We start from the raw sequence: 144179 nt of genomic DNA, 5'->3' as shown, positions 1-144179 counted from the left end.
TGATGAAAAGACAATTTGACATATTAGACTTGTCCGGACATAATTATCTTGAATGGACAGTTGATGCCCAAATGAATTTGAAGGCTCAGGGATTGGAACATACAATCAAAGAAATTACCATCCCAGGAAACGAAAAAGATGCCCCTGCTCAAGTTAAAGTTCCAACTGATCAAGAGAAAGCAAAAGCTATAGTTCTCTTAAGGCATCATTTACATAACAGTTTGAAAACTGAGTATTGAATGGTGGAAAATCCCAGAGAACTATGGGATAGCCTGAAAGGAAGATATGACCACCATAAAAGGGTACTCCTTCCTTCAGCACAATTTGAGTGGACAAACCTGAGATTTCAGGACTTTAAATCTGTCAGTGATTATAATTCATCACTATATAAAATCGTATCAATATTGAGATATTGTGATCAACCAGTCACTGAAGTGCAAATGATAGAGAAAACACTCTCTACATTCCATGCTAACAACATTGTATTGCAACAGCAATACCGTGAAAGAGGCTTTGCAAAATATTCTGAGCTTATTTCTACATTATTGGTTGCTGAAAAGAATAATGATCTTCTGTTGAAGAATCACAACCTAAGACCAACTGGGTCTCAAGCATTCAATGAAACAAATGCTGTAGAAAGCTCAAATCCACCCGAGACAAATGTTGCTCATAGAGGTGGACGTGGAAAATATAATAACCGTGGCAGAGGTCGTGGAAATTTTCGCGGACGTGGCCGTGGACATGGTTATGGTCGTGGTAGAGGCCAATTTTCCCCTAGAAACAACACTCAAAGGGGGCATCAACAAGGAAACAAAAATCAAGCCACCACAAAAGGAAAAGACACATGTTATAGATGTGGCATGACTGGACATTGGGGACGTACTTGTCGTACGGCCAAACATCTGGTAGAACTATACCAGGCTTCCATTAAAGGGAAAGAAAAACATGCCGAAACAAATTATGTTAATGAAGAAAATGTCCCTGGAATTAGCCTTGATGTGTCTGATTTCCACATAGACAATGGTGAAGCTGGTGGTGAATTTATCTTTGGAGAGAATAATCATGTTTAGATAATTCATCAATTACTATGATATGTATTATGTTTTCATTATGTGCTTTTCTTGTATGTTTTTTTTTTCATGTTCAAGTTATGTACTCTTAATTTTTCATCATTAATAAAGTAAGTCCAGTTTAATTATCTTAAACTAATCTTATACTTATTATTTTATGAAGATATGGATCTGCCCGAAGTTGGTTCCAAATTTCAATGCCTTTTGGACAGTGGAACAACACACACTATTCTGAAGGATAGAAAATATTTTTTAAAGTTAAAATTATTTCAAGCAAATGTTAATACCATTTCTGGGTCAGCCAAGCTAATAGAAGGTTCTGGAAAAGCTTGCATAATACTCCCAAATGGAACAAAATTAATCATTAATGACGCTTTATATTCGAGTAAATCTCGAAGAAATCTTATAAGTTTTAAAGATGTGCGTCAAAATGGTTTTCATTTAGAAACAATGATAGTGGATCAAAAGGAATATTTATGCCTCACGGCAGAAAAACATGGCAAGAAACATGTGTATGAGAAATTGCCAGCATATTCTTCAGGGTTATATCATATAGATATACGACCAGTTGAAATAAATTCGATATCTAACCAGAAGTTAGATAATAAGAATCTGCTAAATTTATGGCATGATCGTTTGGGTCATCCTGGTACAAGAATGATGCACAAGATTATAGCAAATTCAGTAGGACATTCAATTAGGAATGTTAAAATCCCTCGATCAGATGAATTAACATGCTCTGCATGTTCACTTGGCAAATTAATAATAAGGCCATCTATGAACAAAATTGCTACTGAATCTCCAACATTTTTAGAGAGGATTCAAGGAGACATTTGTGGACCAATTAATCCTGCATGTGGACCATTCCGATATTTTATGGTATTAATTGATGCCTCAACTCGATGGTCACATGTAAGTCTCTTATCCAGTAGAAATGTTGCTTTTGCAAAACTCCTTGCTCAAATTATTAAACTGAGAGCACAATTTCCAGACCATACAATAAAAAGAATAAGGCTTGACAATGCTGGGGAATTTACATCCCAAACATTTAATGATTATTGTATGTCGATTGGAATTGTTGTAGAACATCCAGTAGCTCATGTTCATACACAAAATGGACTTGCTGAGTCATTAATTAAGAGACTACAATTGATTGCAAGGCCATTATTGATGAGATCAAAATTGCCTTCATCTGCTTGGGGTCATGCCATAATACATGCGGCAACTCTAATTAGGTTGAGACCAACTGCTTATCATAAGTTCTCACCACTACAATTAGTTTTTGGTCGAGAACCTAATATCTCACATCTAAAAATTTTTGGTTGTGCGGTGTATGTTCCTATTGCTCCACCCCAACGAACAAAGATGGGTCCACAAAGAAGGCTGGGAATTTATGTTGGGTTTGAATCACCCTCCATAATTAAATATCTTGAACCAATGACCGGTGATTTATTTACGGCCAGATTTGCCGACTGTCATTTCAATGAGACAGTATTCCCAGCCTTAGGGGGAGAGAAAGTGGACCCACGAAAGAAAGAAATAGAAATCATTTGGAATGCAACACAATTGCCAATGTTTGATCCACGAACAAATATGTGTGAACAAGAAGTTCAGAAAATTATTCATTTACAAAGCATTGCAAATCAGCTGCCTGATGCATTTATAGATGCAAAGAAAGTGACAAAATCACATATACCAGCTGAAAATGCCCCTGCACGAATTGAAATTCCATCTGGTGATAAGATCATTGAAAATGAATCTCTAGCACGCCGAAAGCATGGAAGACCACTTGGTTCAAAAGACTCTAAACCAAGAAAATTAAAAAGACCTGATGAGATCAACAATATTCCCTTTACAGAAGGTCAAGAAAGACAAAGTACAGATGAGAATAGAGAAAAAGATGATAATCCGAAAGGGGATGAACAAGATGACCATGACATCGATAACAATGAAACTTCAATAAATTTTGTTTCTACCAGGAATTATTGGAATAGAAATGATGTTATCGTAAATGAAATATTTGCATATTCCATTGCAATTGAAATGGCATCTGACGAAAATGATAGTGAACCAAGAACAGTGGAAGAATGTCGTTGCAGGCATGATTGGCCAAAATGGAAAGAGGCAATGCAGACAGAGTTAAAGTCACTCGAAAAACGAGAAGTGTTTGGAAAAATAACCCTTACACCAGAAGGTGTAAAGCCGGTTGGATATAAGTGGGTATTTGTGAGAAAACGAAATGAGAAAAATGAAATTGTTAGATACAAGGAAAGACTTGTAGCCCAAGGTTTTTCTCAAATTCCAGGGATTGATTATGAGGAGACATATTCTCCCGTAGTTGATGCAACTACGTTAAGATTTCTGGTAAGCTTGACAGTCTCAGAAGGACTAAAGATGCGATTAATGGATGTAGTAACCGCATATTTATATGGGTCACTCGATACAGATATTTATATGAAAGTCCCAGATGGACTAAAATTACCAGAAAACCACAAGCCTAGACATTTACTTTCCATAAAATTAAAAAGGTCACTTTATGGATTGAAACAGTCTGGGAGGATGTGGTATAATCGTCTTAGTGAATACCTTATGAAAGAAGGGTTCAAGAATAATCAAATCAGTCCTTGTGTTTTCATTAAGAGATCACAATCAGGGTTTGCAATTGTTGCAGTTTATGTTGATGACTTGAATATCATTGGAACCCCAAATGAACTTGAAAGAACTGCAAAATACTTGATGAAAGAATTTGAGATGAAAGACCTTGGACAAACTAAATTTTGCCTTGGATTGCAAATTGAGCACTTAAATAATGGTATATTCGTCCATCAGTCTAACTACACCGAAAGAGTGTTAAAACGTTTTTTCATGGACAAAGCGACCCCAACAAACACCCCGATGATTGTTCGGTCTTTGACTATGAAATATGATCCATTTAGACCTCGAGAGGAAAACGAGGATGTCCTTGGTCTTGAAGTACCATATCTAAGTGCAATTGGGGCTCTAATGTATCTAGCTAACAATATTAGACCAGACATAGCTTTTTCTGTGAATTTGTTAGCCAGGTTTAGCAACGCACCAACGAAGAGACACTGGAAAGGAGTAAGACACTTACTACGATATCTACGAGGAACAAAAGATCTTGGTTTGTTTTATCAATCAAGGCAAGATGCCACCCTCATCGGATATGCAGATGCTGGATATCTATCAGACCCACAAAACGCCAAGTCACAAACTGGATATCTGTTCACCTATGGTGGAACTGCAATTTCTTGGAAATCAACAAAGAAAACCTTAACTGCGACATCATCAAATCATGCTGAGTTGATTGCCCTTTATGAAGCAGGACGTGAGTGTGTATGGCTAAGGTCAATGATCGGCAATATCCAAGAAGAATGTGGGATGAAAGAAGTAACTGAAAGTCCAACCATCATTTACGAAGATAATACTGCATGTATCACACAAGTAACTGAAGGATATATTAAAGGTGATAGGACTAAACATATATCCCCAAAACTGTTCTTTACACACGATTTGCAGAAGGAAGGGAAGATAAATGTCCAACAGATCCAATTATTTGATAATCTTGCAGACTTGTTTACAAAGTCCCTACCTTCGAAGAGCGTTGAGCGGTTGGTCCACAAGATTGGGATGCGTTGTCTTCATAAACTATGTTAAAATCAGGGGGAGCATTATATGCACTGCACTCTTTTTCCCTTCGATCAGGTTTTTATCCCAATGGGTTTTTCCTGACAAGGTTTTAAATGAGGCAGTACACTAAAGCATATAGTAATATATTGTTGTACTCTTTTCCCTTAGCTATGGCTTTTATCCTAAAGGGTTTTACCTAGTAAGGTTTTAACGAGGCAACATATACCCTATTCTGTATGGACATTCAAGGGGGAGTGTTAAGAGTTAATTAATTTAGTCAAGGTGTGAATGTCCACACTCCAATTTCTTCATTGCATTTAATGTAGTAGCCAACTCTAATTGCCACCCTCTAAGGTTATAGCCCACAATGTAATAGTGGTTCTTACTACTATAAATAGCCATGTAATTTCACTTGTATGATGCACAAAATATTACCAAGAGTAATACATAAAAGTAGTAATACTTCTCTTATTACCTTCTTCTCTTAATCCTCTAATTTCTATATATTTCATAACAGGCAAATCTTTTTTGTAACTAGACAAAAACCGCACAAATGACAAAAAGAAGAGCAAAATGGGCCCATTAACTTCATATACAAATAATTTCCTTCCTCAACACAATGGACCCATAGTTGAGTGCAAATTAGGCTCTTATTTGATCTACTATTTATAACATTTTACTTCCAAAAACCCCACTTCCAACAACAATAACAGAGCATCCCATTTAAAACCCACATCAAACAACCACATTTCATTTCTCTATCTTCAAAAATCCACAAAAATAAAAAAATTATTTCTAAAAAAAGAATGAGCTCAATCTTAGAGCCAAGAACACCCAACAAAAATGTCATAATAAACACAAAAACCACCATTTTTACAACTCCAAAATGGTCTTCTTCTTCTTCTTCAAGAAGAACTCCTTCACTTTCTTCTTCTCCTTCAATTTCATCAAATTCATCTTCTTCTTTTAGATCTTTCTCCCATGAAGAAGATGATTCTCCTCCTCCAACTCCAACACCTCCTCAAAGAATACCATTTTCATGGGAATCGATCCCAGGAATCCCTAAACATCAAATCATCAAACGACTCGATTCTTCGAGGAAATCGAATTATCTTCCCCTGCCTCCTGCAGCTGCCCCTGTTTCAGGCACTACTAAATCAAGTTACAAAAAACATCACATTATTAGTAGGAAAGATCCTTTCTTTGCTGCCCTAGTCGAGTGCTCGAAAGACGACGATAACGACAACGACGACGACAAAGACGTGTATCGCAGCATTTGGAAAGAACCTGCCAAGAATTTAAGTCATAGATTTGGGTTTGTGAATTTGTCATGTAAAAATACTTGCTCTGTTACTGAGTCTTTGGTTTTTCTTCCAAGAGAGCAGCCTAGGAGAATTTCTTACGGTTTGGTTAAAAAACGGTCAGGGTAAAATTAAATTAGATGTTGGGAAATAATCTTGAGCTTAGGGGCAAAAAGGTAATTTTACTACTATATTATTATTACTATTTTGTTACCCTAGGTTATTGTTAAAAATTGCATGGTTTTGCTTAATTGTAAGTTTTTTAATCTCTTTACTTATATTGAGATGTGTGGAAAAATGAATTCAAGTTTGAAAATGGTAATGTATATATTAAACAGAGTTAGGGTATCTCTATCCAATGTGTTTAGATTTTGTAAATTTCCTCCCTTTAATTAATGTCTTTAGAAGGAAAAATAATTATTATCGATTAATTCTTGATTCAATGATGGTAATATCTTATATGTTCAATGTTTGTAAATAGTGTCTATGTTCGTTATTTATTTGGATCATTTTTTACTTCAATTTTAGACATTTACTGTTTTGCGGCATTGTGATCATACATAATACGGATCGGAGTATTATGTTACAAAAGAAAAAAAAAATTCTATAACTTTACACCTATTATAATTTATAATAAAGACAATATAGAGTATAATACACAGAGTAGTAGTAAAATGGTGTATAGTTGAAACAATTGAATGAATAAATTACATTATCGAGGTTATATTAGATAATTCAATACTATTGTGATTATTAAATTGATCATTGTTGGTAATTAAAGTACCATGTTTGAACTATAAGTTACTCGCAAAGTCGCAATAGACACTATGTTGAATTGAAGTGATGTAGTCTCTACCATTACTAATTAATCAATTTTTACATAATTTATTTGTCGGATATACGACCTACCTAAATTTCTTGAGAAGGAACCTACTTAAAACAATAATGTAGGCCAAAGATGACTAATTGAATACAAATTCAGTATGAAATTTATTCCTAAATCCAACTCACAAACTTTTCTTTGGAAACGAAAAAATTCCAACAAATATTTTTCTAACATTTAGTCATAGGTGTCATTTACCTTAGTCGGTAACCTCTATACGAAGTATTTTCTTTGTGTCTCTCCTTACTAGAGGAGAAAATTCGTTACCAAATACAGGTTGTTCTGATGTACTTGAAACTATATATTAATCAGGATTGGTGTAGGCTTTTGGGCAAGTATTAAAGTAATAAAATACAAATACCAATTGCCAAGTATCTAAGTAAAGGGATATTTTGTACCCATATAATTTTATGTTTAGGGGACATAACCCAAAGGTTTGGTGACCTTCCATGTGAGATCTGAATAATAACGTCTTGGACCACTATTTTATAAAACCACCAAGAAAATAGACCAATTGCTCTTCTCCCAACTTTTTTTTTAATAAAAACCTTCAAGGTTGACTTTTTCAGTATAATATATATATATATATATATATATATATATATATATATATATATATATATATATATATATATATATATATATATATATATTTTGGGTTGGTAAGGAGAAAGACCCTATTGAGCCAGAACCTCTTACATGTCCTCTTGACCCGGGTTAGCGGGTTAGGCATTTTGGAAATGTTGGGGGGGGGGGGGGGGGAGGGGGGAGGGTAAGGGAATCCTCACCCCAAATTGCCTCTATTAGGGATTGAAACCCCAACCTTAAGGTTGGAAGGTACAATCCTTTCCACTAGACCATGGTAAATAAAAAAATAAAAAAAAATTAAAATTATTATATCAAATGTTTATTTGTATATAGTATTCCATAGACTAAGTACTGTATTATTTTCTCGATCTTTATTTGTTCTCACTACTTGATATTTTGTATTTTATCGGCGGTATATGTTACTGTATCTAAAGGCAAAAACATCTTTAGTTACATACCAAGTAGTTGTATAAGATATTGTCGAAATTCATTTATACATAATAACTTGAGTAGTATATTTTTACTCGTACTAACTTTAGAAATTTTTTCACAAGTTACTTATAATCTTGATCATACAATTTTTTATAAAAAAATTTCATGCATACAATAAATAAATTGACTAGTATATACTTCGTACCTAATAAGTACATAAATAAGTAGTACCTGATCAGCTCTGTGAATTAAAGCCGCCGTGATAACTGATAAAGAGTAACAAATGAGTTAATTACGTCTCGAAGCAACAACGCAATTGAGCAAGCAGACATATCTTTTCATATTTTTGTCTTAGTTGAGGCCAATAATTTAACATTAATATTCTTCGACATTATATATGACGAATATGATCACAATTTTATTCACAAGTTGTACCATATTATAAATTATTGCACATCATGCTATCTTATTGCTTCTATATTATCATAATTTCGTGCATGAAGCATATATATATTCTTGCTCCTTACTTGATAATGTATGTACTACTCCTTGTATATTTGTTTGGACCACTATCTATTATTCTATATCACGTACAATAGCTGTTAACTTGTAGTTTTCTAGATTATTATTATGATAAATTTATGTATTCATGTTTTCTTTGACTATATCATGGTTTTTTCATGAAGCATGCTTAATTGCTGGATACAGCAAGCAGCCGCCTAGCTTGAGCGAGGTGTATGTTAAACAACCATGGCTATATGAGTTTCCTTACTTCCAATATATTTGTTAATTATGACGAACCTAGCTGCTATGTAAACAATCATCAATGCGAGCAAGTAATGCAATTTGTGTCGATATTGATTGTCAAAATTGTGCTAATCAAATTTGGATATACTCCCTAGAATTTTTTTTTTTTTTTCTTCTTATGTATAAATCAGATCACCTACATGTGTGAGCTAATAGCTTCGAAATTAGTCTATTCATCCATCAAATCAGTTTTAATATGTAGTATTGTCTTGTAATGCACGAGCTACAGAAAGCTTGTGACAACTCCTAACTCCCAAGGCAATTGTTTAGGCCAAACAAGCAAGTGATGATGTAACATATACCATTATACCCCCATCCCACTACATATTTGGCCTCTATTATGTGATTCTTATCCAAAATGCAAGGATTTTTGTTTATACATAATTAATCACGCACACTCGTGATTTATTATACTAGTAATTTTTTTTTGGTGTTTAAAAGCCACGAAGGGCGGGGTGAGAATCGATCCTAACCATTTGAGCTATCCCTTACTTTCTATTATATTAGTAATTTCATATAAGATACACACATAAATTACAGTAATGTTTAACTTACTCCGTATAAAAAAAGGTTCATTTTTTTTTTCTCTCTTTTAGTATATAGTGTGTACCCCGTTAATTACATGATACACACAATAATTTAAATAAACATGTTATTATAGTACTTGTAAATAAAGTCTCGAAATAGACTATTAAAGCCATTAGTAGTGGGAGAGGAGGTGCGCATCTCTAATTCAAGGCCTAAGAAAACCTTTCATCATTCACCACTTTAATTATGGGTTACCATATATCTTGAGACAAAGGTAATGATAGTCTATACAAAAATTAACTTTTTTTTTTTTTTTTTTTTTTTTTTTTTTTTTTTTTTTTTTGAATAGCAACAAAAGTTACTTAATTGATTAAGCCTAATATAGTACTTATGTTTCAAACTTTTAAATTTTTATCTTAAAAAATTGAAATATAAATTATAGTCGTATAGGTCAAAATTAGGACTAATCGAGGAAGATAGACAAGACATTGTGGAAAGAATGGATTATTTTCACCTTTATAATATAGTAGTATTACTAGTATAAACTATAGTGTAATCTGCCTCCAAAAAAAAAAAAAAAAAACCTACTTCATCTACTATGATTCAAAGTAATGATTAGAAATGAACAATCTTGTAACACAAGGGAAACATAGTACAATGAGCCACATTGTTCATTAAAGTTGTAGCCCAATAATGGATCACAAATTCCTTGTTTCGAGCCAAAGTGGCTCCCAAATTCGGCCTCAGAAAATGATTATGAAAGTTACTAAAGCTAGCGTGTGTTTTATTTAATCATTCTTCCCCATAAAATATGTTAAATATGATTTTTGTATCAAATAATAATGGCACCTTTCATTTACAAAACATCAAGAAGATATACGAAATATAGTACTCCGTATTGGAATTTTTTTGAGGAAAGCTCTAACCACTTAAAGTATTCCTCACTCTCTCTGTATCGGATTTTATAACGTTGTTGATTAAGCTTTATACAAATTATATGTAAATTAAAGCAATAAATATTCTTAATTTTCAAATAAATGTATTTTGAAATAGTTTCCACAATTTTAAGTTACTGTACGAAATATATATTATCTGTGAAGCATAGCTTAACTTATATGATTTGTCGCTTAAAAGATATATGTATGTGTACACTACGAGTATTATTATTACTTCCAAATTTTGCATTAAAAAAAAAAAAAAAAAAAAAAAAAAAAAAAAAAAAAAAAATCCTAACTAGGCCATTAATCTACAAGTCCCCATTTGGCTATAGCAAATACTATGGAGTATTAATCTGACAATTGAACTAACAATAAAAAAAAGAGAGAATAAAAAAAAAAAGGTCGATTTTTTTTTATTTTACTAAAATCTATAAATAAAGAGTTAAAGAGTGCATATAACTATTTAAGTGGAGGTTCAGTAAAGAGTAAGTAACTAGGAAGTACATGTATTAATGTATATAGTATAATTATATACGAAGTACTAATCAAAATAATTACTCCATTATACAAAAAATAAAGTAAATAATTTATGACTTTACGTACTATATGCCCCTATTTTAACTTTTTTTTGTAGGGTTTTTCCAATAAAAAAGTGACATGGGATTGAAATTCTCATGAATGTCGTTGATTACCCTTTGTAGCTATTTATACCTATACACGCCGACGACACTATGGTAGCTTTTTAGTTAGCAAAGGCAGGATTTAGCCTTGTGAAAGCTATCAAGCTATGACTACCTCTCTCAGTCTCTCCTCCTTTTCATAATAATCGATATACTATCATAAATGACAAGAGACCATCATTATTAAATTATATGGAGTTTTTATAACACGTACTTAGAATACTCACATAATCCATTAACTTTTCCAACACTCACATATATGTCCTCTTTTTTTAACAATATAAACTAATTAATTATATTCACTTTACTTATCAAAACAACTCATTTTATAATCTTACCTTATTGTTCGATCTCTAAGACTATGGGTCTGTTCACATTTACTGAACTGAGATGAATTGAATATTTTATGAGAGAAGGAAATTAGGAGCTGAACTGAATTAAACTGAACTGAACTGATTGGAGCTGAACTGAACTGAGTTGAAGTAAACTGAAATTAAGCTGAAGTGAACAGGCCTATGTTATTATTGTGAAACGGACAGATTGAATATTAAACAGAACATGGTCGACATGAGTCCATGTAAGGCCTCTAAACATTCTTCACCTCGTGATGGGAAAAAGTCTTTGTCAATTTATTTCTCAACAAGGGTCAATAAATATTAAGTTAAAGTAGGTAAAGCATGCAAAAATATCTCCCAAAAAAAAAAAAGGAAAGAAAAACACATAAATACTCCTTGTAAGAATTGGGAGCATAGCAAGATAAGGAGGTAATCTACCTATTGGGTACATTATACATATTTTTTCTATGAGTAGACATAAGTCAAGAATGTACTCCTTATACTGGTATCATATGATAGGGATAACAAATGAGACAAACTAAAATGAAAATGAAAACTAAATTTTTGATTAAAAAAAAAAAAAAGACTAAAATGTTAACAAATCTATAAACATCAATTCATAGACGACGCTGAATTATATCAAGGGACTTTATTAATTTTGAATTTTATTTATTATAGAGGAATTTTTTTTTTCAGGCACTCCAAATTATTTGCAGTAATTGATTCATCCATGCTGAATTGTCAAATTTCACCAATTTTTCTTCGGAAAAAAATATATATGTATATGAAATAGAGTATTTGTCAAGCTCACAAAAATAGACTGTTGATGATTGTAGGCCTAAATTGCTAGTACTAAATTGACTTGTTACTACCCTTCTGTTCCTTCTTTTATATCATTTTCATTTTATTATTGATGGATGAGTTGATTATAACTGTAATTGCATTTTTTTTTTCCAAAATCACCCCTCTATAGTTATGTATTTTGTTCAATTATATACAGGGGTATTTTGCATAATGCAAAAGGCAGCACTTATATAATTATATATATCGTTCAATTATGTATGTTACTGATGTATAAGTAAATTTCGAATGCTTGGCTTATTGTGTATAGACTTTTATTTTTTATCACTATAAAAAGACTTCTTATTTTATTTATTTATTTATTTTTTGGTCCTAACTAGCTATTAAATTATACTACTAGTGCATTAAACTTCTAATCATATTATTGTTGTTGTGGTCGAAAGGGAACTATTACCTATCACTGAAATTAATATTTAGTTACAAAATGGAAGTATTCGTAGAAGAAAAATACATGCCTATTTTCTTCGCCGCCTCACAGTATAACGTGTCTACCTACCTACCAAGGAAAAAATAAATCATGAAGCAATAATTGATTAATTGTCATTCGTTTTATACAAATACTATACACATACAGTAGTCAGTAGACCTACAAATAAATGTCGATTACTTCATCTGTTTCACAAATGTTTTCCTATTTTCCATAATTTCGTTGATTTCATTTTTTAAAACTCTTTATATTTTCTTTATTTTATACTCGACAATATATATATCTTACTTTTTTCATTCCATCAATTCAATTAGACGGATTAATATATTTCTTTATTAGGTTAATTCCATTTTTTAATTGAGCTATCGACTAGTTAAACCATATATTAGATTTGAATGAGGGTTAATTGACCCGATCCCTTTAGATTAAACATTTTTTGTCCTAAATGTTTGTCCCATTTAGATGGGATAGAAATCACAACACAACTCCATACATGATCATTTCAACATTTACAACAATGAACTTTATTGTCTCCTACTAACTAACACAACACAACTAAACCAAAGGGTATAAAAGTATATTAGGCTCGATAACATATAAAAGGGTTCAGCAAATTTATCTTCTACCAAATTAAAATCCAAAACAACTTTATTAGTAAAACAAAGTAATTAAATAAAGCATCAATTCAGATCAGCGTACCGTGCACTGTAAGTAGTTGCTTAAGACTAATACTCGTATATTATATTGGAGACAGCATTAATTTACTGCTATGCAGTACAACTAGTCAACGTCATAAATCATGGACCTAATATTGCAGATTCTTTCAATAAATATATTTACGTACTTACGTTTTAATCTTTAGTCATGACCTAAATTACATACCTACTTGAGAAATTATTTAGTTTGTCACTGTAAACTTTGTTCATCAAGTCAACAACCAAGCTAAGGGCAACAAATTAACAATTCACATATAACTTTTCCGCTCTTAGAACTTGTACATTGACCTATCGTACAGAAACTTTAGTTGTTTTTGCCACTAGATCAAGCTTAAAATATTAGGTTTATAATTGTCGATTATATATTAAACATTGAGTATATTCATACCAATATGTATATACAAGTAGATTTTTTTTGGTACAAAAGACTAGGGGACAAATTAGGGCTCAAAGTCAAACACTTGCTCCATGTCATCTTAATTAGTGGCATCTTGATTTAAATAATCCAAATCTAATCTTATTCAATACACTATATACTTCATATATATGGTATATATTTCTGTTAGGTGACACCTTAGATTTAGTTTAGATATACTAGATATGAGTAAAAAAATTTAGTCTTTAATTTAAACTAATTGATGATCATGTCATTAATTAAGAACCTACTATTGTTGGCGGCCTCGTTGATCTGATGAGAAGAAATACAATGGGTGATTTGGACACATTCGTTTCATCTTATTATAACTTATATTTGACATATTTCAAATTAACTGAAGAGTTCAAACAAAATAAATTCAAATAAGTTCAAATAATAAGTGGTATTTTATATTCAAACAGAGCCAAATTAGACATCTATAAATCAATCTATGAATTATTATGCTTTTAAATAAGATTCGACCCACTACCAAATTAGGTGACATCAAGACTTGTATTTGATCAAACTCTTCTATAATATAGACACGAGTATGCAAGCTAAAAAATGAATATTTTGTCAATATTGGTGATAAGTTAATTATATATAAATCTGTATCATATATTTTCTTCCTCTAGGTTGAGTTGTGTAGTTGAGAGGGACAAATTTGAATTCATTTTATCAACTTTTGTTGATTATATTACTTGTATGGTATAAACTAATATAGCAGCCTACAACAAACTTGTCCACTTATGTACATGAAAAGTTGCAAAGAAACAATAAAAGTACATGATTTCATCTTCATTGGCAGAGCTCCTAGTCGTACTTAATACGAAGTAGGAGACAAAAAAAACTTAACATCGTACCAATAAAAATCAAATAAGAAATACAATTTTATACATACATAAATAAATACATAACATAATGGTTGTATTGATCGTTGTCACCTCAATAAGAAAAAGGCATAAAGTAATATATACGCAAGTAAGTACGAGAATTATACACGTATGAATGTTTCACGTCCATCCTCACCATCAAGCACTTACCAACCACGCTTCCATCATTAAGTTTTTGTTTACTTTTATTTGAACTCTTGATATTATCATAAGTTCATTATAAGTAAAAGTTCATATCATTATAAATATCATCAAAATAAAATTAAAGAAAGTGATAAGTTTGTACCTTGATGTGTAATATAATCAATGCAACTAAGCATTACTTATATACATAAGTGTGCAGGGCTAATGTAATGGAGGTGGTATCAAAGACATGCGATCAAATTTCGCCTATAATATTTGCAATTTGTGATTTCCTCTGAAGATATAATGTGTTCAAGTCTGCTCATCTAAACATGCCCATTCGCTTACTAAAACAAGGCTCTAAGCATCAAGTTTTAACGGATGAGGTCCAAATCGTCCAAGCCCTCTAACATAGCCTCTATTCAAAGGCCCATTGTGCGAAACTCATTTTTGGGTAGCCCATCTCATATGGCCCAATTTCAAGAGGCTAAACTATCTCATATTTCCAATTATAAGCATTTGTTTGGATAATTTATTACTGGTTAATGCAATTTTTTTTTTTTTTTATTTTTTTTAATAAGAACATCTGAATTCACTAATCATAATAACAGCAAACAGGTTCTTTGAAATTTTTTTTGTTTTTTTTTTTTTTTGAAAGAAGTCCCAAAGGACACTAAATTTCATTAATATAAGCCATACGGCATCTACAATTGACAATGAACGATAATGAAAACAAATTTAACAAAATCAAACAAGAATTAATCGGGGAAGGGCTAAGAATCCAAATACATAAATATAACAATTCGGCATATTCTCGATTCGTTGTCCCATACAACTTTTTAAGTGGATTCGTCGTCGCTTCACAATTTTGTAAGAAAGTTAATTCTTGTGCTGATTCCGTAACCCGAATCCGAGCCCTAATCAATAGTAGCCCCGCACAACCGGAGACCAAATTAAGCACAAATAAAACCTTGTCTTTCGAAGGAGTACGAAAAACCTTGTCTTTCGAAGGAGATCGAAAAAACCTTGTCTTTCGAAGGAGATAAACCCTTTCTTTCGAGGGAGACATTATTGTAACCTAAAACAAAAGGCTTAAAAGAAAATAAAGATTGGGGCTTTCCACCGGTGAAATCCGATGGAAGCCCCTTGAAAATTGACAATGGAGACTAGGTTTAGGAGAGAGAAGAGAGAAAAGGAGGCTAGGGTTTATGTTTTCTATTATGGTTCTTTGAAATTTTGAAATAATTTTAAAACAAAATCTCTTTAATCCATTTTCAGTTAATTTTGACATTATTTACAGATTTCACGCAATCCCCGTTGATAAAATACTGCAAGGTTTGCACTGATGCATAATTTCAAAATATGGACTTATATCATGTAAAGTATATACATAGTATATTTTATTCCATATTGACAATTATTATCTTAAAGATATTAATGATTGATTATATGCTGATATGCAATGGAAAGCATGGCGAGAAAATAACGTATCATCAGAAAAAGAAACTGTAAGGCCTAGACAAAGGGCGTGTTCGGCAAAATATAGCTGTAGAGGTAGCTGTTAGCTGTGCTGGTGGCTGTTAGCTGTATATGAAGCTGTTAGCTGTCAACTAGCTGTTAGCTGTGAAAATAAATAATTTAGTATGAGTGTTTGGTAAACTAGCTGTGAACTGTAAAATTCTAAAAAAAATAGAAGAAAATTCAACAGCTACCTAGCTTTTCACAAAAGTTAATAATGTTAACTTTTCACAAAAGCTACTTCAACCACTAAACTCTACCCCCACCACTACATTCCCAAACACTCATAATTTTTTCTATGTAGTGGTTTGAATAAGTCAAACCACTAAAAGCTACCCAAAAGCTAGTGCCGAACACGCCCAAAAACTGAAGTAAAGAAACTGTAAGGCCTAGACAAAAACTGAAGTAAAGAAACTGTAAGGCCTAGACAAAAACTGAAGTAATGTCTCTTGTGCTACCAAATAGTCTCATTCAGTCCAAAATTGGGAAAAGCGTGAATTACCCAATAGAGATAGGCATACAAAATCAACTGTAAAACTTTAATATAGTGATAGTAAAAATATACCATTCTCGGACAAAATTATCTTAATGGTGCTGAGTCCAAAAGGAAGGAAGCCAATTATGTCCTTTTCCACTTTAGATCCAAGTTGATTGAAAAATATATGGTGAAGTTTCTTGGGGTCCTAAAAGCCAGAGGGAAAGAATATGACACTAAAATGCAGCAACACCACCCACTTCAGGTGTTAGTAACAAGAAGCGCAGCAGAAGCAGCTCGCAAATCGAGCATTTTATGGCTACAAATCACAGCCATGAGAGTATTACAGCCTACTTCCTCTCATGGAAAACAAAGTAATGACTGCTTGAATCTCATCAGCTCAGACACCAAGCATCATCATTCATGCAAACCATCCTATATTCGATTATGTCGCCTAAATTCTAAGTCTATTTCGTATGTACATACTGTTATACTGATGATGGTTAATTCAGATATAAAACTGATAATACACAGCCAACGCAGGAACACGACCTGTGTAACCCAGATTGCTTGCTCCAAATTGCCAACATAAGATTTTAAATGCAATAGAATGCTAACTTAAAATAATTTGAATAGAAGCAATCTAACCTGTAATGTAGGTTTTCTTACTGTTGCCAACTTGGGTGGAAAGACTGGAAATACAATAAAGAACACCAAATCCAGTACCTTATTATTTTCAATTACACTGCAAAAAAAACTGTTGTTTACAGAACAAGACTAACATGAACCTTAAAAAATAACAAATAAAAATAAACAGTAAGCTGGTCCGGAGCTTAGCATATACAAGCACTTTAATCGATGTGCTTATTCAACAAAGACATGAACAAAATAATAATCTTCATTCACTAATGGTAATTTGTATAATAGTTTATGCGAACATTGAAGCCTCAACTCTGGAAACCAACACAAGATAACTCATTATCAAGCGGGTGCTAAAGGAAGAAAAAATAAAGGGAGCAAAACTCAACACTACCCTAAGCTACGATATACACAGAATTCAGCACCATGGCAAGGATCAAACAGGTATAAGTTAGAGGTCAGAAAGATCTGCACAGTTTCAGTATCTAAAATGACAGTTACATGGCAGAATTCACATAGTAGTACACTACTTTCACATACCACTCATAAATCAACATCCAGGAAGGGATTGTGCAGAACTATACGGTGAAAAACTTGCTGCAGATTCACTGTAATGCAATGGAGTCGGGTATCTCAAAGAAGAAGATCCAAGATAACTTGATGAAGCGTTACTAGGACTTGGAACATAAGGAGACACATATCTAGTATTGAGAGGTGATACAGATGGATAGCCCAGAGAACCTGGAGAATAATACTGAGAGGCATATGACCTTTGGGAGGACATATTCCTAAGGTCTAATGAGCTTCGACTCAAACTCATTGAAGGAGATTGTTGGTTATGATATGAGTTAAGAGGACGAGGTATTTGAGGGCTACTTGAAACAGAAGGATAATGAGATATTGCACGGGATCTTGGACTTGGTGAAGCTATTTGTATAGCAGAGGAACGTACAGATGATGATCTGAATGAAGAAAACGGTGAAGAAGCAGCAGATGATGGATTGGACGAGAGCAATGGTGTAGATTCTGACGCCGGAGGTTCACCAGTGCTAGTCCTTGCATCTCGTTTGCATACCGGGCAAAATGTTCTCCATGAAGTGAGCCAAGCATCCACACAAAATGTGTGAAATTCTGCAAAATTCACAACATCACTAATTAAATCCTCTGTGGGAACCAAAGAAAACTACCATTTATACTTGAAAGCACATCAAGCAAATAAGTAAAATTACCCTATTATCAATTTATCATACGAATCTGGCAGAAGCCGTAGAACAAACTCAAGTTGTAAAATCAGCATAATCAGCTTAATTTAATTTTTTATATATTACAAGACCTATCATGAATCTTGGTGATACGACTATCAAACCCATAAAAAATTTCAATATGATGAGCAAGGGACACAAGTTCCCGTTCCAGAATCTCAGAACAGGTGACTAGTACAAAAATAATCAAAATAACCGCTCAAGAGAATTCCTCATAGGGTAACAAGAACCATATTAGGCAAAAACAGCTTCCACTACTAACCCATTTTTTAAAAAGTAGAATAGAACTGGACAAAGGAATTATAGGGTACCATGTACATCTATGTTTTAAAAGTTTAACAGAATATTAGTTATTAATACATCCCAGATTCTCACTTATTGTGCATCGATGTGGTGGTAAATACTCAAATAGCTTCTAATGATGTTGCGATACACCAAACATAATCAACATAAGTAAAACTAGGGTGCAATAGTACCTAAAGTAAATATTCACAAGCAAAGACAAATACAAAGGAACATCTCTTAAGGCATAACTTACTGTGGCGACATGGCAGAATCCGGAGCTTGTCTCCAACTCTGTAGTCCTCAAGGCAGATAGCGCATGTTGATGCTGTGCAATTCTCCTCTGTTACAGATGTGAATACTAAGCTTGGCATAGCTTTAACTAAACGGCTACTCATCCCATGGAATTCTCGAACCCTACCTTGAGGCCTTTCCCGTCTAACACGGTGCCTTCTAACAAAGAAACAAGTAGCCAGCACCGCAGACATTGCCAGAAGAGAAATGAAAGAAATTGCCATTATCGACCACGCAGAACTTTCATAGCTAGCAAACATCCACACTTCCACATCAGGGCTAGCATAGGTCCTCAACTTATGTCCGGTTGCTTTTGAAACAAATACAGCATGGATATTTATACCAGCAGAATTTCCTGCCACTGCATTGCCAGAAAACAATTCGTTAAAATGTTGCAACATAATGTTAAATTGTGTGAACTCCCTTGAGGAATGTGAACAATTGATCATCAATACATAGGGTTACAAAGGTAGGGTTACAACTTACAAGACTTAAACACAAGTCGTTAGGAAACCTAAATCAATGCGAATATTTACATACATAAATACATTTATATGTCCCTAAAATATATCCGAAGAATATCTTCCATCACATAACTTATTCATAAAATATACAGACAGATACATAACATAAACATATGGTTTACAAGCATAAAAGTGAAAATCCCAGTCAATAATTTCCAAAACTTTCTTATACTCTTCGCAGCTCGGTCCTCGATCCACAATTCCAAAGGGAAATTACAACAAAGAACCGATAATCCGGAAAACCAATGCAACTTCTGTATTTTAAATTTTTAACTCTACCTAGTTTCAGATAAGCAAAGACTCCCACAATACAATTCCAACTATCAATAATGGTTCGAGATTCAACATCAATATGTGTTAATTCAGCCTCCTAACTCAATTATGCCATCAAAATCAACTACATAAGCAGGAGCAAAATTCAACAAAGCCCCAATCCATTGTTTTCGAGTTCGATTCGAGCAAGTAATTCATACAACACACACAACAAAAACTGATTCAATTAAATTAGACAAAATGAAAAAGAGAATTACTTGCAACCAAACCACCACCATCCTCATTATCATAGATAATTACAGCTTCAAAACCTGCATTCTGTGCCCTTCTAATCTTATTCTCGAAGCTACATCCACCTCTAACAATCAATGCAATCGGAGATGAACAATTTCCATCAAGCTCAACACTATTCTTCAATGGCGAACAACCATTAATTGGCTCTGCCATGGACAATCTTCCACACATACCAGTAAGCCCCAAAGGTGGTGCTGAAATTACCAATCATAAATTCATGATATTAGAACTTACCCAGATAGTATAATTTCTAATCAAACTAGAATTCCTTAACATAAAATCAATAAACCCAAAAATAATATAAATAAAAAATTATTTATTTTGAACTGTAATGCAAGGATTAAGATTTGAAACTCACCAAAATTAGCTTCAATATCATCAAATTTGACTGTGAAATTTGTTCCAATCAGAACAACAGAAGCAGAAGAGAAACTCGACATCATGATCAAATATATACAACAAAATAAGATTTCTCTTGAAATCTTAAGACCCATATCAATTATTATTCAATAGAAAATACCCAAATCTGATATTGTAACGATTTTTTTACAAGAAACCCAGAAAAGGTGAGGAATTTTTTTGAGGGTTTAACTTAAAAAGGTTGACTCACAAGTCTCAGGTTCCAAGAAATAAGAAAAAAAAACAGGATTGTCAACTTAAAAGGAATCAGCTTGCAAATAAACCCAGAAAGGGAAAGCTCTAATTTTGACCTAATTAAACTGCAGGTTCTCTAATTAGGAAGAAGGGAAATTAGGGTTTTTAAGGATGGAAACATCAGCTTCCATCTGCAAATTGAAAAGGGAGTTGCCAGATTTTTTTAGATTGTTTGCAGATTTAGACAGGGAAGAAAACAGAGGACACTAGACAAACAAAACAATGTGCTTCGTTTTTTTTTTTTAATTTTTTTTTTTTTATTATTTTGAGTTTTTTTTTTTTAATTATTATTATTTTAGAGGGAAAATTGGATTATTTTGTACAAATTACAATAATTATTGGATAATGAATATGCCAAGATGCCAATTGAATGCAGAGATAACAAGTTTATCCCAAAATAAAAAATGAATAATTGAGTACTAGATAATTCTCGGTCCTCAAACTTCATCAACATTATCTGTACAAAATAAATGATTTTGTGCAGATGTATTTGGTTAACTAAATGTCTCTTGAACTTGGACCACTTTTGTTTATGGGATCCACCTCCTCTAAATACCCAATTTGTTGCTTTTATTTAAGATTACAACGGTTTACAAGCTGATAACTTATCATCTTCGGAATAGTATTTGTTTTTTTTTCTGGTCTAATTTGATCTAATCTTGTGACAATGTGATCAAACGTAGGTTTCGATAAAGATACTAATGGTAACGCTCGGAGTATTTGATAATCTTATCTACTAATCTACATATGATCACTAGTTCAATTCGACTCAGCCTAAGCCCTACATAATATTTGGATTTGCCCCGAGTACTACCCACTCTAAACCGGTCTACTTAGTTTATGGGTTGTGGATTAAACTCCCTCCTTAGTCCCAACCCACAAAACTGGTTCGAACTCACAACTTTGCTAGTAAAAAAGTGCTAAAGTTGGCAAGTAGAATACAATTAAAAGCGGTGCTTTATTGCATAATTTACATAATAGATAACTTCATTCTTTTATCAAGTACTCATACAACAAATCTAAACGTTGGATGGATCGAAATTCCGTTTCATTTTTCTTTACTTGCATTTGACAATGTAATTAAAAAAAAAAAAAAAAAAGGAAGCAGAACCATTAATGATACTTCGTACAAAATGAACAAAGGTAAAACCAAGAAAAATGAAAACCCTAAGAAATTGGCTTACAAAGCATAATAAGTTAGCAGCAACAATGGGGTGACCTCATAATTTGACGCCATAAGTTAGCAGCAACAATGGGGGTAACCTCATAATTTGACGCCAAACATGATGGCAGATTCTGATACCAAAGGCAAAAGCTCGAGGAACCACTAGGTGAAGCTGTTAGCAACTTGTCTGTCTCCCTCTAAGCAATCCTGCTCCAACTTTAAGTCCAATCACGATTGAAGAGATAATTTTGAAGTTACATATATTTCCTAGTCTTCCTTGTCACCTGATCTTTGTGCTTCACTGCTATCAGGTCTCAAAGGCTGTGCACTAGCATTATCTTCATCTTCTTTACCAAGAGTTTGTATTATCATCATGACAGCTACCAGGAAAACAATAAGGAAAACTAATTTGAGGCCAATCATGGAATTCAGGAACTGCATGAATGATGGGCCACTAATCTTTTTTGATACTGTCCTTCCTTCTTTATATCCTTCAAGGAAGTGTGTTATGGCGGACCCCTGATCATCTTCACCGATACTCTCTGAATCAATTACCTGGACAGAAAAGGATTAGGCGTTATAATTTCTGCACTCTTACATCACCAGAATCCAAAATCTATAATAACAAGAATAGCAAGTCTCACTACTTGTCCCGCAAACTAAGTAAATGTAACTATGTAAGCCTGCAACCATGCCATTAATAGTGTTTAGACTGGCTATTATATTGCTGTTATATTTTGAGAAGCATGATCTTTCCTTTTTTTAGTAAATTGAGAAGCATGATCTTTGCAAAGACTAGATGCAGAGAAGGGAGATTATACGATGACTTACATTGAAATACTCCTCATTTCCATCCCAAACAACCATTTTTGGCAGTTTTGTTTTTTTGCTGATCTCAAATGTCTCAACAAAGTCCGGAAACTGCTGAAGACCAGCATAAGCAAATAAATAATCACGATTAGCAGAAGCAGCAGCCTTCAATAACTTTACCAGCTGTTTCGTTTTATCATCATTCTCATCCTCCACAAATGTCAAAACAATTTTCCTATCTTCATCTCTCAACAACTTCAATGAGTCAGAATCTATAGGCAAACACAAGGGCAATACATTTTGCTTAATGAACTCCTCCAAGAATTGATCTGCACATGATAAACAGGTCAACTAAGCATTTTCTTGATATATACACATTAAAGTTCACATCTGTTAGTTCCAAAACTCCATGTTTACACATAGCAAGATAGCAACCCTTTTTTTTTCTTTTCCCCCAAAATGCAAATTGCAAACTGTAGAAGTAAGACAAAGGTACCTGATGCTAATGGAACCAAACAAACAAACAACACAACTACAACACCTTCACCTATAGAGTAAACTCTTTCAAATATTTTTTTTTACTAGCCTATAGTCCCAACTCCTAAACACTGCACGCTATAAAGACTGTAACAAAAGAAAAGGGATGGAAAATGGATCTGAAAGGTGCTCAACCAAAATCACAGATCAGGCATTAAATCAATCACTGATGTGCAAATCCAACAATTTTCACAGATCAATCACTGATGTGCAATTCCAACAATTTTCAGCAATTTTACTCCTGTTTCCATGGTCTTAATTAAAGCAAGGGATATTGCCAACAAATATAAAAAGATTTGGTCAATTTGATGATCTGAATAAGAACCTACCGTCAAAAGGCCCATAGAATATGTTTTTCTCATCGTAAGTTGGATGGAGAGACACTAGAGCTGGTACTTTGTCAAAATCATACGATTCCATAACACCATCTGAAAAATCCTTTGCCACTGAAAACCATGCCTGTTTCTTGTATTTGACGGCAAACTTGGATATGACAGACTCATCCATTCCAAAGCCGACATAGATGGGAAAATGAGAACCAGCTTCTTCAACAAAGTTACTAATAGCAGTGTCTGAATCGAGAACAGATACGTCAGGAGCAACAAATTTCTTTAAAAAACGGACAAGTAAATCAGCCTTCCTCGGTCCATTATAATCAACAGGAACACCATGCATGAAGAGCTTCAGAGTTGGAAAGCCACTGAATAACAATGAAAAGCAGAATTATTACTAACCAAATAAATCACCTTAAAAAATTAATTATGCAAGATAACTGGAATAACTTATCCCAGAAATATTCACTGACAGATCCAGAGTAGAGAATTAAACACAGTTTTTGGATGGAATAGTATTATACAACTTGCAATTGCATATTGTAAAGATGTAAACTGTACAATAAGCCCCACTAAATTCAAAATTTCCATAAGGTGTTCATCTGAAAAATACCAATTACATACTCAATCTCATATTTATCACCAACACGTCTGTACTTGTCAGCATCAATTTTAGCAATCACAATGGGCTTCTCCAGTCCAGCAAGGGCAGCAGCTGCTGCATCCAACTGCACTTAAAATCAGAAACATGAATATCTTTGGTTTAAGTGATCAATATCTGTTTACATAATAGTAATAATTGGGTCCGAGTACATGACAAAATTGAATATGTTAGAATTATTAGCACAGATTAAGAATCAAATTGTAGATTTGTTTGTTATTGGGGCAAGCTGGGGGTGGACAAACAGAAGAATTGAAGAAAGGTGCATCTACTCACCTAGTGTTATAAATTATAATGCAAACATACAGAGTTTGCCCACAAATTACTCTTCCTGAAGTTCAAAATGATTCTCATTCAAATCGAATTGATCGATTAGTATTAAAAAGTGTATATATTCTTTCTTTTTTTTTTTTTTTTTTTTTTTTTTTGTATATATTCTATTTCTATAAGATCCATTTATCCCCTCCATACAGATATACAAGTTCCCTTATTGATTTATCCCTATGATCAAGGATATGCCATAATTCTAATATAAAACCATAATAAAATTTGAAGTTTTAAACCATTCCTACATTCTCCGGTCCCTATCACTTAAATAGAATAAGAATATCTTGGAAAGTCCAATCAATTTAAATAGCTACTTAATCTAACTAGTTAATTAACATTCACAATTTTGATCTAGGCATCCTAAATCATTATACATCACTACTACTTCAGTATAGTAGGATAGCTTTCTTAAGCATAAGTAGAATCATGTCACTTGCAACCGTTGCACTATTCGAATTTACGACATCAGCACAAAACTCTACCAAACACAAAGGGAAACGGAAAACATTAGAAATTGCTAATACATAACAATTGGTAGCATAAACAATTCAAGCAACAAATCGTATTGCATCGAAACACACTACTGATACACAAATTTGAAGATTGATAAAGATTATTTCAAATAGACAGACCTCTGCTCCTAATAGATCTCAACTACACTCTAATCAGACATATATAATCGTCATATTGCATCAAATTTAGTAAAAAAACACAATAAAATTTTTCACTAATTATCCACAAAATATATACTTTATATCAAACAAGAAAAACCCTAATTATATGAAAAAACACTTTAAAAAAATCAATTATAACAAAATCAAGGAAATTGAAGGAAATAGGAAAGTGCAATAAGATCTAAATCAGCAGGAAAAAAAAATGAGGAGAGAGAAAGAGGACCTCAGGAGAGAGACGCTTGCAGTGACCACACCAAGGGGCGTAGAAATCGACGAAGACATAATCGAAGGTTGAAATCGCAGAATCAAAGTTTGAATCGTCCAAATCAATCACTTTTCCATCAATGTCGAATTGCTGTTCTTCGGCGAAGATCGAGAGGAGAGAGAAAGAGATGATCGAGAAGATGACAAGTTCAACTGCTACTGATCGTATTCGCATGGCTGCTTCTTTTCGAACTGTTTGTGTTTGTGTTTATTTTTCTAGAGTTTAAGTTCGCGGATTCTTGTTTTGTTTCCTTTACTCAGGTTTATGGATTTAAACATAATCCTCGGGAAAAAAAAAAATATTTTTAATGTCTCGTGATGGCTTAAAATGAGACCGTCTTATCTAAAATTAATTTTGAGCATGTCGAGTATTAGTGTATTACTACTACGATTACTCGTATTACATAAGAATAGAAAGTTTTTGCTAAATCGTAGATTAACAATTTTGATACATATCTAAAATTTTGGAAAAAATAATTATAAACTTACACAATTAAGAAATAAACATAACAAGAGAAAATACAAGAATTGTCCATGTATGACCTAAACCTATTTGATCTAATTTACAATTGAATAATTCCACATTGATTATTGACATTTGCCATATAACTAAAAGGGAAAATAATTATTAAAAAAAAAAAAGTAGCACAAAATTTTTACTACATAATATTGAAAATTTCATGTCTTACAAATGATCACCAATAATCTCTACAAGAGCAAGATCCATGTTGGAAATGATGGAATCTACTTCGATCCCTAACAATGATTTCACGGTTGAAAATCTTGGATATGAGCTTAATAGCAAGGTGGCAATCAGCACACACCCTAAGGTTTTTGATTACTGTTATTGGAGTTCCTGGCAAAGTATTAATGAGCATAAAAGCAATAGCAATCTTTTCACTGTGATATGTCAAGGCAGTCTCTTTTTCTTCCTCTTCAATGTCAGCTAACACATTCAGTGTGTGAGGCACATAGCCCTCCAATCTTAGGACCTTTGTGATCTCTCTTAACATCGCGTATATTTCTTTGTCCTGAGGATGAGATCGATCTCCCATAACAAACTCGTGAACACAATTCCTCAACTCGACAAGGCTGAATCCCGGTGTTTTCCTAACTCCTTCCTCTACCATTTTGGCCCTCAGTTGCTGGACATCAGTCCAACGATGCTCGGATGCATAGAGATTCGAAAGAAGCACATAATCACCACAATGCTTAGGGTCTAATTCTAAAAGTTTAGACCTTGCAGTTTGTGCAAGAGCTAGATGCCCATGCAGTGAGCATGCACCTAATAATGTCCTCCAAATAACAGCATTTGGTTGCATTGGCATGTCTTTGATGAATTCATATGCTTCTTTCACCTTTCCTGCTCTACCAAGTAGATCAACCATACAACCATAATGCTCAATCCTCGGCGTAATTCCATACCTATCTTTCATCTGATTGAAATAATCAAATCCTTTATCCACCATTCCACAGTGACTACAAGCATACAAGACTCCAACTAAGGTGATATCAGTTGGTGCCAGTTCTTGCACTTCCATCTCCTCGAAAAGCCGAATTGCTTCACTTCCAAACCCATTCACAGCTAACCCAACAATCAAAGACGTCCAAGATACCACACTTCTTTCTCTCATCTCATCAAAAACCATTTCTGCTTCCCTAATTCTCCCACATTTTGCATAAAAATCTAAAAGCGCATTCACTGCGTGCAAATTCTCATTCAAGCCAACCTTAAACATGTAAACATGTACTCTTCTACCCAATGCCAATGCACCGAGCTCGGCACAAGCACATAACAAGCTCACCATTGTAAACCCATCAGGCTCAACACCCACCAAGTTCATCTGCCTAAAAAAATCCAGAACTTCATGAGGCTTCCCATTCAAAGCAAACCCATTAATCACAGAATTCCAAGTCACAAGATTTCTAACAGGCATTTTATCAAACACCTTGTATGCACTCTCAGGGTATTCACAAGTAGCATACAAATGCACCAACCCATTCTGCACAAAAACCAAAGATTCAAACCCAGTTTTAATTACAACACAATGCACCTTTTCCCCCAACTTCAAATCCAACAACTTAGAAGTTGCCTTCAATAAAAAAGGGTAAGTATGTGTATCAGGCTCAACAAGATGAACTGCTCTCATCTGGGTATACAAATCAATGGCTGGTTTAGGGTTTTCACTGAAAGCAAAACCTCTAATCATGGTATTCCAGGTGAAAATATTAGGGGTTTGAATCTGGGAGAAGATTTTCTGGGCATAATCCATAGATTTGGAAAGAGAAACAGAGAAGAAGATTAGGTGTTTGGCAAGAAGAGGGTTGTTTAATGGGACACCATGTTTGATAGAAAAAGCATGAATTTGTTTGAGTTTGTGATTGGAAGAAGCAGATGATTGCAAAAGTGCAATGCATTGTTTGAGAATGAAAGGTTTTGGGTTTTCTGGGATGAATTTTTGTGTGCAGTAGAAAAACAGAGAGATTTGTTTGTGTAGTAAATTGAAAGAGAATGGTGAAAGATTTGGTTTGAAGTGCATAACTTGGTCATAACGGAGATGAAAGTTACAAACTAATCAAAGTACTATAACACTTCATCATCATGGAATAGCTTTGTGTATCGACACTCGAATATTTATATGAAACGGAGGGAGTACTTAATTGAATGCAGATAATCGAGACTTCGAGAGGAGGGATCTTCATCTCTGTTTGGAAGGGTTGCCCAAAGAGTTAACTAGTACGGAGTACTTAACAGTAGTCAGCAGATTTGTTTTGCTGATTAATGAAATGTTTATGCATTTTATTGTCAATCATTGATGCAGTTCATGACAATTTGGTACTTTGAAGTATGAATGAGCTTATAAACTAAATAGGATGGGTTTTGGTAGTTATTACACAATTATTAGATCATGCACCCGAGATTGCAATTGCTCTATTTTTGAATGTATGTTCATATTATTCAAACTTAATGTTCATATTTTTTTTTTAAATGTGTTCAACTAACTGTCAGAATCATGGATTAAAGAATAGTATATATTTATAAACTATAAGCAAAATCTCCATAATCTATCAACTGGAATCATTATATATAGATACAAATCATGGTCTTGAGTGCAGGACATAATTTTCAATTTTTATTTGAAATATATCCATCATAATTCACAAGGTTAAAAAAAGGGAAATTAACAACTTTTACTCTTACCATTTCCATTAATTCAATAATTCATTACCACATACATAACAAAAATATCATTAGGGTAGCTATAATTCCTTTTGAGGTTCAAAGCACTGTACATCCATCCAAATTTGGTATCATCTTTGTGTTAATCACAAAATCCTTTCATTAAAGCCACGCCGTCAAAAAAATAAATAAAAGGGGAACAGAAAAACTCTTCAAACTCTGTAACTTCACCGGACCGACTCTGCATGACCGTTGACAGTGAAAGATGAAAGACTAATATGTCTGACAGCAAGGCTCCACCCGTCTAGCAATGTTATCCTACATCATTCTGAACGTTAGTACTTCAAGATTGCGAAGCATACTTACTCTTAAATAAGACACCTATGTCTCAAAAATGCAGAAAAAACTGCTTAGACATTATCGTCTATCCTTGCACGTTTTGCACCTGCTTCCCTAAGCCATTCTTGGCATTCATCTGCAGTTCCAGTAGGATGGGCAAGTTGCCATTCAATAACCTTTTGTTGCTGGAGATAACAAAGGAAAATAAATTAGGGGCAAGTATCTCAAAGAAAACCAGTATTTTACCAGGAGATGAATGTCTCAGCCATTCTTTCACATTTGGTCCAGCTTTGAGGTTTAAGATACTCATAATGTCCTTTCCATTGACTAATGGCTTTGCCTCCCAAATGTTTTCCAGATCTGCACAATCAAACATTTCAGACACCATAATTGTGCAAAAGTCGTATAAATTTATTTCTTTGTTAAAAAAAAAAAAAGGATTGCAAAACTATGCAGATAGTCAAGAGGCAAATCTATGGATTGAAATAAAAAGTTCATAGCAATGAGTTTGTTGCAAACAGCTAGCAATCACAACAATAGAATTTCAATGAAATTTAGGAACTAAGACAAAGATTAGTAAGATTCTTACCTAGTTTCAAAATAACATCCTTCACCTGCTTAAACAAAGCTCTATTCTTCTCCAACTTCAAGTCCTCATCCAATGACTCACATAAATCACCATTAGGATATAATAACGTGGATACAAGCAATGCAACTGGCCAAAAGTCTTTGATTTCTCGGAGAAGCAAGCCTGGGAGAACAGAACAGATAATACATTTAAGAGATTTCTGTCCATGTAATCGATTTTGCAACAAGTCTCAACTGTCACAGAAAGACCAGAACCGACTATCCTACAGCCTTGTTCAGTTTATTCACCACCTTCAGGAATAAAGGCAAACATCCCTTTTCCTACCCAGCTCCTAATATTATACTAAAGAAAACAGATACAACCAGGCGTAATTCTTGGATTTTGGGGGAAAATAAAAACAAAATGAAGAGGGAAAAATAAAACCTGCTAATATCCGTAATTTCAGTGTCTCAGGTACATCAATAAGGATTTTCCCACAGTGAGCTTCAGCATGTTGCACATCCTTTTCAGACGTAATACAAGAAATTAATGGTATAAATTTCTCGGCTGCACGGTGTACACTTATAACCTAACAAGGGAAGAAAATTATCATATCATGAGGCCAACTGTGTACTGAGGTCACCCAGAAAGCAAAGTAACAAAGCCTTAACAATATCATGAGCCTTAAGAAATCAGAACTAACTGTTTCAGCATCCTTAGATTTAAGTTTGAGACAATTTCGAAAAATGAAATCAACCACAGCGACCTGCAAAACCAGGAAAAAAAAACAGTAAACTAAAAGCATGAATATGACCATTCATCAGCTTTGATTACTTGACAGTTGTCAACACAGTCCAATAATTATAAGCATGAAATATATCTTTACATGATAATTTTTGATGATACATTATCATAGGCCAGTACAACCAAATCTCCGCCTATCCGAATAATTACTTTTCAGTTGAGCATAATTTACAGGAAAAATATAGTTCTAACAAGTAATATTAAGGGTAAAATCATAAACTGAACATTAACATCTAAGAAAGCAAAACAAGCATTAAGTATGAAAACAAAAGGGCCTTTCAACAGGTAGAAAATCTTTCATCACCTCTTGAGAACAGCATAGAACTGAGTGTTATGAGCAAAGGGGGCAGGGATGCTAACTAACTAAAGGCTACCTTTTTCTTCTTATTATCTCTGTACACCATGCTCCTTAGTGGAAGAAATAAAGCAGAATATAAGCACAACCGCCTCTGTTCATCCTGAAATTATTAAGACAATAACAATTAAAACCAAAATCACCACCATCCGCAACACACAAGAAATGCATGCAACCTTCAAATATATGTATATCGTTACAACAAATAAACTGTTCTTCAAGATCAGCTTCCAGAAAATTGTTTAGTATGGTTAAGGCCTAAAACAACATATAATAAAAGTTTTGGTACTTTGGTCTGATTTAATCTCTTCCCTAAATATGGCATGTGAGGTCTATGGTAAGATAACTTTTGGAGGTTTTTTCATTCATCCTGAGCGAGAGAGAGAAAGAGAGCTTCTGGCAAGGCCAAAATTTGCCAGTATGGAAAATCAGGATTTCAGGATATCTATGATTGTGCTGTGCTTTCATTAACATGGTCAATTAAATCTTTAAATGTCCCTCCTAATACTTTAACTAGAAAGTCAAGCTCCACCATTCCTTCCAAACATTATATTGTATAAACTGCATGAGATGCACTTCTATATAATTAACTCGATTACAAGATAGGCCAAAATGATATCTATTACTAGTATAATACAAAAGGAAACATTAGTAATCAAAAATATAGGATTTATATCACATAAGCATGAAAGAGATGTGATAAATGTAAACTGACATTTAAGTCAAGAGATTCCAGTGACTGAATAAGTCTCAGTGCTGTATCCATAAAAGCAAGACAGAACCTGTAGGCAAAGAGATGGTGAGCATACAACAACAACAACAAAGCTTTAGTCAATAAAAATAATAATATAAATATAATATACGTAATAAATAAATAAAACCACTCATTCACGTCATTTTAATCTTTGTATTTTGATTTCTAGTGCACGCCAATAATATATACCCTTTATTCAGCTTAATAATTTCACGTTTATGATTGAAGAAAATAAATACTTGAGAATTTATGAACATCCAAAAATAAGGATTCTAAAGGGAGATAACTGTACTAGCAAAGGCCTTTCAAGATGAATCAATTAAGATGTTGCCAATAACTTTTTTAAGTAACAAACAACATTGATGACAGTATCTCAGCCAGATTATGTGCTCTGATAAATAGGAGCTGAAAGCTTCTAATGTTAATGAATTAGCTTAGGATGAGGTTAGCGAAGTAGAAAATGATCAAACCTATCACATTCTTCTGGTGGTGAAGGCTCAACATTTGAAGGAACATTAAAAACGATCCAAAATAATTGTAAATCACGGATATAGGTCACTGCTTTAACAGGTTCATTTCCTCCAATCATGAGATCTACCTGCAAAACGCCAAAAATTTAAGGAAACAAAAATAAGTTGATCAGAACAGTTGAAACGAGCAACAGAAGGCCAAAGGACCATTCAATCGCGTAAGGGAAGGACTGAGGAGTTATGACTGCATCAAGAAAAATATAATTAAACATACTTCATGACCGATCCTTTCCCTGCTTATCTTCTCTTTGATAGCATCTCTCACTTCATCAGAAGCTGCAGCTTCCTTTAGTCCCACATCTAGCACAAAACAAAACCTTGCACCTAAAAGATGATCAAAACAATTAAACATGATTACATACAAAGACGAGATACGAGAGCATAAATATTACAAGAAAGAAATCTGGTCAGAGATACATACCAAAGCGGATAGCACGAAGAACACGCAATGGGTCATCCAAAAATGTCTCCTTTGGGGGCAGAGGAGTGACTATTTTTCCTGACTTCAGATCAGTAATGCCTGCCATCAGAATAAGATGCAGCAAACAAAGAATCAGATAGATAAATGGTTAAAAGAGAGTATGATCTTCCTTAGAATATGTGAACCCCACAATATATACATCCAAACTAACCTCTTCCAGTAAAATCTTCCACAGAATCAGTATTGATATTGTAGAACAAGCTATCACATAAAAAAAATGTCAATGTAAATACAAAGAAATTTACAAGATCAAATTCTTATTGTAGACTTAGCATACAGGAATAAAGGACATAAGAGACATGTTTGAAGACATCAACCAAGATCAAATTCTTCAGAGAATATATGCAATATTTTATGAGTAGAAATTTACAAGCTATTACAACAAAAATCCCCCTTTGAATGAAAAGTAAAATTGCATTTCAACATAAATTATGTGAAGTTGTGAACAGTTCTGATAACGGTTCACGTAATCACATCCTACAAAATGTCAAAGGTAAAAAATGAAGCGACATGTAATTATAATTTTTTTTTAGATTGGATAGATATACTCTTCTCTAACAAAATATTCTCAATGGCTCAGAAAGCCCAAGAGAACATACACCAAAGCATACTCGGTGAGAGGAAATGAAGATTCAACTTTTTGACCAAAGTAATTGTTCATTTTTCTTTTATAATTTAACTTGAATAAAGAAAATTGAAGCAAAATATGAATTACCTGTTTATAGTCAAATCCCTCCTATACGCATCCTCTTCTGGGGTGCCAAATCTCTGTAATTTAAACAAAGCCAATCAGAAACAACTCCATAAGCCGTCCATAACTGGCCAAACCTGAGCTACAAACTGGCTTGCCAAGAGCTGCAGGTCCACATTTATTGTTGTACCAATTGGCATGGTTCATTAATCTAACATTTTCCATCAATAATATTTTGAATACTAATGATAAAATGAGAAGGCCCGGAACCTGAAGCTGGGTTTCTAGTCATTAGCTACTGAAACGGACCATGGCCTGCCTCAGACCAGCTACAGTGAGGGCCATGATGCACCTGAACCAGTTGTGGCTAGCCCATGTCCACCTCGACCTTCCAGTAAAAATGTCATTTAATAGCATTGTGGCATTACTATAACTCTCTAAAGGATAATGTTCAGTGGAGGCTGGAACTTGGGAGGGGATGGAACAGAACTTGACCTTTCTACAACAATTTCATTAAAAAATTTCAAAGAAATGAAAAGGCTTTGGATGAATCCTGAAAAGGAGACCTGAAAAGGAGAACTAAAACGACATACAGGTCCAAGTAAGGTTTTATCCAAAAAATGAAACAACACCTAGACATATGTGGTTACTTCCAAGTTCCAACCTCACACAGGTTCAAGTACGGTTTCATCCAAAGGGAGAAACAACAACTCGACATATGTGGTTACTTCCAACCACATACAATTTATAACCCCTCACTATATGAAGTCTCAATATAACCCCTCACTATCTCACATGTGAGTCCCCTATGAGCTGAGCATATAGTTGAATGACCGGAAAATATATAGTCTCAATAAGTAGTATAAAGATTTTTATTTACCATGGTAGGGATGCGGCTGTTTTCACAGTAATCTTCAGCCCTTAAATTTACAAAATCAATCCAAAGATCAAGAAGGCGCATCCTTGCAGTTTCCAAGTGTTTGGATTGATCAGGGTTACTGCAAAGAAAAGATCTTCATCGATTCACATACACACACATGTAACAGTGAATATACAGCAAGTATTTTGAGCTACTGACCATGTATCACAAATTTACAAATAAGAGGTAATTTCAGTAACTGCATTATAAGATGGTGGCAAATTCAACAACCTTGGAACCTCATATTAATTTACAAGCAGAAACCTGTTCCAGGTATTACTCATTAAAGGGAGGATTAGCATATATTCTCAGAGCCTTGAATAATATTAACTTGCTCCATACATATATCCCCTAATTTGAAACCATCACTTTGTAAGTTATAAGGATTAAAACCTCTTCTCAAAACCACTACTGCTGCACACCTACCTTATAAAGTAAGAAAGCATGGATTGCTTAACTTTCAATTCATGCAAAGTTTGCAAATCCTGACAACAAAATTTTTACCTAAAATTGAAGATGACTGTAGATAAATAGTTGAAATTATCTGACAAAGCTTGGTAAAGATTGTGCATCTTGCATACCTTTTAGAAAGAAAAAGGAGAAAAAGAAAAGGTTTGGACATGGTATGTACATACTACATCAGTATCACTTAGCATTCATCATTTTCAAAGTCCATTTACTAAAGAAAAATCCCCATGGAAGGAGTCAAATACATTGTACCAGCTAAATGTCCTGCCATAAGAAAGTAAAATTGAAGCAACAGAGAAAAATGCATGAGGTATCAGGGAAAGCTAAGATGAAAGTGTGGAGCAATATGCTAATATGTGGTGACTTTTTTTGGTTGTATTGGGGGGAGGGGGGAGAAACGGAGAGAGAGAACTGATACGGAAAAAATATACCAAATGAATGTATATGCACATACCATTGAATCACGCCAATTCCCTGAACATCTTCTCCTGTCTTCAATAGGTACTCATTAATCTTTTCACAAAATTCTCTACCCAACATGTTATCAATAGCAACATCAATGTCATAACAATCTTTTCCTAGAAGCTGCATAAATAAATAAAAAAATTAAGTGAGAATCAATGCAAGTGAACAATATAGAGAATTAGAGACAGGATAATCTACCACACTCCACATATGTTATATCCTACTTTGGCCTTCACCTGTTTTTTAATGACCCGATTCCCTTTAACCTTCTGCAATGATATGCAGCTCAAGAATCATCTAGATTCACCAAATTTAACCCTCATAAACAAAAGAAAATCAAAGTAGGATCGAGAGAGCACAACAACACGATATGGCAGTCACTACAATTAATAAAGTTCACCAAGCAAATGTATTAGACTTGATTGCCCTGATTTCATCAAAGCTTAACAGGCTTACTTTCAGATTATCATCATGCCTACAAAGCATCCCAAATAATCAAATATGACTCAATCTAAACTAAAATCCCTCCAAAATGAGCATACACTCAAATCAAACAACCCCATTTGAGCCTTTTCCTATTGTTCCCAATATATGGGAGGCTATCTAGCTTAGGAATTTCCTTACAAATTCATATACAAATTCGAGTCCCACTAACACGTACGAAACGGCAATTAAAGTTTTTCAACCCACCAATAAACTTTACAACCCTCAAACAAAATCAATTCAATCAACCATTCACAACAAATTGAACAGTTCTCCAAACATTTTCCAAGGATTCTCAACCATTCACTACAAGTAAAACAAACCATATAATTAACACTGCTTACTACAATTTCACAAGTATCACACAGAAAAATATAAAAATTAACTCTTCAAAAATGTAAATACCCATTAATATTTACCAAAAAACTCAACAAATTATTACATAATTATCAAAATTTATTCCTACATCAGCAAAATTACTGTTAATCTATCAAATAAAATTGCAAATTTAAACAAAAATTAGACCTTATCTCGGACCCAACCGCCAGCAACACGGAGCTGGGTGTCAAGATTGAAGTGATGAAGGACACCTTTAAGGCGTTGGAAAATGAGAGACTCCTTCTCCGTGAGATGAATTTGGTCTTTGACTTGGATTGGCAAGTGAGGTTCCGACGCCATGGTTGCTCTGCAACGTAGGGTTTTAGGAGGGTTTAACAGAAATGGGGTTTTCAGAGGAAGAAGAAGAGGGTGATGGAGGAGAGAGAATGAAAATTTTGGGTAGCTTATAAACCGGTTTGGACTTGGCGCCAGTACTCTCATCATTCTTTCTCCATTTCTGGCTTTGTGTGTTTTCACTCCCTTTGTCTAAATAGCTAAGGCTTTCACCAGTAGACCGTTTGATGTATAGTGAAGATTAGTGCATTGTATTGTTTTACAAGGAAATACAAGTTTATCTCCGTGATAAACAAAATAGGATAAAAGTGTAATTTTTGCGTTGAAAATGAGTAAAACTGCTTTTTGAGCCTTAAAATGACTACCTCAAGTAGCAGTTTTACTCCGTGATAAACGAAATTTGTTTATCACGGAGATTAACTGGGGCAGCCTCTTGTTTTATATTTAACCCTTGTTTGATAATTTTTGGAGCCGATCCGTCCTCAACCGATATTGAGTGTAGTACCGTCATTTGTTGAGTATAAGAAGGGAACACTTCAGAAAAATCCCTCCTAAAATGAATTTGGTGAAATTTATCCTCTGCCTTCATATCTAATTTCAACTAGTCTAACCCTCTATCTCACCGAGAAAGTGAGTGTATAGAATAGACCAATGAAACATAAACGCCTGTTAATTTACCTTTAAAAAAAAAGAGTCAAGTTTTGTTAGTAGGCAAATTCATTTCATTGTTACTCCTAAATTTTTAGTAAATGGCTAGGTTTTGGGCGATTTTGTGCATATATGCTCTACAACTCTAGATCAAAAAAAAAAAAAAAAATTTGAGCACCCATGCTTGTTTATGTCAAAACTTGTTCTTGATTCCTAGCTGTTTGTTTCAAGATAGTTACAACTTACAATCTTATAAACAAGGCAAATATAATCAACCCACAGACAGGTCATAGGCCACTAAACATAGGCCATTATAAGGTGAAGAAATTGAAGGCGAGAAAGTTCCAAAAAGACAACAACAAAAAAAACTTGATCTAGTGACTTTCATTCTCACTACAATGAATATTGTATTTCTTAAAATCATACAACCTATTCGTATTCCCTTTAACACCTAACAAATGGACATACATTTACAGCAAATTCTAAATTCCAAAATTTCAAGGAAAAAAATCAGCGGATGTCTCCCCGCCATTGGAGATGATCAGCAAATCACTAAGCTTTGGCGTTCCTTCCACCCTGTCTACTAACGGCTTCACATAAGCGGCAGGGTAATGTATCAATGCTCGTTGCACGAGTCTTTCCATAGTTACCAAGCACACCGCATCTTCTCCAAGCATGATATTCCGCATAAGCAACAGGGTCGTTAGCAAGTGTCTTGATGTAAGACGCTAGTTCCTCTAATGAACTAAACTTACTACCATCTACTATCGAATGTGGGGGCACAAAGTCCCATACATTTGGTGCCCCAAAATAGATCGGAACAGATCCAGCATCAAGGGCATAATACAGTTTCTCAGTGACATAGCTCTCGGTCATAGTGTTCTCAATAGCAAGGACAAACTTGTAGTGAGACATGGCACAATGTAAATGATCCCACCATTTCGGAGCAGAGGTAAGGTCCTTCATACATTCTGGATACATAGAAAGTGCCTTGTCCAGGCCACCAACATTGTTTAAGCACTTCCCAAAAGAATGATGAGGTATTAAGGAAAGAAGTCTCTTGGCACGGTCATTTCTATCAGGAAGGCAACGAGATGATGACCAGTATACTAGAGTATCCTGGAATCAGAGACTCAGCATCAGGTAAAGCATAAAAGCAAGCGATAGAGTATTTAAGGGCAGGGGGTGGGGGGCAAATATAGTGGCCTTAGTTTTGCTATAAAAAATAAAATAAAAGACTTACATTCTTCTTCTGAGAAGATACTTGGTAATTTCGATTATTGTGAAAAAGGCCTCCAGCATATGTTGCCTGCACATCGTCCTCGGCATGATAGCTTATAAAAATATCCTCACGTCCTGACCGTCTCCTGCCAGCCTCAAGATCCATGTAGATGCGTAGTGGGTCACCCATGCGTCTCTGAAGAAATGAGCAAGTCTTTATAGCACTAATTGATCGGGAACAGAGATATGGGACCTTATTCATTACTCATGGCTGAAAGTAAAACCACTTGGAGGATGTTTAATTCGGGAGCTACATACATCACACGCATAATTTAACTAGAAAAAAGGGAATTATGACCGTGTAATATTGAACTCTCCCAAGGCACACATAAAGGCTAGAATACATCTATTCTGAAATGACACAAGCTGATGAATCACATTGCTCAGGGGCACATATAAAATCTAGTATTGCTTTGATATTAGCAAATTAATTCGTAATAATACTTCCATTTAACATTTGTTCCTGGGATGACAAAAGCTAGATGAATCATGCTGTGAACACACAACATCAATATCGATTTAACATCGACTCGATTGTCAGAAAACTCAGAATATACACAGATTACTATTTACATATGCCTTTAGTCACAAGCTCACAAATGATGAACTACACTGTTTGTAAAAAATACATATTTCATCATAACTATAACTATTGGCCATTCAGCAGTAATATGATAGCATCACTAAATTTCCAACTTCTAACTCTCATCTACAATCATAAACAGAAGTGCATGTTATGGTGGCCTCTGTAATATGTAATAATGATGACTTTCTAACACCGCAACCCCCAGAGCATAATTACATATGTATAATGCCAAAACTCAAAGTACTATACTGGATAAAGATATGTTCTCAGCAGCATACCAGCATCTTCAGATAGCCCAACACAAGCACATATCAAACTAAGGAAACAATCTTCTTTCTGAGATATCTTTCAGCAGCATCTTCAGATAACTCAATAGGAGCACATATCAAACTAAAGAAACAATCCTCCTTCCTAGATATCATATGCCCTCTTAATTGGTTATACAAAAAAGCCCAAGATCTAAATTCTGTCACAACTTGTGCTTAATGTACCTTTGAAACCCAACATTCCACTTATAACAAAAAATTATTGATTAAAAGCTATGCATACCACAACTGCCAAAAGCCTGATAGATTCATAGATAAGGAGCAACCATTCAATGGAAAATCTCCCATAAACTCCATATTCCTCTAATTATAACTCCGAAGACCATACCAGTATAGTTTACCGAACACCCAACAAGACATAATGGTTTATAATTGTTCTCTGCAGTCAATAAATCCTAAGTGATTGAGCCCATCTACTGCACCACCGTCATGTATTCACTACTCAGCCTGACTTGTGCACATTGCCAAGGTTAATTTTCCGCACAATAGCTCATTTTTCACTAATACGGTTTTTAAAAAAGAAGTTCAAAAATGCAGGGTTTACATCATTCCCAGGGTGACACAAGCTAGATGCACAATATTGCTAAGGCCACATCTAACATCTGCTATCACCTTAACAATTTAACATGCAGCAAATTAATTCCCAAACATATGCCCATTTCACAAGGAAAACAGGAGATAAGCACAGCAAGATAAGGGACGCACCTTGTTGGTGTTAAATAAACCTATCCCAAAGTAAAATTTTAACCTAATACCTAGACAAGAAAAGAAAATTTGGAATCATTAGCCTGATGTGGTATTTTCACATGCAATTCTTTACAAAGCAACATTACCTTCAGAAGTTTGGGTAATAAGAACATTTCTAAAAACAGGTTTCATTAGAATCACACCTATGTGAACAACTGAACACCTATTGTCCATTCGGCAGTACTAATATAGCAGAGGCATTTACCCTTAAGTCTCTTCTCCAATAGAAATCAACACTAATGGTAATTATTGTATGATGAGCTTTCAAACAGCATGTGACATATGTTCAACTTTAAAATCCCTCTCCCCTAAAGATCCATGCACTAAGAGAGCAGTATAAAAAAACCAATTCAACACACCAACAATAACATTGTACTCCCTCTGTCCCAGAATGACACAATCAACTTTGACTTTATTTTTATATAACTAAATATTAATGAAAATTATTTTAAAATTTATGGAACTTTATATTAATATTTATCTAACAACATAATTTATATAAAATATGTTTTATTATGTTAGTAAAAAATTAGGATCAAAGCTAATACATGAATAGTGAAAAAAGTCCAATGTCCCATTTATTTTGGGATGGAGGGAGTATGAGGTATACTTTCTTCTTCATCAAAAAATTGCACCAAAAGCACAAATCAAATCAAAGCAACAACTTTTCCAAGCATCTCACAGTCTTTGACTACCACAGGTTAATTTGATTCCCAAAAAAGGGAGCAGTCTAAGGAGTAAGCCTAATGTTTTCATTATAATATCACTACATCATAGTTTACCTAACTATTCACACTATACCAAATCTCAGTATTCATATCTACATCATGATCAAATAAGATCAAAACATACACAACATTCTCTCCCGCCCTGCGATCCGAAGACAGAAAAATGATCTTCCACCCACTCCCAAATTGCTGTCACAACACTTGATAATCCCCTCTTTAACACCAAATGCATAACAAATCCCATTCATAAACATCAAATCACAAACACCACACACATTTCCAATAGTATAAATTAAGATGTATACAATCATGAATCATCACAATTTAAACATAATAAACTATACAATAAAATTTGAAAAGGTATACCTGCAAAGGAGGAGTAGTGGTTTCAAACAAAAGGGCATCAGGAGGATCAGCAAGAACAGAAGATTTAGTCCAAAAACAGCTTAACCCACATTTACATTCATACAAATTCTCCAAATTATCAGGAATCCAAGTCCACCCTTTTACCAACACATTCACATGCTTCAATTTCAATTCTTTTCCACACCCAATTCCCCCTTCCAAATCACTAAATTGCAACGAATTTGAAGCATTTGAAAACCCCCAACTCTCAAACTTTTCCCTAAATTTCAGGCAACCCACTTCAGAATCCCATTTTCTGAACGCACTCAACAAGTCGGTAAATGGGTCGGGTTTACTTGATTTAATTGATAAGTCATTAAGAGAAGGAGAAGCATAAGATGAAAATTGGAAGAATCCAGAAAAGAAGAGAAGGAAGAAGATTGAAATTGATAGCATAATTGTTATGTTAATTGGGTTTAATAAAGGTTTCGATCGCATGACGAACAAAAATTCTCCAGGCTTTCTCTCTCTCTCCTCCCGTACTTTTGAAGTTTGAGAAGAGAGAGAAAGCTTGTATCTTCTGTAATGCTGAATTTTCAAGTTTTCTTCTGTCTCTGCTGCTGTTTTTCTTCTTTTTTTTTTTTCTTTTTTTTTTTTTTCTGTTTTTTTATTTCTTTTACTCAATGGTGACTTGATTAGTATTATTTGTACGTAGTAATTTGCAGAATTATTTGCGAAATGCCCGTTTAACATTCGGCCCAATCATTAGTATGAACTTATGGCTTATAGGAATTTTTTTTGTTTTTTGGCATTTCAATTGGACCTAGATTTAGCTACTTCCGTTCAAAGGTTGGCACAAAGCTAGTGAGGTGTGATTATGTCATATAGGCTCATGTATTAGGTTAGCGTGTATCGTGTTTAAGTAGTTCATGTCTAAAATAGAATAAGAAATGTAGTATCACGTAAGGCTCTTATCAATCTTTCACAAAAAAAAGAAGTTTATGCACAACTTGACACACGTGTCGTGTCAATACTCAATAGGCCCCATGATGAATTTTATAGTACAGTTATGGAAAACGGTCACTGATAAGTGTGTCAATTCGTCGAGCTCATCCCAAATTTGAAAGTGATGTCCATGCATGTTTCATGCCTCATCGGCATGCCATCCAACTAAAGAAATGGCTATACTCTATAAAGCTCAACCCCTACTCTAAGATTTGTGTATAGCACAACTTGTAGTTTGCTCCATGCCAATAGACATGCATATATTGATAGATATCATTTCGATACCATATTACTCGCTCGTAAATATCACCTTCTACTAGGGTGGTATATAGTCTAGGGTGGTAAATTATTATATAAGCAATAAGCCTATATTATGGGTGAGGAATGGCTTCAAAGGACATAGTAGTACGTACGTATAGTATATGTATCATATCGTCTAGATTAGGTCCCAACTCCCCTTTCTATGTTGATATGAATCATAAATAACTCAATTGCTTTGGTTGGTTTTAATTTTTATGGTAGTATTTGATTTGATCACTACAAGAAAATTGTTTTTTTCGTAACGATTATTTTGTAGCGATTGTACATTCGCTATAATATGCAAGTATGTTCGTGAAATAATTAAGGAAATCGTATCATTTTACAATCGTCATGGTTTTCCCATATAAAATCAATACGGAAAACATAATAATACATATCCACGCTATTTTTGCACATTTATAAAATTATGAGAAATCGTATCATTTACAATCACCACTAAATCCTAAAAATCGATACGAAAAGCCTTTTCTACGCTAGATATATAAATATTGTTTGACAAAGAATACATAAAATATGTCATAACTTATTGGTGAAACATTTAATATAAGAGTTTGAGGTTGTATGTTTGAATCTTGTAAAGATCATATGTATGATTTTTTTTTTTTTTTTTTTTTTGAAGAAAATGAGTTCAACATTTATAGCAATTATAATCGCTACAATAATCACCACGATTGGATGTAGTTTTTCGTAAAGATTATTGAGGCCAACCCCAGCGATATTGAAAACCACTACTAAAGGCTAAGACAACACCGGATATTGTATCGAATGACCATTCGTTGGGAAAGCTTTTTGTTGCAATTACAATCGATACTAAAGGTTAAAATAATCGCTACGAAAAGGTTATTTTCTTGTATTGGATGTAGTGCATGATCTGAGGTTAAACCTATGCATTAGCAGTTCACACATGATTTCATCAATTGGTTCATCACAAATCAGACATGAGTTTAAGTCATGAACATGCACGTACTCCTAATGGGAATAATCCAAACGGATAACCGAAAATGTAGAGTTTTTTACTAAAAAAATAATTAATATTAGAATGTTTTGAATCCGTCATTTTCTTTTATACTTATATGGTATCTATTATGTAGGTCATGATTTTTTGAGACTATATTATCTCTGCCCATTTTATAATCTGCTTTGGGAGTACTATATAAGCTCCCTAGATTTTAACCTATTGCAATTTATCATGGTCAATAAAACTCTCCTCGCACTTGTCCATCATGGACTTGTAGTGGCTAACTCATTATTTCTTGTAAAATATGTGTTCTTATTTGTTGATTTTTTAATTTTTCATAGTGTAATAAATAGATTCCATATATATATGACAGAGTATATCGAGTGACAATTAAATTATACGCACAATTTAGTCTATTAATTAACTCTCATAACAACTAACACGCATACTTTATAATTTTGAAAGAATAAAAACCCTCATATACGATGGAGTAACCACTTACTTCAACTAATCACTATCGGCCCTAAATTTGTTAAGTCATGCATACATGCCCATACAAACACATGCGTATTCATTGAAGTCTATCAATGATAGAAAGAAGCTAGATATGTAGTCAATTATCTCTTTACTATAGCTAGCAACTCTAAATCCTATTATCTAGCAGAGTACATCTTCTAGTAGAAATACATACTTACATATTCCAAACATAAATACCCACAATATGTTTGGTGAAGACTAATTAAATTCCACTACCCTTTGCAACACCTTAGTGGCTAGCTATATACCGTACTCCCTTTGTCCCAATATAATAATATAATTATATATAGAGTCTCAATTTAGTACTCCCTCCATCCCTTAATACAAAACCTCTTTTTCTTTACTATGTGAGTAATAAATGCTAAAAAGAGGCTTTGTATTAAGGGACGGAGAGAGTAATACATAGTAGTTACTTTATAAGTTTAATTAGATGAAGTCGATGAGGTCGAAAATTAGTGAACCAAAAGTGGTAGTACATCCCTCGTACTTGAAAATTTTTAGATCAATAGAACATCCAAAAAAGGATTACGGGGTAATTCTAGCAGGATGATGGAGGGTAAGTCGTTATGGATTTATTTCACAAGTATGGAAGGGCCCTGGGCCTGCCACTATACATGTGAAACCTGGGATAAATATTGAATCACCCACATCATATCCTCTATCTATCTCTAAATAAATCTCATCAGCTAGCTAGCTCAGCTCCTTAATTACTTATATACATACTACCCTTCAATAATCTTCATGCACTGCACTTTTGCATGGCCATGAACATCTCCACGTTACTTCCATCTCCTGCCTTCTGCACCGGCCTTTTTATCTTTCATATATATAAATTACCACTATATATCTAACTAGTCATGTACTACGTATATATATAACATATGATAACGTTTTATATACCTATCATCTAGGCACACTCCTCAAAACAATATATCCATCTAGTTTCTCTTATATAGTTTGTTTAAGAAATCCAAAATTTATTTACTATTACTATGCCAAAAAGAGTAGAGGCAGAAGGTAGTTTAAGGGCACCAAAGGGACACTTTGTGGTGTACGTAGGAAACAAGATGACAAGATATATCGTGCCTACATACTTCTTAAGAAACGCGATTTTTCAGCAGTTGTTAGAGAATTCTGCCGATGAGTATGGATTTGGTAGCCAAGGGAAGATTGTGCTTCCTTGTGACGAGTATACCTTCAATCGTATCATAGCCGCCTTGGATAAAAGGTCATGATATACATCATACTCTTAGAGAACTAAAATCTTGTAGTGCATGCTATATAACTAAATTAACTAACTAAATTCCATATAACATGCATGTATCTTTAGTTAATTAATTATATTAGCCGTTGTGTATGGGCTATGGCACGATAAAATAGTCGAACATATTGTTAAGCGTGTATGAATATGATGATATGGTTCGATCCTGTTTCGGGTAAAAACAATGGGACCTTGCCGAAGGTCCAATGAGGTGGTGAAGACTGGGCTCGATCCAAGTGATGATGGACCGAGGGTTTCCTGCACAGCAAGCACACGTAAACTAGCCTCGGGGGTGTTGCCGAGGAAGGCCCCTCCGATGCTAAAGTTAGTACAATGTGTAGAGAGAGAAAGCTATGCAAGAGAATTAATCGCTTGAGGCTTTGTTGTGTTGTTTTCAAATGTAATATTGAAGGCTTTTATACCTTGGCATATATGGGAGAAGTGGGCTTGGGCCCAATTGACATGCTTCGTGGACTGATCTTGACTTTAGCACTATTTGGAGAGTTGAACCTTGACCTTGGGCTTCTAATTGGATCATTTAATGACTTGGCCCAATTGGACTAAATTGGACCCAAACAACTTGCCCCCCAGACCCGATTTGGAAGAATGACGGGTCGGGTTTAATTAACCAGAAAAAAGGAGGGAAGTAAATGATTTAATTAATCCAAAAAGATTTAAATTTAAACCGCCATTAGTGAGATAACGGCTGTTGGGTGGATAATTTGTGGAAGTTGGACGGATAATGGGTAGTTAATCACTAATTACGGGGAAACGTGTTTAACGGTTACTTAATGAGGAATTTAAGAGCAAATTTAAGCGTGAACCCCCCAAAATTCCCACTTCCGGAAATAAAACCAAAAGGGACGCACTCTTTCCTCATTTCTTCACCAACACGAGCTTGAACCCCGCAAAAGAATCCCCGAATCCGCATCAAAACTTCGCCGAATCCCCGAGAAATAACCTTAGGAACCGAAATTCGTCATTCCGAACTTGTAGATCGGCGAATTCCGCTTCAGATAAAGGTAATTTCCTCTAATTTTTGTTTAATTTTCTTCGAATTTGAACTCCTTCCCCCTTTCCTTTCGATTTTTCTTCGAAAAACCAACAATGGTGAGAGGAGTCAGAGGTAGAGCCCGTGCTCCAAGAAGGGCAAGGCAATTCCCCGATCCCAGGAATAGGACCGGGACCTGGAACGGACAAGAAGTGGGGTCTGACCCTGCTGAAGGAATTAGGGCGACCCCAATTTCATCGGCGCCTCCTGAAGGATCGGAGGAGCCGAGCGTCTCTGGGCAGGACGAAGTAGTTCCCGCTCAACTTTGGGATGTCCTTCCTGGATTTCAGGAATGGCAGGACGCCGAAGTAGCTTCAGCCATGATAAAGAACCGTCCCTACCATTGGTGGGTACAGCACGCCGAGGTGTATCGGTTTGCCGAACAAATAGAGCTGCACTACGGTATAATGGAAGCTGATGGGTATTGGTGCAGAATGCCCGTTGCATCTGATAGAATCCATCGTCCACCCCCGGGGTATGTGGGGGTGTACACAAGACAGCTCCAGTATGGGCTGAGGTTTCCTCTGGACACATTTGTCCGAGACTTGCTGATCCACTACAGGGTCTCCCTGTGCCAGCTAACTCCCGTCAGCATCCGAAGGGTGATGACGTACTTGTGGGTCTGCAAGTTTTTCAGATATGTACCGAACCTCCACTGCTTCAAAAAGCTTCATCGGCTAATGCCGAACATTCAAAGTGGGCACGGTAATCATGGTCCTGGGTGGTTCCGAATCGAGTCTCGGCCTCAGTATTTAACCATGTGGCCGAATGATTCCTCAGATAAGGAATGGAGGGGTCGATGGATCTGGGTTAGGGCACCCACAGATCCTGCCCATCCTTATGTCTTCAGCGCTCCCAGGTATCTATCTGAGCCTGACCCTGAAATGGGAAGCCTGGGTCCTCCCGAAGATAGAGGCCCAGATTTGCACCTTAATCAGCAAAATATCTTCGGCCGAATGCTGAACCCTGGGGGTGCTGGAGGCCGAATGAAGTGTATCCCGGAGACTTGGCTCCCGGATAACCACTATATTTTCCAAGAGCACATGTTAGCAGCTGTCGGCCTCAGCCGAAAGTTCAGGGATGGTAAGTATCTTCGGCTGGGGCCGAGGCCTTTATTATTTATTCTTAGCAAGAATTTTGTTTTTTGCACTTTCCTGCTGAGCTGATCCAGCATTTTTCTTTTGCTGAACTGACCTTTGTTCTTTTCTTATGCTCAGAGCGGAACGAGACAAACGTTGGCATCGACTACAATCGTCTCGGCGTCAACCAAGAGAGACTTATTATCGATCGGGCCCCCGCTATCACCGATTCAAAGCACAGGGAGGTTCATCTAGATCCGCATCATCTCCAAATCGAGGCTGTTGCCCTTTATCAAAGGCAGAAGCCTTGGTGGAAGAAGAGAGATCCTTGGCTTCAACTGCTGGCTGAGGAACTTGAAGCCGCCCGTACAGCCGAGGAAGTTGCACGGGCTATTGAAGCTTGTGAAGGAGGAGAAGGGTCCTCCAGGGCTGCTGAAGAAAAAGCGGCAGCAAGGGCGGCTGAAGAAGAGGACGAGGCTTTGCTGGAGACCTCGGTGAGTTACACCTAACTTGAAATTTGTTTTCTTCTTTCTCTCTCTCTCTTTTTTTTTTTTTTTTTTTTTTTTTTTTTTTTTTGGAGAACTCACACTCTTCCTGCCCCCCCTGTTTTTTTGCAGTCTGAAGGGAGCAAAAAGCATAGAGAAGGAAAAGCTCCTGCTCCTCCTGAAGATCAAATCCAGGAAGATTCCGAAGAATCGGATATGGATGAACAGCCCCTTCAGAAAAGGAGGAGACGAATGGCCATCATCGGCCCTCATGACTTCCCAATGGGGCCGAGGCCAGCCGGCATCAGTATAAGGGAGCCCGAGGGAGGCGGCGAATTGCCGAGGGTTCCCCCACCACCACCGCAATCTCCGCCGAAGACCCCTCCCCCACCTCCTGAAATGGAGGTGGACCAGGAGACTCCCGATCCAAAGGGAGGGGTCCCAGCTGAGGGAACAATGGATGGTGCCGAAGGGCACAATGCCGAAAGCGCTGAGAAGCCCGCTGCTGAGGGCTTCTCAGCTGAGATTGCCAGAGAGGTTGAGGCCTTCGTCCTCAAACCTGAAGCAGAGGTCATCACAATCGACTCTGCTGAGAAGGAAGAAGAGACAGCTGAAGGAGGGGGCGCTGAACCCCGAAGGGTTCAGGAGGTTCCTGAGTCTTCCTTCCCCTCATTCCAGACGCTGCATTCTGGAGATATGGGGTTCTCGGCCCCCCGAATTCCAATTCCAGAGCATATCTGGGATACCATTTGGGGCCAGAACCGAGAAGGTGCAGAAGCCTACTTCGGCAATTTTGCTGGGATGTCCGAAGTAGACAGGGCAAGGGCCTGGTCGCTGAAGGCCACTGCTGGGATGGGTGAATCCAGCAGATCTGTTCCAGACCCTGCAAGGACGAATCAGCTGCTGATGATGCAGGTAAATCCTTACACATGCCTCTGATTTTCCTACCTAGCTCTTCAGTTTCAAGTTTTTTTTTTTTTACTGAGTTATGCCTTTGCTTTCCAGTTTGTGCACAATCAGACTCTTACTGTAGAGCTGATAGATTCCCTACAAGATAGGGTTGACGAGGCTGAGCACGCCCACAAGGTAGCTCTTGAAGAGCTGAAGCTTGCTAAGCTGAAGCAGGCAGCAGCCGAGGAAAGGCAGAAGGAGGGAGAGGAATATGAAAGGAAAGCTGTTGAAGCCCTCCAGACCTTCTGCACTGCGATGGAGGAGGAGGTTTTCCCCCCGCTGATAGAGGGGGAGAACTTCCTCCGGGACCACATGGGAGTGGACGTCACCAAGTTCAAGGCTGCCATTGAAAGCCGAATCAGGGACAGAGCTACTGCACAGGCTGAGGTGCAGCAAAGACTAGAAGCTTCAGAAGCCAGTAGGATGGCTGCTGAAGAACAGCTCCAAGCCCAGAACGTCCAACTCTCAGAGGTTGCTGCTGCTGCCGAAGCTGAGAGAGAGAAGCTGAGAGAGGCTGAGGATCAGCTAAGGGTCAAAAATGACGAGCTGACTCAACTGAAGGCTGAAGCTTCAGAGGCTCAGCAAGAGCTGAACAAGCAGAAGGGTGCCTCTTCCAAGCTTGCTGAAGAGCTAAACCACTCCAAGGAAAACTTGGAGGAGGTACAAAAGAAGCTAGCAGATGCTGAAGCCCAGCTCAAGACCCGTATTTATACTGAAGAGGAGTACAAAATGGGATTTAAGAACGGGTTCAGAGTATGTCGAAGACTTTGTCTCCATGCTGAGCCGAATCTGGACTGGTCCAAGTGTGCTGAATGGGGCCAGGATCCAGAAGACCCCCATATGAAGTTCCCTACTCAAGCCGAAGCTGAGATTCTTGCAGCTGAAGAAGCTGAGGAAGAAGAAGAGAGGAGGGAACTCGAAGCTCAGCAGGGTGCACTGCCTGCTTCATCTGCTGCCGGAGCTGAAGCCAGCATTGCTGATCAGTCTGATCCTAGGGCTGAAGCATAGGAACTCGGGCAGTCGTCTTCAGAATCTTGCGGTTCATCGTGCGCTCAACTTTAGACTTGCCGCTTCTGAAAAGTATTTTTGCCTTGTTTTTTTTGCTTCAGCTTGCCTTGATGTACAAACTGCTTTATTTGTTTTTGTACTGTACTTCGGCAGCTGTATTTTTCCGCTTGTGGGCGGCTGCCGATATTTCGTTATGTCCTAGACAATTCTGAATTTTGAATTCTGTAGCTCTTTTACTGAGCCTTTGAGTTTTATCTGATGCATTTTTCTTCAATTACTTCGCCTTATTTTGAATGCTTTACTTTTTCTTCAAAAACTTGCCAAGTACAAAGCTTTTAGCTTGAAGAATTTCTGCTGAAGATAAACTTGCGTTGACAGTGCTCCTTGCCCCCCCAGTAATCTAAAGATCCAAGTCTTTGGATTGCTGGGTTGGATTTGAGATCTTCAGCCAAAGCTGAACAAGAATGGATATCTAAGACACAGGGCCAACCGAAGGCAATGTCTCAGACAATGGCCCTCTGGGATACAAGGCTCAGTTAAGGCAGTATCCCAGATTTGTCCATAGAGTCTTTGAGGAACAAGTCTTACTGAAGTTGATCCTCAGCTGAAAGACCAGAGTTCCTTAATAAGACAAATTTATCAGCAGTCTGGAACCCAATTACCCGAAGGTGAAAGTTCCAAGCTGGACTGAAATAAAAAACTTTAATGGTTGATGTTATGCTTGATTTTCTGTCTATCTATAAAAATGGATACCTGAAACACAAGGCCAACTGAAGGCAACGTCTCAGATAATGGCTTTCTGGGATACGGGGCTCAATTAAGGCAATATCCCAGATTTGTCCATGGACTCAATGTCTTTGGAGAACAAGTCTTACTGAAGTTGAACTTCAGCTGAAAGACCAGGGTTCTTTAAAAAGACGAGCTTGTCAGCAATCTGAAACCCAGTTACCCGAAGGCGAAGGTCTCAGACAAGGCTGAATAAAAACCCTTAAAGAGTAGATAGCCAAATGAAAACTTGAAAGCATAAAATGTTGAAAATTATTGTTGAAATGGTGGCTCTGAGGCCTTTCATTAATAATTCAAAATGTACTTACAAAGATTGTTCTGCCCCGAAGGGTTTACACATGGTACTTTTTTAGTACATCAGCATTCCAGTGATTCTTCAGCTCAGTTCCATCTAACTGACGAAGTCTATATGTCCCTGGCTGAAGCTCATCATGAATTTCATAAGGTCCCTCCCATGCAGCTGAGAGTTTCCCATGGATTCGGCCTTTCTGAACTGCAGCAGCATTTCGAAGGACAAGGTCTCCAATCTTGAGGGGCCTTGCATGGACCCTTCGGTTGTAAAATTTGCTGATTCTCTGCTTATAAGCAGCCATCCTGTCTCGGGCTGAGTCTCTCACTTCGTCAAGGAAATCAAGGGATTCCTTCATGAGTTGCTCGTTCTCAGCCGAGAAGTGGTGCACTCTTAAACTTTCAGAACCGATTTCCACTGGAAGAACCGCTTCGGCACCATACACCAACTCAAAAGGTGAATAGCCCGTTGCCTCTTTTTCTGTTGTCCGAAGTGACCAGAGAGTTCCTGGAAGCTCCTCTATCCACTTAGACTTTTGATCTTCAACCCTTTTCTTCAAGGCGCTGAGGATTTGTTTATTTGCAGCTTCGGCTTGGCCATTACTTTGTGGATGGCACACCGCTGAATATGCCAGTTTGATGCCGAACTGATCTGTGTACCGCCTTAGCGGTAGATTGTCAAATTGCCTTCCATGATCAAAGACAAAAACCCTCGGAATACCAAAGCGAGTAATAATATTCTGCCAGATGAATTTTCTGACAGTTTGCTCTGTGATATTCGAGGCTGCTTCAGCCTCAATCCATTTGCTGAAATAGTCGATGCCGACTATTAACCATCTTTTTTGGTAGGGTGCATCTGGAAATGGCCCCAGAATGTCCAGCCCCCATTGGGCGAATGGAAGCGGATTTAGGATCGGCTGAAGGTTTCTAGCTGGCTGATGGATGACTGGTGCGAATTTTTGACATTTCTCGCACTTCCTGACCAGCTCCTTGGCGTCAGAAACCATGGTGGGCCAGTAATATCCGGCCCTCAATGCCTTATGGGCTAGGGTCCTTCCCCCAATATGGTTCCCACAGATGCCAAGGTGAATTTCCCGAAGGATGTAATCCGCATCTGTTGGTCCCACGCATTTCAGCAGTGGGGCTGAGAGGGATTTTTTCAAAAGCTCTCCTCTGAAGACGACGAACCTTGAGCTGGTTCTCTTCAGCTTGGAAGCCAGAATTTTGTCTTCGGGAATTTCTCCCCGAAGCTTGAAAGCTAGGATGGGGTCCATCCAGCTGAGCTCTGGGTCGGCGCAGCACACTTCGGGTGCCTCGTCGACACTTCTTTCTCGGCGCACCTCCACATATACGGATCTGTTCAGCTCGGTGAGAGTTGAACTGGCAAGTTTGGAGAGTGCATCGGCTTGAGCGTTCTGACCCCTTGGGATCAGCTGCACTTCAAAGGTTCTCAGCTTTGCCATAACTGATTTGATTTTGGCAAGGTAATTTATCATGGAGGGCTCTTTGGCCTCATAACTGCCACCAATCTGATATGCAACTAGCTGAGAGTCTGTTTTCAGACAGACATGCTCGGCTTCCAAAGAGATGCACAATTCTAGGCCTGCAATTGCCGCCTCGTATTCAGCTTCGTTGTTCGAAGCCTTGAAAGAAAATTTTAGTGCATACTCGAAGGATTTGCCCTCTGGAGAGGTTATCACTACCCCTGCCCCCGAACCATTTACGGTGGAGGATCCATCCGTAAACACGGTCCAGATTTTCTTTTCATCATCCAACGTCTCCTGGTACGAGCATTCGGCCAGGAAGTCCGCTAGAGCCTGAGCCTTGATGGCTGCTCTCGGCTGGTAGCTGATGCTGAATTCAGTGAGCTCAAAGGCCCACTTGGCCAGCCTACCTGATTTTTCCACTTTGCCGAGAACTTTTTCCAGCGGCTGATCAGTGAGAACCACTATCTGATGGCAATCAAAATAGGGTCTCAACTTCCGAGCGGCTACCACTACTGCAAAGGCAATTTTTTCGAGTAGAGGGTAACGAGTCTCGGCATCTGTCAGAGTATGACTGATGAAATAGATCGGTTGCTGAATTTTATTTTCTTCCCTCAGCAGCACTGCACTGATGGTAGCTGGGCTAACAGCCACGTACAGGTATAAAGTTTCTCCCTCCACTGGACTAGCCAGAGTTGGGAGCTGAGCCAGATGCTCCCGAAGCTGCTTGAAGGCCTCTTTTTGCTCTTCTTCCCAAATGAGCTCCTTTGTTTTTGGAAGTTTCAGGGCTTTGAAGAAGGGTAACCCCTTATCCGAAGCTCTTGAAATGAACCTCGAGAGGGCTGCCATTCTTCCGGTGAGCCGCTGAACGTCCCTTTTTGTTTTCGGCTCAGGAAGATCTAGGGCTGCTTTGACTTTGGAGGGGTTGGCATCAATCCCCCTCTTGCTGACCATGAATCCAAGGAACTTCCCTGACTTCACCCCGAAGACACACTTCTTCGGATTCAGCTTCATTTGATGTTTCCTTAAGGTGGCGAAGGTTTCAGCTAGGTCCTTAACATGGTCTTCAGATTTTTTGCTTTTGACGATTGAATCGTCCACATAGACTTCCATGTTTCGGCCTTTCTGATCGGCAAAAACCTGATCCACCAGCCTTTGATACGTTGCCCCCGCATTTTTCAATCCGAAGGGCATCATTTTGTAATTGTACACCCCGGCGTTCGTGACGAATGCCGTCTTTGCTCGGTCGTCGGGGTGCATGAAGATCTGATGATACCCTGAGAATGCGTCCATGAAACTAAGCAAGGCGTGACCGCTCGTCGAGTCGACTAGCTGATCGATTCTCGGCAAGGGATAGAAATCCTTCGGACAAGCCTTATTTAGGTCCGTGAAGTCAACGCACATTCTCCAGGTACCATTGGATTTCTGAACCATCACCACATTGGCCAGCCATTCTGGATACTGACAAGGTTCAATGAAACCTACGTCCAGCAATTTTTTGACCTCGGCTGCGATGTCTCGGTTCTTATTTGCGGAGTAATTCCGCTTCTTTTGCTTAACTGGCCGACACGTTGGGTCGACGTTAAGCTTATGGGAGATGAGGTCTGGACTTATCCCGGGCATATCAGCTGCCGAGAAAGCAAACACATCTCTGTTGTCCCGGAGGAGCTGAATAAGTTCACAACGGGTGTTCGGATCAAGGTCCATCCCGATTGCTACACATTTGTCAGCGTCTCCTTCGGACAACTCGACCGTTTCGGTCTGCTGGTCTAGCTCCATTGAAGCGGGGCCAGACTCTTCGTTATCTGGCCTGCTGTCTATGTCAGCAGGTGTCCCAGACTTTTTCTTCGGCTGGCTTTCTGAGTCTTTCGGCTCAGATGAAGAGCTTGCCTTTTCTTTTTCTGACCCTTTTTCTTTGGGTACAGAACCTTGTGCCGAAGCACTTAGGCCTTTCGGCTTCTTCGTGCTCGGCTCTTTTTCTTTTTCTTTCTCCTCCTCATCCTCATCATCGCTTTCTGGGCGACTAGTGGATGGCTTGAGGTAGTTGCACCTTCGGGCTTCCTTTTGGCTGCCCTGGATCCTTTCGGGGAAGCCGGCGTCTGAAACGTAAATCATCAGCTGATGATAGGTTGAGACAACCCCTTGGATCTCGTGAATTATGGGTCTCCCCAAGATCACGTTGTACACTGAAGGAGCATCGATGACCAGAAATTCGGTCATGACATTCCTAGCTGCTTCGTCGCAGCCGATAGTGACAGGAAGTAGGACCTTCCCATCAGGATAAGTTGAAGCCCCATTGAATCCGGATACCGGGTAGGGTACCGGCGTGAGGTGCTTGGGCTTCAGCTTGATTTGATTGTAGGCCTTCCGGAACAAAATATTTGCCCCGCTACCACCGTCAACTAAGACTTTGCTGACGTCGTGGTTGGCCACCGTGGCGATTATCACCAACGGGTCCTCGTGAGGGTACGTCACCCCCCGACAGTCAGCGGCTGTGAACGTCATGTTCGGCACCGGTGACTGGGGTGGCTGTATATCAGCATGATTCACCTGATGGGTCAGAGCCCTGAGGTGACGTTTGTGCTCCTTCCGAGAGCATATTCCTCCCGAGATAACATGGATTGGAGGGAATTTTCCTTCCGCAGTTTTGCTGTTCTTTCGGGGGAAGTCAATTTCTTGCCGAGAGTCTTTCTCAAGCTTCTCGGCCTCTTTTTTCTCGCGGTGATCCGCGATATATTTTTTCAAGTACCCTTTCCGGACCATATCCTCGATTTGGTCCTTCAGCTGGATACATTCTTCAGTGTTGTGTCCCGGTGATTCATGGAACTCACACCACTGATTTTTATTCTTGCGCTGATACCACTCTGGGAGCGGTCTCGGCTTTCTGTAACTCTGCTCCTCCTTCGTCACGCTGTAAATCTTAGCGCGCGGAAGAGAGAGCGGAGTGTAAGATTCGTATCTGCCCTGGAAAGGAGCAGATTTTTCCTTCTTCGACTCGTTGGCCGAAGATTGTTCCGAGGCTTTCGCCTTTCCCTTTGCCTTTTGGCCTTGGCCTTCAGACGAGGGTCCTTGTTTTTGTTTCCCTCCCCCAGATTGGGGTTGGGTTTTTGCTTTGTTCCACTCCTCAGCTCGGATGAACTTGTCCGAGGCGCTCAATGCCTCCTCCAAGGTCTGAGGTGAATTCATGACCATGAAGTCTGAGAATGGCCCAGTTTTGAGACCGTGCTGAAGGGCGAAGACTGCCAGCCCTTGGTCCAGCTGAGAAATGCTGGATGATTCATTGCTGAAGCGGGTTAGGTAATCTCGGAGGCTCTCGGCCTCGCCTTGCTGCAGGCCCATGAGCTCTGCAGTAGTCTTTTCCCGGCGGTTTGCCGTGGAAAACTTGCTCTTGAACTTGGAGGACAGATCGTCCCACCCAGTAATTGAGCCCTCTTTTACTCCCTTGGAGATCCACGCTTGCGCGACCCCCTTGAGAGTGGTTGGGAAATACTTGCACCAAGTTGCTTCGGACCTGGGGCAAAGATGCATATGAGCCTCGTACGAGGCAACATGGTCCTTCGGATCCGAAGTTCCATCGTAGGTAATGTGCGACGGGATTTTGACCGTCGGCACATGGGATTCCAATATCCATTGCTCGAATGGAGAACTGGAAGGCAGCATCACGGCTTTGCCCTTATTCCCAGCCGAAGGGACCGCGCTCCGCCCTCTCAGAGAGGTAGAAGTGGTTTTCGTCCCGGGCTGGGAGGTCTGGGCCTCGGCTGCAGGGTAGGAGAGGCGACTGTGCACACTCCGCTCCCTATCGCCGAGCCGGTCGTGAACGCTTCGGCGAGCAGTTTCCGGCCGAGAGGCAGAACTGCTGCTTTTATGGGTCCGGCTCGTGGTGAGCTGGAGGGAGGAATCCCTGAAGAAATGAGAGTTCCTGTTTTTCTCCCTCTCGGTTCTCCAAGTATCCTCTTCCCATTCGCCAAGCTCCTTAAAAGAGGAGAGTTTCCCCCCCTCCTGGCCGAGGCATCTCCGCTGGTTTCTGGTTTGCGGAGGTGTTCGGCCGCGTGGAGGTGGCACATTTTGGGCCTTCATGGCTTCCATGAGGACCGCTAGGGCTCTCACTACCTCTTCCGAGTTGGGTCCCGTCAAGGGTGTCCTCGGCTGAGAGCGAGAGTTGGTGCGAATGCTCCGAGATTGGCTCCGGGCATGAGATTGAGTCCTTTGACTGGACCAGCCGTCCTCATTTAACCGAGGCGGGCTCGGCGGATGACTGGACTGGATGATAGGAGATTCGGATCTCTCCCTTGGCTCCTCGTGAGAATCGGGTCCCGCGGAGGGGCTCCTATCCCGAGGAGTTAGACTAGGAGTGGGGCGTTCCGAGGGACCCCCTCCTAGTGACTTTCGGCGCTTTCTCGGAGGAGAAGCCCCGTCGTTTTTGTTCTTGCGATTCTTAGCCATTGGAACTAAGATTGAGGTAGAACGATTGGAATCGGCTTAAAGATTTTTTGAAAGTCTTCCCCACAGACGGCGCCAAATTGTTTCGGGTAAAAACAATGGGACCTTGCCGAAGGTCCAATGAGGTGGTGAAGACTGGGCTCGATCCAAGTGATGATGGACCGAGGGTTTCCTGCACAGCAAGCACACGTAAACTAGCCTCGGGGGTGTTGCCGAGGAAGGCCCCTCCGATGCTAAAGTTAGTACAATGTGTAGAGAGAGAAAGCTATGCAAGAGAATTAATCGCTTGAGGCTTTGTTGTGTTGTTTTCAAATGTAATATTGAAGGCTTTTATACCTTGGCATATATGGGAGAAGTGGGCTTGGGCCCAATTGACATGCTTCGTGGACTGATCTTGACTTTAGCACTATTTGGAGAGTTGAACCTTGACCTTGGGCTTCTAATTGGATCATTTAATGACTTGGCCCAATTGGACTAAATTGGACCCAAACAGATCCTATAGTTTGTATCTCATGCTCATTTTATATTGTCACATATATTTTATCACATAGAATGTGATCATGATTTTCTTTTTACTTTTAATCACATGCAATGGTAACAATAACACTGCTCAAGTGATGAGTGCACAATAACTTAAAAGACACATACATGCATGTATTGTAAACCAAGACATCCATGCTGTGCATGTAATCCATTGCATTTCAAATATATATATCAATTCAAGTATATATATTCCGAACAACTTTGTAATTTTGATTCTATTAAATTGTGCATTATATTGAAATTTATCCAAAAACATATGACATGCATCTCTTTGTTAATTACAAGTAAATTACATGCATGGTTTTTTATTTTCGTGCAAAAGTCATAATGCTATACATATAATATTAGATAGATTATGATAACATTATATACGCTGTGAGCGTTTCATTAAAACTTTAATTTAAAAGTCAAAAATTAAGATATGTGAAAATTAAAACTTTTAAAGGTAATAATAATAATGGTTAAATTTTACGTCCGTATCAAATATGGATTCTTTAGTGGATCCACTCTTAACTTAAGCAAGTTGGGGCATGTGCCTCCACACTATATGTTATACTTATACAGAGTACTCCGCAATTGTTATTACTCTATAAATATTTGCCATTCTCCGTACCTCAAAAATCATGCCACGCCAAATTATCTTCAATACTCTTATATCATATATAGAAATGGACAATGAACTCCGAACTTCAACACTTCCATTATTATTTGCCAAAAATATGCAATATAGTATTTTTTACAAATAATAGTCGAGTTGGAAGCATGTCCAATAATACAAATACCATAATCTGAGTAACATAGCTTCCACTGCCACTGTACTTAATGAATTATCAAAATTAAGCTTATCATACATTGATCACAAGTAGTAGTGGACTAGTGATGGTCTAATGATTAGTGCATACATTTTGAACTTGAGGTCACAATGTCACATACTAACATCTTGATAACTAGCTAGTTTATAAGAATAATTATATATAATTATTTTTTCCCACACACAAACAAATTTACTCCAAATATTATCTGATTCTAAATTACGTAAAAACTAGTCTTTTGGCCCGTGCAAATGCACAGGTTGTTCATAGAAAATTACATTGAGAGATGAGTAAGGAAATACCAATAAATTATTATGAGTGCAATGTGCAACCGAAATCATGAATAAATCAATTAAATTTTTGAGACTTTGATTCGAAATTATGCTTGAAAAAAAGAAGGTGGAAGGACTAAATTAAAGAGAGAAAACGAAAAGTTTGAATTGAAGAAGGGAGCTAAAGATGAAGTGTTTAATGAAAGAGTTAAAGATGATGTATTAAAAAATTTTAAAAAATTAAAGATGTGAAAAGACATGTGGCACATTGAATTGGAAAAGAACATAGAAAAGTGTAATAGGAGAGAATATGTGTTTTTCTTGGTTTGAGTTTTTAAATACTAAGTATAGATATAGATTAAACAGTTTATAAATAGGCTAGTAAAGGGTGAAGCACGAAAACTTTAAGTGCGGAACACGCTCAAAAATATATCGAGTTTAGTTTGGCGTAAGTTAACAGCAAAAATCATGCATGATTAAACAGCTACAGTCGAGATTTCATTTTCAATACATAATTAACATAATTATTACGACAATCATGCCCTTTTAGCTTATTCATTTAAGCCGACCTACCGCAATATAATCAAGGTCACCTATTTTATTTTATTTATCAAGCTAAGCTAAGCTAAGCTTTGAAGCTATCTTTGTTATTGTGATTCACATGGTACTTTTTGCGACTAATTTTCCGGAATATCGTTATCTACAAATTAAAATATACCAATTGTCAACTTATTGCAATAGATTTCTTATGCTAAGTTTTGATAAAAGATTCATTTTCTCTTAAAAATATTTGATTTGATTTTATTTAAAAGATTTATTTTCTCTGAAAAATATTTATTTGCATTTATTTTAGTCAAAAATTATTAAAAGAATATAAAATAATTGATGTGTCACGCGAACCGTACGTATGACCGTATGGCTGTGGTGTACTGATATTTGCCTCTAAGGGCCCATGGGCCATGGCCCAACTATTTAGCACTAAATTCCAAATCTATATGTTTGACTTTATTCTTTCATTATTTTCCTTTTTTTCTGGTGAAAACTTAAGATGGACTCCACAGTCCATACAAAGCATTTTTCATTTAATCTATGAAAGATGACTAAGGAAAAGTTATGACATCTTTCTAGAATACCTTAAGAGGCCGTTTGATTCACAAAGGGGAAAGGGAATGACTAAGAGAAAGGGAAAGAGGGAGAATGAAAAGCAACTCCCTTATTTATTACTTCCTCCGTTCTTTTTTACTTGACCCGCTTTGACTTTTACACTATTCATCACCCCTCCTTTGACCGTCTTTTGTGAATAATATGTAAGGACAAACATATTCATATGAGATGTTTTTGAATTCGTCTCAATAAGTACTATCATAATATATAACTTTTATAATTTTTACTTAATGAGAATTAAAGTTATTGCTCGTTAAAGTTTTGCATTGGCAAGCGTGATAAAAGAAACAAGTCAAGTAAAAAAGAACAGAGGAAGTATAGGTTATTTGTTCACAAAGGAGAAGGGGAATGAAGATGGAAGTACCAATTCACTGCCAACAACCAACTCCAACCCCCCTCCCCCCAGCGGCGTCGAGCTCCCCCACCCCCTTCGTCGGTCCCCACCCCTCCCTATCGGCGACCTACTCCCCTTTTCCTGCAACACCGCCGCCCTCCCTCGTCCACCGCGCCGCCGCCCCTCTTCTCTCTCTTTTTTAAGTGATTTTTTGATAGATCTAATAGGTTGTTTGTTAATAAAGTGTCATATGTTGTTTTTTGGGTGTTTGGGGGTTGTTTATGGGTTTTTTTTATTGAGATGGTTAGGATTTTTGGGTGGTTTTGTGGTGGTTTTCATGGTGGGTGTGGTGATTTCGTGGGTAATGAGTGGTGAACGTGGTGGGTGAGGGTTAATTCGAATGAAGTTGGGTAATTTGGAGAAGATGGGTTTTTTTCCGTGTGGATTTGAGTGGTTTCGATGGAGAATGGTGGTTTTAGGTGGTGGAAGATGGTGGCGGCAGGGGCGTCGGCGATTTTATGGTGCTAGGCGGTGGTGTCGGTGGTCAGTTGGTGTTTTCAAGAGTGGTCAAGGTAGTTAGGTGAAGAGAAATTTGGGAGTTTGAGTGATTCCCTTGGAGGGGGTGGTGGGGAATGAAGATAGAGGAAAAAGGGGTAATGGGAGGGGTAAAGAGAATGATTGATTTTGTCTATCGAACATCAACAATTGGATTCATGGTTGTTGATTCTCATTCCCTTTGTTGAATACCCCCAACCAAACGGCCCCTAAGTAATACTCCGTACTCCATAATTTGTAAAAGTAAAAAAGATACTCAGTAATATAATCTCCCATTAGGCTATTAGTGTGTACATCATTAACATCAATGACTAAATTGTATTTTTGAAATTATATTTTGACCAAGTTTAGAAAGTTTACTATCAAAATGATTTTTTTTTTTTTTTACAGGATTAAAATGATGTAATTTAACGTATATATTCAAACGAACTTAGAGATAGATTAGATAATAGACTAATATAACAAATATCGTTCATGCAAACTTAAATATTTTAGGGACAATTAAATACACCGCAGAGAATCTTGACAAGGAGTATTTCACACGGAGTATGTGATTGGTTTATGTTTTTCAATGGTTCATTATTATAGTGATACGGATCTGAGTAATAAGTGTTAAAAAAAAGTCTAGCATTTTTGCATTGGCATGGCATGAGCTGCAATGAAATTCTAAGCTAAGCATGTATGTGTAATAAATGTATAATACATTTGCATTTTCTGTGATTTGTTTAGAATAATTAATTATATAGTTGCGATGACAAACAACAATATTGCCATCAGCATGCATGAGTGTGAAATTTTCAATATTCTCCCCGGATAAGACCTCCACCTCTCCCTCATTTATTTTATTATCTTCTTTCTAATAATTAACTCTGATCTCAACTCAACTTAATGATGTTTGTTTGTAGTGGGAATTTTAAGAACAAGCTTTACATTATCATCAAAGCTACTCCGTATCAAAAATATTATAGTACCGCATACAAGATTTTAAAAATACACTAGTGAGTAAGTTCGGGTGTTGTCCGAATTGTTACTGTTGTAGACGTGCAATTAATAATTTTTTAAAAAGGCTTTTCAAAACAGCAATTGTCATTATCAAACTAAAATTGAGTTATTCTTTGAATATTTTTATTATTATTTTTTAATTGAACCTTGTGGTTTAAACTTATATGAATTTTTTTCAATACAAATAACATAGTTGATATTGGCTTAGATGGTTAAATAGTCATATGTGTTATAAGAGGTTAAGGGTTCAAACCCTCTTATACTTATGTTTTTAATTATATGGAGTAATTTTTGGTGCTAGGAACGCTTTTTAATATATTAGTATAGATTGCAGCAACAACAATGTAAGTATGACTGTTTATGTAACTATGATAATAAATAAACAAATGCATAAAAAAGGGTTCAAACCCTCTTATACTTATGTTTTTAATTATATGGAGTAATTTTTGGTGCTAGGAACGCTTTTTAATATATTAGTATAGATTGTAGCAACAACAATGTAAGTATGACGGTTTATGTAACTGTGATAATAAATAAACAAATGCATAAAAACTGTCATAATTCTTGTATTTTTTACTTTTTCTTTTTTTTTTTTGACAATAGCAAATGTATTTATAAAATCATAGTTTACAAAATACAGAACAAGAACTAAACCTTAAAGCATGGCTTTTAACACTTAAGCCTTTACAACAACTTTTGACAAAAAAAATAAAATTAAACTTGAATTGGCTGGACATGTCGCAGATTAAGGACTCCTTACAAACTAAGGAGCAAAAATATACTACACACCATAAAGAGAGCAACAGAGAGAATTGAAACTGTTTGACCACTGGCTAGCTTATCCTTACCTGAAGGGATCCATTCATCACCAAGTAAGGTCATCAAACAGGTCACTTAAACTAGTGACCTCCCAATCAATAGCTTTCCTTATTGGCAAGAAAGCTTTGACAACGTTGAGGCTCGAGAAACCCTAAAACAAAGTTTGGGCGCCTGCTTCAAATAACAAATTTCAAGAGTAATGATCCTAGGAATCATTACAACCGAGGGAAAAGAAACCAAACCAATACCACTCCAACAAATTACACACTTCACCTTAGCCAAGGACAACTTCTTGTTCAAACCCCCAACAACCACACCTGTAAACTCTCGTACCACTATAACCACACCACAATCCTTAACAAAGGATCCTAACTCCCTTTGCACACAACCACCCAAAATACTATAGCCAAAACAACTCAATAGCCCGGAAAATAACCAAAGGGGGCTAAATAATACCATAAAACAAACTAGGACATGTAAACCCTGATAATTACCAACAAAAAAACATACTTAGGAAAAAGAACAAACCAGAGGAGAGCACCGTCCAATCCGAAAACCCCAAACCACGAACACAAGAACACGAACCCACGAACACAAGGAACCTCGAAACCCTAGCCCTAACTTCACCGTTTCCGTCACGAACTTCACTTGACGGCGGCATAAGGCCTAGCCCTCCAGCGCAAGGGCCCGTGAAACCCTAACCCTAACTTTATCGTTTCCATCACGGTCAAACTTACGATGACCAATGATGGCGGCGTTAGGCCTAGTCCTTAGGCCTTGTTTCGCCGGTGGAGAGACCCATTAAACGATATCCTTCCTCGCACGCTAAGGTGGGGAAGGTGACGGAGTCCGGCGTTCGAAATTACTCCCCTCGAAACTTCTTTAACAGATATAGCTCACACAAACACCTTCAAACTAGAAGAATTAAACTTGGGAAGGTGAGAGCGTCGTCTTTTATAGTGTGAGAATTAAAGACGCTCAATAGAGGAGGGGAAAAGGGAGAAAAATGACAAGAAGAAGAAAATAAGGAGAGGAGGCTCGCCGGAGTTCCGGAGCCGCGGCCGAACTCCGGCGACAACAGCAGGCTGAGGTGGTTGGCGGGAGCGTTACGGAGGTTAACTAATGAAGATGCTCGAAGGAGGAGAAGGAAGGGGAGAAGAAAGGACAAGAAGAAGAGAAAAGGAGAAGGAGGCTCGTCGGAGTTCGACCGCGGCGCCGGAACTCCGGCGAGTTCCTAGGCTTAACAGGGGTAGGGTTTTAAGGGGTTGAGGAGAGAGAACAGAGCATTGGGGTTTAGAGAGATTACTCCTTCCCCATTCAATGTTGATGAGTTATTCTTGTATTGTATCATGTAGACTATACTCTTTTCTGCTCCATAAAATTAAATATGACTGTTTAATCATAACTTTGACTATCTATTTTGCTACGGAGTGTTATTATATGTAGGTTATTATTAGGTTTATCTTAAAGATACATGATAAATATGTAGAGTTAAAATTATGAAATAATATTAGATACATCAATTATTATAAAACGGGTAAAGTATTTAAATTGCCTGAAAGCTATAAATCAATCTTATATTGTACCATTAATGACTTAATGTACACAATACGCAACAATTTTACTTTTAAATTTCAAGTTGGGAAGCAACTGAAAACGGAATCTTACAGCTGGCGCTGTCTGCGGTAGCTCTTGGTGTCCGATGGAAGGTAGGTTGTGGGTAGGAGTTTTCGTATTACAGCTGACGACTGAGCTCCTGGTGGTCCTGTTTCGCTAAAGTCTGGTTTATCCCAGTCTGAACTACCGATTCATGTGTCCGATTTCATTGATCCGCATTCTAATGCGTGGGACCCCTCAAAGGTCCATTGGGTTTTCAATATTCCAACATCTAATCGGATTTTAAGTTTGGATCGTTCGTTGAAGCTCATGGACGATTTTGTGTATTGGAAATTTATTAAAGACGGATCCTTTTCTACGAAGTCTGATTATGCCCTCTTGCTTATGCAGACTTCTAAGCGCCCTTATGGGGGGTCTATTCCCTCTTCCTAGTGGGGGAAATTCTGGGGGAAATTCCTAAATGGAATATCTTTGGCTGGAAAATTTTCAGCCTGGTCTTTCGGTGGCGGCAATTCTAGTTGTTTGTGGCCTGACTGTTGATCTTGTTTGTTGTTTTTGCCACAGGGAGCTGAAGACGGTGGATCATTTTGTTCAGAGATTGTGACTTTGTTGTCTCTTTATGGGTCCGTAGTTCGTTTCAGTTTAGTAGTCAGGGTCTTCTTTTCCTGCCTTTTCTTTAATGGTTTTCCTCGATGATTTCACTGTTAAGGGTGGCTAAGGACTGGAAAAACTTTGTGTGGTTTTCGCTCTTTTGTGGCTATTTGGTTTTCGCGTGATAATGTCAGGTTTCGGCATCAGGCAGTCTCTCCGGATGATGTTATGCTTCTTGCTTCTCAGTGGTTTATACGGGGTCAACAAGCTCAGAATTTCCGTAGGTGTCCTTTCTCAAGGGATCTTCGGCCTAGGATGCTTAGTCCAGGTGTTGCAGCCACTGTTTGTGGGAATATTGCTTCAGTTTTTGATATCTTTTTTATTTGTGACGGGGCATGGTCGTCCTTGGACAATTCGGCTGGTGCGAGTTGGATTTTTCGAGTGTGATTCGCCTGTAGTGTGAGGGGGGGGGGGGGTGCCTGTGCTTCCTTCTCCTCCTCAGCTCTCCATTCCAAGTTACAAGCTTGCAACTGAGGGTTACATCATGTCCACGCAAGGGTTTTCGTAGGATCCTTATTTTTTCAGATTGCAAACCTCTTTGTTTGATGTTGGCCCGAAAACAGCGTGACGACATTTCTCTCTGCTGGTTGATTCGGGATATTCGAGCTCTTTTGGCTAATGTTGAGGCCTGCAGCATTCGCAAAGTTCCTAGGCAGTGGGTATCTGCAGCGCATTGGTTGGCTGGGAAGGCTTGTGTTCGGGAGTTTCTTTTTTGATCTTTTTAAGTTTATTTTTTCATTTATTTGTTCTCACTGTCAAAAAAAAAAAAGTTTTATTGAATTAAAAAAATAAGCTTAATTAAAAACATCAAAAATAGGAAGTAGAATTAAGAATCCAATCACTTTCAGAAAGTACTCTAATAGTCTATACTCTCTATACGAGCAAGTGGGGTGGTCTCGTGAGAAGTGATCCGTGCAACAAAATGTAATGTTAACGCACGATGCATGGCGCATTATGCCTTTAAATAAATGACTAATCCAATGGTTGACCCTTTTTCACATCTAATTTATCAATAGTCCCTACTTTTAATTTTCTGCTGATTTTTTGGCACGGAATCTTGTATTTGGACCTCTCATTTACGGACTATTCATTGATTGTCTTATTCTATAATCAAACAAAAACCAAATATTCATGCATGCAGCGCTAATCTTTTGTGGTAGATGTTTAGATGACAAGGAACGAATAATTGTTCCCCTATTTCAACAGTATTACATACTCTGAATTCTGACATCGATGGTAGGTATTGGTCAGATATGAGTAATGTAAATTTTACTCCGTAAATATTACTCATGAAGAAATACAAGATTAACTAAAAGTTTATAACAAATTAAATTACATTATGTAAGATAATCTAGAAAATTCAGGTAAAATAAACACTACGGAGTATATATTTTTTTTTTTTCCTTTTTTTATACATGCGGCTTTAAGAATGATATGATAAATTAATCATATCGTTAATTATAACAATAACAAATATGATTGATTTATTTCATAGATTCATAATATCTATTGATGTGAAGAAAAGTACAAAAGGCCTACATGCAAACCTTGTGTTAATAAGTCAAGGTCAAGTTTAATTAGATAGAGTGGGAATATTGACCCCAACAATCCAACTTTAAACGGAGGGTGTTTAGCGGGGCCAAGGAATAAGGAAGGATTCCTAATTGGAAGCCAAATGTTTGATTTTTTTATTTGATTTTTTTTTTTTTTTTTTTTATTTTTTTATTTTTTTATTTTTATGCTTCAACGAATTCATTTCCTTTGATGTATGACGTGAAAATTTCATCTAAACTCTTGTAGTGGTATTACCTTTCATTCTTTCAATCTTTAATTTCATAGGTCTCTTTCGTCCTACCTTATATCTTTCCCTTTACTTTCAACTTTGAAAAAGATGTGTACATTTTTTTTTTTTTGAAAGAGAAAGATGTGTACATCTTAAGAACAAATTAAAAAAAAAAAATCCTCATCATCTTTAAGTTGCGATGTTTCGAGTTCTATATAATTAAATAATTAATTGTATTATATTTGATCATATTTTCTTTATTATTATATAGAAATAAATGTTTTTATGTGAAAAGTAGTTGAATTATTTTTCAAATAATATTCTCAAAATATTAAACTATAATTAGTTTTACTAATCACTAATAAAAAGTCAAACAATGGGAGTTAGTTCGATATTGTCCATTATTAACAACTTTATGTAAACCGTCTACCATACAATATAATATTATCACTATTAATGAGCTTATTAATTTTTGAAGCATATTTATTAAACATTTAGCATAATCTTCTATTTTAGATACTCACATCTTCGTCAAAAGGGAAAAAAAATTGTTCATATCAAAATTCTATTTTTTCTGCAAGCTAAGTTGATCATATTCTTCATACATAATGGGATTCTTCAATAGTTCAACTTATGGTTACGTTCTAAAAACGAAACTAGCTAGCTAGCTATTTATATTCCATCATGGAAAATAAATGTGACACATAATAGGAATACTACTTGAACTGTTGTACATCTTCTAAGTTCTAACACATACTTTATGTGCATAGTCCAAAAATAGATATTTTATCACACTATTATTCTTTATCACTCAATATTATACTTTTATCTAATGGTTCTACGTACTACATACGTATCAACTCACTCACAATTTCTTGATCTAGTATTTAATTTAGTGAGCTAGCTAAACACTAATTGAGAATATGAGGAAAGAGAAACGATATGCCAATAATTATATAAATTACTAATCTACTCTAGTACCACAAATACATTAAACCCGCAAATTATATCATTTGCCTATCAATCAACAATATTATACACAATGCATATAAATATTATATATGCACAATGCATATAATACTAATAATAGGTTTTCTAATATCTATATCTATATCTATATATATATATATATATATATATATATATATATATATATATATATATATATATATATATATATATATATATATATATATATATATATTGAACAAAATATTTATAAATAGTAACCAAAATAAAATACTAAACAAGCAAAAATAAATCCTCATTTGCATGGCGTGCATTATCACACTTCACATGAAATAGACATTGATTGCTAGTAGAGTTCAATTTAACAACATTTTTTTCTTTTATTGTCTACGGAGTATTTATTTGCGTGGGTAGTCGCTTGATATATCAAATCTCCAAACGAGCCCACGCATTACTTGCTTGAAATAAGTGCTCCGTGCTTTTTAATCCCTATGAAAATACTCGTATATTGATTTTATTTTCAAGGTTTTTTTTATTTTTATTTTTTTTAATTATTATTATTATTTTTTTTTTTTATAAAATGGTAAGATAAAAAATCATTAGAAAGCCCTAATTTTATTTTCAAGTTTGGTAACAACAAATTTGATCTTTAAAATATTTTATGTTGTATTATGCATTTTTTTAAAGCTAAACATGAAAATGTATGTAACATGATTTCTTTTACACAAACTTTTAAATAAATCGGATGTACAATAAATATTGTACATCCGTTATAAAGTTACCCCTAAAATGAGCAAAAGTTACCCTAATATGGATAAATGTTACCCTAACATAAATAAATGTTACAAAGTATTTATACTTTATTGATAAAAATTACCCAAAAAATTGTAAAAGTGACCCTAAATTTGATAAAAAGTGACCCCCGATGTACAGTAAATTACTGTACACCGGATGTATACAAAAGTTATTGTTTCTTTTATGTTATTTCTTTTTTAATAATGAATATTTAGTTAGACAAAAACAATTATTTATAAACAAATGAACTACTTCTAGATCAAAGATTCAACCTTATAGACACGAATTACAGAGTATAACATATACTCCCTCTGTTTCATAATTAGAAGTCTATTTTCTCTTTATTATGTGAGTAATAAATGTTAGAAATAGGGTTCTAATTATGAGCGGAGGGATTAGAAATACTCCTTAGAATATACACGTTAAACTCCTGCAAAGTAATACTTCTTCTGTTTTTTTTAGTTGACACCTTTATATTATCACGCTTGTCAACGCATCTTTTTAACAATTAATATCTCTAATTATCAACATTGTAAAATTTCAAAAAGTGGATATTAATAAAACATACATTGAAACAATTCAAATAAGATCCCACATAAATATAAACTACAAAAGTGAGTCAAAGCATATTGTGTAAATAGTGTAAAAGTCAAACGGTGTCAATTAAAAAAAGCGGATGAAGCATTAAACAACAAATAACCAACGAAAGCATACTCCATATTTATACTGTATTTTAATTACACTTTCCTTTGTATTCTGTATACAATACAGTACTTTTTAATTTGAAGTAATATACAGTATTTAGAAACAAAAAGAGTATGCAAAATTACAAAGGACTCATTATTAACAGGTGAAAAAAAAAAAAAAAAAAACAATCGAAAAATGGCAGTAACAGCTAAGGTGTCAGGCTGTCAACGGACCCAACCACCCGAAACAAAACCAAACCAAGTGGATTAACCCATCTGAAACTGTGTCGTTTTGTCTCCTCAACCTACTCTTCCAGTCTCCCTATTTTCCCTCGTGCGCCATTTCTCACCGGCTATCCCCTGTTCCCGGTCACTCCCTTCACTTTACTCAGTCAGAAATATTTTTTCTCCCAATTAAAAAAAATAAATATAAATTTAAAATAATTTTCTCTCTCCTAGTTTTCTGTTCCATTATCACTATATATCCCTGCTTCACCTAACTATGCTTTTTTTTTTCCTTTCCTTCTCCTTTTTTCTCTCTCATCTCCGCCGTCTATCTCCATTTTCCGGCGGCCGTCCACCGTCGATTTCACCGGAAACTTTTACTTTTCCGTCTCTCAGGTACTTTCTCTCTCCTCTGATCTCTCATTTTTCTTTTCAGATCTGATGTTTTACTCTTCCCAACACTTATTTTTTCATCATTTTTTATTATTATTGCTTTGATTTTAAGGCTTTTATTAGTGTACTTTTTTACTGCTAGATTTAATGTGCATTTTTTAGCTTTTCTTTTAATAATTTTTTTTTTTTTTTTTTTTTTTTTTTTTTTTTTTTTTTTTTTTTAATTTTGTGATGGATCTGCTTTTATGAGCTAATTTATTTGAATATATTATTTAAAATCTGTATTATAGGTCATAGGAGCTTTATTTTGTTATAATGTGATATTTGTGAGTTTAATATAGGTTATACTCGATAAAATTTCCCGCAATTGTTAATGTTATGCAGATTGTTTTGGTAATTTTTGTTGGAGTTTAGGAAGTTAAAGGGTAGTGTTGTAGACGAGATTTGATCTGAGGTCTCGAGTATACTAACTAAGCTAGTTGACATCCACGGATTTTGTAGTTCTTATATATAGTGTATGCTAGGGGTATGTTTATGGATTAGGTTGATTTTTGTAAAAATAAATAAAGATATATGTGAAGAAGACATGATACATGTGTTCATAGACTCATAGTTGTGGATAATATTTATGTGGGGTAGTGGGGGCTAACATAAAGGAATCTTTGAAGATCTTGTATTTCCAATTTGGAGGGTTTATTTTAGGTCTTTATTATTGGAGAATTTTCTTTGATTTCCCTATATATTGCCTTATTTTCTGATTTTCAAGTAATTGGATTTTTGTAGGACTTTTTGTTGTTGTTGTTGAAGGGGGTGGTGTGTATTTGTTTGAATTATCGGTACCGGAAGAAATGGAGGGAGTTGGTCTTCGGAAAGTGAGCTCTCATTGCTCGATTTCCGAGATGGATGATTTTGACCTGTCTAAGCTTCTTGATAAGCCTAGGCTCAATATTGAAAGGCAGAGATCATTCGATGAGAGATCGTTGAGTGAGTTGTCCGTAGGTCTGAATAAAGGGAGTGTAGAGAACTTTGATCACATGTACTCTCCTGGAGCAAGGTCTGGTTTCGATACACCTGCTTCATCAACTAGGAACTCTTTTGAGCCACATCCTATGGTTGCCGAAGCTTGGGAAGCTCTTCGACGATCTTTGGTGTACTTCAGAGGTCAGCCTGTGGGTACCATTGCTGCTTATGATCATGCTTCAGAGGAAGTTTTGAATTATGATCAGGTATCTTCATTTCACATCGCTGTAATTATTATCTATTACCTGTTACTGTTTTGATTCCATTAATCTGAGACGGTCTATGGTTTTGCAGGTGTTTGTAAGGGATTTTGTGCCTAGTGCACTAGCTTTTCTTATGAATGGTGAGCCAGATATAGTTAAGAATTTCCTGCTAAAGACCCTGCAACTTCAGGCTTGGGAAAAGAGAGTTGACCGGTTTAAGCTCGGGGAAGGGGCAATGCCAGCCAGCTTCAAGGTGCTCCATGATCCTGTTCGGAAATCAGATACTGTCGTTGCGGACTTTGGTGAGAGTGCCATCGGAAGAGTAGCTCCTGTTGACTCAGGTTTCTGGTGGATTATTCTGTTGCGTGCATATACAAAGTCTACTGGAGATATGTCTTTGGCAGAGTCGCCGGAATGTCAGAAGGGGATGAGGCTTATAATGACTCTGTGTTTGTCGGAAGGGTTTGACACATTTCCTACCCTACTTTGCGCAGATGGTTGCTCAATGATTGATCGGAGAATGGTAAGATGCTCTCTATAACTCTTTACTGCTGTAAATTTTCTGGTTCTTTCATATGATATTCATCATCAATAATTTAAGACTACCATATAAAAAGGTCACTAGGTGGGTATAAGTCCTTTAACATTCTTAAGAGAGAGCATTGACTTTGACTGTTCTACTGTCATATAAAAATGTGTCAAATGCATGCAGGGAATTCCAATTTCAATATTTAATATTATCCCAAAAATTCTTATTTCTTTTTTTGTCGTTGAATCTTTATTGTTATGCTGATTTCTTAATTGGTATGATTTGATTTGGCTAATAATACTGATACGTACAACCCCACCATATGTATCATCATTAATTCATTACTGTCATAGCTTAACTTGCTCCATCACCATATACGAGTTGTTGCCTGATAAAAGCTAATGATCAAATCGCCATAAAGGTTGCCCATTCCTTTGATTCAAACAGAAGTAGGTAATCCATGCTAAGTTTACCAACAGAATGATATATTTTTTCATGACCAAACCTAAATTCATCATTTCTTTAATGACTGTGCGTGAACTTGACTTTTTATCTCACGTAGTTTTCAATACTTCTGTTTTATATGAAATCTGATGACAAGGGTTGTTGCTACTCATCAAACTACATGCTAATATGACTTGAGCATTGTGTCTTTGGTTTCACCATATAACAATCTTTTAAAATTGTTCTGTTGACTTAATATCCACATTTGTATTCTGAGACATGATCATCTTCCAGGGAATTTATGGCTATCCTATTGAAATTCAATCGCTCTTCTTCATGTCACTGAGATGTGCTTTGGCTATGCTTAAACATGATGGAGAAGGGAAGGAATTTATCGAAAGAATAGTGAAGCGGTTGCATGCATTGAGTTTTCACATGAGAAACTATTTTTGGCTTGATTTCCGTCAACTAAATGATGTCTACCGTTACAAAACAGAAGAATATTCTCATACAGCTGTGAATAAGTTTAATGTCATTCCCGATTCAATTCCAGATTGGGTTTTTGATTTCATGCCTACACGTGGTGGTTACTTTATTGGAAATGTTAGTCCAGCAAGGATGGATTTTCGATGGTTTGCGTTGGGCAATTGTGTTGCCATCCTTTGTTCTCTTGCAACTCCAGAGCAATCTATGGCTATTATGGATCTCATTGAAGAGCGCTGGGAAGAGTTGGTGGGAGAAATGCCTCTAAAAATCTCTTATCCTGCCATAGAAAGTCATGAATGGCGGATTGTCACCGGATGTGATCCCAAGAATACCAGATGGAGCTACCACAATGGAGGATCCTGGCCAGGTTTGCCCATTTTCTTGTTTATTTTAGCTTTCTCCTTGATGGTAATGTGGAAAGAATTTCTCTTCGTATTTCGATGACTTGCGTTATCCCTTTAATTAGACCACCTACATGAGGTTTCTTTACAAGAATAAACTAGGACTTGCTGAATCAATAGGTGTTGGCAATTTAATCACGCCTCCGTGTGAGGCATGCCTACACATTCAATATTTCTCTTTTGTACCTATTAGTGATTTTGCTTATACTCAGTGCATTGTCGTGACTTGTTGAACGAATGTTCGGGATTTAAAAAACCCGAATTAATGGCTAAAGCTCGGGGTTTTCCTATAGCGTTGTCAAATTAGCAGTCCATTTTCTGTTAGGTTGCGCTAGATTTCTATTCTATATGAAGTAGTACTTCAGTAGCAGGCCAGCAGCCCCTAACATGCATGCTGCTTGCAAGGGGTTCAGGACACCTTTACAAGGCTCAGAATTTCTTATTAGTAGTAAATTAGTAACTACTCAAGTTTCTCACTGATATCGTTATTGGTAATTTCTCTGTAGTAGTTGGTACGAAACTATATTATTAGCAACTCTGCATCACATTTATTACCTTGTGTTTGAAGAATTGAACATTTATGTTCTTTCCTCTTGTTTTCCCATCTCTTTTTCTGTGCTGCTTGCAGTTCTTTTATGGTTGTTAACGGCTGCGTGCATCAAGACTGGTAGACCACAGATTGCAAGACGAGCCATTGATCTGGCAGAGTCCCGTTTGCTCAAAGACGGCTGGCCAGAATACTATGATGGTAAACAAGGCAGATACATTGGAAAACAAGCACGAAAATTCCAAACTTGGTCAATTGCTGGATACCTTGTGGCAAAAATGATGCTAGAAGATCCATCACACTTGGGTATGATCTCCTTGGAAGAAGACAAGTTAATGAAACCATTGATTAAGCGATCATCCTCTTGGACGTGCTGAGCCTAAGCAAATAGTAGGAGGTAGTATTGAAAAAAAATACAAGGCTTAGAAATGCTAAGTAATTGTTATCGTAATTCTGGCGATGTTCATTCTTTGGCGATTTTCTTGCCGTTCTCAGGACTGATTGCAAGGTCTGGTTGTGTACAATAGTGTCTGCTGGCTTCTTGTTTCACAAATAACTTCTTTTTCCTCCAAATTTCATACTCAAATGGTTACTTCCCCATGTTGAAATCAAGTTCCGAAGCATTTACTTGCTCTATGTTTTGTGCCCTTTTTTATGTTGGTACTTTGCAATTTCCACATCAATCTTAGAATATGAAGACAATGCTCTCGTCATAAAATTAAACCAGCATGGTATTGCAATTCAATCCTTTGCATTCGCTTTTTGATCAAAGCCGAATTTAAATTATGATTAAGATTGCTTAAAAATAGATTTGTTTCAAGATACCATTATAGTCGGCCATTACATATCATTGTAATCTTTATTTTGTAGTTAAAGCATATATCTCACCATATTTCAAGCTATATAAGACCACCCTACCGAGGTGTTGGGAAGTTGGGTCATTTTTCTCAATTTACGTCTCATCTTGAATGCATATAGAAGGCTAGTATGCCATCAACATTGAAGAACTTGCCAAAATGCATATAGAAGGCTAATATGAAATCTTATAAATGCAATGTACAAGAACTTCATTGAACCACAACCATAACAATCAATGATATATAGTAGTTGATCGGCAGAAATCATTACAAAAATTTTATTGTCAAATGTACCTTTCCAAGTTCTAGCAAAGGTAAGATTCCAAGCAGAAAACTGAAAGTGATATGAAAAAAGCCATCATGATCTTACAATACAAGGCCAACTCAGGTAGTCTGTATAACTTCCAACAAAATAGGAAAAAAGGAGCTAAAATGAAGTTAAGATGCAGTCTTCTTTTGCTGGAAAACAACTGCATAAACAGGGACAAAGACTCCGATGCTAAAGGCAGCCAATACACTAAGGGACATCTTCAACTTCTGGTGCTTCATCCTGTCCAAGTTGTACATGTGTTTTGCATGAAGGTAGAATGGCTCATCATGACCATGTCCTCCCATCATTTTCATCCCACTTGAGTGAAATTCTCTGCTTGCTGTGAGTACAAAACACTTAACTTAGATAAACTGAATATTTCTTGTACCACAGACATTAAATTATTAAGAGAACAAAAGAAACTAAAAGAGCTCATATTTACAATAGGATGACTAAAATAAGACAATATCCAACTTTCGTGCCATTATATCCCATGGTTTCATGATTATTCATTCAGCACACAAAAAAGTAAATCCTCAACCATCTATGACGGTTCAAGAGTTGCAGAATTGGAGGCTAATCAGGAGTGTCTGGACTTAATAACCCCCCTCCCCTCTCTCTTTGTGGTGCTTAGTACCTTATTTGCTAACCCAGCTTGATCACACTCCACAAAATTCAAGCACCAAAATAATTGCATAAAGGCTAGATAGCTCCATGTTTTATAAGAAAACAAAGCTACAAACTATTGAAAATAAGTTTGAAAACATGTTGATATCATAACCACCAAAGGTACACCACTAATAAGCATTCAGGACTTCAGGTCAATCCTCCAATGAAGGAGGTGTACACTTCCACATTTGGGAAGCAGTAGTTCACATGTACAAAGCTTTTTGTTTAATTTTTTTTTTTTTTTTTTTAAATAACATACTTTGTATTAAAGCTCAAACAGAAGGATACAGCAGAGGACAAGATGTCCTCATAAAGAAACACAAAAACCATATTAACCCAGACTCTTTGTATCTCTACAATTGAATGTAGCCAAAAAGCCCCAAAATAACCCAAAACGATACTGACACTGTTTATCTTGAGAAGAAGCAACTCCATCGAAATTTAATTCCATAACCCCACCCTTTTTGACATCATCCATACTTGCTCTTGACAATAGAATACTAGAGAGACCAAGGTTCATGGGGGCAACCCTCCACCACCATGCACCCCATGGAAGCAATGATCTTTGAAATCACCCTCCCAAAACCCAAACCTCTTTCTGCCTTAAGCTGACAGCCAGACAGCTCCAGCCCATAAAAAATCCTGCATCAGCTTCAGGCTTCACAAGTACAAATCCGCCTTTTGCAGCACTCAGAATAATTCACATGCTAAGCCGCTAAGATGTACTGCGTATATTAATGATATAGAGGGAAAACACCCCAAGAAGACAAAATTGAGTGACACTAAACTTCCTCCTTCCAACAACATCCAATTGATCCAAAATCTAGGCATACAATCATCCCAACAGGTTTAACATCAAATAACCTGACAGCATCTCCAACCTTCTTGTTTCAACCAGCATTAGGTATGACTTATTGGTGGCACCTAGAGAAAAACAGATTTTTTTAAAACAGACAATACTGCGATAAACCCCATATATGGGACATTGGAACAGCCTAATAATAGCTTCAGACTTCTATACCCTATAATAATATCTCAGATATGGTTCTAACCTAATTATCAACAGAATACGCAACATCGATAAATTAAGACTTAATCAATCATTCTAATCCACACAAAAAGGCACTGAACTCTTGCTAGAAGTAAGCCATCAACTATTGCTTATTTACTAAATATATGTGTTACGAAATCATTCCTTGATGGACACAGGTATCACCATATCCCCAAATTCTAGCACAGCCTATTCCGTGATAAATATAACCAACTTTACATTCCCATTATTGGTCTAACAATCCATATAAGTGCATTCACTTTCAGCTCTGAATAACCTCAGTAGATTAATACGCCAATTCACACTTCAAAACTCATTCACCTACCTCCAAGTTATGCACATATCTAAATCCTAAACTCCCTCACCAGCCAGAAATCAGATAAACTAATCCGATAATAAACAATGAGTTCACCTATCCATAAACCTACATAATCTCCATTGTAAATTATACTGTAATACAGATTCTCAATACGAATGTGCCATTATGACAAAAAAAAAAAAAAAAAAAAAAAGGATTGCATTCTAATGATCAATAAAAATTCATATAGCTGCATAAAGCCATGATCAAATTAAAGCTCCCCTCAAAAAAAAAAAAAAAAAAAAAAAAAAAGATCAAACTAAAGCAGCATTCAATTACAAGTTATAAAAATTGAAAATTTCAAGAGAAAATCACAGAAATCCAACATCTAATTACCATACATGAGAAACAGATACAATTCAATATCCTAATAAATCAAAGTAGTCAAATTTCCAGATGCAGCAAAAGCTAAGTGACAAAATACGAAGAGGGGCGTGAAACACATAAAAAGAGTAATACCCATCAAACAGATCTAAATAAAATCGTATAATTTCAGAGTTAATTCGTTTGAAATTGGGGAAATTACAAGAACCCTAGATTTGTAAGGCTGACTAACCTGGCTTAGATAAGATTGACCCAGAAGAATTCATGAGCTTTGATGCACAGGATCGCAACCCATTGTTCAACGCCATGACTTTAGAGAGAGAAAGAAAGAGAAATGAAGAGAGAGAATCGAAAACAAAAATGGCTGAAATTTCTAGCACACAAGAGAAAGCAAAGACCCAGTTAAGCTGTAAGGGACCAAGAGATTATCTCTCACGCGCTAGTATACCCTACTATTCATTTCTTCTTGGGCCTCGGTTAGTCTTCTTTTTTAACTCGACCCAACATCAATGACCCATTCGTTTTCGTTTATTTAATTTTGAGCCATGAGGACAGGTGATGAGAATCGATTTCAAGGGATATTCCTCAGAATTCTAGAATCGAGAGTTTTTTTGAGCTATCTGCCATTTTGACATAGAGGTATTATTTGTGACATAAAAAATTTCTTTTCTATGAAAAGTTTTTGTTCCATGTTATGGGTGGTGGATTTAGGAACATGTCGTGTGTGTCAGTTGAGTTTGATTTAAGTCAAGGTAATAATTGATTCAACTTAGGCAATATTGGAGTATGTTATGGCTTAAATTTGTTGTCATTGGTATTACCAAATTCTTTAACGGACTGGTATGAAGGTTTGAGGTGATTTTTTAATTTGAATTACTCGTACAAACTTTGTACTTGGTACGTAGTATAAATTAGAACTAAGAAGCAAAAGCTAAAGAAGGATTTTAGCTAGAACTTTGCTATAATTCCATAACACTTTAAATGTTGATGGGATTTAAACTTATCAATACATCATTCATAGTTTAGATATATGTGTAATTTATTTCTACAAGTTTTAAAATTAACTAGGGATCAATCGTTTTGACAGGATGAATATGGATGAAACTATTAAAAGTACATTGTGACATGTGTTTTAAGCTAAAATTCTAAAACATATATTTGATAAACTAAACCTATAATTCTGATGACTTCCTCACTTCTTGTTTCTCAATTGACATATCTAAAGGCTACAAAAGATTGAGACAAGACTATAACCATTCGATAACAGAGAACTCTGCTCAGTAACTCAACAACCACTTTGTATAATCAAGACTAATATATCTTACATTTTTGTACAAGTCTATAATACTGATTTACATCTATTAGTACTCCTTGAAGAATATAGCATAAACAATGCAACATATTGAGAAGACAAGTATGATAGCATCAAATGTAAGAGCACTCATTGCTTGGTCACTTAATTCTAAATTCTTTCCACCAAGCCTATCCACCATATCCGGGACTGGTTCATAGTTCATAACATCTTGCTCGTAAGGGTCTTCGAGCTTCATCCTCATCTTTTCTGCTCGACGACTAGCTGCCTCTTGAGCCAATGTCCAATCATAGAAATTCCGGGTTTCATCATCACTCAATACATTGTATATTTCTCTTAGTCTCATGAACTTCTCTGATGCTGTTTTCAGAGGAAGCGAAGTTGTATCAGGGTGATATTCAATTGATAATCTTCTATAAGCTGCTTTAATCTCCTCTAAATCAGCATCTGGTGGTATTCCTAAGAACCTGATTAACAACAGAAAATCCTAATTAATCAGCATAATAAACATTAGACATACACATACCTACTAGAGAGTTGTCGAGTTGATAACGTTTGTACATAACCCTGTAATACTACTTACTGATAATGAGAATCAGAAGAATAAAGCAGGTCAGAAAATTTTTCACCAAGTAAATTCTTCTGCTCAGTTTCAGGTTTAAGTGGCTCTTGTTTAGCATTTGAACTGCTCCCTCCAACCCAACCTTCATCATCATTCTCCCAATGAATCCTTGTGTCTACACCAGGGGGTGGCCTTTGCCAATTACCAGAATCTTGTGACGCGGCAAAAACACAGAGTTTAGCATGGTTTTTCCTCCTAGTTGTTGCTTGATTTTGTAACAGGGTACTAGTTTGGTTCTTCCATGTTGGATAACCAATTATGCTACCAACGACGAAGATGGAAGCCGGAGCTGCCGTAGAGGCCATAGGATTAAGATGATTTCAGAGAAATTCCTTGTTGAATTAGAGGTTCTGCCATTGCTTTAGACTTTGTGGTTCAAATGCATTACAAGGATATCAAGAGAGGAAAATTGCTACAATTTTTGTTTGTCTTGTACTTCAATATCTAATTGTCTTTATATGTGCTGTCAACTTTCATGACATTCATGATTCAATTCATCTTTTATTGATTTTTTATTATTATTTTGGAGTATTATATAAATTTATTTTTGCTAACAAAGACACAAAAAATATTACAATGATTAAGTTCGTATTAATTAACCTCTGGATCAAAAATTTGAATCTTATATAAAATGTGTAATGAGATGGGATAATAGCTAGTAATCTAGTATTAAAGAAAGTCAGGAGAGACACGTGACATGTGGACTTGATTCAAAACACCTTATAATATATACTCTTGCCGTATTTTATTACTTGCTTTATCTGACACGGATTGCTACTTTAAAATATAATGTTAGTAAAAAAAACGGATTTAGATAGAATAATTTTTCTTTGTCTTGGAATTGTTAAAGCTATTATCTTTAATCATTTTTTATAAGCTATATAATTATTTTTTTATCCATTATTGTGCTTAGTTAAAGATATACTTCCTCCGTTACGTATTATCTGCACTGAACCTTGTTGCACGTTTCCCAACATAAAATTCATTAATGTTGATTAACTAAGTGAAAGGTGTGTGATTAAGAGTAGGAGAGAGAATTGTTAAGGGGGTTTTAAAGAGTGGTGGTAGAGTTTTGTAGGTAGTGGAGGATAAGCTTAGGGGTTGCGCTATCCTTCTTCCTTTTTTTATTCTTGGGTGTACGATGGCTTAGTTATTTGTAATTTTCAAAGCTTTGTCCTACCACCATCAAAATTGTCAATCATTACCTTACGGACGGCTAGCTCCATCGGTAACTTGGGAAGTATTGACGAACGGATTACCAATTATCTATGGTCAGCCGTCGGTAATGCGTTTCCCAATGGTTTTTTCACATCGACAAATTTAAACCATTGATAATCACATGTTTTTTTTTGTAGTAACACACGGAGAGAAATCAAATTTATCTCCCCGATAAACATACAATGTTTATCGGGGGGTATTTTCGAGAATTCCCACTTTAAAAGCGGGGGCAACGCTGGAAAGAAAATTGTGCATTAACTTTATAGCTGAACCGTGTCAAACGACCATTTACTGATGCGTACTAATCAGGGTTAAGTTGGGGTCCCACAGTTAAATTATTATTCAGTAAAGTTATTACCTTTACCCTCCTTCAACCTAGATCCATTTACCCCTTCTGGCATTATCTACGGAATTCTCGAGAATTCAAATATAGCAACTGCTTCCATTTTAATGGTCTTCTCATATATTGACTTAGATGCGCGTTAACCTTACGAAATCTATTCGATTTGTAGAACGAGTTTAATTAATTTGATTTTTGATTTGAATTGATAAGAATGAGCTTACTTAATTAAACAAAATCTGAAATGGGAATTCAGTATGCCTTTATTGATTGTTTGAATGTTCTATTTTTGATGATACGAAATGTATTCGATTTGAAAATTTAGCTTAAGTAATTAGATTTGAATTGGTAAACGAACCGATGAGCTGAATTCCGGTGTAGGAGATTCGCGATAAGATGAAATTGAATAAACCTGAATAATCTGAAATGTTTCCTGGTCTAAAGTTATTATTACTTATAATTAATTATATATTTCTCTCTTAAGTAGCTAGTGAAATTGGGGACGCATAGTGTACTTGAAGAAATTGTTTGAGGCTGTATTCATAAGAATGATCTTATGTCCTTTGGATTGCTTTAGGGCGATCAACATGGTCATCAATTGAAATTGAAGAAATCTGAATTGTGTCCTGCCATATTTCAGGTGATTATGGTTAAAAGTTGCATTATATTTGTTGGTTTATGGCCAATACTAGCCTCATTCAAATACATACTGTCTTGTTATTAGTTGTTGTTGGTGGTAAAGTAAAGAATGATGGGTTGTCTAATACATACTCTTCATTTCAATTAGTTGTTTGATTATTAGTCTGATTAGTTATTGTTGTACTCTTCATTTCGATTAATTATTGTTTCACTCTTCATTTCGATTAGTTGTTGGTTAGCCATATTGTTTGCAAATGGCCAACATAATTGGGCTGTGAATGGCCATAATGTTTGAAAATGAGACAAACTGGGTTGTGAATGACATAATTATGCAGACAAGGCTACATTACTAATCTCAAACAAAATGATGTTTCGTGTTGGAGCTTTCATTTTCATCATACAATAATACATAACCACACAAATTGTAAAAATGACATGATTGCTTCCATTTCAATAGTCGTAGATTAGACTTCATACATCACACATCACAAAATCAATGTCAAACCCGGCCTACATATACAAAATGACCATTGTGGTATTAAGGACACCTTTAGGATTCGAACGAGTGATCCGAGGAAGAATCTACATCCTTGTTAGCACCAAAATCTATGACTGGGTGTTGTTCGAGCGCATCAAGTTCTGAATCCGGCACTTTCCTCTTACCCTGTTAACAACCATAAGCAAACAGTTGACTTTAAGCAATAAGTGACAATAAGTGATAGAACAAATCACTAAAGACTCAACCATTTTGTATAGAGTGAACCTGAAATTTTCCATTGAAAGACGAAGGATAGTATGTGTCCAGTATGAATTGTGTTGCAAGCTGGGACAAACGTAGGGGAAAGAAAAAAAATTAATATATAATACAGTTGGGACAAACATGTAAGGAAAACAGACTGGAGTTATTAAAATTCACCAGGTAATAAAGCGAATTGAGTTATAAAAACTGACTTACATCAGGTCATCTTTCCTTTGGCTTGTCCTTCTTATAACCATTTTCCGCAAGACTCTTATGTCTGCTGCCTTTAGGTCGCCCTCTTGGCCTCTTCTTCTTCACGGGATCCAGGACAGGATATATGGCTTTAGGTAAACTCAATTGCAGGGCAGCACTCGTGGGAACTTCGGTTTGGAGTTGAGTGTTTTGACCATTATCGCCATCACCAGAAAGATCAGCAACAGGTCCAGTTAGTGGGACCTCAAACTCTATATCAGTTGGATCACCATTAGGGAATTGATGGACTTCTGTAATCGTGACAAGTTTGTCTTTCTTCTCTTTCAAATTGTCGACTTCCAACTTCAACTTACTTAGGGCATTAAGAACATTTTGGACAGCGTCATCATCCACGTTAGAAGCAACTTCACATAGTGGCTCAAAAGATGACATCATTTTGTTGAATCTTCTAACATTAGCCGATTTAGAGGGATCATGATATGGAACTTTAACCCGGGTGTGTTTGCGTTGAACATCCTTGCGCCATCGAGTGACGATGTATTTCTCTGGTATATCAAATACCAAGTTCTGATCCAGTATTCTAACGGTGTGTTTACACATAATGCCAAATGTGTCAAATTTCCGGCAATCACAGAATACCTCTTTGCTTAAGGTGCCGAATGTGACCCGGTAAAACCGTCTCTTGTCTGTAATGACCTCCTCGCTATGACCATCTGGAACAATCCACACCCGATCCTCCACTAGGTATTCAACCAGATTGTCAGACACCATTCTTTCATCGCGAAAATAACAGTTTATCAATCTTGATAACTCTGTCTGGAGTTCTTGGAATTTAGTGTCTGTGTAAATCTTCTGAAAGAGCTTTTCTACCCTGAAACCACTGATCAAGCGCCGAACGTATTTGGAACAATTTGCATCAGCATCTGTTTCATCTTTGACTCGCTTTGTCATCGCTCTTGAATACTGCACAGGAAATTCATGTAGCTTGGTTTTACGATTCACAAAGCCGTCGAAAAAGTTGTTGATACTCTCAACTCTCTGAGTGGTCTTCATCCCTGCTTAGAAATGCTCCTTCATGAAACAGGGTATCCACATATGCCTCTCTTTGAACATATAAGTAAGCCACTCATTGCTCTCCAGTTTAAACTCCTTAATCACAGCACCCCACGTAGCTTCAAACTCATCCGAGGTAAAACTTTCATAAATCACAGATTTCAGAATGTTCTTGAAATCATTATACCTATGACATTTGACCCAGGAAACCAATCAACATTATCCACAAGCGAGATGCAGATATGAAATATGAAAACTAACGAGGAAAAAATATACAGCATTCTGAATGTCATAAGTCTCATAAGAATAAGTTATGAGTTGATCTAATGTTATAAAAATCAACGAATAAGGGAGACAACTTATTAAGGTTAGAACATTAAAATACCAAACAGATGGATTGCATCTGTATAACAGAACATGGAGAATAGGACAATACTAACATCTAAAGTGTTCCACAATATCCTAATATAGAGTGAAGCACATACCAGAAACATCAAACACAATCCATGAACCATATCCTACTACAAAGTGACACACATCCCAGGAAGAATAGAGCATAAAACTTGCAGTTACATGGTGTAATGACAGTTAATGAGTTCCAGAGATACGGAATTTACCTTGGCAATTTACCCAGCTTGTCCGGAAATTTAGAAAGGATATGCCAGATGCACCACCTATGCCTAGTGTTAGGCATCAATTCTTCAAGGGGTTTACGCATCGCAGCTGCCTGATCAGTCAAAATGGCAATAGGTGGTCTATCTCCCATGCAAGACAACCACTGGCAAAAAATCCACCGGAAAGTATCGGAATCCTCATGCGACACTAATGCACATCCTAGCAAAATGGATTGACCATGATGGTTGACTCCAACGAAATTAGCAAAAGGTAATTCGTACTCATTTGTCAAGTAAGCCACATCAAAGCAAACGACATCCCTAAAGTACTCATAGGCAGCCCGACTACATGCATCTACCCATAACACATCCTTCAACCGCCCTTCTACATCTAATCGATGTGCATGAAAAAAGTTCTGATTGTTAGCCATCATGTACTCAAAGTATGACATCATAGCAGCAGAATCTCCTCCAACCATCTTCAGTCGACGCTCCTTATACACCTCATATTGTATGTCCTTAACAGTTATTGTCATGTTCTCACCCATCTCAGTACCTAGGCATCCATGAATACGAGTAACTGGGACCCCCTCCTCGTAGTAATTCATTAAATTCCTTCGGACAGTGGATGTGTAATTTTTCATTCTATACTCCTTAACTAACTTAGAAATTGCTAGGGATCACTAAATGAGTATGTTCCAACACAACTGTTCTCAACACCCATTCCCCAACTCCATTAACACTTGCGTAGATCCTAGCTTTACACTCACATTTTTTTGATTTACGGTTGCCACGACTTAATTTCGCCTCCCCAATTATACCCCCAACAAGACCACCAGTACCACCAATCTCCATTGATTTAGCCCGCTTCTTTGCCTCCCTTAATGCCCTCATGTCCGGTCTACCCCAGCACTCGCACCTCCATCTTGTGCCCCTCCGTTCTTTCCCCTTAGAATAAGAGCCTTGAACCCTTGTAACACCAAAGCCTGCTTGTTCAGCATATTCCTTGTAATATGCTTCAACATCCTGCCATGTTTTGAATACCATGCCTTCTCTCGGGGGTTCAACACAAGTTACAATACTTACTTTGTTGCTGGAAACAACTGTGTGGATAGTGTGAACTGTCCTGGTTGGGGTGGTATAACACATAACCCTTCCCTCATGATCCTTGTCAGGAGAATAACAGTGTTCCACATTCTGCACTGCTAACCCATCCACACCACCACCAACCTGAACTACTTTACCAAAATCATGTAGACCACCCACCTCAACCACTTCACAATCATCCACAACACGGCCCCAATTAACATTCTCCATCCCTGAAACAACTTGTACTTAAAAGAAACCTGCATATATACAAGTTAAAAAATTACATGTTGCATTAAATGAACATGCTAGAAAATGGTAATTATTTTCTAATTATTTTCTATCTATGCAGGTAAGAAAGGAGCTGATCGAATGAATACAACCCAAATGGTCAATATCAGAAACCAAAGATGACAGGAAGTCAATGCTTGATAGTAAGCCTCTCGTTATTACACAATCACGTGACACACACTACAAGAAAAATGGCTTTTCGTAGCGATTATTTTGTATCGATTGTACATTCGCTACAATATGCAAGTATGTTTGTGAAATAATTAAGGAAGTCGTATCATTTTACAATCGCCATGGTTTTCCCATATAAAATCGATATGGAAAATATAATAATACATATCCACATTATTTTTACACATTTATATAATTTTGAGAAATCGTATCATTTACAATCGCCACTAAATCCCAAAAATCGATACGAAAAGCATTTTCTACACTAGATATAAAAATATTGTTTGACAATGAATACATAAAATATGTCATACCTTATTGGTGAAACATTTAATATAAAAGTTTGAGGTTGCATGTTCGAATCTTGTAAAGATCATATGCATGTTATTTTTTTTTTAAAGAAAATGAGTTCAACATTTATAGCGATTGTAATCGCTACAATAATCACCACGATTGGATGTAGTTTTTCGTATCGATTATTGAGGCCAACCCCAGCGATATTGAAAACCACTACTAAAGGCTAAGGCAACGAGGGATATTGTATCGAATGACCATTCGTTGGGAAAACTTTATGTTGCAATTATAATCGATACTAAAGGTTAAAATAATCGCTACGAAAAGGTTATTTTCTTGTAGTGACATTTTTTATTATGATTCAGTTGCATTTTCTGGGTTTACTAATAGTTGGTTGATATGCTTAATCATGTTTGTAAAGTGGGTATTAGCTAGTATTGTAGGGATATTAATTAGCTGGTGCTTTAATAGCAAAATTGTCTTTGTGCTCAAGAACAAGCCAGCCCCTCACTGAAATTTAAAGTTTTATTTATTTATTTATTTTTAAAGCATTAAAGTTTTATTTACTAGCCTATTGAACCACATGAAACATTTTGGTCACCCAATTCGACCACATCAACCATTCCTTTACCAATTTAAATTCAACAGCCAAGCTACACTATATGGGGGTAAACATTACTCGAAAATATTGCAGATTTTACAAACAAAGTCGACATACTTTCAGACATTGTACACGGGGGTAAAACATTGCAAACAGCCAAGCTACGCTATGCGGGGGTAAAACATTGCAATTCCAAATTTCCAACGAGTATACTCAATAATAGTGCTAATCAAATAATAATAAAGAAAAGAAATAGTAGACAAACAAATCGAAACATCAAAAGTTCGACAAACACAGTACAAACCACATTAATTCCAACGGAAAGACTATGCTGAATTCAATTTACATACCTACAGGAAGAAGCTCGAATAGCTCGAAGAACAAGTACACCCAAAGGTCCAGGAAACAGAAAAAAAAAATCAACGGGATACGCCGACCTCCATGAATTTCCCAAAGAATTGCAATCACCTGTCGATTAAAACCCTAACAAATTAATACCCTAATAATATCCCTCTCCCCACGGCCCTTTCACTGGCTAGACACTAATTACTGGAGAAATTCGAGTAGTAATTCCACAAATTTGAGTACTAATTCCAATTATTTATCGCCATTATTAACTGTATTTGCCGTGGGGAGCGAATTTCAGGGATAAAATTTAAGAAACAGACCCACTTCACGCCGTGATATGAGGAAAATGGAATAGAAATGAAGAAAACAAGTCCAAACAAACTACTAACCATGGTTAATGGAAGGAAACGGCAAGCCTAACACCGTTAGCTGACACAGGGACCCACAGTTACTGCTACTTTTCTAAACAAATTATTATTCTATTCAGCTTCTAACATTTTTTATTCTTACTTTATTGTTTGTGTCTTGGGATATATTCAGTTTGTTTATCGGGGGGATTAATGGGGGTGCGCTCCTAACACACATACATCAAAATTTCATAAATTTATCAAAAACAATTCACGGCATTAATTTCATAAAATTTCCTAATTTTATCATTTGAAGTTCATAACATTAATTTCCTAAAAAATCCATGAATTTTATCCCAGCGATTTCTGTAGCATGATAAAATGTAACGTAAATTGTAAAGTAATTTCATTTATGCTACAATTTTAAATTTGTTTTTCGTACTAATGCATGATCTGTGCACCCGGGTGCACTATGAGCATGGTGCACTTGGTTAAATAAAAAAAAAGGCGGAAATAACATTTAGATTTTCGAAAAAGAACATGTAGATTTTTTAAAAAGAACATGTTTGTGTTTAACAATGAACATACTTTAAAGACATTACAAAAAGAACGTGATATAAACTTTATTAAAATTTTATGAAAAATTACACATTAACGGAAAAAATCTTTACCAAAGATATCATTTCCCAAAAACAATTTTCTCCCTTTCCAAAAAAACAACTTTTCATAATAATTTTAGTTTTCTCTCTCTAAAATATTTTCAACTACAAAAATTCAAAATTTCATTTTCAAATTAAATTTCAAAATTCAAAATAACATAGGTTAAAAGAACAATAGTTATAAGGTAAAGAACATATAATTCATACCCGAAGAACACATTGATCAAACTCAAACAACATACGATAATTTTAAAAAAAATGATATATGATAATAAAAAAATTAAAAAATTTGTGCGTCACTCATTACCACAAAAAACATACGAGCTAAATTCAAAGAACATACTTTATATTATTGAAACCCAAAAAACATGTTTAATTAACATATGTTAAAGAATATAAGTATAAAAGAACATATTATCAAACATATATGGGTATGTTCTTTGTCAAACATAAGTATGTTCTTTGTCAAACACAGTATGCTCTTTAACAAACAACCATATGTTCTTTCCGCCTTACGAGTACACTATCTTATTTTCATTTTGTAACATCATCCACGTAGGCTCAAGTTCAATTGAGCTTCAGTTTACTTCAAATATAAAACTCTTTAACAATGGCAGTTTTACTTAAATCGATCTAAGCTTTTTACTAAACAAGCTGAAATTTTTGTTCGAGCTTAACCAATTTTGTATACGAGCTGTCACGAACACGTTTGCACGTCCTACGTAGTGATTCGACTAATGTATGGCTTTACAATTCCCTTCAAAGTTTTACAACTTTGACAGAATTTGATTTGATTTAATAATATTTTTTGACTAACATTTCCTTGCAAAAAAAATAACAAATAAAAAAAACCTTCATTTGATTTAAAAGAAATCAAAATTAAATTTTGCACACGACAAAAATCATTTTCAACTCAGAATTAATTCCAAAATTTCTTTTTACACTTCCTAAAAACCCTCTTTAATTCCTCGTATAATATGGCGCCTATTTTACAAGCTTTAAAGAGTAAAGCTTCCCTTGTTGAAGGAATCTACAGCAGATTTGGATGCTCTCAAAGAATTTTTGGGTAAGAAATGTATTTTAAAAGAAATTATTGTTTCTTCATCTAAATCGGTTATAAAAAACATCAAGAAATCAAAAGACTCTTCTCTGGTTTTAAAGTGCTTACCACAAGCTGTTAAGTTCCGAGGATTTGGGATTCAATGAGATGAATCTTGAATTTGAAGATAGCTATATTCTTATGAAATTGGGAGAATTGAATGGTGAAATTGATTCCACTTTGATTCAAAAAAACTAGATCTTTATTTGTATAAAGCAATTAAAACAGCGAGTATAGATGCTAATACCCATTCAGTTAATTCAGGGCTTAACTGAGATTTATCTCTAAGTGAAATCAAAAGAAGCCAAGAATTGTTTCAACTGGTTCTTGATGTGCATTGTTAGGGTTGGTGAGTGCGCAATGAAAGCAAATTTAAGATGTAGAGATTGAGAAGTATAAATTGAATTAATAATTGACAAGATAATTAATATAAATGAACACACGATTGTATGTAACGACGAGCACTTTTGTTCCACTATTTGAAAATAAGAGAGTACTAGAACCCTTGAAGGTAAATAGTACAAGGAGGTGCAGTATGTAGGAAGACTTGTGTATAATATAGCTTCTTGTGTTATATTGTATTCAATGATTGAATGTCCCTGGCTTATATTTATAGGTGTAGATAGAGTTTGGAAGAAATTGCTGGAATATTCTAGATATTCCTCCATCATTCTTGTATTCATAATGTTCTAAAAAATTCACGAACCATGTATTGTATTCTAATAGCTTCCAATGTCAATAATGCTCTACAACATTCAAGTAGGATATTATTTTACACAAATCAAGAGCAAGTAATGAACTTGCTTGTTATTCCGGAAGCCTTTAGAATATGCATAATATTTCACCAAAATAATGGGCTTATAAAATTTGGGCCATACCCAACATGCATTCCTATTTGAAAATCATCCAGGTTTACTTACTAAAGATTTGGTGTTTATTGCTGTTTCTGCAATAATAATGGAATATATGCTTCACATTTATAACGATCTGTGTGATTACTTAAACTTCTTTGCTGCAATATAGGAAAGATATGGATTATGATGGAATGCTTAGGATGTTTTTGGTTTGCAAAGAATTGGGTTTACAGTTTAAGGGATTTGCTGAATTGTGTGTTTGGTCCAGGAGTGTCGGGTTCATGATAGAATTTCCAAACAAGATTGCTTCAATTGATGATGCTGCCTTTTGGAAATTTCTTGTCGTGAAAAAGAACCAAACTAGAGTTCTCCATAATTTATTTAAATTATTCGTGGTTATTGGATAATTTCTGTTCATGGTGTTTGAGTTGTGGGAAATCATATCTAAGTGTGGAGAAGAGGGAGAAATTATGGCCCATTTGAAGGACAACTTATAAGTAGCAATCGGAATGGGCTTAGAAAAGTTAGCTCTCATTGCTTAATTTCAGAGATGGATGATTGACCTCTCTAAGCTGCTTGATTAGCCGAGGCTAAATATTGAAAGGCAGAGATCGTTGAGTGAGTTGTCCGGAGGTCTGAATAAAGGGAGTGTAGAGAACTTTGATCACATGTACTCTCCTGGAGCAAGGTCTGGTTTCGACTAAGAACTCCTTTGAGCCATATACTATGGTTGCCGAAGCTTGGGAAGCTCTTCGACGATCTTTGGCTTACTTTAGAGGTCAGCCTGTGGCCATGATTTTTAAATGCATAATTGATATGGTAAATCGACACTATTTAAGAAAAAAAAAAAAAAAAAGTAAATCGACTAATGATGTATGAAAAAAAATACTCTAATGGGATATGTATGTCATAAATTGATTAACAAATTATTCTTTATGAAAATACCATGATCTATATTGTGAATTGACTAGGTCCAATAAGTTTAAATAGAATAAGGACTAATATGTTCAAGTTCGAAAAAAAATAAGAGAGGGGATAAGTTTTAGATAACAAAGTGTTAACCATCAAAGGTTGAAGCAACAAAGTAAAAATGTTACCAATCATTCGATTCTGTTACAGATACAGCAAGATAAAACCCTTAGGGATCTCGCTACAATTGTCTGTTTAATCTACTCCCTCAGTTTCATTAATATACAACTATACAAGACACTCACTGACTCACTGTTTACAATAATTTCAAATTAATGCAAAATAATACTGAATTAGATTACTCTCAAATACTCAATCAGTGACTTAAATCTTGAAACAGAGGGAATAAATCCGAAAGAATGTTGCCACTAGCTTACTCATGCTAAAGATACAACGCAAGAAGACTCCTTACGGATCTCAGTGCTACTATCGGTTTCTGTGGATTTCTGGGTTTCCATGGTTCTACTATCATCAAGATAGTTCTGAAGCAAATAAGAAGCAAATCCCCATAGTGCCAGAAGCATTGCGATTGCCTTTGCTCCATTCATTGTTTCACGGAAAACTACCAGTGATGCAATAGGAGCAGCAGTGAGAGCTACTGTACTAATAACATTTGAAAAGAGAGAAGATACCAAAAAGATCAAGCCAACTACACCAACTGAACAAATTTGCCAAGATATAGCAGTCCAAACCAAGGTCATAAAGTACGATGGAGGTCCTGAGTTAAAATTTTCCATCTCTACCTGTAAAGTCCTCCATTGCCCACTTGCAAAGAGTCCGCCTATTGAAACAATAGTTGCTACGAGTGAAGTGTATATTTGCATCTTCATAACGATGGCAAAACTTTCCGATTTCAACACTTTCTGAAAGGAAAGCTGCATCAGAGATAGAAGAAGGGCATACACTGCTGAGGCGCCCAGTGTGCATAAAAATCCAATAGAATATTCCAGTTTAGATACCCCTGCTGGTGAGTCAGAATCACCATTCACAGCAAGTAGAGCCGCAGAGAAGGAGAGAATAACCACCGAGTTCAGTATCAATGGGGTGAACTTCTGATTGTTAATGAAGTACGAGAGGACTGCATTGAAAGCTAGCTGTGTTGCACAAATGAGAGAATAGGTAGAGGCTGATAGAAACAAAAGTCCTACAGCATAAAGCAAATTGTTACCAGCTAGGAGTACACCAAGAGAAAGATAGATCATAACAATGTGCTTCTTTGTACGTGGATCAGGAGGAGGTGAAGAACTTGGCGGTAATGGAATAAGGATCAGTGGAATGCAGAGTATGGGGAATCCTGCAGTTTGTACAATAGTTGCTAAAAACATGCTTGTTCCACCTTCAGCATAGTAAAATCTACCTAGCAGAACGGCTGCAGTCTGGCCTAAAAGAACAAAGGTGATATTGATTGCCACTAACATCCACCATCGCTTCCGCGTAAGCTTCAGAATTGGTGATACCTCAATTTGGGTTCTGACTCTAGTCAAGATAGGGTATTCGATATCTGCAATGTATAGCAAGTACTTAAGCACACATTACAACCAAAAAACAGACAGATCAACAATGCAAATAACTAAAAAAGTACTATTTCCCAAAAAAATTAAGGAAAAATGACCTGCCAACATTAGAAGGGGTGACAAATATTATTTCTCAAACCCCTTTTATCTAAAAATTCCAGTGTAGTTGTCTATTGATGGATGTTGACATAAACTGAACACTCAAAAATTTCGATGTGTTGGCAACGACTTAATAGAAAGATTGATGAAAAAAACTTCATGATACCTTTTTATAGATATGCAAACTACTTACATGAAAAGACTTCACAAGTTGAATTAACAATTGTTCACTGGAAGATGTGTATGAAGACCTAAATGATATGAAAAAGTAAGAGGAAAATACTGCTTAATGCCAGTCTATTGCAACTCAGATCCTTCACCTACCTTACGATATCTTAGTCAAACACGATCCTTGAAAAAGAAAGCAAAATACATACCCTAGTCCAACACATCTGAAAAGTCTAAGTAGTATATAGTCCATAAAAAGCCTTAGACCGTCATTCCAAAGAACATATATACATTTTACTCAAAGTAGAGAAAAAGAAAAAAGAAGTTCAACCTTTTTCTTCATACTAAATTCAGCATTAAAAAACTCCAGATTAATAAGGTGAATTTACCTGCGAAATCCTGCATTGGATTATATATTATATAGAATCCTTAACGAATGATCATCTTTTACCAATGATCATGCAAAGAATTTCTTCAGTTCGGGAGAAGCTGTAGTACCACTAGATTGTTCACACACTAAAATGTAAATTTAATCATATTTGCAACAGCTTCACCTGAAACAACAAAAGACGAGTTGAGAAGAAGATGATATACATATGACCCGTAGAATTTCTGACCAATCTGATCAACTTATACGCGAAACATAATTCAGTTACAAATTCATTCTATAAAGACTTCAAACTACCAGAATCCTGACTTGTATCAAGCCTACAAGAACTCTTTAGGGATGTTATTAAATCTGTTAAGGTTTGTGGAGTAACACATACATGACTAGATATTGATGTTTTCAAAAATTTCCTTTCATTTACATAAATCTTGCCATGACTTCATCCCCATTTGCTCGATGAAATGAATAAAAGCTACATAATTTAAGGCCGGAATGATAATTCAAAGAGAACAAAACGAGTACTCAGTTCCGTGGGCAGACAGAACGATTGAAGCAACCTGATCATTGATCACTTGTGTAATTTTACTCTATTTCGCCTATTAACTACCCTTGTTAGATAACCAACAATAGACAACTACAACACAAGAGTACATAGACACTTGAAACTAACCCGTGTGACCGTGTCCATAGAACTATCAATGTAACCCGTGGGTGGGACCATGTCTAACCCTTGTACTCAAGTCCAAGTAACAAAGTAGACACAAATAATATATAGTCTAGCACATTATTTCATTATTTGACACCCAATTTGACCACCAAACTTTCTGGTCATTCAAATTCCAGAATAACAAAAGGCAGCATAAATTTCAAATCAATTAAATACCATTTTCTCAAATAAAACCCAGTTGAACATCAATCACTCCTCCACACCCTGCCCCACTAATCAACCAACCAAAAAAAAAAAAAAAAAAAATCCAATCTTTAGAAATTAAAATTTGATCAATCACACCCATATCAAACAATTATACCCAAATAATTCAAAGCTGGGAAATGGGATTCAACGCAACCCCTGTATAATTCATGCTATAATGAACAATTTCAATTTCAGAATTAGGTTTAAATGATTCCAATTCAAATTGGGTGAAATCATATCTAAGATTACTTTTAAAATAAATCAAACAGTATATAAATCAAAAGAAAAATTTATAAACAAAATGCCAAGTTAAGAAGATTACTCACAGTAAGTGGATTTGAATTTCCTAAAGACCGTAATTTTGTCTGAATTGAATATGAAAAAGTGATAAAAGGGGAAGAAAAAGAGCATTTGTTATTATGTCAAATTATTAAATTATTTATAACCGTTAATCATCACCAGCAACTGAATCTAACTTTTTTTTTTTTTTTTTTTCCTTTTTTTCTGTTGTTAGTTAGACTTTGGTGGAGAGACCATTTTTTATTTTAATTTTTGATGAAGGAGAGACAAAAGTTATTTTTTCCTCAAAAAAAAAAAAAAAAAGTATTCTTTGTTATCGTGCATAAAATTTAATGAATAAATAATTCACCAATTAAATTCATGGAAATTTTATATCTGGTTTGTTATTAATAAATTTATAATTCATGGAAAATTAAAATTATTGAGAAATTCTCTTGTATTTTAAATTTTTCATTTTTGCATTTCCCCTTATTTTATATATGCAACCAAACGAGCTCTATATGGAGAATATATCTTGACTACTACTATATCAATATGAAGTGATTGGGGTCTTGCTAACATAGCATGGTCGTGTTTTAATCAGCTATAATAATGTTTGGTTCTTGTAAAGAGCAACCTAATTCGAAGATTTAGCATCAAGTTAAGTCAAATGTCTTAGGATGATTTTAGGTTTATGAAGAGTGAACAGTGCACTAGACTTGGTTCTCATGCTCTCATTTTCATCTCATTTTGGTGCCTGGTCGTGTGCCTATATTTCCCTTGTATACATACATCCACTTGTCATCTTGTCAAAATTTGCGTAGAGTGTTATAACAAGCCCTCCACAACTACATTGTCAATCCCTTATTTTTTCTATTATATCAAATAGTTGGCCAAACTACTAAAATCTACTCAAATATTACTATGGATCATGACAATAATTTCCAATTTTCAAGTTTTCTACTTTTGCGATTACAACTTCGTAAACAACTACTTTCGAGCTCCATTAATTTTCGTGTAATAGCCTATATCCAGCGATTTCAAACTTAGTTAACCATAATTACACCCATTATTTTGCATTTAATTTAATCTGATTAGAATCAAACTGATCAAACTAAATTAAATCATTATGTACTTTATTTCACATAAATACAACACACATGCATATTCCATGAAATCTTACCTCCAAATACAAGAAACAAATTTTACCAACATCCAAACACTAGAGTTGAATGAGTAACTTTGACCCAAAAAAACTAACAAATAAACCAATCAATCATGATAATCATAACAATGGTAAGATTCACACTAAATAATCAATTATCCTTCTCTAAAACCCAAATTAAGGATCTTAATCTACAAAATCTAAGATGGTTTGTTTTTATGTTTTTGTCAAAATCAATCTTTTTAATCATTTTTAGCATTCAATTCCACTTGCTTCGTCGGTGGCTGTCCCCACACGCTGTATCTCCCTTTCTTCTTCCTTTTTTCACTCTCTCACTTCCACTCTCTCTCCTGTTTAACGCCATAGTTACTCACCTTCACTTTCTCTCTCCTCGATCACCAAAAAAACCCATCATATTTCACACCATTAAAGGTAATTATGCTAACCTATTTAATTTCATCATTAATACCCTGTTAATCTTTCTGGGTATTTCATCATTCACCCCAAAAAGATAAAAAGTTTCAATCTTTCCCCTGATTTGATGCACGGTTATAGTCGACTTGGGCCGAATTTCAACCCATCATCACCGTCGTCTTCTCCGCCGTCGTCCCCCCGATTCCGGCCGTCCCGAATGAAGCCCAATGGGCTGATCTCCGGCCCAGGAATCGGAAGGGGAGGAGTTGGGGGGTCGATGAAGCTTGGGAATTTCGTCGAACGGTTGGTGTGCATTGTGATTGCATCAGTTTTTAGGAGAAAAGGGGTGTTGTTGTTTGCCCCTGTATTGTATATTACTGGGATGTTGCTGTATATGGGTTCTTTGAGTTTGGAGAATAAAGTTGGGGGAGGAGAGAGACTTGGGGGTTTGAAGATTAAAAAGGGAAATTCTGATTATAGTGGTGGGTTTGTTCTTGATGAGCCGAGGTTGCCAGGTTCTTTGTATAGAAGTCCTGAGGTTTTTGAGAGACTCTGGCCTTTTCTGGAATCTGATCAAGGCAATCACTCCTCTAATGCTGTATGTTCTTCATACTTGACCTTTAATTTTACATTTTCAATTATTGTTTTTTTTTTTTTTAATTTTTTTTTTTTTTTAATGAATATTTGGGTTTTAAATGTGCATTTAATTGTTTGGTTTGTTTATGTAATGAGTAGTTAGCTTTTATTAGTTTGGTTGGTAGAAATTGTTATGCAAAGATATGTGCAGTGTTTGCCTGTTTGGTGTAGCTTGAAACTGAAAGGTGACAATTACTGACTAGTGACTACTTTAGTTTGTTGATAGTATATTAGTTGGAGCAAGTTCTAGGTGGGAGTGGATCATACTGATTTAATTACACCCATGAAAGTTATGAAGTTATACTATTATCTCACATTCAAAAAATGTGAGGCTGTCTCTTATTAGTCATGGAGATGGGCTATGTTACTTGGACCTAGCTTCATCAGCAAAGTATTTGTGGGATGTGGACATCAGTTAAGTTTGTTGGTATCTCAGTGTCTGTTGGCCTCCATATCTGCGTTTCTCGTGAACCCGAGAAAGATTTAAGAGGCAAGGATGAGAGGTTAGTTGTAACACTTGGGTAATATATTGGATTTTTAGTTAGCTTATAGTACTCTATTTGAGTATTACTGCAAAGTACTTAGTAAAGTATTTTCTCTAAGTAGATGATGAAGAGGTAAAAATTGGGTAAATGGAAGTATAGATTGCTGTGCATTATTTCTTTTCTTCCTCCACTTTTAATTAGGTCATCTTTAAACTAATTGATAGAAGTGTGCAGAAAGGAAGGAGGGAGGGGTATTTGATGAATGGTTGGAAATGGTATTGGTAGTCTCTTGGTTGCTCCTCTTCTCCAAATGTTCTTCATTTACAAAGTCCTGTGTATTTCTTAGAATAGCTCTTTGGATCGGTGTAATGGTCTATATTCAAGTAGACCAATAGTTGAACTCTTTGATTTGTACCTTAAACTCATGAGATTACTATATGGCGTCGCGCATGGGATTAAATGAGTGTCGTGGGAGGAAGGGGAGGTTCGGGCAAACAAAATCTTTATGCTAGGGGATTTCCTCTTCTTTGATACTCTTAGGAAGAAGAAATAATTTTTGTCATGCCTCGAGGGATGGGATGCCTATATACATGCTGCTACTATGCCTCTGTACTGTGAGAAACATCTATACTAGCTCAAAAATATTACGAAGAGCTTAACTAGTATACAAGTATCTAGTCCTGTTGCTCCAATGATTTACCTATTAAGTAGGGGAGCAAAGCTTCAATTCACCAAGCAAAGTACTGCTTACTAAATAGGATAATGATTAAAGTTTTCATTTTCTCATCCAGCATTAGTTTAGGTTAGGAAGGTTATCTAGAATATTTTTCATTGAGTTTTATTAATGGTTTATTGGGGTAAATTGAACGAACAAATTTTAAGAACAATATCTATCCAAGCTGATGGATTTTATTTTTTTTTTTTAAAAAAAAAAAAAAAACTCTTAAAAAAATCAAAACAATAATGCTCTGACAATGCTTTAAGTTGCTGACAATATCAGTATCATAAGGGGCATGTATTGACTGCTGACTTCCTTCTTTAACATGTTAATCTGGGAGGCTCGTGTAGGAAATGCAGTGGATTGCATGCCAGATTGTCTCCTCACAGACTGGAGAGAGCGATGATATTTGATTCATGAGATTGTTTTGAAGGCTGACCTTTAGTTTTAGCATATGTAAGTTTTAACCAATACGGAATATAATTTATGGCTATAGAAGTCTCAGTTGTTCATAACAACTTTGCTATAATCAATGCATATACTTAATGTTTATGTTCTATTTACCTGGTTTCAATTTTGATCTATTGAATTAGAATTCTAGGTACATTTTTTGGTTCGCCATTCAGCATGTTCAAATATTTTAGACCCTTGATTCTTTCTCTGATGCGTGGCTTATATTTGAGCTTCTTTGTCAAAATAATGCAGTTGACGACAGTGTGGCCTTCAAGATATCAGCGAGGCTGGAAACCCTGCACAAATAACAGTGCTGTTGAAACAGGTTTGACTTTCACTGTCCTTATGAAGCTTAAATTAATGATTTTCCTCATTATTTCTACTTACACAGTAGTATGTACCTCCAACTTAAACCAAATAATACGTGTATGATGCAGCATTTGCTAATTCCATTGCCTAATTTTATGGCTAATGAGTTGAGGCAACATCAAATATCCCAATTTTTATTTAGGCCATGTTTGGTAATTGGCTTTTTGGTGGCTTTTTGGATAGCTTTTGGCTTTTGACTTTTTTATGTAGTCAAACAGCCAAAAAATGTGTTTGGTAATTGGCTTTTTAGCCAGCGAAAAAGCCGGCTTTTAAGCCAAAATAAAAAAGCTGCTTTGAGTAGCTTTTTTAATGGCTTTTGGCTTGTTGGCCCACAAATTATCTAATAAACAGCCAACAACCAACAATTAATTTACCAAACACTTTTATAAACAGCCAATTTCAAAAGCCATTATAAACATCCAAACATTCCAGCTGGTCAAACAAGCCAAGTGAACCAGCCAACAGCCAACCGCCAACAGCTATTTGCCAAACAAGGCCTTAGGCTTTGTTCTCCTTAGCTTATTTTCTCTGAACTTAACTTTTCACTTGAATTGCCTTTCCCCCCTAAAGTCGACTTATTTTTGTTGAACTAAATCATTTTTTGCTGAAACTTATCTAAATAAGTTGTGGAGAACAGAACCTAAGTATTCTCCCCTTTATCTTTTGCTTTTGAGTCCCTGACCTTTTGCCTCACCCTTGCCACCTCATCTACTCCTTTTGTTTCAGAACTGCCGAAGTCTAATGGTTACTTTATAATTGAAGCAAATGGTGGGCTTAATCAGCAACGTCTTTCAGTATGTTTGCTTCTCACTTTGTAGTTTTTTATTAATTATTATGTATGGCTTCTCCGCATAGAATATAATACGTTTGATAGGCTAGTACAATGTTAAAACACTAACAACCTTAAAACAGAATGTTTTCAGATGACATGGTGTTTTAGCTGGAAAACAATTCTCCAAGGTCCAGTTTTACTTGAAAATTATCTCACTTGCTAGCAAAGTTTCTCTAATTACACTATTACAAACTGTTTGTTTTCATTTTTCAAATAGAAAATGGGGACAAATTATTAGGTAAGCTTGCTCTGGTGAAGAGAATTTCAGAATGCCAAATACATATGAGAAGTCTAGTAGTAGCAAAACAGGTAAGAAACACAAAAAATTGCACATAGGTAGATAGAGAGTAAGGAAATATAAGGGCAGCTTAAGCAAAAAGATGAAGGGAAACATAGACAAAGGCTGACATGTGGAGCACCAAACTCTGAACCGACTAGAATGTGAAAATGCTATGAGAAGGAATCCTTTATCTCACATATGACAAAATCGTGTCAAGAGTCATATACTGATTCAAAATCAGCTGTGTTCCTGCATGTAGAGTGAAAACTATTGAGAGCTTAACACGATAGTAAGACAAAATGGAAGGGTCAAAGTAAAATAGCCCTTGGCAAAAGCCAAAATTTATTCTTGTGAGACTTCTTCCGGTGGCAAAGCTCTTTAGCATTGTGTTTTGATTTTCAAGTGACTTCCTAAGGTTACCATGGTCACCCTAAGAATTGCAGCTATAGCTCATGTGCATGAGTCCTTCAGTTGATGGAAGACCGTCCTAAATAAATAGTACCTCAAATCATCTAATATATGCTTATGAATTGCTCCCAAAAAAGCTCTGCCAAGGATTATGTGTAGGAGACCTTTTTAAACACCTGTGAAAAATCTATTGGAAAATGAGGAAAACCTGTGGTCCTTGAGCAACCTCCAAGAGTTATTTAATCAGCCCCTTGGAAGTAGATGATGTTAAGAGATAAAAAGATAACAGACCCTTGTGCTGTTTATGGAATTGACGGAAATATTTTCAAAGAGGGATAAAAAGCGACATTGACTCCATAGGCAATGCCTATTGGTTAACCTTGTTTTCAATGTTTTAAAGCCCATGAATGTGCTGTGAAGGAGAGAAAGAAGTACCTCTTAGCTCTTCATAGAATCTCCTCCTTTGTGAAGTATACCCAATAAAGTAACTCATGGAAGTGGGCCATGGAGCCGTGGAAGGGGTACCTAAAGGTCTATGCCATTTGATAATGTTCCACATAAGTTATGTTCGTCACGGTATTGGTTTAACTCATATCTAATTCATGCATGTTATTGATTCGGTTGCATCTGTGATATATGATTGAATAAATGTATGATTCCTAGATGTTTCGGTTTAATGCTTCATGGTAGATAATATGTTGTATATATGTTTTCTTTTTTATTTCCTTTCTTCTTAATGTGAAACATTTTCTGTGATTGAAATCTGAATCTTCTCATAAAGTTTTAGTTGCTATTTCTTATATTCTCTGTAATTTCAAATTTCAGATTTGTGATGCAGTAGCAGTGGCAGGGCTGTTGAATGCAACTCTTGTTATTCCAATATTTCATTTAAATAGTGTTTGGCGAGATTCCAGGTACCATCTCGAAGTGCTTTACTATTAAGTTATGGAAAAATGGAAAATGTACTGCCATTTGGAGGTGCATGCATTTTTTCACATCTGATGGTTTGTTATCTGGGAATTTCTTTATGAGGATCAACTACTAGTGCTCAAGCCCTAGGATAGCTTTTGGAGTATAAAAGTGCAACCAGCTCATACAAAAATTTCGTGGAGTTTAAGGATGACTGTTGTATCGATGGCAGTATGGACAGATTGAGCACCCATTGATCCTGTATTGAGATGCTGATCATATTTGTTTCGTAACGATAATTAAGCTTAAGTAGTAAACCAATAATGTTTGTTCTCCCTCCTTCCCAGATAATACTCACAAAAACTTTTTCATGTGTTCAAGTTATAACTATGAAAGTTCAAATTGAGATGAATCTAACAAGATTCCATTTAACTATATTTTTTTTTCCTTTAAATTGATGAGTCTTGAGCATTTATTAAAGATAGAGGTTGTGTTTTTTGATGTTAGTGATCCCATCAAGGCTATGGGTTAGCATCAAAAGTTTTATCATTAGCTGTTTTATATATACTTTATGTGGTCACCATTTAACTTGGAATGATTTAAGGCGTTCATCATCTTTGTTGTTCATGTATTTATTTCCTCATCTCAGCAAATTTGGTGAAATATTCGATGAAGATTTCTTCATATATGCTCTTAGAAATAAGGTGAACGTAGTAAGGCAGCTCCCAGAAGATATTCTCCAGCGGTATAACCATAATATTAGCAGCATTGTGAACCTGAGGTTAAAGGCTTGGTCAAGTCCTGCATATTACCTGCAAAAAGTGCTACCAAAACTATTATCATTGGGGTATGAATTTACTCTAGTGCACTGTTCTCTTCTGCTGTCCCCTGAACATTCTACTACAATATTACAGAATATATAACTTTATCCTATATAAGCCTTAATTTGTGTTCTTCTCTGCAGGGCTGTACGTGTAGCACCATTTTCAAATAGATTGGCTAACACAGTACCTCCAGAGGTTCAAGGGCTACGATGCTTGGCAAATTTTGAAGCCCTGCGGTTTTCTCAGCCTATACGGTCACTGGCAGAGGTCATGGTTCAAAGAATGATTCAGAGAAGCTCAAGGAGTGGGGGGAAGTATGTGTCAGTGCATCTGCGCTTTGAAAAGGTAGGCAAGAAGATCAGACATTAAAAATGTCTCTGATACTTGAAGTCGGGAAAAGTAGATGCCTTCTGATATATCAAGCTCCTACCATATTTGTATCTAAAAGTTATCTTCTTCCAGGATATGGTTGCATTTTCCTGCTGTATATATGATGGAGGAAAAGAAGAAAAACAGGAAATGGATATTGCTAGAGAAAAAGGCTGGAGAGGAAAATTTCGTAGAAGGGGTCGAGTCATACGGCCTGGTGCAATAAGAAGGGATGGAAAATGCCCGCTAACTCCAATAGAGGTATGACACAGTTCGATGACAAACAACTGTCTATTGATTCTACGCAGTATACTTTTCTTGTTAGTTTGTCTCCCTACTTTTTTAATTATCATTTGTAATGTAGTCCATTCTTCTCTTACCCTCCCTATGTTTCCTTATATAAAAGTGATTTCTCTCTTCTTGCTCAGGTGGGAATGATGCTTAGAGGTATGGGTTTTGACAATACCACTGTAGTGTATGTTGCTGCTGGGATGATTTATAAAGCGGATAAGTTCATGGCACCTCTTAGAAAGCTTTTCCCACTTTTGGAGACAAAAGATACGCTAGCAACCCCTGAAGAACTTGCCCCATTTCAGGTACTAATATGGTACTACTGTATGAAAACTGTCTGCTAGGATAGCCATGTTGAAAGCATGACAACTTTTTTATTTCAGGGCCATTTGTCCAGGTTGGCCGCCCTTGATTATACGGTTTGCCTTCACAGCGAGGTGTTCATCACTACCCAGGGAGGAAATTTTCCCCACTTTTTGATGGGTCATCGGCGTTATATCTATGGAGGGCATTCGAAGACAATCATACCTGACAAAAGGAAGCTAGTTCTATTGTTTGACAACCCTGATGTTAGGTAATCGCAAAATCATTGTCATTGTTTATAATCCTATACAGTTCGTGACAGACTGACAATCGGATCATAGGTGGAGTTTCTATATCAGTAAAAATATTTTACTGTTATTAAGAAGCTAAAATGGCAAATATTTTTAAATCTAAAGTTTAGGACATTGACTTTGGAACTGAGTTAATGGACTCTGGATCAGAATTCTCTCTTCTTGGCATTTAAACTAATTCGTAATGTTCTTCTTGGCATTATAAAGTAATCCACAATGTTCAAGAAACAGGATTGATGAGCTGAACTTTCTTACAGTAATCACATGATGCATCATTTTTTATTCGGCTTGCTTACATGCTACTTAATATGTTAATGCAGATGGGAAACTTTTCAGTACCAGATGCAAGATATGCTGAACCGTAGTGATTTAAAGGGTTGTGAGATGAAAAAACCTACGGCATCACTATACACATTCCCCATGCCAGATTGTATGTGTCAGGAGGCTGATACAAATGCAATGCACGGAAATTGTACGCTTAGTTTATCTTGAAATTTTTTGACCCACACGAATTCTTACAACTCTACCAAGAATTCAAAATGATCGCCATACATTTTTGTATATGGTTCGATAATATATAGTTAATTTTTTTTAGCCCAGTAATTTCATTCAATTTACTAAACTAAGTTACCTTATTGCTTTAGTTCAGATGAGAAATTAGCTACTGATTCTTTGATACATAGGTGCTAGAATTCGAATTATTCCTTGTACAATTCGAGCTGCTACAATGTAAATTAATTAATTTATTAATTAATTCAAATTTATGTTTGTTTAAAAAGTTATCTACTTTTAATCTACCATGATTCTCCATTGTAATTATAAGTCAAATGTTCGTGGAAGATTGTCTCCTTTCCATAAACCTTTTTGGATTTTGGTGAGATGGAATCTCAGAAAAAGCCATGACTCTGACATTATTCGGTGCTAAACAGAATTATATCATTATAGCCCAATAACTGTCATTGAAAATATACTTCTACTAATAAATTAATAATACACCTAATCACCCCATTTTTATTTATTTTTTAATATTATTGAGTGGGGTTAACAATACAGTATTATTTGTTTTTACCCCTTCATTATTCCTTGGCTTTACTATGCTTCAAAATTGTGAGTTATCAACTTATTACAAGGGATAACAAGGTAGGTCCAAGAAAAATTACTATACATACAAAATAAGTATTCTTTTCATTTCAAAATTATTGATACAATTTGAACGGACACTTTGTAGTATACTGTATACAAGTTAGTCATTTTTATTTCTAATTAAGTATATTTAATTAATTATAAAAAGTTGATCTTATGAAAATATAGATTGATTAAAGAAATCTATCTAGCCTATTGAGTGTTTATTTGAAGTACTTTGCATTATAAGTTTTATTACTCTTGTTTTGATATATTGATTATAGAAATCTATCTAGCCAAATTTAGCACGTTAATAATGCAAATGAGTTCAAATACGAAGCATGTCAGTTTTATAAAACAGATGAAATGTCATGATTTTAAAATTATTATACAGTTGAAATTATTGATTAGAATCATTAGATTATATAATCCAAAGTAGTTCAATGTTCTACCAATCAAAAAAATTATCCCCTTCACTCAAACAATCCGTTATTCAAAATTCAAATTTATTATCACTGTTATAAACTAGGCAACTATCGCGTATTAAATAAATAAAGTTGATTGATAATAGTGATGATCTAGCTATTTGGACTTCCATAAAAAGAGGATGACTATCACTTGGCTAAGAGGTGGGTTACCAACCCAGTGTATGACATCTAAAAAAATTGTGTAAACCTTGTTCAATCTCCCTGTTTTTGGGTTGTTTTTTTGACTTTTTACAAATAACGTTGATTAAATAACCTACTAATATTTGGGTTGTTTTTTTTACTTTAATAATGTTGATTAACTTGCTAATATTTATGTCCGATTTCCTATGTCTTAATTATAATCTGTATTTGACTAAACTTTCTAGTGAGTGACCATTTTCCGGAATTATTATTAATTGTTTAATCAATTTTTTTTTTTTTAAAAAAAAAGTGGAAAATAGACTCTTGAATGTTGATCTAACCAATTTTTTGGCCTTTATTGTATTGTTAAAGAATGTGTTGGTACTTTTCCATTTTATATCGGCACTGTTTAAGGTTGGTAAAATTTGGTGTAAGATTGCCTTTAATACTTCCCTTCATTTAGGTATAGTTGTGTTTATTGTTAAAGTTGGTTCTTTCTATTTTAGGGACATCTTGATTACTTTTTAGTGACATAAAAAACTTCTAGGAATTTCTTTTTTATACGTAGTAGTTATTTTTATGAATATGATTTCATATAATCATGTGCAGATATAATGTATAATATGGAGTTTGTATGAACTTCAGTTTCTTAGTATTCATGAAGCGATTAGTTATACACTTATACATGTTTGATCAGTTTGTTATATGAAAAATAATCAAGTTCAAAAGATACAATGTTTTAACAAATTGAGATTTTTTAAAAAGAAAAGTAGATTTTAAACTTTGACTTCATATGCATTGGTGTTATATGTTACAGAGTATGAACAAAGTTATCTACGTTAGGATTTATAAACGGCGGGTGTATTTATATGCATGGTTTGGTTTAAGGCAAGAATAGTGTATAGTCTGTATACCACTTGATGGGAGAAAGAACTCTTCGTTTCTTGTGCAATTACGCTAAAATTTGTTGATCGTCATCAATTAGCAATCGGTTACTTTGTGGAATTTTTGCATTGTCTTTTTGACTTTGGAAGCATCTCCAAGCATCATTGATCCAATTGATGATATAACACTATTTCATTCAAATTGAGAAGTTGTGTTGGTACTTGGTAGTCTTGCTTTTAGTTTAATTTGAAATTAGGAAAATTCAAAGAGCATGCAATTTAATTTGATGTGTTATAAATGTATAATTCACATAATCATATGCCGTACATATATTTTATTTAAGTCTAAATTAGAGTAAAAATAGCTCGATATATTATTACTAGGTTATAAATTTAAATATTACAACAAGTCCATTATTAATTCTTAGCCTCTTAGAGGTAGTAGGTAGAAAGGAAGATTAGTTTTGCAATCTTAGGTGACATAGTAAGCTAATTTATTCGTCGTCATTAAAGTTGTTCTTAAAGTCTGTTCACTTCAGCTTAATTTCAATTCAGTTTAGCTCTGCTTCAATCAGTTCACTTCCTAATTTTCTTTTCTCATAAAATATTCAGTTCAATTTAATAAATGTGAATAGACCCTTAGATCAATTAAATCATTCAATTCACCAACTAATTAAATAAATGATGCAAGTATTAATCAATTATCATGAATGTAATTCTTTATCTATTAGGAAAAGTATAATATAATTTCCATAAGAGGATTACATTACTTCACATTTAACCAATATGACAATGTTATGATTTAGAGTAATAGAGATGATGGAAGGAAGAAGCAAAAGAAGATAGGATGACCAAAAACATAATACCACGTGCCCCTTAACTTGTGGGACAACCTTCATGCCACATGCACTTACTGCATCTTTATATCTTACATGTGACTCTCTCTCCTTTTCTCTCTCTTACCTTACCTTAACATACATTATTCTCTATTTAATTAACCAACTAACTACAATTAACAACAATAATTTAACTACAACAATAGTACTTCATTAAAATGGTGCCCCACTTGTCCATATCCAACGTAAAACTAGACCTACCTACCAAATCCCCCCTTTTTTTACTTTCCTTATTTATATTGTTTTACTGTTTTACTTTTACCTCTTGTTGTTTTATTAACCATTAAATATATTTTGTTTTTTAAAATAATAATTTATCTTTGATAATTTTATTACCAAAAAGTGGTCAAATACCTAAAAATCGAGTCTATAGGGTTACCCTCCAATCATCTTCCATTTCTTACTCCTCTCTTTCCTCCCTCTCTCTTTCCTCACTATATAAATCCCTCTCTTTTTCTTTCCCTTTCTTCTCCCCACCAATTTAGAAACTAAATATATACAAACAAACACGGTACAAAACCTATAACAAACATAAAATATGGGACGCTCCCCTTGTTGTGAGAAAGCTCACACTAACAAAGGTGCTTGGACCAAAGAGGAAGATCAACGTCTCATCGATTATATCCGTCTCCACGGCGAAGGCTGTTGGCGCTCCCTCCCCAAAGCTGCCGGTACGTCTACGTCCCTTTTTATCTATCTATCATTTTAAAACCGCTAGATGACAACAGAAAACTAAAAACTACTTTTTCTACTATTTTTAAGAAAATGATAACGAACAAGCCCTTAATGAATTACCTTTTTATTTTCAGGTTTGCTTAGATGCGGTAAAAGTTGCAGATTACGGTGGATAAATTACCTTCGACCCGACCTAAAGCGTGGCAATTTTACTGAAGAAGAAGATGAACTCATCATTAAACTTCATAGTTTGCTTGGCAACAAGTAATATGTCAATTTCTCATTTTTTTTCCTCCATAATTTAATTAAATTCAACCCCAAAATTAAAATTATCATTATATTTTTGTTTGGATAAATTTATTAACAATATTTAGTTAAATTATTTTGTGACAGGTGGTCCCTAATTGCTGGCAGATTACCAGGAAGAACAGATAACGAGATTAAAAACTACTGGAATACCCATATTAAGCGTAAGCTTATTAGCCGGGGCCTTGACCCGATTACCCACCGCCCGTTAAACCCCACCGCCGCCGTTGATGGTGGATCCGCCGTCGCAACAACCACCGTGCCTGTGAAAAACTCGCCGGAAATTCTGGGTTTTAACACGGCAAAAAACCCGCCAATAATCACGCAATTCGGACCGATTTCTAACACGATTGACTTCAAGAAAGGTTACCCTTGCACAGATTTTTCCGTGATAGATAACAATTTGGTGAAGAAGAGTGATTCGTGCAACAGTGGCACCACCACGGACGACGGGCCAACGGGTCGGGTTTCGGGTTCGGGCCAAGTCCGATTGGGTCAGGATGGGATTGATCTGGAGCTGACCATCGGGCTTACACAGTTTCAGGGCGAGGCCCGTAATTCTACCGCGAGTAGCGCGGAGTCGAATGCTGCGGGTCAAAGCCCGAGACGAGGCCCGATTCAGGGCCCGTTTGAGTTCCTTTATAAAGGGCAAAATGGGGAAACAAAATGTTCGTGTTGTGAATTAGGGTTTCAAATGAATGGTGTAGTTAAAAATAATGGAGGAGGTTGTAGTAATTGTGAGACAAAAAGTGGGTATTTTTATTCTAGTTACATTGGGCCGTTGGGTTCATAGAAATTGAATTGAATTAATAGGGGTACCCCTTTTTCTTTTTAATTTTTAGGTTTTGGTATAAATGCTTTCACTAACTCCCCCTACCAAATTGTATTAAATTGGGGGGTCCCAAATCTTTTGATTTTTATCTTTTGTCCTATCAAAATGGGAATTCAAGAAAATCTTTTATTCACTCACATCTTTGTGTTTTTCTTAAAATTTGTTTTTATCTTATCCATATATATTGTTGGCACTACGACGTTAGCATGTCGAATCGAGTTTTGTTGAAGTTTAATTATAAGAAAATTCTCGTTTCCCAATGGTGTAAGGCCGCGGACTTATTTGTGTGGTTAATTCTAGTATCATCATTCCTACTTTTATTATCACTTCCGGGATCTATAGTGTGTGCACTCACACACATTGTGATTGAACTATTGTTCTTAATGTTTAATCGAGTCTATGTACTATTTTGACATTAAGCAATGCTCTTAGGTTTGGATATGTCAATAATGTTCTTTCGAATATAATGTCTGAAATATTGTATTTTTTTGTAAAATCACCAATTTTCCCATTCCAATATTAATGGAGTGATGTATTGAATAGTATTGCCAATTATAGCATGTTTAATCATAATTATTAGTTTTTATTTATTTATTTTTTTTTAATTTTTTATGATTGGTATATATGTAAAGTTCAATTTACTATGCCATACGTTGTACAACTGTGCGTATATTATGTATGGAGTATTGTATACTCCGTATAAATGATTCTCGGTCTTTATCACCTTTTTAAATTTAAAAATTATATCAGTAAATTTAACATCGCAAGTAAACCACTCATTAGAGTAGTATTGATCGAAAATAAAAGACAACATACATATCTGGCTTAAGGATAATCTTGATTGACCCAAATGACTAGAAATGAGTTCAATATTATTTTAGCTTTTGTAACTAGCCTTTCTCCAAAAAGGAAGTACTACTATACTATTTAGCTTGATTTTCATCCGCAGATAGATAAGTACTCGTAAGATAACTGATTATGCTGACTCAACAAAGAAGATTAAGTGAGAAACCGTGATTCCTTCCTCCAAAAGTAAAATTGATAATTAAAGAAAGAGAGCGAGATAAAGAGAAAACAAAAATATATAAACAATGTATTTGTTTTAGCTAATATTTGATTCAAACTTCTTTAATTTTATGCTTTGATGGAATTGTAAAACCAACACCTTTTTCTTAAACTTTTAATTACTTTATTAATTGTACTTTTGGATCAAGGATTCTAGCTTGTAAAAAAATTATGCAGTGAATGTGACGATATAAATAAATAAATAAATGAGTCATAAATTTGGTATGAATAATTAAACAATTGAGTTATAAATTACATTTACATTGTTAATTTCATGTAAATACTAATTAATGTGTTGTATCACTTGTGTATTCTAAGGTTGAATGCCGTTATAAATATGACTATACACTTTCGGATATTCATGTCCCATAGTTTATTAACTTTATACACGGGGTGATTTATTAGAGCAACCGTGCGTTAATAATACACTATTTGAATTATTCAATTATTATTTTATTAGGGATGCACCTATCAATATTTTACTTCTCTTGGTTTCGGATTCAGAATTCCTCGTATAATTGGTAACCTTATGCATTATTGTGTGCTTCGGTTGCTTATTCAATTTTGATTTTTTCTCTTTATATATTATTTTATAGGAAAATGATAAACATAACCTTAAAGGCTATGTATAAGGAGCTAAAAAAAGAAATATTAATGATAAATTTACATTAATTACACTGATTTGTACGTGATTTTGTCATGAATTCCCAACTTAATTCCATTTTAGGAAGTATATTTAATACTTATACATAGCCCTAAAGGCTATGTATATCATTACCCTATTTTATAAAATAAATAAAAAATAACTATTACAGACTTCACAATCATGATGGATTATTGTATATTATGGAGTAGAAATATACAAAGTATATATAAATGATTAATACAGGTATGGTTTTTAAAATCAAGAGAATGATCCATATTGATAGAGTATAGCTTAAGTTTTTGATTGAGTTAATCGAGTATAAAATATATTATTTTTAGACTTTAACCATCAACTTAAGCTTTTCGTTAAGCTGATAGTGTATAAAACATATTCCTATACCTCAACCATCAACTTAAGCTTTTGGTTAAAGCCCAGAAATATGTTTTAAACTCTATTTTTATATATATATAATGGTCATGATACAATGTATATTATATAGTAAAAATATACAGAGTATATATGAATGATTAATACAAAGTACTATTTCTACATTAAAATTAAGCAACTAATAATAAGTGGCCTAATAAAATTCGAACCTGTAGCGTTTAGTACTGACCGAACAAAAAAGTTGACAATAAATGATTGAAGAAAGTCGACACTTGACATCGAGTTTAGTGCCTATGTTGTCTATAGTTAGTTTGAACAATCTTAATTATTCTTGCATTAATTAATCAGCTAGTAATTCCATCAGTAAACTCCCAAAAAATGAAAAATAAAGCAATAATAATATTGACAGAGAAGGTCCAGCAAATTCTGATCAAAACTGTCTGTTTACCAAACTTTATAAGAATTATAGCTTCAATTTTATCCATCTCATCTGCCTACAATATAATCCACATGCATCAAATATTCAAATCTTATTATATAAATTTATTTTATCTGTTTTTTTACACAAACAATGGCAGGTCTTTAATTTCTCTTATTCTCTACCTAACTTTATACCTTCTCACTTTAATTAGTGATATTCGTAAGTACAAGTTATTATTGTTAATTCTTCTCATAATTATGTAGCTTTGAAGATACCTAATATCGATCATTTGAGACTTTAAGCCCATATTTAATTTATTATTGTACATGTTGCATGATTATACTCGTAGTAATAAAAGTAATAATGATCACACGGTTATTTATTAGGCATGCATAATTGGTAATCAGAATAATGTACTGTAATAAATTATAACGAGAAATAATTAAGCTGAACTGATTTGCATGTTAAGATAAAATGTATTTTCTTACGCAGAATGAAATAAGGCCGGGTATTATTCGAAGACACGATTAATTAATGTAACAACAACATAGGCATGCATAATTGTTACTCCTTAATTAGTAATTAAAAGGTATTGATGATAAGAAAAGGTGGTAGGTAGTTAAGATATTGATTAAAAAAGGAGTAAGCAACTTCCAATGAAAAAAGAGGAAAGAGGGGAGGTGAGAATAGAGAAGGGAGGAAACATGTGACATGTTAGGAGGGTAGGTAACCAAATCTGGGCTCTTAAATAAAACAAAAGAATGATTGAGAAACAAAGAAAGAAAGAAAGCATACTATACAGTTGGTTAGTTAAAGATGAGATGGTGTAATAATGTGGGGTACCAACACTCACAACTAAGGGAAACCCTTTAGGATCGATCGAGAGAGAAAGATTTTCATTTGTCATGTGCATTTCCAGTGTGGATTCTGGGATTGGATTCCTTGCAACTACTCATTCTAATTGGTAATGGTATCTTAACCTACTTAAAATTACGGACTACTTCCTCTGTTTTTATAATAAGTTTGATCATTTAATTAGTAATAACTAAAAATAACATTTAAGTTTGCATATTAGTAACAAAATGGAGTAGTTAATTAAAAGTAAATAGTGAGATATTAAAATTACGGAGTAGTATATAACGAAACAGCAAAAAAATTCATTTAAGAGCTTGAACCTGAAGCCCTTTTGGATGTAGACTGGAATAAATGATTTGATCTAATAAGGCCGGGCATATATGTATAAAATTTTATGCCCAAATCCACAATAGCGGCGGATTTGTCAAATCAAATCGGACTTTTTAGGCCAAATCTCGATTTTTGGACTAAAAATACACTTTTAAGATTGTCTGTCTAGGCTATTGTTGAAAACCCCTCTAATTTGATAACTGTAAGATGATAAACACTACAAAAAAAGAAAGTGAAGTGTATATAGCTATCAGCCTATCACTCTTAACATTAATAGAGATATTTAGCTCAATTCACGCAACATGCTTTGGAGAATCAAATTGATGCCATCCTTTAGACTTTAAGTACAACAAAATAAACTATGCTGCATGATAAGTTCAATGACATGTATCCCATATAATATGCAAGTTCCTAGCCGCAATTTAAATGTATTATCACCATTCATTTTTATTTGATTACAATAAACTTCACTGTTTATGTTGCTTTAATTTAACCCTCCGCGTTAATTAATTAAAATCCAGCAATTATGTTCACATACAAAACACAGCTGCATGCAGATAATTAGTTTGGTTAATAGTCATAATCAGAACAACAGCAATTAATTAAAACAGATAAAGTAATTTTTAGATAAAACTTATCATTCATATATATGACATGTGGGACCAATATGCAATTAAATTCTTTTGAAGTTTCTGCCCAATAATATGAACTCTAATAAGGTTATTAATACGGTCTACTACTGCCCATTTGCCTAGCTAGAAAATTAAGATTAGTTTATAGACTTTGGAGTATCTTACATTTTAAGACAAATTCAGGGTTGTAATTATTATTAGCATGCATGCATCTGGATCGGATTGTGAGCTAATTAAATTCTTTGTGAAGAGACTAATATGATTAATTAATTAACTAATTAATTCTTGGTGTAGAGACTAAAGACTCTGAGCATATCACATGGTGAAAATGACAAAGTCAAATCACGAAAATTTTTAAGGGTTTGTTTGTTCTTTACAATTATATTACCTTTTTTTTTTTACGAGTTTACAATTAAATTACCTAATATAAGTTCATTACACATCTTGTTGGCCTAGACGAGGATCAAGGAGTGAAAGGATGGTGAGTCCCTCCATCTCCTCTTGCTGTGGTCAGGGTTCGATTCTCACACTTACACCTTCTGTGATAGAAAGTGCACCTTCTATATAATCAGGACACTATTTCGATTGAAATTTATTAAATTTGAATAGAGATAGAGATTTTATGATATTTTGAGACTGTAATAGTTTGTAAGTATATCCTTGCGTGTATCGATGGGGAATACACTAAATGAATAATGAATCAAATAAACTATACTGTTGTTGAATTTGATAAAATTTAATCAAGTTCGAATTCTTTCTTAACTATTTTTGTTCATAAAATCAAAAAAAAAAAAAAAAGAAAAAAAAAAAGAAAAAAGAAAAGAGAGTTTTTCAATTTTTTTTTGTCAAGAATTCAACTATTGTATGCTCGTCAAACGAAGGAAAAAAAATCTTGTAGTGTATTTGAGCCACCGAAAGAATGATTGAAGCTAAGATTTGATCGAAACTTATAAGTTGAACAGATCGGAATTTGTTTTTCATAATAATTGTTTATTGTAGAGGTATGATACATTGATACATAATTACCCCATGAAATCTGCTAAAAGGCATATGATGATGAAATCAAAAGCATTTTCCTTAGGCTTTTAGCTCTTACTAGTCAAGACCCAAGATATATATCGGCTTTTCTTACACTTAAAAGCCAACTCAGCATAAACTCTAGTTGATATTAGTATTATCACCTCAAACACACCGTTTTTATAAACTATTTCTTGCTTTTTGGATACAATACTTATCCTTAATTTTTGAAATATACATTTCCTTTTTTTTTTTTTCCAATAATCTATAATAATGTGATAGACTATATAAATCGATCCTGAATTTCAACCAATAGCTTAAACTTTTGGTTGATTTAGTCCTCTAATATGATTTCAAGATTGAGTATGATACAAAGATCACGGGTTTGAATTTTATCCACCTTTTCATACTGTACTAAGGGTATGTTCTCTTCAGCTTATTTTCAGTTCATTCCATTCAGCTCTAATAAGTTCAGTTCAGTTCTTATCTTAATTTCCTTTTCTTATAAAATATTCAGCTCAGTTCAATTCAGCTCCAATAATTTCAGCTCAATTCAACTCAGCTCAGTCAATTAGAACAGGCCTTTAATTAATACTACTCCAAAGAATCAAACACTTTAGAAAGTTAAAAGGTAATACTACTATATAAATAATGCCCGTAAAAAAATCTACTACTCTAATTCAAAAGGTACGAAAAAGAAGTACTACGAAATATGATGGTAGAAGAGTAGATTTGGAAGTGATGATCGAGAGTGGTGGATGATGGTTGGTACCTTGGGGTTACGCTCAGATAGTGTACCTAACTTTGTCTTCTTCTTCCCATTCCCTTATATGTCGGCCCTTTTACTATCTTTATTTTATGTTATTTAGTTATTTCCTTTCATTATATCCATATCCTTCGTCATTTATTGGCCTTCTTTTTTTTTTTTTTTTTTTTTTTTGTACTTGTACAGTTGTAGTACGTACGACTTACTACTCCCTCCTGTCTAGAGTTGGGCATGGGCCCGGTTATCAAGTCTCATGTCATGTGTAGTGTCAGCGGACCTCGAGCTCTATTTAGCTGTGTTTGAAATAAGGTTAAGAATTGTAGACACCCATTTGTGTCTCCCCAAAATCAAACCCAGTGATGAATACCTGTCACGTCGAAACATAATCGAATGAGGTGAAAGTGTGAAAAGTCAAGTGTTGCGGTTAGTTTTTATTAAAAATCTCTTTTTCTGTTTTCGAAAACCCACTCTATTTTATAAAAACGTCCATTTCAGTTTATTTTGGTCCATGATAAGGGTCCAATAATGGTGTAGTTGGATGGGGCTTTAAAAAACCTTTCCAACGATATATTATAAGCCCAATTCCGATGAATAATGAGGAAGTTATGGCCAAAATACTAAACTGGGCCCAAACCGGATTTTACCTACGACCCAATGATCATGTGGAGGGTCCAAAGGTTTAATCCTATTTCTAAACTAATTAGGATTGATTAAAATCTTCTATAAGTTTCTAAAATATCTTAATTATCCTTTTTTGAAAAGATAAGATCATGGAATTTGATTTGAATATAAACTTTCCTTTTTTAAAACTTTCCTAATTCTATTCGGATTTAAAGATGTTCAAAGATAGTCAGATATTATTTTCGTGCCTCATATATTTTATCCAAATTTTATATGGTTGGATAGATCTTGAAATTATCTTTCCAATGATATATTATAATAATAAATCCGAGCTATAACGAAAAAGATATTAAAGATATACGAAACTCTATCCAAAACTGACACCCTTTCACTATTTCGTCCATATCTTTTTATCGACAAAAGATTTTAATCTTATTCTAATTGCATTTAAAAGTAGACTTCAAGAGCTTTCCAACGACATATTATATGACTTATTTGGACTTCTAGATCAAAAGATATGATAAAAACAAAATCCGCAAAAACTGTCTCTGTCGCCAAACGACAGATTTGTCGCCTCGCGACAGACTCTGTCGCCTGGCGACAAGATAAATTTCTGGCGACAAGGTCGGTTTGATTAGCGACAGAGTGGAGTTTTATTCCTTATCAAATTCTATGTTTTTCCGGACTATTTTTCTTATAAATAGGGTCCGAATTCCTGTTTTCAGAAATCATTCACAATTATCAACTCTTCATCAACTTTCATGATCTCTCATCAACTCTCATCAATTCTTCCTTAATTCTCTCAATCAATTCTCTCTATTCCCTCTTAAGAATTACTTAATTCTTATTTTTCTCTCTTTCTAAACTAGCCTTTTTACAAACACTATTCCGCATTCACAAGATCTTGAAACACCTAGCCAAGTTCGAAGTTGCCTTCGCCCTAGACGTGCAAGGTTGATAATTTCTGAGGGTTTGGTCCAAATCTAGTCAAAATTTTATTTAATTTGATTAAAATTTAATTCGTTAATTCTTTAATTATTGTTTATTATTTTCATTGAAGTTACTAACTCGTGTATTTTGTTATTAGAAAGAGGTACGAGGCTTCAAAGTAAGTAGATTAGCTTACTCCCTATTTTATTCACAATGTAGATTGCATGCTTATTATTGTTTTATGATTCCTAGTATCATGTTAGGATGCTTTTAATGCTTTCTAGTATCATGTTAGGATGTTATTTTATGCTTTCTAGTATCATGTTTAGGGTGCCTTTACTTTTTTCTAATATCATGTTAGTACCATGTTAGGTTTAAATCTTTGATCTTTATTGTTTAGTGACATGCTAGGATTTGTTATTAATCTTATTAGTATCATGCCTAGGATCTTGCTATTATTATCAAGCTTTATTATGCCTTATGATGATTATTATTATGATTATTATGATGATTATTATTTATGTTTTATTATTATGTTGCTTGATATATATTTTTTATTATTATTGCTTGATCACACCTTTTATGATTGTTAAAGGGAATTTGTACTTGAAATCACGCTTAATAAGATAATTATTAATTCGGTTTAGGCTAATATGATTTTAACTCAAGTGATCGCCAATAATAGTTTTATTTGTGCATTAATATTCAACCAACATATATTAAACAGGGTAGGATTAATATAATGTTTGTATGTTATTCGAAAAGCGCACATGAATATGAGAAGAACAAAGTAGAGGCCTATTTTATAGGGCGGGTCCTTTCTTTTGTAGATTGGATTCGTACCTTCATCCCCGGACCCTGTTTGGTTCAAGACCTTATGGAGTAGTTGATGGTCCTTTTGGATTGTCTTTTGGGTTTACAAGTTCCTTGCAACTTGTTGGCGACTCTTTTTGCTCTTTTTCTTTCCCTTTGGAACGCCACCGTACTTTAGTGTATGATCACAGTGGGGTTCAAGTTTGGGGTTATCGTAATGCTTGAAATATTCCCTACAAGAATATATTGTCGTTGTATTGAGTTCATACATGCTAATCTTTCGTAGATAATACTACATATTGTGTCACGTTAACAAATTCCTTTAATAATTTTTAGATATTTTGTTATTTATTCAAAATGGGCATGACAGGCATTGTATTCAATTCATATCATTAAGTTTGACTCATTTCCTTTATGGTAAAATTTCCTCATTCGACAACATATTAAGTATGAGCTATACTTTAAATCAACTTTTAAATAAAAATAGGTATGATATGATGTTAAATGTTAGTTATAAAACGGAGGGATTATTTTATACGAATTATAAAAGATGACAACATGCATGTCAACATACATTATGAACTGAAAGCTAAGATAGTCAACATGATGAGGTGAACCCCAATTTTAGAAGTCCAGGCACGAACCCATGTTACACTTACCTAACTTGTTTCGTCCTTTGCTTAATTGATTCAATAAATAAAAAAAGGAAAATTATCTAACATTTTATTCTTGTGGCTCTTTACGCTAATATTAGAGATTAATTAAACGTTAGATCCACTCTCAACATATAATCAAATTTATAATACTGCTTTGGGGAAGGTGCTATCTGCCAAATTCAAGAAAATATTTAGGAGAAAACGGCTTGATAAGCCTTTACCATTAATCACATATATGTAGGTTTACAACATTAACCTAACTTGCCATAAAACTCCTAACAAGATATATACAAATATATTCACAAAGTGTATCTAACTAAAATATATCCTAACACTCCCCCTCAAGTTGGAGCATGTAAATCACGAATGCCCAATTTGTTAAGGAGAAAACCAAACTGTCGCTTCCCAAGTGCTTTCGTCAAAATATCTGCTAACTGATGACCTGTAGGAACATACACACTAGCTAGATTACCATTCACCAACTCATCGCGAACAAAGTGACAATCCGCCTCTATATGCTTAGTATGATCATGAAAAACAGGATTTTTAGCAATATGAAGAACAGATTGACTATCACAATACAACTTCATAAGCTTGGAATGCAAAATACCAAGAGAGAACAACAAAGATTTCAACCACTTTAATTCACAAGTAGTAACTGCCATAGCACGATACTCAGATTCTGAAGAATAACGAGCAACTGTCGGTTGTTTCTTAGTCTTCCATGAGACAGGGGAACGACCAAGAAAAACCATATAACCAGACAAAGAACGACGAGTCAGAGGACATGCCGCCCAATCACTATCACAGAAAGCCGTCAAGCAGATGTCCTTCATAGGACGTAACAATATACCTTGACCAGGACTACCTTTAATATAGCGTAGTACTCTGATTGCAGCATCCCGATGTTGCACCTGCGGGTTACTCAAAAACTGTGCAAGAATATGAACAGAGTAACCCAACTCTGGACGAGTTACAGATAAATAAACAAGTCGCCCAACTAAGCGATGATAATAATCAGGTTGGGAGAATGTCTCCCCCTCGGCATATGCCAAATGATGGTTCTACTTAATAGGAGTATCAATAGGCTTAAAACCTAACATTCCTGCTTCAAATACCACATCCAAAGCATATTTACGTTGAGATAAAAATATACCTTCCAGACCACGAGCAACTTCAATACCCAAAAAATAGTTCAACACACCAAGGTCTTTCATATGAAAGCAAGTATTCAAATATTTTTTAAAACGAATTGTTGCATCATGAGACGAACCAACACTAATTAGATCATCAACATACACAAGAACATGAAGGGAGACCGTACCCTGAATATAAATGAATAAAGAATAATCTGCATATGATTGCTTGAAACTATAAGATTTCAAAGCCTTAGACAATTTAGAAAACCATTGACGAGGAGCCTGTTTCAAACTATATAGAGACTTACGCAGCCTACAAACCTTCCCTGGAGTAGGACAATTATAACCCGGAGGTAACTGCATATATACTTCCTCCGCCAAATCTCCATGAAGAAAGGCATTATGAACATCCATTTGATGCAGCTCCCAAATCAAAGAAGAAGCAACAGAGAGAAAAAGTCTAACAATCCCCATTTTTGCCACAGGGACAAAAGTTTCATTATAATCAACACCTGCAACATGTCGATTGCCATACACAACAAGACGACCTTTAAGTCGCTCTACTTCACCTGTAGAAGTATATTTAATTTTATATACCCAACCATTACCAATAGCCTTCTTACCTGGAGGTAAGTCCTCCAATGTCCACGTGCCATTTCGTTCAAGAGCATCAATTTCTTCTTTCATCGCCATACGCCACCCTTCATGTTTCACAGCTTCCTTAAATGAGGAATTCTCTTTACCCTTTGTAACTGCTATCTGAAAACACATATGTCTCATAAAAAATTGTTATAATCAACGTAACAAGCTATATCAAATTGTTTACCTGAAGAACATGATTGAGAAGCGGGAGCAGTTGTTGAAGGAGTGGGGTCTATTGCTTGATGAACAACCGTATTAGTCACATAACCACGGAGCTTTGAGGATGGAATTTTTATACGATGACCGCGACCCAACACTTCACCATTATTGGGAGTTGTACCCCCGCCACATCACTACGAGTACTCGTACTCCCCCTTGAGTCAAGGGAGGCAGTAGCAACATCATCACCAAAAGGAACATTACTAGGCACATGCAAAGTTTGATTACCTTCACTTACTATACGTGGATCAACAGTAGCATGCAACTCATGCATTAAATCCATATCACAAGCACAATTAACTGCAGGTACAGTAGGTGAAAAAGCATGCAAATCACTAACATAATATTCATCATCCCATAAACGAACCTGATGAATCACATTTATATAGAGTTTATAGGCACATTTATGCTAGTTTTATAGTTGATTTTTGAGTCTTTTGTTGCTTTTTAGGTCGCAATTGCATAAGTTGTCCATTTTGTGCTCTATTATGCTCCGTTTGTGTTTTCTTAATGTTCCAGGTAGTTCTCATAGCTATTTGGACGCTCTCGGAAGAATTTAGCATTTGTCGTTGGATGGAGGGATGTTGATTTGAGGCCGATGATTCATTGACCTTGTGCTTATATATGTATGTAGATTCTTTGAAGCAAATCGGAGTTGTTTCGTAGCTCTTGTTGCAAGTATGAGATCGTTTTAGGCCTTTGGTGCATTTACAATTTGAGTTGCTAAGCATTCTTGCATCGAGCTAAGCTCGAGCTATAGCTCGAGTACTAGCTCAGTAAGGCAGCAAGTCAAGGAAGCTCCGAGCTATCGCTCGCAAGCTAGCTCGCCTATTAGCTCATCACTGCCATACGCAAAGTCCTATGCGAGCTATAGCTCGCCAGCTAGCTCGTCAAGGCAGTAGCTACATTCGACGAGGAGCGATAGCTCGCTCGTTAGAGAGCGATAGCTCGGTGCTGCTCCATCTTTTCTTGGTCGTTTGATGTAATCAAGTCGAGTATCGTGCCACGTCATCAATTATAATCCAATAGTAATTCAACTTATGTATTTATTATTTTCTTTTTACTTTTCTTTAATTATTTCTTTAGATTAGTTTTAGGATAATATAAATACTCAAGGGATATTATTTTCCCAGAGGCCTTTTACATCTTTTTTATTTTACGTTCTTTTTAGTTTTCTCTCTAGAACCCTAGTTTCTCATGGCATCTCCATGGATTCTTCCATGGATGATTCTTGGGTTTATGATTTTAATTCATTGAGGTATTTTATTTCTATTTTCTTGCTTTTAATTATGTTTTATTCCTTAGATCTAGTTTTATTTATTTATTTCATGCTTGAGTAGTTTTATTTCTAGGGTTTGGGAATCCATGTTTATATTATGAATTTTGATTGATAATTCTAATATTTTGATTATTGATTTCTCTAATTGATAGTGTTTTATTGTTAATCTTGCAACCTGATCAATTGTATGATTAATTCATGTTAATAAGAGTTTGAATCGAAAGATCTTACTTTTAGAGGCTTACCTACAATTAGCAATTCTGATTATGTTAGCGACCGAACTACATGTGTTGAATTGAGAGTGTTAAGACCCGACCGTAGGCTTAGCAATTGCTCTAGATAATTGATTGATTGAATTCTTATTGATATTTGATAGATTTAGAACTATAAACATGGTGAACCATAACCCTAGGTCTTTTTATTATTTGTTTTATTCCTATTTTTATTTAGACTACTTCTCTTTCCCAATTTCGTGACATAGGTTAGTTTCTCCAATTTCTTAGAGGTTAGATTGAATACCATCTCTCTGTGGATTCGACCCTACTTACCCTACTGCATTGTTAGTTGGATTTGTTAGGAATTTATTTTTGACAGGTGTACGACAACCTATCAAATTTTGGCGCCGTTGCCGGGGAGACGGCTTAATTTTATTTAGCTTCTTATTTGGTGAGACTAATCTGTATATATATATTTTTTCTTATTTTTATTGTGTATATACTTACTTTTTGTTTTACTCATATTGTGTTTTCATGGAGTGGTATGATTATAATTCGTATGGGATGAATGTTCTTAATGATCAGGGGCAATATGATTATAATTCCGGGCATTGTAATGCTAATGTTTCTGTGTTTGATGCATCATATGATTATCAAAATTCACAAAATATATGCATGAATTCCTGTGAAAATTTTTATTACCCTAGTGAGTCTTACATGCATGATTTTAATTCCTCTTACCAACCCTTAGTTGATAATTATACTCAACCCAATTCATCGGAGTGTAGGGAACTTTTTAATATGATGAATGAGTTTATTGTTAATCAACATGAAGAACTTAATGAATTGATGCATGATTGTCAACGTATTTCAAAATCTATTGAATTACTTGCTGTGCAACAATATGCTAACCAACAGGTGATACATGATGATAATGATATTGGTTTTGAGGATTGTATTTCAGTGGAGGAAAGCGCTAATTTGACTCATGATATTTACTCCCCGTCAAATGAAAGTACAATAGAGGAAAATAATTTCCCATCTATTTATGATTCAGATGGTGAAAATTTTTGGAATGACGATATAGAAGTAGTGGAGAAGGAAGAACAACCAATTATCGTGAAGTCCTTGGTTGAGAAACCATTGGTTTTGGATCTTTTGGTAGTTGAAGATCTTGTTGACAAGCTTATTCATGAGGGTGAAGTTGAAGGTAAAAGCATAGGTAAAAACATTTGTGTTAAGCCTAACCCATCTCCCCTTCATATCCCGTTTTCCTACAGGCTTGATCTAGTTCCTTCATTCACTATGTCAAATCTTCCATACTTTCTCAAAATATCTCCATTTCATGATACACTTGGTCATGTGGACCTTGATGATTGCTCAAAAAGGTCTACATGGCCTAAGGGGCAAGCAGGGGTAAGGTGTATACATTCTTTTTCTTTTTATTTTAACTTTTCTTTTTCCGATTATTTTTCTTTTATTTTTTCTAACCCCTTGTATTTCAAGATTTGTGTGCTTGCAGTCAAGCCATATGTGGTGCTCAATGATATGTTTGCAGGGGCGTACGATAAGTTACTCAAGGCATTGGATTCTTCCGATTGACGAATTGAGTAGGGTCGTGCGGGACCTTAAAAACCAGCGCTAATTGGGAGGCAACCCAATTTTCTTTTTGTTTTTTTGCTACTTCCTATCTTTTTCGTTATTTAAATAATAATGCTAATGTGTGTTCTAGTGATGACGTCTTTTGCTAGGTACAAACATAGCTAAGTTCCTTGGCTACGTCGGCTACCCAATTACAACTACCAATCGTGGTGGAGGTGTCTATACCTTTGACGCTCCCTTCGCTTACCCACCCCTTTGTGAGTTGTGTCTCTCCTTTATTTATGCTTTAGTTCCTCTTTGTTCACATTGAGGACAATGTGATGTTTAGCTTGGGGGAGAAAGATTGTTATCATCACTTTGTGCATGTTAGTTGTGTTTAGTTTAGTTCTTTTGCTTAGTAGGTGTTGTATGGTTTGTACCATTCATTAGGAGTGAGAGTTTACATACAACGAAAAACAATGTATTGCTTTCTTATTTTTTATTTTTTTTTTCTAGTTGTTTTGATAGTGCATACTTGTGTCCATTTTTCATATATTTGACTTCGAACCGTGTGCGGATTTGGTTTGACTCTCTTGAGCTTCTTTTGATCTTAGTTATAATTCTAAAATTCAGTCGGTTTGCGCTATACATTGCTAACTGCTTGACATTGTGTGAACCAATTGAATGGTTTGTGGAAAGATTGGTTGTCCCATATCAAGTATAGCTAGCCAATTCTCTTGTTAGGTCACCTTACTCTGTGTTTGTGTGATTGATGCAATTTGTTATTTCAATGACTTTGGCTTGAGATTTATTAGTAATTTGACTATGATTCACGCATGCCGCATATGATAAAGGCCATGTTCTTTAGGTAGCCTTCAGATGATATTTAGATACATTTGTTCCCATTTTGCTCACCCATGTTGTTGCCTTGCCCATTCATTGATATGTAGCTACATTACAAGCCACTTTAGCCCCATTGGTTACTATTCCCAAGTCTAGCTAGCTTGGGGAGCTTATTGATGCGGTGTTGTTTGTGTGTCAAGCTTCAATTTATGCAAAACATGATGGAATAAAGATTGAAAAAAGTTTATATTTACAGTTGAGAAGTGTTACTTGAAGATGTGAAGATAAAAAAAAAAAGAAAAAAAACCTGATTAAAATAATTCTCCCATTGCACCTTTTCTAACTCATCAAACTGCTCAATAAAAGGAAATTTGTCTTCAACAAATTTAACATCACGACTTATTATAAATTCGTTAGACTCCAAATCATAAAAACACCAACCCTTTTTTCCGAAAGGATAACCAACAAATATGCACCTCCTAGATTTCGAGTCAAATTTATCTTTACCACGAGAATTATTCACAATATAACTCAAACACCTAAAAACACGTACTTCATCATAAAAGGGGGGTTTCCCAAACAAACATTCATGAGGGGTTTTTCCACCTAAAATAGAAGTCGGAGTTAAATTAATAAGATGAACGGCGGCCAAAACACATTCTCCCCAAAAATACTTAGGCAATTTAGCTTGGAAACGTAAAGCACGAGCAACATTCAAAATATGTTTATATTTCCTTTCAACACGACCATTTTGTTGAGCAGTATCCACACATGAAGTTTAATGTACTATCCCTTTCTTATAAAAAAACGACTTCAAACACAAGAACTCTTGCCCATTATCACTTCGTAAAAATTTAAACTTTTTATTAAATTGAGTTCTGATTAAAGCATAGAAATCACGAATTAACTTCCCTACTTCATGTTTACCAACCATCAAATAAACCCAAGTAGCACGGGAGAAATCATCAATAATAGTAAGGAAATATCTAGCATTGCAACTAGATGATACTCTACTTGGACCCCAAACATCACAATGTATCAAATCAAATAAAGCAGATACTGTATTCACACTTGAAGGAAAGGAATTATGGGGTTGTTTACCCATAAAACAAATATGACAATTAAATACACCACACTTTTTATTTTTACTACTACTAGCTACTCCAGATAAAGACATAACAACTTTCATCAAAGGATGACCTAAACGTCTATGCCATAACATACTTGTATCCGGAGCTTTTATTGAATTTTCTTGATGGACATGAGCACGAACCGACCGGAAGAGATATACCCCATTACACCGCACCCCCGCTCCAATCAGGTTCTTCAAAGTGCGGTCCTGAATAGTACATAGCTTGTTAGTGAAAAGAACAATATATTCATGTTTTTCTAACAATATATTCTTTAGTGGCCGTAGTACTTTTTCCATTAGGCAAACCAACCGGAGATAAAATATCACACAAATCATAAAACAAATTTAAATCACCCGACATATGATTTGACGCTCCGGTATCAATTATCCACTCACTAGAAAAATAAGCACCGTGAGATGATATATCATTGGAGGAAGTAGAGGATTTAGAAGTCTTAATTGCTTTCAAGAATTGCACCCACTGATCATTAGTTAAAGTAGGAGCAAAAGCACGATCATCATCAGTCACCTCTTGAGAACTTCTCCGCCAAGAACTCTTAGAAGTATGATTACCCCCACCAACCATTACTCCTCAACACACGAACAAATCACCAAAAAATACACACATGACGGAAGCACACAGCAAGCAATCGGACACCACAACACACACTGCAACGCGCACACCTGAACCAAACGGATCAAGCGCTACACACACTTGAATAAACAAACCAGAAATTAGGGATTCAGAACCCTAAATTCGACCAAACCAATTTTTGTGTTAAAAAAAATCGAAACCCCAAACTCACAAATTTGCGGAAAAAAAAATTAACGGAATAACAAACTAGGATCGAATAAAAACCTATAGAAATTAGAGAGGTTGTGATACCATGTCAAACTCAAGAAAATATTTAGGAGAAAACAGCTTGATAAGCCTTTACCATTAATCACATATATATAGGCTTACAACATTAACCTAATTTGCCATAAAACTTCTAACAAGATATATATAAAAATATTCACAAAGTGTATCTAACTTAAATATATTCTAACACTATCTGTTATAGTAACTAAGAAGCCTTTTTACAGATAATGTGTAAAGTCTACATTAGATTAAATTATTATTTTAAAATATTATTCATAATTACAACTTGGTTATTATTTCTTGTTAGCAATCAGTTTTTTAATAACAGGTTATTTATACCGTACATTAATATATAATTATTTATTTGATTGGATGTAGGATCAGATTAGAAGCTGAACTTTGTAGCAATAGAAGGAATATTTTTTTTTTTTTTTTTTTTTTTTTTTTTTTTTTGTGTGACAAAACTCAACATATATTGCTTAAATATTTATAGATCTTTTAGTGAAATAGTGTAAATGATAAAGTATATAAATTAACCTTATTAGCTTGGGATTCAACCTTTAGCATAAACCCGTATAAAATAACAACTATGCAATGACACAACTATACGTGGTAAGGCCATTACTACGATATCTTTATGGAGTAGGTGCTTTATTTCCGATGGCGGGACACCAAAATAAACCACACCACTTGATTGGATGACACCAAAATTAGCCAATCTATTGGTATAAATAACATTACATGCATAATGTCCAAAATTACATTAGTTGATACATGCATATTGTTTAAAATAAATGATTATAGTCAATAGATGGATTTGGGAAAGATAGATGTGTACACGAGATTCGATTGATCTCATACTTTGAGTGTCACTAATGTATAATTTACTAGCTAATTATGTTAGTTGAATTTTATAAAAGTATAGTTAACTATGAGTAGGAAAATAATTAATAATTATGAATGTTTAATCTGGGGGGCCCATCGCCCAAACATGCCTTATACTCGAACAAAATGTATATATAATTTTGAGGTAGAAATTAGACCAATTACATGCTTCCAGGCTTCCAGCTTTTCATGTTGTACTCTACATACCAAATTACGGAGTAGTTTGCATGCTTATGATTGGTAAATACACTAACAAAAAGTATAAATGAAAAACGTATTATTTTTCCTTTTGTTGTACTCCCACAGAAAAGATTAAGCCAATCACATTTAATCGTCGAATGGGGCATAAACTAGACGCATTTTTTTTTTTTTTGGTGAAAACTAGACGCATTTTTATTGTACTACGTAAAATGAGCTAGAAGTTGTACATAAACTAGGCGCATCACTTGAATTGTAAACTCTAACTCATTTTTTCACAATTAGTTCATCTAAAAAAATACAATTGTACCGTTGTACACAATTATACTTCTTAATTTACGTGGTATTTATTTATTATATAAACTACATTACATTTTTTTTTTTTTTTTTGGGGACAAGGTATAAGAAACATTATATAAACTTGTGTAAACTTATCAGAATTTATCTTTACCTTAACTTACTTTTCAAGTAGTAAGTAAATTAAACATGAATCCAGTACAAGACAACATTAACCAGGTTAAATACATGACTACACCCATTCAATCATGCAAGAAATGATGGCGTTTTTATCTCACAATCACAAACATAAAACATACCAGTACATAAGGAGGCAATCCATATAAAGGTGATATCAAGTTCAATTTCTTGAAATGAGTTCATTTACAATTTAGAGGTAAGAGCCCAATTAAATACATACTTTTGGCCCATTAAATAGGCATTTAATAAATTGGGCCTTCAAAACTTTAATGGGCTGGTGTCATTCATCGATATTCATCTGGCAAGAAACGTGTGGTTGGATTCGGAAACGTGCAAATGAGATTTTATGTATGTTTTAATATAACCTAATGGGGCCAAGGCCCATGTTTTTTTGGTTCAACCGTCCAAGTTTATATTTACTCTAACCGATATATTTTGTGTATCATAAAAATAAAAACATTTTATTTTTTTTAGGTAAGGAGAATTTTCTTGCAAGTAAGGGGGGAAATTGGGGAACCTACTTGCTTCGAGTGAGAATCAAACCCCTCTCACAGGGTCTCATCCCTATACTTTCTTACTTTAGTTTGAGGTAATGCCCAGGACTACAAGATATTAATTGAATTATTTGTTGAGTTGTATCAATTGTATGATATGTGGCCCTTATTCAGCGAGCCCACGTCGTCAAATCACATGCTTGCAACGCGCTCACACTACGTACATAGTTTTATACTAGTTACCGTTTAATAACTGTATAATAATTGAGAAATACTGCTGCTAATTGCTATACGCCTATGTGATTTTGAAGTTGTGATCAATTGCTTAGCTATATCTCTAAAAAAAATCATATTTAATTAAGAATATGACATAATTTTACTGACGCTTAGAATTGTCAGATATGATTATCATCACAATATCTTCCTGTGTATAGTAATCAGTCAATCTAGTTCAGCTAGTATTATTTTTTAATTTTTTTTTGACAAAATAGCTAGTATCATTAAATACTTATGACTCATGAGGTTCTTCACTACCTTTCAAAAAAAAAAAAAAAAAAATAAAATAAAATAAAAAATAATAAACAAATAAAAAGAGGTTCTTCACTTCCCAAGATCAGACTTAGCTTGCAAAACTATTTCAAGTTAATTTTATTGTATATATAGTCAAAGCTTATACAATAATAGAGAAAATACAAATTATCACTTTAATTAACAAAATTTGTTTATCAATTATTACAGTGATAAAACTTTAAATTTTAAATAAATCAATACTCCGTAGTATATTATGGATCCTGTAATAGTTAGAATAATTTAAAAATTATTACTGTATGATAATTGGATATTTTGTAATTTTACCGTTTTATCACTCGATAAAGTGATAAATGAGGCTTCCTCTACTCGTATGTGAGTAGTCGGTCAATTCTCGGCTCGCTTTAGTTTATGCTATATTATACTCCGTACTAATATGCTTCGTATATGGTATGTTTGATTTTTGTTATATATCCAATTTTGTTGGAACTCTTTTTTATAAAGGGGTTGTAAATTTGTGATTATTACGGCAAGTAGTGTTTTTTTTCGTTGTTGATACCGGCAAGACCCAGCCAGATGCTTTGCCTCATCGCCGGAGAGCCAGAGCGAGCCAACTAAGGCTATGTTATAAATTTAGTGAACTACCCACGTATTCACATGCGACATGCATGCATCATAATCGGATAACATCATATACGTAGTAGTATATATATAGGCTGACCAAAGAATCGTTCCAAGGATAACATCGTAATAATATCATGATTGCTTAAATCAAGCATGGAATTGATGTTGCATCATCTTTGAATACTCCGCTATTTCCAAATTCCTAACTATTGTTAATACGGTTTAAATAAGTTTATATAATTTTTAACAAGTTTAGATAAGTTTTAATAAGATTATCAAAGTTTAATTAATAATAATAATAATAAAATTTAAACATGTATGTATGATTCTAGTATCTAGAGCCTGAGTCAGGTGTATGTGGGCATAATATTATAATATAAGACAAACATTTTGCGATTAATTAGCGAATTAATTTTTCTCATGATTTTGGTAAAGCTTTGTAAAATATAGTATTATAAATTGGAGTAGCGAGTAAATTAAGAGTGAAGCAATTCAATCACGGTTCTTCGATCAGTATAGCAGCCTTAAAAGTTAGTTCGTCACTTGATCCAGTCCATAAAGAGTATAACTAATAACTGTGATTATTGGCGGCAATTGGTGAATAACTAGCTATTGGACCCGTTCTACGCACGGGTTATGCTTAAATTATAAATTTATTTGAAACTTTACAAATTATCTTGTCACCAAAAAAAAAAAAACCCCCTTTACAAATTATTTGAATGAATTTATTTTATCGTCTTTTGACATATTATAATATTTTATGAATTAGTGGTAATAGACTAATAGTTGTAGAAAAAATGGCTTAAAATCGTAAAATCATATCTCTATCGCATGATATATTAATCAACAATTTGTATAAAAAACTACTTTGTAAATACCAAACACTTAATATAATTTTACAATTTTTACATCAAATGTGAAGGCATGATATTCTTCTTTAGTCTTTACCAATATATGTCTCTTATATTGCGCTTAATATCTTCAAAATTAAAGCCCCATGACACGCAAAAAATGCCATCCTATGGAATTTCCATAGTATTCTTGCCACCTCAATATTTTCCTTTTCAATCATCATCCTCATTGTTGTAGAAATTTCACATAGAATTTTGAGAGACGTTTCTCTAATTTTTTAGTTTTTGAAACTTAATGAGTGTGAAAAAATCTTTATTGAAAATTTGTATTTATATAAGAAGAGGGGGAAGATAAGGGGTCAAATTAAAGAAATGAATTATTAATGTGAATAAATTGAATTGATAGATGGAATAATGAGAAGAGGAGAAGGTTTAGGAAATTTAATTTGTTATTGAATTAAAATAAAGATTACAAAATATAAAAGTTATTGAGAAATAAAGGGGGAGATGAAGAGAGAATTTCTTTGAAAACATAAGAAGGGAGAATGAATAAAGAAAGGTGAGAAAGAATGATGACATGTGTCAATTTTGGTTTGTGTTTTTAAATACTAAGTATAGATTTACACGCAAGTACGTTTAATTTTAAAGCTGTAGATAAAGAGAAATAATTAATAAAATAACATGTACTAGTACATTATAAAACATGGAGGCCATGATAAGAGAAATTAAAATAGAATTAAAACAACAAAACAAAGAAATAAAGTTAATCACTCTATGAATAACTAGTCAAGAAAGCGATAACTTTATGACCATATTATGATTATACTTGTCGAATTTGAGAAACATAGAAGATTCCTAGCTAAAAGCAAATTATTTCCCTCCCACATATTAATAAAGTCATTTAATTAATTTTTCATATTTTATTTTATAATCATACTATTACAATTCTTAGTAGTAGTACGTTGTGATTCATATCTTGAGGAATAGTTATGTGTTCCATAGTTGGAGTAGGGATCCCTTAAATTGAAAATAATATACTAAGCAAAATTATATGTGATATAATGAGAAGTTTAACCGATTATCACTTCATATATGTACTATATTAATTAACACGATATCATTATCTCCTAAATATTTTACATCATTTCTTATGTTGATATGCATAAATATTCTATAAAATGTAAGTTATACCGAAAAAAAAAAAAAAAAAAAAAAAAACTATTATATGAATTCAAGATACATTCCATTACAATACTACGTACATCAATATTTATATATAACCCAAAAAAAAAAAAAAAAAATGACTACGTAAATATAATTTATAATTTAAGTTAATTTCATTGAGGTGCACTTACCATTATAAAATAATTTTTAACCATCATCACTAGAATAAAGTTAAAATAATTGTGATTCATACACTCTTCCTAATTAATGGCCAATATCTAGTCATTTGCGTTATCATTATATCTATAATATCCACGCTTGTCGGTTGGTGACTAATGATATAACTACAAATATATACTTAGTATTAAAATACTAATAATCATTGTTAAGCTAATTTTTTGCCACAAAACAAAGTGGAAAAAAGAAGAACTGAATGTAATGGTGCATTATTATTAGCCATTTTTTTTTTTTTTTAACAAAAGTACTTGTACAATGGTGCGTGGTGCATGCCCATCCCATTTAGGGTTCGTCAACTGAATTGGATGGTTCGTGTCGCTGTTAATATAATAAGGGCTTAGCCACCACCGGCTGTGTAACTACTTGGATGTCTTTCTTATTTTCATTTTTTTTATTTTATTTTTTATTTTTTATAATTATTTTACAAATTGGTCTTCAAATTTTATTCCACTTATCTTTCGATTGATTTGTGGTGATAATTATTGATAATGGTACTATGAAAGAATTGTAGCTTTGATTTGGAAATGGACCAATAATTATCGTTGTTGAATTGTATACATATCACTAGCAATCTAGTGGAGTTTTCTTGTACCCATGTTAAGTTCTATCTTGTAATCATGTAACGTAGATATATACACTTTAATCATGTAGTGGCCTAGTGCTCTTTTCTTGACATTTGATGTGCATATAACTACGGATGTGACAATGTACCTCATCTAGCGCTATGTGTGACAACTGACAAACAAGCGTCTGTGTTGTTTATGCACCAGAATCAACTATTTATTCAAGCTAACCTAATTCTTATTGAAAATCTCTTCTTCTTCTTCTTTTTTTTTTCTTCCAAGAAGTCGAGGTAGTTCATCGATTGGCTGTGACCTATATAGAGACTCAAATAATAATGCATACGTACAACCAATATGGTCATACAATATTGTTTGGACCCCCTGTGGGCCCACGGTCATTTAATACATAAATTACCAAATTACCCTTAGTCGAACCCTAAACAGGAAAATTCAATCATTATGCACAGCACGCATCCCGAGAAACCCTAATACAGCCCAACAGGGCCTGACACGGCCCAGAACGGCCAGAAACCCTAATCCTAACCCTAATCAAATTAGCCAATCCTCTCTTATAAATACTAATCTTGACAGATTAACCGGGTAATTAATTTCTTCCACATATACTCTCTCTCTGAGAATTCTCTCTCTCTAAACACAGTTTTACTGACTTGACCGTCGGAGGGGCTTTCTCGGGAACACCCCCCGAGGCAGTTGACTTCCATTGTTTTGCAGGACTCGGTTGGACCAGACGAACGAGCTCCCCTACAACTCAGATCCGAAATTCTTTTGCAGAAACAATTGGCGCCGTCTGTGGGGATTCGTCAAACAAAAAGTCATGGTTACCACTCGTCGAACCGATCCTTCCCAAAACGCTGGTGGGCAGAATCAAACCCAAGTTCAGGCACGCCCACCTCGTCAGCCGCGGAACAACCCACAATCTAACCGTGAAGATGAAGGTGACAACATGGAGGTTGAACAACCCGTTGATCAAGGAAATCAGCAACCTGTGACTAGGCAAGATCTAGAAAAGCTGACCGAGCAGTTCAACACAACTCTCCAGGATACCCTTAGACAACTAACCGAAGCTGTGAAAAACAACCAAGCTGGACCCTCTCACCGGCCACCACAAGATCCAGGACGTCAAGCGTCGCGGAACAATCAAAGGGCACAGCCCCACAATGTTTCCCGACGGAGTGGAGGACACAGCCGTAGGGCATAGCCCCTCGGTACTACTAGGTCCGCCCTCAGTAGATCTGGAAACCGTTGTCGACCTCCTCATGATCGGCCTGTTATATCACCTGTCCGCGTAGAATCTAGCCGGCACTCTACCGCAAGCCGACGCCGGAGGGAGGGTGAAGCGGCAAACCGGGTTAGAGACCCAGATGCAAGACAACTCATTAATGAGATGCGCTTACAACGGCGCGAGATGGATGCCCGAGAACTCATTAATAGGCGTAGAATAATTGAGCAACGCCAAGCACGCGAAAACGAGGAGAATAGGGCACGGAGTCGTAGACGAAGCCGGAGTCCGAGATCGCCTGATCAACGGTCACCTTCTCGTCGAGAAGATGTAGGAGAATCAGAAGATCCTCCAAGGCAGGACAGATCTGAGCGGGATCCCATATCTCGTCATACAAGCCATAGACCTCTGGAAGAAGGAAGAACTCGAGACCAAGATGAGCAGCCACCACGGTTGCCGTCACATTTGTCCATGCCGCTAACCCCATTGAGCCAGGAACTAATGAATGCACCAAAAGTGGACAAGGTCAAGATGCCTACCATAGAGCCTTTCGCTGGAAATACTGATCCTGATGAGCACTTAGCCGCATATGCCGCGCAAATGAGTGTACAAACAAGTTGCGAGGCCACATGGTGTAAGTACTTCCCCACCACTCTAAAGGGACAAGCCTTGTTGTGGTTCCAAAAGTGTGTGCCTAAAGGTAGCATCCATAGCTACCAAGACTTGGAACGTGTGTTTGTTAGTCGTTTCAAGCACGCAGCAAGACAGAAGAAAACAAGTGTCAATCTGATGGCTGTAACACAAGGGAAGACGGAGACCTTGCAGAACTATATACGAAGGTTCAATCAAGAATCTTTGAAAATTCAAAACTTACCAGATGAGACAGCCCTAACAGCCTTTTTGGCCGGGCTGAGTTCCACGGATTTCAAATTTAAGCTGATCGAGTCGGGGGTTTCAACCCTCACTGAAGCCATGGAACGGGCACACAAGAACATACAAGCCTCGGAAGTTTGTGGCACAAGCCGTGAAATTAATCCACCAGAGAAAAAAAGGAAACATGAGGATGAACCTTCACGGAACCAACCATCCAAACGATCCAACCTGATCACAGATCATGGTAACGACCCTCGGTACAACCGTAATCGTCGAGAGATCTACCTGGATATCAAAGAGAAAAACATGTTGCCAAGGCCCCCTGTAGTTCGAACCCCTGAAGAGAAGAGGGACAAGAGACTCTGGTGCGAGTATCATCGCGAATGCGGGCATACCACAAGGAATTGTAGGGAGTTAAAGAAAGCTCTTGATCAACTTGCTGACGAAGGAAAACTTAACAGATACCTTAAAGAATCTGACCGCTCCAACAAGGAGAAAGAAAGGGCAAAAGAGACTCGTAGCGATGACACCGGTGGACATGTCGCGGTCATTGCCGGTGGCCTGGCACTCGGAGGTTCAATGAACAAAGCAAAAGACAACCTACGAACCTTGCAACATCAAGTGCTCAAGGTCGCACCCACTTCAACGCCCTCTTCGCCTATCATGACGTTCGGGGGAAAGCCAGAACGCCCTTTGCAAGTCCCCCACGACGACCCCTTGGTCATTGAGATGAAAATTGCCAACTTCAGAGTTAGTCGAGTGCTCGTCGACAGCGGGTCATCAGCAGACCTCATCACCCTTGATTGCTTGAGGCGTTTGAAATACAACGAAGAAGATTTAGCGCCCGTAGACAGACCCTTAATCGGCTTCGGGGGACAGTCCGTCTTTCCCAAAGGAACAATTCGTTTACCAGTTCGACTTGGTCCCAAAGGGAAAGGTAGATCGGTGATCACCCACTTTTTGGTGGTGGACACACCCTTGCCCTACAATGTCATACTCGGACGACCATTATTGAACAAGGTAAAGGCGGCTATATCAGTCTATCAGCTGCTCATGCAATTCGAACTTGAAGATGGAACAGTTGGGAAAGTATATGGAGACCAAGGATCCGCTAGAGAATGCTACGTCAATAGCTTGAAGCGAGCATCAGAAGCACCCGCGGAACCATCAAAGAAGAACAAAATGACCGACCCTTCCGTCCTTTTCACTGAAGAATCGAGAGGAGTAGACAAACCCCAACCCATAGAAGAAGATAAGGAAGAAGTCATCGGCACCGCAGAAGAAACGGTGCGGGTCGGAACAAATATTGACGCTGCATTGCGCACTCAAATAATCAATGTGCTTAAGGCACATCGCGATGTCTTTGCCTACTCAGTAGACGAGATGCCCGGCATAGACCCTGCCATTATGACTCATCGCTTGAACATCAAGCTAGGCTACAAGCCTGTTAAACAAAAGTTGAGGCATCAAGGCCCCGAGCGCACTGCAGCAGCTGCAGCGGAGGTAAAGAAGCTACTCGAAGCAGGGTTCATTAAAGAATGTCAGTATACGGATTGGCTTGCGAATGTTGTATTGGTGAAGAAACCCTCTGGGGCATGGAGGATGTGCGTCGATTTCACTGACTTAAACAAGGCGTGCCCCAAAGATGACCATCCTCTCCCTAAAATAGACAAGCTTGTGGATTCAACGGCTGGACATGCTCTATTCAGCTTCATGGATGCAAATGCGGGATATCATCAAATCCCCATGGCAGATGATGACCAGCCACATACCGCATTCATCACTAACCAAGGAGTATATTGTTACAAGGCCATGCCTTTCGGCCTCAAAAATGCTGGAGCCACATACCAGAGGTTCATCAACAAAATCTTCGAAGGGCAATTAGGGAGAAACGTCGAAGCCTACGTTGATGACATGATAGTAAAGAGTCGCTACGAGAAAGACCATGTCACAGACTTGGTCGAAACGCTTGCGACATTGAGAAAATATGGGATGAAGTTAAACCCCAGAAAGTGTGTGTTTGGAGTCAAGGGCGGCAAATGCCTTGGCTTCCTTGTTGATGAAAGGGGCATTGAAGCTAACCCCGACAAAATCAGAGCCATCTTGGATATGCAAACCCCTAGAAGTGTAAAGGAGGTACAGAGGCTGACCGGATGCATAGCCGCCTTGGGCAGGTTTCTTTCCAAATCGGCAGACAAGAGCTTATCTTTTTTCAACACCCTCAAGAGAAAAGTGTTCCAATGGGATGCAGCAGCTGAGATCGCCTTCCAACAGCTAAAAGAACACTTGGCCTCTCTTCCCAAGTTGGTTTCCCCTTTGCCTGGGGAGACATTGTTCTTATATTTGGCTATATCTGAATACTCTTCTAGCGCAGTATTAGTTGCTGAGAGGGATAGATCACAACACCCGGTATATTTTGTCAGCCATGCTTACAGAGGAGCAGAATCAAAGTATTCCCAAATTGAGAAGTTGGTGTTCGCCCTAGTCATGGCAAGTCGAAAGCTGAAGCCATACTTTCAGTCTCATCCCATTAAAGTTTTGACTAGCCATCCTATAAAGAAGGCAATCGAAGGGAGAAACCACTCAAATAGAATGACAGATTGGGCAGACCAGCTCGCAGATTTCGGTCTTGAGTATGAGCCTAGAAGGGCAATTAAAGCACAAGCCCTAGCAGATTTCATCGCCGAATGCACTCATCGCCCTGCTGATGATGGATCCAAACCATGGCAAATATATGTAGATGGCTCCTCTTCCAAGACAGGAAGCGGAGCCGGCATTCTGATCATGTCGCCGAGCAACGAAAAGTTTGAGTATGCAGTCAAGTTCGACTTCAACGCCTCAAACAATGAGGCTGAATATGAGGCCCTCATCTTGGGCCTAGAGCTGTGCCAGGTGGCAGGAGCCATGGCAGTTCATGCCTTCTCTGACTCCCAATTGATCGTGAGCCAAGTCCTAGGGGAATTCGAGGCCAAGGAAGATAGCATGCGCATGTATCTCAACAAGGTCAAAGAAACTGCTTCACCGTTATCGGAATTTCAGATCAAGCATCTTCCAAGGGCAGATAATCAACAGGCTGATGCCCTTGCACGAATGGCTAGTTCCGCCCAGGGGCTCGGCCCTCGCTCTATAATCTGGGAAGTTCTCAAACAACCAAGCATCAATGCACCTGCAGTTCACTACTTGGACCGGTCCAATACTTGGATGGATCAAATAGTGCACTACATGCGAGACAACAAACTCCCAGAAGATCCTAAAGAGGCCGACACAATTAAGAAACGAGCTGAATGGTTCGTTTGGCACGAAGGAAATCTATACAAGAAGTCGTATACTCATCCCCTACTGAAGTGCATCACCCCAGAAGATGGAGACTATGTGCTACGAGAAATACACCAAGGAGCTTGTGGAAGTCATCAAGGGGCTCGGTGCATAGCAGGCAAAGCACTAAGAACGGGATTTTATTGGCCTACCCTAAGGGAGGATGCGACCAAATTAGTGCAAAAGTGTGACAAGTGTCAGAAGTTCGCCAATGTGCAAAGGCTCCCCTCGAGCCCATTACAAACTATCATCGCCACCCTACCGTTTGATAAGTGGGGCATGGATTTGCTCGGACCATTCCCAGCAGCTTCGGGGCAGAGAAGATTCCTCATGGTCGCCATAGACTATTTCACTAAGTGGATCGAGGCCGAACCCCTAGCCTCAATCACTGATAAGCAAATTCAAAAGTTCATATGGCGCAACATCATCACAAGGTTTGGCGTTCCCAGAAGTCTCGTATCAGACAATGGAAGACAATTCTATAGTCGACCGACTGTTGAGTATTGCGAGAGGTTTGGAATACACACAAACTTTAGTGCTGTATCTCACCCTCAAGCGAATGGCCTAGCTGAGGCCGCAAACAAAATCGTACTCCACGGCCTACAAACGATGTTAGAAGGGGCCAAAGGGTCATGGGTCGATGACCTACCAGGTGTTCTATGGTCAGCTAGAACAACTCCGAAAGATGCAACGGGCCAAACCCCGTTCACTCTTGTTTATGGCAGCGAGGCTGTGCTACCAGTCGAAATAGGGATTCCATCGCCCAGGATCACATTCTACGATTATAAGATGAATGAAGCAAACAAAAGCATGGATTTAGACCTATTGCCTGAAATAAGGGGCAACGCCCTACTCAGATCAATTGCACAAAAACAGAAAATGACCCGTCACTTCAATAGGAGGGTCAAGGAGAAGCAGATTGGAGTAGGAGATTGGGTGCTACGCAATATAGAAGCTACAGGCCGCAAACCCGAGCTAGGAAAGTTATCCCCCAACTGGGAAGGGCCATATAAAGTCACAGAACAAGTTGCAAAAGGGACCTTCCGCCTGGAGTCTCCCGAAGGCAAAGCCTTAGAAAGGCCATGGAACGCGGAGAACCTTAGAAGGTTTTATGTTTGAATTCATATTTTTCGGTATTCAATTTGGTTTATTTTCAACACTTACACGATGTAATGGGGGCATGGGTACTAAATATAGAGGCTATGTGAACATTTCATCATCGTAAGACGTTTGGTCATAGAATAAGTGCATTTGTTGCCACGATAGTAATCAATTTCCATTAATAGCAAACTTCGTATTTTCCACCATTTTACCACTAAACTACAAGTTTACCATCATCGGCCATCCAAGGGGCTCATTAGCCCCAAGGGGCACCGAACATATATCTCCCATCCAAGGGGGCACCAAACACATCATCGCCCACTCAAGGGGCTCGGCCGCCCCAAAGGGCATCAAGCATAATAAATACAAGTAAACATAAGTGAGCCAGAACAATCTGTTTCTTCATTGATGTTTCTTTAAATACAAAACTACTTAGAAATAAATAAATGGATACAGGAGAAAGAAAAAGCAATAAAAAGGAAACTAGTCATGATGAGAATGAGAGCGAGAAGCATCATCCTCGGAATCATCCTTAGAACCACCCTGTTTCAGCACATGATATCGATTGCCGCCCACGGGAGGTTGATCAGCAGTTGGTTGAAGCTCTTGGGCTTGACTACCTTGGCCCTCATCACAAAACGAGAAGTTCTTCATCATCTCATCAAGCTCGCTTTGGAGGATTTCTTGGTATTTGCCGTAGAGAGGCTCAAATTGAAGGTTGGGGTGAACGAGTTCAAAGGCAGCCTGAAGACGACGGACTCCTGTCTCTTGCCCTAACTCGTTAGCTTCGACGCACTCTTCTTCAAGGTGGGCCCGACCGTCAGTTGTTTGGAGCCAAGCCTTTGCTATCTCTTCTTGGGTGGCACCAGTCGCCCTCAACTGCTCTTCAACAGTGGCCAACTTTTCCTTGGCAGATTCCAACTCCCCTAGAGCCGTCTTCAGCTGTTCCTTGAGCTGATTCTTTTCTTTTCTGAGCTGGAGCTTCTTCGTGATAGCCTTGGCCTTAAGGCTCGTCACCTCTTCAAGCTGCAACCGTAGGCTGGCAACTTGCTCCTTAAGCGAATCAACCTCCTGCATGAGTGCATGGTTTTCCTTAGCTAGGCCTGTGACCATAAGCCCTCGCTGTGCAAACGCGGCGGCCCGTACCGAATACTGAAAATGATGAAATAAAGGCATGTTAATCACGGCAAAACAGTAAAACTAACAGTAAGGAAAAGGACGGGCACAAACCTCAGCCCATGATTGCTGCATAATCTTGAACTCTTCCTCGTGATCCAAGCCTTTGAAGTGGTCGGCATCAACAGTCGAGTAAAGGTGACCTAGTGCCGATTCAGCGCGAGCCTCTCTTCCGGAGCTGTCGAGGTCCCAAAACAGGGCCCTACTAGATGAGCCACTCCCGTCATTGCGCCTTTTCCTTTTAGGGCTTGGCGGACGCTGAGGGGAGGGCGCCATCTGCTGAGGGGATGGCACCATCTGGTCATTGCCTTCAAGCATTACTGAAGGCTGTGCTTGGTAATCTTCAGGGGCCGTACTAGAGCTGTGCCCTGGTATCACCACCGGAGCTGAAGCAACTTTCCCCCTTTCTCTCTACAAAAATGACAGGTCAATGAGATTCAAACCATCAAATGCATCAAAGTCGACAAAGATAGCTTACCAAGGGTGGGGGAGGTATATTCCTGGTTCCTTTCTTTAGTAGCTTCCTCACCGCGGCAGCTTGCAGGGCAAGGGCTTTCTGGGTCTTCAATGCTTCTGAATCCATGAGTCTCATCGACCCTCGTGTGTTGGAGCGTGCTGGTACCCAGCAAGCATGCTAGGCAACAGCGCCCAGCAAGCATGCTAGGCATCATAGCCCAGCAAGCATGCTAGGCATCATAGCCCAGCAAGCGTAGGCCTGCCAGGCAGCATCACCGCCCAGCAGCAGCAAGCTGCGTGCCAGGCAGCATCACCGCCCAGCAGCAGCAAGCTGCGTGCCAGGCAGCATCAGCGCCCAGCAGCAGCAAGCTGCCTGCCAGGCAGCATCAGCGCCCAGCAGCAGCAAGCTGCGTGCCAGGCAGCATCACCGCCCAGCAGCAGCAAGCTGCGTGCCAGGCAGCATCACCGCCCAGCAGCAGCAAGCTGCGTGCCAGGCAGCATCACCGCCCAGCAGCAGCAAGCTGCGTGCCAGGCAGCATCACCGCCCAGCAGCAGCAAGCTGCGTGCCAGGCAGCATCACCGCCCAGCAGCAGCAAGCTGCCTGCCAGGCAGCATCAGCGCCCAGCAGCAGCTAGCTGCCTGCCAGGCAGCATCAGCGCCCAGCAGGTGTGCTCGATGCCTGCCAGGCAGCATCAGCGCCCAACAGGTGGCTTGATTGTCGAAAAAAAAAAAAAAAAAAAAAAAAAATATTATTATTATACTTTTACGAAGACGTGCCTCGAACACAGTTAATTTCGTCGATTTTTTCCGACAAATTCCCAAACCGCAGGGTGCTCTTTACGACTTTGTCGCGGGGCTAATGTTTGGACCCCCTGTGGGCCCACGGTCATTTAATACATAAATTACCAAATTACCCTTAGTCGAACCCTAAACAGGAAAATTCAATCATTATGCACAGCACGCATCCCGAGAAACCCTAATACAGCCCAACAGGGCCTGACACGGCCCAGAACGGCCAGAAACCCTAATCCTAACCCTAATCAAATTAGCCAATCCTCTCTTATAAATACTAATCTTGACAGATTAACCGGGTAATTAATTTCTTCCACATATACTCTCTCTCTGAGAATTCTCTCTCTCTAAACACAGTTTTACTGACTTGACCGTCGGAGGGGCTTTCTCGGGAACACCCCCCGAGGCAGTTGACTTCCATTGTTTTGCAGGACTCGGTTGGACCAGACGAACGAGCTCCCCTACAACTCAGATCCGAAATTCTTTTGCAGAAACAAATATAAACTTACTAACGGAGTAACATTATTTTTCTACATTGGTTTGAGCTAGATTGGCTCGCTTATCATTTGATGGGATGTCAAAATTTGACCCCAGAACTACTATTATTCTCGTTAAAGATCGATTATATCTACGTAGTATAATACAAATATGTAACCTAGTTACGTTATAATCAACCCTAGTCCCTATCCTTGCAAGTAATTGCTATATGCCTAACAAGACTTAGCTAGATCAAACAAGGGGCATGAATCAAGAATCGCCACCTAATAATTAAAAAGTAGAATGTTTGTTTGTTGAAAAAGTGGAGAAGAATTATTTTAACTCGATTGAAAAAGATATGAAGATGACAAAGAAAAGTAGCCTACACTTCTTATTGGTGGGCAGATTCTAAATAAAGTTTAATGTGTATGAACTGCGCAGACCAATTAAATAAATAATTTTACTACTATTATTACTAATAATATTTAATTTTTATATTATCTTCTTTTCTTATGAATTGCCACATAGGGTTATTTTTGGGAGATAAAAAAACCTTTTATTGCAATTATCAATAAAAAGAACTAAGGTGGTATAATAATGGAGGAGTTTGTCTTAAGAACAACGTACTCTTTAAAATCTCAATTCTCAAATTCTAGCATTAATAAATTTTCTATTGACAACGATAATTAAAGATTGTCTTTATTCTTTACAAATATATCTCGTATTAATAAGTTTAAAGATAAGTATCAAAATTAGATTGAAAGTAGCTAGCTTTAGCTTCACGTTTATAATTTATAATTTTAATTTTAAAAATTAGAGCAATTATCGACCTAGAAAATATTATGGGGCCGTGTTTGGTAAGCACCGTAGTGGTGCTCGTGCAGTTTGATATTTATGATTGTTAGTTCGTTGTTTGGAAGCCATACTTTACTTAACTTTTTTCTAAAAATTTAAAATAAATATCTTTGCTTTTTTTTGGTTTTCTGTTTTATTATTACTCTACTAACTAAATTACTACTTGTACTATACTTTACAATTATTTCATAGAAAGACAAGGCAAACAACACGCGAAATATACTCCCGACATATATATAAATTAGGCAAATGCTAACGAACGCTCCGGAGGCGTTGAATAAGCTAGCTAAAAGTAGAAATATTAAATTAAAATTAATATTAATTACACCGATCGATGCGTGATTTTGTCATACTTTCCCAAATTAATACCATTTTAAATAATATTTTAAATGTTTATCCAACGCCCCAAAGACGTTCGTTAACAAGATACATATAATTATTCATATTTTTGTATACACTATACTTTACAATCATTTGCTGCAACACTTTAGCTAAATTAGAGGAATTAAACATTTATTGACACTCGCGAGTCTGGCAAATGTTACAACTTTCTCTCTTTTTCTCTTTTATGTCTCAAAAAAAAAAAAATCCCAATTTCTTATACAGTAAGAAATATTAAAGAGAAAATTATGTTTTTTTATTTTTTTTTAATTTTTTTTATTTTTTTTATTTACGAGAAAGAGAACATTATGTAATATTAAATTAAATAATAAATGCGATATTTGTTTACCCTAAAAAAAAACTTAGTATTTGTAATCCGTCAGCGTCTAAAATGATGGAATAGTTTCCTTCAAAATTGCCCTTTGACCAAAAAACCAACAAAGTCAATCAATTTACTAGAAATTGGTGGGGAGCCGAAATACAATTTGGGCCCTCACCCCTCTAGCTATAGCGAACCCGATCCTAGTGAAGATGTGAACAGCTGTACGAGCACTAATATCCTGTGTCTTAGCGAACGACTGAACCCACTTCAGCAACGCAATAGCATCCTTCTCTTATTCCCCAATGAAGAAAAGGAGAAAGGAAGAAAACCATAGCCAATAGCCCTGCAACACGCCCCATACTTGTCCCGCTTCCGCTGAGCTGCCCCCGACACAACACGACCAGGAACGAAGTCAGACAACCCCGATTGTGTTAAAGGTGAAGACCCCGTCAAGTCAACACATACATCAAGGATTCAAGGCCTCTATCCCAGGAATAAAGCAACACATCCGCTGGTCGAAGAGCCTCGTCGTTCCCTCCATTCAACCCAACGTTAACCTCCTTTCTTGCAGAAATCCCAGACCGAAACAAATTTCAACAAGGGTGTCACGAACAACGTTGTGCCGATGTTTAATACCCATTATCCCAACACAAGACACTGCATGATCCCCATAAATATTCTCATCAAAAACCCTTGAGCAAGCAGAACACGGTGTTGAAATGGAGAACAAAGGAACACCCAACCGGTAGCAAAGAACACAACGGTAAGTCTTATCATTCATAGTCTGACCCAAACCCAATATCGGGACCGTCTGCAACCAGGCCGAAGTGTGATCCCCCTGCTGGAACTTCCATAAGGCAATCTGACGTGGAGATAAGAAGAAAGTGGAATCCGCAGATGCAGTGACTTTCGTGAAATATATATCTGCCAATTTTTTCATGAGTTTGGGGGCAGCAATCTCACTAGGGTTACTCATAAGATCAGTCTCTACAGTCCTGTTAAAAAGACTAAGAGCACCATCGAAGGCCGATCCTGGACCAACAATACCAGAATTGCGAAGAAGCGTAGCCTAAAGACCAGAAGACTGTAGATGCGACGCAAGGAAAGCATAGTCGTACATCACCCGCCGAATAGACACCCAAACCACCATAAGCAAAAGGTAGGGTGGCAAGCCGCTATTGCCAATCACCAAAACCAGGCCCCATTAGAGAACAATAAAAATAAAATAATAAAAAGTAAGCGACGGTATGATCGAGGACTTTCATCTATTTTCTTTCCTAAATACAAAAATTGCTCCTAAAATTACACCTAAATTCAAATTACAAAACATCATAATATTGGAATTGCAAATGACCAGACTTCAAATGCTATTAATTGTCTGATTGTACCTCTCATAAATTTTGATTTGAAAATTGGTTTTGCGAATGATCGGACTTCAAATGTTACTCGTGTCGGATTGTAGCTCCCATAAATTTTGATTTGGGCAAAGATAACTTCAAACAAGCAACCCTCAAAAGCCAAGAATTCCTCTAATTAATTGCATTGATTTTTCTAATACGCGTATATCAACCCAAAAACTCCGCCAATGGGTTTCCCGCTGCCAGTCCCAAGCCTGGATAAAGGAGGAGGGTTACGGTAGGCCAGTGACAGCCAGTATAAAACTTCGTCACATCCCATGACATGAGCCAAACAGATCAACAAATGTGAGGACATGCGGAGGGTTGACAAAAGATTTCCCTATTACAATCGGATTGCATCAAGGGTCTGCATTAAGCCCTTTTCTTTTTGCAACGGTTCTAGACGAATTAACTAGACCAATTCAAGATGAGGTTCCATGGTGTATGCTGTTCGCAGATGATATCGTTTTGGTGGATGAGACTAAGGATGGGGTTAATGTCAAGTTGGAGCAATGGAGGCAAAGGTTGGAATCTAGAGGGTTTAAGCTAAGTCGGAGTAAGACTGAATATTTGGTATGTCGTTTTGGCACTCAGAGGGGGACAAGCAATGAAGTGGTGAGTTTGGATGGAAAGGATTTGACCATGAGTGAATGTTTTAAGTACCTAGGGTCGATCATCTAGAAGAATGGTGACATTGATCAAGACGTGACCCACAGGATTAAGTCAGGGTGGCTTAAATGGAGAGCGGCCACGGGAGTGCTATGCGACCGCAGCATTCCCTTAAAGTTGAAGGGAAAATTCTACAGGACTGCCATAAGACCAGTGTTGCTCTATGGTACAGAATGTTGGGCTTCTAAGAAAGAGCATATTAAAAAGATGGAGGTTACGGAAATGCGCATGTTAAGGTGGATGTGTGGAAACACTTTAAGAGATAGAATCAGAAATGAGGTTATTCGCAAGAAAGTAGGTGTGGCGGGCATTGTAGATAAATTAAGGGAAAATCGTCTGCGTTGGTTTGGACATGTAAGACGGAGACCCGAGGGTGCACCGGTGCGAAGAGTGGAAGAGTGGGACCATGGAGGGATTAAACGAGGAAGAGGGAGACCAAAGATGACTTGGTTGGAAGGAGTGAGGAAGGATATGAAGTGCATGGATTTACGTGAGGATGAAGTTTTGGATCGTAAGGGATGGAGGAGAAAGATTTATGTTGATGACTACACGGAATAATCAAATTTGGTTCATGTTAGCCGACCCCACTTTTGGGATTAAGGCTTTGATTGATTGATTGATTGATTGATTGCGTATATCAACCCAAAACTTAGCACAAG

The 144179-nt window shown here is 36.2% G+C and overlaps 12 protein-coding genes and 1 pseudogene across 15 annotated transcripts; 3 read left to right on the top strand and 10 right to left on the bottom strand.

The window, feature by feature from the left end:
• Nucleotides 1-17518: 17518 nt before the first annotated feature.
• LOC145586938 (receptor homology region, transmembrane domain- and RING domain-containing protein 2-like) lies at nucleotides 17519-21272 on the bottom strand. Its single transcript, XM_081643913.1, has 4 exons — nucleotides 20565-21272; nucleotides 20170-20400; nucleotides 19078-19476; nucleotides 17519-18408 (listed from the first exon to the last, which is right to left on the bottom strand). Exons 1-4 carry the CDS (start codon nucleotides 20698-20700, stop codon nucleotides 17828-17830), a joined length of 1347 nt encoding a protein of 448 aa, XP_081500039.1. The 5' UTR covers nucleotides 20701-21272; the 3' UTR covers nucleotides 17519-17827.
• A 527-nt stretch (nucleotides 21273-21799) lies between these two features.
• On the bottom strand, nucleotides 21800-25873 carry LOC145586937 (protein disulfide-isomerase 5-2-like). Its single transcript, XM_081643912.1, has 5 exons — nucleotides 25590-25873; nucleotides 24329-24432; nucleotides 23702-24072; nucleotides 22857-23164; nucleotides 21800-22580 (listed from the first exon to the last, which is right to left on the bottom strand). Exons 1-5 carry the CDS (start codon nucleotides 25803-25805, stop codon nucleotides 22293-22295), a joined length of 1287 nt encoding a protein of 428 aa, XP_081500038.1. The 5' UTR covers nucleotides 25806-25873; the 3' UTR covers nucleotides 21800-22292.
• A 452-nt stretch (nucleotides 25874-26325) lies between these two features.
• On the bottom strand, nucleotides 26326-28026 carry LOC145585872 (pentatricopeptide repeat-containing protein At4g21065-like). Its single transcript, XM_081642581.1, has one exon. It carries the CDS (start codon nucleotides 27901-27903, stop codon nucleotides 26326-26328), a length of 1578 nt encoding a protein of 525 aa, XP_081498707.1. The 5' UTR covers nucleotides 27904-28026.
• Nucleotides 28027-28812: 786 nt separating this feature from the next.
• Nucleotides 28813-36540, bottom strand: LOC145585871 (tRNA nucleotidyltransferase cca2-like). Of its 4 annotated transcripts, XM_081642578.1 has the most exons (16): nucleotides 36194-36540; nucleotides 35175-35305; nucleotides 34214-34331; nucleotides 33358-33410; nucleotides 32794-32843; nucleotides 32583-32681; nucleotides 32376-32485; nucleotides 32102-32229; nucleotides 31593-31659; nucleotides 30897-30980; nucleotides 30422-30484; nucleotides 30163-30307; nucleotides 29740-29901; nucleotides 29417-29510; nucleotides 29257-29336; nucleotides 28813-29129 (listed from the first exon to the last, which is right to left on the bottom strand). In XM_081642578.1, the coding sequence occupies exons 1-16, from the start codon at nucleotides 36488-36490 to the stop codon at nucleotides 29125-29127; spliced, it is 1686 nt and encodes a 561-aa protein (XP_081498704.1). In that variant the 5' UTR covers nucleotides 36491-36540; the 3' UTR covers nucleotides 28813-29124. The 4 variants fall into 4 exon arrangements, with proteins under 4 accessions (XP_081498704.1, XP_081498705.1, XP_081498706.1 ...); XM_081642579.1 differs by having other exon boundaries at nucleotides 28813-29286; nucleotides 29397-29510; XM_081642580.1 differs by lacking the exon at nucleotides 29257-29336 and having other exon boundaries at nucleotides 29397-29510.
• An 809-nt stretch (nucleotides 36541-37349) lies between these two features.
• LOC145585870 (alpha-(1,4)-fucosyltransferase-like) lies at nucleotides 37350-41654 on the bottom strand. The gene is made up of 3 exons (XM_081642576.1): nucleotides 41023-41654; nucleotides 38232-38405; nucleotides 37350-38107 (listed from the first exon to the last, which is right to left on the bottom strand). Exons 1-3 carry the CDS (start codon nucleotides 41497-41499, stop codon nucleotides 37541-37543), a joined length of 1218 nt encoding a protein of 405 aa, XP_081498702.1. The 5' UTR covers nucleotides 41500-41654; the 3' UTR covers nucleotides 37350-37540.
• Nucleotides 41655-69125: 27471 nt separating this feature from the next.
• Nucleotides 69126-73541, top strand: LOC145586936 (putative alkaline/neutral invertase D). The gene is made up of 5 exons (XM_081643911.1): nucleotides 69126-69278; nucleotides 70059-70501; nucleotides 70590-71021; nucleotides 71766-72324; nucleotides 72987-73541. Exons 2-5 carry the CDS (start codon nucleotides 70124-70126, stop codon nucleotides 73280-73282), a joined length of 1665 nt encoding a protein of 554 aa, XP_081500037.1. The 5' UTR covers nucleotides 69126-69278; nucleotides 70059-70123; the 3' UTR covers nucleotides 73283-73541.
• A 475-nt stretch (nucleotides 73542-74016) lies between these two features.
• On the bottom strand, nucleotides 74017-76898 carry LOC145586935 (uncharacterized). The gene is made up of 2 exons (XM_081643910.1): nucleotides 76707-76898; nucleotides 74017-74412 (listed from the first exon to the last, which is right to left on the bottom strand). The coding sequence occupies exons 1-2, from the start codon at nucleotides 76780-76782 to the stop codon at nucleotides 74201-74203; spliced, it is 288 nt and encodes a 95-aa protein (XP_081500036.1). The 5' UTR covers nucleotides 76783-76898; the 3' UTR covers nucleotides 74017-74200.
• Nucleotides 76899-77755: 857 nt separating this feature from the next.
• On the bottom strand, nucleotides 77756-78827 carry LOC145585869 (NAD(P)H-quinone oxidoreductase subunit T, chloroplastic-like). The gene is made up of 2 exons (XM_081642575.1): nucleotides 78370-78827; nucleotides 77756-78253 (listed from the first exon to the last, which is right to left on the bottom strand). The coding sequence occupies exons 1-2, from the start codon at nucleotides 78711-78713 to the stop codon at nucleotides 77836-77838; spliced, it is 762 nt and encodes a 253-aa protein (XP_081498701.1). The 5' UTR covers nucleotides 78714-78827; the 3' UTR covers nucleotides 77756-77835.
• A 2133-nt stretch (nucleotides 78828-80960) lies between these two features.
• LOC145586934 (protein FAR-RED ELONGATED HYPOCOTYL 3-like) lies at nucleotides 80961-86347 on the bottom strand. Its single transcript, XM_081643908.1, has 5 exons — nucleotides 86018-86347; nucleotides 83228-84570; nucleotides 81561-82797; nucleotides 81369-81428; nucleotides 80961-81269 (listed from the first exon to the last, which is right to left on the bottom strand). Exon 3 carries the CDS (start codon nucleotides 82608-82610, stop codon nucleotides 81567-81569), a length of 1044 nt encoding a protein of 347 aa, XP_081500034.1. The 5' UTR covers nucleotides 82611-82797; nucleotides 83228-84570; nucleotides 86018-86347; the 3' UTR covers nucleotides 80961-81269; nucleotides 81369-81428; nucleotides 81561-81566.
• LOC145584525 (protein FAR-RED IMPAIRED RESPONSE 1 pseudogene) lies at nucleotides 82617-83772 on the bottom strand (annotated as a pseudogene).
• Nucleotides 86348-90045: 3698 nt separating the features above from the next.
• LOC145585868 (putative purine permease 11) lies at nucleotides 90046-93504 on the bottom strand. The gene is made up of 3 exons (XM_081642574.1): nucleotides 93352-93504; nucleotides 92114-92278; nucleotides 90046-91444 (listed from the first exon to the last, which is right to left on the bottom strand). Exons 2-3 carry the CDS (start codon nucleotides 92127-92129, stop codon nucleotides 90321-90323), a joined length of 1140 nt encoding a protein of 379 aa, XP_081498700.1. The 5' UTR covers nucleotides 92130-92278; nucleotides 93352-93504; the 3' UTR covers nucleotides 90046-90320.
• Nucleotides 93505-94804: 1300 nt separating this feature from the next.
• Nucleotides 94805-102849, top strand: LOC145586932 (O-fucosyltransferase 9-like). The gene is made up of 10 exons (XM_081643906.1): nucleotides 94805-95481; nucleotides 97428-97500; nucleotides 98271-98338; nucleotides 99890-99978; nucleotides 100623-100820; nucleotides 100938-101142; nucleotides 101260-101427; nucleotides 101595-101762; nucleotides 101841-102031; nucleotides 102392-102849. The coding sequence occupies exons 1-10, from the start codon at nucleotides 95011-95013 to the stop codon at nucleotides 102561-102563; spliced, it is 1803 nt and encodes a 600-aa protein (XP_081500032.1). The 5' UTR covers nucleotides 94805-95010; the 3' UTR covers nucleotides 102564-102849.
• Nucleotides 102850-106046: 3197 nt separating this feature from the next.
• On the top strand, nucleotides 106047-107531 carry LOC145586933 (uncharacterized). The gene is made up of 3 exons (XM_081643907.1): nucleotides 106047-106252; nucleotides 106391-106520; nucleotides 106650-107531. The coding sequence occupies exons 1-3, from the start codon at nucleotides 106120-106122 to the stop codon at nucleotides 107353-107355; spliced, it is 969 nt and encodes a 322-aa protein (XP_081500033.1). The 5' UTR covers nucleotides 106047-106119; the 3' UTR covers nucleotides 107356-107531.
• The last annotated feature ends 36648 nt before the right edge of the window (nucleotides 107532-144179 follow it).

This window comes from Chenopodium album, chromosome 16 (genome assembly GCF_948465745.1).
Source record: "Chenopodium album chromosome 16, dcCheAlbu1.1, whole genome shotgun sequence".
Lineage (NCBI taxonomy): Eukaryota > Viridiplantae > Streptophyta > Magnoliopsida > Caryophyllales > Amaranthaceae > Chenopodium > Chenopodium album.
Note: the sequence above shows the minus strand (reverse complement) of the source record. Positions and strands in the feature narration are given on the sequence as shown.

Excerpts from the sequence above, each read along its gene's own strand:
- LOC145585872 (XM_081642581.1), bottom strand. The coding sequence starts at position 27,903 with ATGGATTATGCCCAGAAAATCTTCTCCCAGATTCAAACCCCTAATATT.
- LOC145585869 (XM_081642575.1), bottom strand. The coding sequence starts at position 78,713 with ATGGCCTCTACGGCAGCTCCGGCTTCCATCTTCGTCGTTGGTAGCATA. Across the intron at positions 78,254-78,369 it reads TCTTCTGATTCTCATTATCA|GTTCTTAGGAATACCACCAG; the intron begins GTAAGTAGTATT and ends GTTGTTAATCAG.
- LOC145586937 (XM_081643912.1), bottom strand. The coding sequence starts at position 25,805 with ATGCGAATACGATCAGTAGCAGTTGAACTTGTCATCTTCTCGATCATC. Across the intron at positions 24,433-25,589 it reads GCAAGCGTCTCTCTCCTGAG|TTGGATGCAGCAGCTGCTGC; the intron begins GTCCTCTTTCTC and ends TTTTAAGTGCAG. Across the intron at positions 23,165-23,701 it reads ATTCTATGGGCCTTTTGACG|ATCAATTCTTGGAGGAGTTC; the intron begins GTAGGTTCTTAT and ends TATCATGTGCAG.
- LOC145586938 (XM_081643913.1), bottom strand. The coding sequence starts at position 20,700 with ATGGGTCTTAAGATTTCAAGAGAAATCTTATTTTGTTGTATATATTTG. Across the intron at positions 19,477-20,169 it reads TGGTGGTGGTTTGGTTGCAA|TGGCAGGAAATTCTGCTGGT; the intron begins GTAATTCTCTTT and ends CTGGCAATGCAG. Across the intron at positions 18,409-19,077 it reads GATTCTGCCATGTCGCCACA|AATTTCACACATTTTGTGTG; the intron begins GTAAGTTATGCC and ends TGAATTTTGCAG.
- LOC145585871 (XM_081642577.1), bottom strand. The coding sequence starts at position 36,490 with ATGATGAGAGTACTGGCGCCAAGTCCAAACCGGTTTATAAGCTACCCA. Across the intron at positions 34,332-35,174 it reads GGAATTGGCGTGATTCAATG|TAACCCTGATCAATCCAAAC; the intron begins GTATGTGCATAT and ends TTTTCTTTGCAG. Across the intron at positions 32,682-32,793 it reads GGAAGATTTTACTGGAAGAG|GCATTACTGATCTGAAGTCA; the intron begins GTTAGTTTGGAT and ends TTCTGATGGCAG.
- LOC145585870 (XM_081642576.1), bottom strand. The coding sequence starts at position 41,499 with ATGCGATCGAAACCTTTATTAAACCCAATTAACATAACAATTATGCTA. Across the intron at positions 38,406-41,022 it reads CCACTACTCCTCCTTTGCAG|AGACGCATGGGTGACCCACT; the intron begins GTATACCTTTTC and ends TCATTTCTTCAG. Across the intron at positions 38,108-38,231 it reads TATCTTCTCAGAAGAAGAAT|GATACTCTAGTATACTGGTC; the intron begins GTAAGTCTTTTA and ends CTCTGATTCCAG.
- LOC145586936 (XM_081643911.1), top strand. The coding sequence starts at position 70,124 with ATGGAGGGAGTTGGTCTTCGGAAAGTGAGCTCTCATTGCTCGATTTCC. Across the intron at positions 71,022-71,765 it reads CAATGATTGATCGGAGAATG|GGAATTTATGGCTATCCTAT; the intron begins GTAAGATGCTCT and ends ATCATCTTCCAG. Across the intron at positions 72,325-72,986 it reads CAATGGAGGATCCTGGCCAG|TTCTTTTATGGTTGTTAACG; the intron begins GTTTGCCCATTT and ends TGCTGCTTGCAG.
- LOC145586933 (XM_081643907.1), top strand. The coding sequence starts at position 106,120 with ATGGGACGCTCCCCTTGTTGTGAGAAAGCTCACACTAACAAAGGTGCT. Across the intron at positions 106,253-106,390 it reads CTCCCTCCCCAAAGCTGCCG|GTTTGCTTAGATGCGGTAAA; the intron begins GTACGTCTACGT and ends TTTTATTTTCAG. Across the intron at positions 106,521-106,649 it reads CATAGTTTGCTTGGCAACAA|GTGGTCCCTAATTGCTGGCA; the intron begins GTAATATGTCAA and ends ATTTTGTGACAG.
- LOC145586934 (XM_081643908.1), bottom strand. The coding sequence starts at position 82,610 with ATGAAGACCACTCAGAGAGTTGAGAGTATCAACAACTTTTTCGACGGC.
- LOC145586932 (XM_081643906.1), top strand. The coding sequence starts at position 95,011 with ATGCACGGTTATAGTCGACTTGGGCCGAATTTCAACCCATCATCACCG. Across the intron at positions 98,339-99,889 it reads TTAATCAGCAACGTCTTTCA|ATTTGTGATGCAGTAGCAGT; the intron begins GTATGTTTGCTT and ends TTCAAATTTCAG. Across the intron at positions 101,143-101,259 it reads TGCATCTGCGCTTTGAAAAG|GATATGGTTGCATTTTCCTG; the intron begins GTAGGCAAGAAG and ends ATCTTCTTCCAG.
- LOC145586935 (XM_081643910.1), bottom strand. The coding sequence starts at position 76,782 with ATGGCGTTGAACAATGGGTTGCGATCCTGTGCATCAAAGCTCATGAAT. Across the intron at positions 74,413-76,706 it reads GTCAATCTTATCTAAGCCAG|CAAGCAGAGAATTTCACTCA; the intron begins GTTAGTCAGCCT and ends TTGTACTCACAG.